The 116,769-nt window shown below is 32.8% G+C and overlaps 1 protein-coding gene across 4 annotated transcripts; it reads right to left on the reverse strand.

Moving 5' to 3' along the window:
- Positions 1 to 242: 242 nt before the first annotated feature.
- On the reverse strand, positions 243 to 74,364 carry LOC129810103 (uncharacterized). Of its 4 annotated transcripts, none has more exons than XM_055860376.1 (19): positions 73,944 to 74,330; positions 67,766 to 68,120; positions 55,135 to 55,257; positions 42,761 to 42,931; positions 35,735 to 35,879; positions 35,540 to 35,667; positions 28,632 to 29,093; positions 23,006 to 23,224; positions 17,377 to 17,438; positions 17,125 to 17,309; positions 16,630 to 16,803; positions 10,781 to 10,986; positions 10,475 to 10,632; positions 10,138 to 10,357; positions 9,763 to 9,827; positions 5,609 to 5,840; positions 5,418 to 5,545; positions 5,187 to 5,297; positions 243 to 892 (listed from the first exon to the last, which is right to left on the reverse strand). In XM_055860376.1, the coding sequence occupies exons 2-19, from the start codon at positions 68,013 to 68,015 to the stop codon at positions 653 to 655; spliced, it is 3,279 nt and encodes a 1,092-aa protein (XP_055716351.1). In that variant the 5' UTR covers positions 68,016 to 68,120; positions 73,944 to 74,330; the 3' UTR covers positions 243 to 652. The 4 variants fall into 4 exon arrangements, with proteins under 4 accessions (XP_055716351.1, XP_055716350.1, XP_055716353.1 ...); XM_055860375.1 differs by having other exon boundaries at positions 17,377 to 17,441; positions 73,944 to 74,320; XM_055860378.1 differs by lacking the exon at positions 28,632 to 29,093 and having other exon boundaries at positions 17,377 to 17,441; positions 73,944 to 74,364.
- Between the last annotated feature and the right edge of the window lie 42,405 nt (positions 74,365 to 116,769).

The following is a 116,769-nucleotide window of genomic DNA, read 5'->3' on the forward strand; positions in this document are numbered from 1 at the left end:
TTACTAATGTTTGCTGCCAAAGGAAGAAAATTTCTCATCTATAACGTCTAGCAATAAAATACTGTTGCAATTTTGAGAGGAAAATCAATCAAATTTAATACTTCGCAACTGAATCACAAATATAACAATGTTTCTATATAGTTTCCGCCATTCAGTACATTCGATATGCTGTTGTCAAGATGTTTCACTGTCTTTTTATCTAATGAAATTTTGAGCTTATCTTGTCATCCTCCTCTCTCGTGTTTTGTTTTTTTTTTTGTAGAATATATTGCATATTGAAGAATGTTATATACATTGCCATCAAGTATAATAATCTTGAAAGAATACCAACTAATTATTCACTATACCACCCAAGTTAACTTCAATTAGATCCCTTTTCAAGAGAATTTTATCGAATGTTTATTATTAAAAATATCTTCTTGTCTTTTTTTATGTTTTATTGCAAATCCCTTAGTTTATCTTCGATGAATCTGCAATATAGAATCTCTTGAGAGAGATACAGACAACAACAGATCATGTTAAAACATGTGTAATTGATTCTATACAGTATATAAATCAGGGTTCATTTGCAATGAAGAACACCGCCTTAATATTACATATAACTGATTATGCTTACAAATGGCTCTCAACATATTGTACAGTGGTTGCCATGTCATAAAATATGGTAAATGCTCGTGTACAATTTGAATATGGTGGGCAAAATAGTGAGAAATAGCAATAATAGTTGTAATCCCAAATGGAAATTTATAGTATTTGATGATCCAGACATGTCCGGGATTATTACTTGCATTTCAGCCATTTTAAATATACTCAGGAGTCGGTCAGACGATAATTCTGTATACTGTGTGTTTATATGTTGGCTAATTGCTTCTAGAATGGACTTACATTGGGCCTGAAAAATTCATATTACCATCAAATAAATGAATAAACTGTTAAAATTTTAAACACTTAAACTCATTAAGATCAAATTTGTTGCAATTGGTACTAAACTTATTAAATAGTCTTGAAAAATTAAACTACTTTCGCGATATAGAATTTTAAGGTATTAAAAGTTTAACAACTTCCGTCATAAGTTTACTTTTGATGAAGCAGCTTTAAAGTACATTATCCTTCTTCTTTTGACTCAAAAATGAATTAGACAGTATAAAATTTCCTTTAGTCAGTAAAAACCAAAAACTAGACCTTATCATGATATAATTTAACTACGATTTGCAACATGATAAGGCCAAGTTCCATTTAAAAATAGGAGGAAAAGCCCAATTTTTAAGATGCCATACATTCCCTAATTAGGGGAGGATTTTAGGCTTCGTACAAATGCGCTCTAGCTTAGAACATCTTATATTTTCCCCATATTACTTTAACCCTTTAAGAACAAATAGTACCCCGGTATTCCAAAAACAAACCCCCTTCTTTTTAACTATAAAAAGCTATTTTGAACTTTAAATAGTCAGAAAAATGGTTCTTGATTTTGGGACACCGGTGTCCCACTCGTCCTTAAAGGGTTACTGAATATGGTTTAATTTTTTTAGGAAATGATTGACTTAAGGCTAGCTATTAAAATATATTTACATAGATAGGTGTGTGAAGCCTGAAAGCCTTCCCATAATTAGGGGGAAGTGAGGCACCTTTCATATTGGACTTTTTAAAATCATCGATTAGATTTCCTTTACATAAATTTCCCCTACCTAATACTTACTGCCGAATTTTACTGGCTAAATATTCTTGAGGATCAGCCGGTGTTAATTTTGGCACTTACATTTAATATAGTTGCATTTCTTATTCAATTGATGTAATTACAGTGGGACCTCGATAGATTCAACCCCCGATAGAGTCAATCTCCAATAAAGTCAATAGATTTTTTTTTACTCTACGGACTCCGATAGAGTCAACCTGAACTCAAATTGACTCCGATAGAATCAACTTTTCCATTGTTATTGAACTAATAATATTGTATGACTTTTTCGAAATTAAAATAAGTCTTTTGGTGTATCAAATGTAATGTTTTTAACACAAGAAAAACAATATTATGATGAAATTCGTATATTAACCGTGTAATAAAATTGCGACAAAATAATTTTTTTTCATGATTTTAAGCGTTTTGACCGATTGAAAGTTCTCTTATCTTTTCTCACTTGTCTTAAGATTTTTTTAATTAAGCCCTATGATCCCATATGACGTGTTTTCCTGTAATTACAAAAAAAAAAACGATTTTGGTGGTGAAGGGAAGTGGTAGGGAGGAAATGAGGGTCATAATAATAACCCCCAGGTTGACTTATTAGCGGGTCATCAGAAGACTTCAAGTAGATATCACTAACCATTTAGCGCCCATTTTTCAGATCAAGAAGAAAATGAGAAAATTGGTTTTATTGCTCTTTTTGTGAAGTTTAGAGCCAAAGTTATGTCATAACAAAAAGAACAACTATCAATTTCTTCTTTCATACAGTAAAAATTTAAAACAAATTCTAATTAATAACGTTAATTGCATCAAAATTTTCAACAATTAAATATCTACCGGAGATCTTCTAAAAAAAAATGAAAAAAGAAATCTTTAAGACACCATTTCCTTATCTTAACATCGTGGATGGACTTCAATATTATCACATGGATAGTAATTTTCACTAAAGATACTTACTAATAATAAAAACATTCTGTAAAATCATTCCTTAATCTTCAGCTTTTGCCCAAAGATACGACTTTTTTGGACCAGAGAGTGTAGAAGTCATGGTTTTAGTAAATGAAATGTTCTACTATGGTGTTAAATTTATCAATTATCCAATACAAACATAAAATAATAACCCTTTATATCAGAATTTCACATTTTAATTGATTTTTTTCGGACTCCGATAGAGTCACCGAATCCAATAGAATTAACGGGCTTGGAAATAATTAGTTGATTTTGTCGAGGTCCCACTGTATTTATTTTGTGAACAGAAAATGAATTTATGAAATGTAAGAAGGTCCAGCAATTTTGACTCTTTTCAAGGGCAATTGAATCGCTGTTGATCCAAAGTATTTTTTTCCTAGGACTATCTAAAGAAATGCTTTGACCTTCTCGTGGTTAATGGGCTCTACACACTACAGGAATTTTATGTCCATGTTGAAGCAAATTCCCTACGCTAGTGTAGGAAAAACTCTTCAATATTAACATACATAATTTTATTTAGTGTGTAGACGCCATAAAGGATCAAACTCTAAGATATAATTTTGTTAGATATAGGGTAGCATGGGGTAATTTGGAACCATTTGGAATTTGGGACATTTGAGATTTTCTCACCGTTTTAGAAATTCAAAAGGAAAAAAAGCTGTTTCTGTTCTTCTTAATCGCCTTTTTCTTCTATTTCGCGGTTTTTGTTTTCTCTTTGCTCATCTGAAACAATGAGAAAGTTCCAAATGTCCCAAATTACAAACGGTTCCAAATTACCTCATTTTACCCTATTTCCTTCAAGTATTTCCTACAAGTGTACAAATCTGACTGTTTAAGGATAATAGTAAAGTGTAGTTGTGCTGGGCTGTTTGACGGCTAATTCGGTGAGAAAATTGGTACTCTTGGATGGGAAGGTCAATGCCGCACTGTATTTAAAACTCATGCGAGAGGTGATGATACCAGAAGGAAATCATCTGATTGGTACCGATTTTATCCTACAGCAAGACAACGCACCAATTTACAACATTTACAAGGCCAAAATCATTACAAAATAGCTCATTATTATAAGAATATTCTTGATTCATATCTCAATGTGCAATTGTGTTCCCAATATGTCTTTAGGAATCAAAGACTGATCAAAATCTTAGGGTTTTAGTTGCAGTACCGATTCGTCTTACAAAGATTTATTTTTTTCATAACCATTTTTTTTAAATAAAAAAAATTATTTTTCGTCTCAAAGCCTTAATCAAAATTGAAATTTAGTCGTTTAAATGTGCCGTCTTAAGTTTAATTACAACCACAGAGTCGTCTAGTCGCTATTAAAGTATCTTTAATTGTTTCCTTGTTTATACACCATATAATTTATTAATTAGAAAGATTATTTCTCTCGAAAAAGAAAAACCATAAAAATATATTAATTTTATGTTCCTCCATGTAGTAGGGGAAACCGGGGCAGAAGTAGCCACGGATAGAATTAGACAGTGGCATGTTATAGTTAGAAGGAATATTGAGGAAACCATTATTTATTCGAAGAAAATACCTTCCTTCCTATTTAATGAAATATTCATCAGCCTGATACAAATATTTTTTTTACGAATTATATGTAATGAAAAATTTCGTTTGCTGGCTAATCTACCTCGGTCTCCCCTATCTATATTCACAAAAATTGTCAGACTGAATTGAAAAGATACCAGTATAATGATGACTTATTTTTCAGAATCTACACAATATAAATCACTTAGGATTGACCGCTTTGTAGCGTCTACTCCAAGAGATTTTTATGGCTATAAACTTGACTTTAATTTAATAACTTGAAGTTCTTTTCTGCAATAAAATACCCAAAAAAGCACTTCAAGTTGAGTCTATTAAAGTGTCATACATGATGACTGAAGTGCAATATAATGCAAAACACAATTATGTTTTGATAGTAAAAATAAATCACTCGGTATAAAAGCGCAATCAAATAATATAAAATTTAATGATGACCAATATGTTGTACGTTTTGACTGCGAGAACTTTTATCTCGGTGTTCCGATATACAAATGTGATAATTTCAAATTGAAAAGTACAATTTATTGCTATACAATCGAAAATGAATAATTTAATTTTTCCAATCAAAACAGCGAACTAAATTTAGTAAAATGAATGAATGGTGAATAACAAAATGGATTATTTCTAGAATATATTATTTTTAATTTAATTCATTTGTCTTAAACCACATTGATCGATTTAGTGTATTGGTTCTCGAAATGAACACTCCGTTTCACAGTTCAACAGAATGCACTCTTATCTTTGCGGTTTTCGAATATAGAATAGACCGTAAAACCAAATTTAATTTAACTTAATTGGCCATCCATCAATCCTATCAATTTTGTGTTTTTACTGACTAAAATGGATAATTTTACTGATCACAAATGTTTTTTGCCATTTATAATCACCCTTTTAATTGTTGCACTTGCACTTCTTGTGCATTTTTAGAGATAATTGCAAAAGATTTTAAGAAAAAATGTTCAGTGAGTTACATTTTTAAACTACTACAAACCTTCTCTCGCCGAAGAAGTTCTAATGGATTCACTTTGGGGTCATGTGGAAGTCTTGCTGATATTATAACATTTTCATCAGTCATGTTGAACAATGTTAAAGTACACGATGTCTAAAATGGTAAATGATTAAAAGATTAGTGGAAATTACTATAATGTACAAAGATATGGGACTTTCCCTTTCTAATTTGGCGCCATGCTGCAATTAATTTTCCGCTAATAATGTCACTTACTTGATTATTTATGTGTTCTATCATATACTGCTGAAGTGCTCTCACGGCATCCTGTATCCCGAGATTTGTGTGCGGTCGCAAAAGTGCTTCGTCTGTTGAGCTATATCCCAGCAGCAAGAACACTCCACCTACGTTGAGAGGAAGGACTTTAGCTGTGGGTTCGTTGCTTCAATGAAAAGGAAATCATATACCTTGCAGGGAGTATTCTCCAGGCGGCGGACGCATACAGATGAAGCGTCCTGAGTAGCAAAGGCATCGGCCTCTGAATGCCTGGTAAGCTGGGGATGCGTGGCTGTAAAATGCAAGGGATGTTCGACAAGGTACCATGGGGACACAGAGTGCGTAGCAGGACAAGGTTGGGTTCTCTCCTCCATCTGAGCAGGTACAGAGTTCACTGCATTCAGGATCATCGAGCAGGTACAGCTGTGATGTATACAAGAACAGGGATATTCATTCAGTTAAAACGATTACACGCTATCCAAGATTTTTCGGGCTAGACCCTATATCCTATAACTTTATACTGGGACCTTGACTGACCCTTAAAATAGATTTCACATTATTCGAACATTAATTAAGTAAAGGACAGTGTCCGTCTATGCTTCGTACGATCCCAAGCTTCGTAATGACAATGGATAGATTTGTATGGTACCTAACGAGGTAATAGTTTCGACTATGTACGGTCTGGTGGAGTGCAATATCTGGTGAAAACGGAGTAAGACCTTTTTTCGCTTTTTTCAATTTTTATTCGCTACAACGTTTCGGGAATACGATGTCCCCTTCATCAGGTATAGAATAATTAAGGAAGAAACACGTAAGGTATATATCGTTACACTTGACTTGCACTGGGATTGGTGGACAAGATTGGATCGTGGAGCTCATCACCATGGCGAGGATAGACACAGAAGGTAATAGTTTGTTATACTTTGACTGAAAATACAACGTAACGGTTAGGGATCTCAGGGCTGTAATGTACAGATGACTAGAAGGGAAGAGTGTTATGGGCTTGGCTCTCTAGGCATCTCAGGCTGCTCAATCGACACTTCCCAAAAATCTCAGAATTTCAACAACCAGATAAGGGGCTTAAGATTTATCTATGGGTCGGCTTAAACCTTTATCTGTTCCGCTGGGGATCGGGAATCTTCGTTTTTCCATTTTGTTTTTTACACTTTTATTTTTCCCAGTTTGTCTTTGGAATCTATGTCTAATTTTGGTAATTTTTGTTTTTGGAAACTTTGTCTTTGGAAATCTTGTCTTTCATAGATTTTACACAAGTATATTTTAAAAATTTCCCTTTTCTCAGAAAATTTCCTTTTGTCTCAAAGGACAAAATTAAAAATTTCCCAAAACACGGAAAATTTCCATTTACCCTAAATACTCCACGCGTATTTAGGGCCCATATAGAAACTACATCGGTGCTCCTGGACAGTCCCCGGGGACTGACTGTTTCTTCAACCACGAGGCTAAAATTGAGTGTCGAAAAGAACACACAATTTTATCCATTTGAACCATTTAAATCAGTTTATGTAACTACATTCTATGCCGCATCCGACTCACAATCAAAATTGCTTGCATTCCGAGGTTTCCTGTGAATAATGTCAGCTTTAATAAGCTTATCAACGCTTTCAGTCAGACTTGGTTAAAAATTGTTTAGCACTATACTCTGCTTGGAGATTATCAGCCTGGTGTTAGTATTTGCGCTCCTTTCATGAATAATTGTTTGCAAGAGTTTCAGACTAAAAGTTTAACGTTTAACCTCATTATTAAAGGCCTCTGTTTAAATTAAGTAAGTTAAATCGTGCTGTGATTAAATACTAAATATAACGGGGATATAGGGGAAGCACGCTACTTTTGGACGACTCAAGCTAATGACAGCGTGGCATTGTCAACCTACAACTTATTCATCTTCAGTATTTTGGTTCTAAACGATTTTTAGTTGTAAACGATTTCCAAAACAATGCCATGCCTTCCAAGACATCTGCTTTCAAATAAGTAAAAAAAAAAACTAAATACTTCTATTAGAATTTCTTTAATTCCTTGAGCATTTCCTTTACGCAACAGTCTCCCAATCCTGAGAGCTTTTGGAAGTTAATAAAGATGTTGGTTAGGGAAACTTAAACGAAAAATAAATCGATCTCCAAGTGGATTAATTTTAACTTAGGGAAACTGTGATAAATTTCGGACAGTTTGCAATGTTGGACAATGGATTTCTTTCGTTTGGCTAAATTTAATAAACTCTTAGTGCTTTGATTTGTTATAAGTTGTACAATATGCGAAAGAAACAAAAGGGAGTTGCCCCTACAAGTGAAATGCGATAGAAAAATCCTTGAAAAAGTTACGGAAGGGCAAGGGACTTCGGCAAGCTTGATGTCCGATATAGGACAGAAAGCAATGGGTCCCGGTCAGAATCCCGAAAGTCGAAATCCCGAAAGGCCAAAATCCCGAAAAGCTAAATTCGCGAATAGGCCTCAATCCTGAGAAAAAAACCATCCGAAAATCTCGAAAAACCAAAACCCTGACTGGGGCAGAATCCCGAAAAGCCAAAATCCCGAAAAACCAAAATCCTGAAACGCTAAAACCCCAAAAGCGAAAATCCCGAATGGGCCAAAATCCCGAATGCAAAAATACCGAAAATCAAAAAAACCCGAAAGCCAAAATCCCGAAAAACCAAAATCCCGAAAAGCTAAATCCCCAAAAACCAAAATCCCGAATGCGAAAATCTCGAAAATCAAAAAACCTGAAAGCCAAACTCCCGAAAAACCAAAATCCCGAAAAGCTAAAACTCCAAAAACCAAAATCCCGAATGCGAGAATCCCGAAAATCCAAAATTCCGAAAAGCCGAAATCCCGAAAAGCCAAAATCCCGAAAAGTTAAAATTTTAAAAGACTAAATCCCAAAAGCCAAAATCCCGAATGGACTAAAATCACGATAAGCCAAAATCCTGAGTTGGACAAAGTTCCGAAAAACCAAAATACCTAAAAACTAATATCCCGAAAAGCCAAAATTCCGTAAACCAGAATCCCGAATGATTAAACGTATTGCAGCTACGCGTTCTATTGCATCCACGCTTGTTGAAGGCAATGGAAAATTTTCGGTTTGATATATAAAATTATTCTAAACATTATCCTCCGTATAATTTCTTCCGTTTCAATATTTTGATCATTCGGAATTTTGGTTTACGAGATTTTGATTTTCGGAATTTTGATTTACTGAATTTTGGCTATTCTGGATTTTGTGTCTTTGGGATTTTGGCGGGCACCGGAAGCATTATCTATATTTTTATCCATAGGACCTAGTTTTGAGAAGACAAATATTCTAAACTACTTTTTAAGTTGGATCAACATTCCTGACACAAAATAAGAAAATAATTCAATTTATATTTAATATATTTTATTTCAAACTTAAGATTTGGAGAATTTCTTTAGAAATTTTAAAAGCAGAGTTTTTTATTACAGAAAAATGCATTTAAAAATTCTATTTTATTTTTTTTATATTTTAAAATGGCAAATTCACGAACGTACCTAGAAAAGTTTTTGATTGGTTACTGATTATAAAGAAAATTTTGCCGCAACGAGCGTCTCAGATAAATACAAAACAGAGTGTTGTACGAGATAATTGGTTTTTTGTCTCGGCTTAGATTAACCCGGCAATCGACAAATGAAATAGACACTAACCAGTTGTGATTGGTTACTTTCGAAAATTTTACCTCAGGTTGTAACTAATATTTTTAATTATTAATTGTTATCAATTATTAATAATAATTATATAATTATATTAATAGTAATTATTATTAATTGATTGCGGTGGGCTTGTAATTCTTATTAAATGAGAAACTATGAAGGTCAAGATTAATCGATTCTTGCCAACATTGATGAATAATCGATGACTATGATGAAATTGTTGACAACGTGCTCCTAAGTGGTAATAGTTATAATCATAAACGGATAATGGTGTCCTTAAAGAGGACTTATCAGAAATAAATGAAACAGCTTGGATCTACAATTATTCCTAAACAATTATATGAATTAAACTAATAAGAAACAGAGAAGATTATAATAATTATTATCTTGAAATCACACAATTTCACAAAGCCTATAATTAAGATTAACCAACTGATCCACCGATTATACTTCATATCTTGGCAAGAAAATGTACTGAAAAAATTAGACTCCGTGAATTGCCCCATCCTTCCCTATTTTATCTACGAAAAATTAACCTCAATAATGAATGAATTTTTTGAATAAATAAAATTAAAGAAATATATAAACCTAGTTCTTTACTTTCCAGAGAAGACAGATATAATGTAATATTTGAAAATTTTATTTGATTTTCCAAAATTTGCACTTACCCTCTTGCTCTTTCCTTCAGCTATTTGCTGATCATTCTGATGTGCCCTCTGCACCAGGCAGTATCCTTGTGTTAGCACAGAAAAGAGGAATTGAAAAGTGAATCGTGGTGAGTCCAATTGCTCATGAAATTTAATAAAATGTGACACACATCGCGAAAATCGAAATGTTTACGAGACATCCTGTTGAATTTGCAGTGTCAAGGAGAAATCAACAGGCACTTTGGGATTGTCTTGAGTATAAAATGTGAATAAAATGATCAAGACTGGAAAGACACGTACCATCGCAAGTTCACAAGAAGTTTCTTTTTTGCCTTTCATTTAATTCCGTCACTTAATCTTATCATTCATGCACTAGTAGCATTAGGATATACTTACTTGTTGGTACGGGCTTTGGTGTTGTAGTTGTTGAAATCGTTGTATCATCTTCTGTCGTTTCACTTGTCAGAAAGACAAATAATTGCTCTTCAGACAAATTGCCATTCTTTACTTCAATGGAGGAATTTAATTCATTTGAATGTTGCTGGATTATTGAGTCTGAGTATGACTCAGATGCTTCAATGTAATTTGTATCAAATGGACCTTCGGTGGGTAGATACTGCAGATGGAAAATGTACACATAGCAAAAATATTATTATTATTATTCCTTAGCAAGATGAATATCGCATTATTGCATTTTAATATGAAAAGCTTAAGACAATTGTGAATATCTTACTGAATTGAATGGTGGAATGGGATGAAGTGGAATTTCAACTTCTGTTATCCCCGCAAAGGTAGCCACAGTTGTGGATGTTGTTATGCTGGGCATGGTTGGTATTGTCAACAACCCCAGCTCAGCTAGGCGCTTCAAGTGAAAGTCCTTCTGGGACTCAACTGCAAGTGACAATAATAAAAAGTCATATAAACATCATCCCCTATACCGCATTCGCGTTCATTCCTCTCCCATTTTCAAATCTTTCCATTGCAATTCAAGAAATATCGCCCATATATTAAACGACCCAAGAAGAATAATGCTTCATACCGACACAGGGATTTTGCCACAATAATTTGTGCCATCCAAGACATTCGTATATCTGCTGCAAATCTGCCCCTTGGCAACTACATGTTGTACGAAGAGATGTTCCAAGAATTCCAAGTAAGGCTGAACGACAAATGTTGGCCCTACCGGCACACTTTCGCGTCACACTATCTATAGCGCACGCCTGTTCAAACTGCTCCAATCGTATTCTGGGATGTTGATGAAAAAAAACACCACTAAATTAGTTTTATGCAAATTTCAATATATCTTTCATTGTTTTCATATCATTAAGCGAAATTGATTGGAGAAATACAACATAAAACGATGATTAATATTTTTTCAACATATCATATTTCAAAATATGAATACAAAAGAATATTTTAGCACATCAACAATTGGGTACAAAACGGTCAATGAGTAATTAAATTCGGTCAATAAAATACGAGATTTCTGGGGTACGAGATTGGTCCTGCTACCAGAAAATAGAATATGTTGGGAGAATACGATCTATGATAGTAAGCCTAGTAAGTTATCGCTGTAAGTAAAATTTTAAAGAAGAGTCATGGAACCACCAAAAGCAATCTGGTCATTAATGAATTCGAATATAAAAAACGAGCTTTTATTGAGTCCCCTATGCTTAAGACCTAAGGCTTAGCCATATGGTTTAACTGCTCCAAGTTCCTATCAATCACGATGTTTTGAGAAAATTTAGCTTAGGATTGTATTATTAAAGATAAACGACCTATTAGGCTCTCAAAGAGAAAAGAAATTGCTCGCTATTTAGGATTTTGAGATCTTCGGGAACTGGGCTAAACCTCTAGTCTGAAGACCGCTCTACGGACAGATAAATTAACTAACCCTATTAAGTAAAAGTTCTGATTTCCTATTCTGGCGCATGTCTTCTTCCGTCGCATCAGCTGAGTAAAGATTTGCTTTGAATAAAAATCTAACGATCACTGGAAGAGCTGAAGAAAATATAAATTTTAAATTTCTTAGACCTAGGTATAAGACCGAAAGATTAAGATCGCTTATTAAGATCGCCTCTTAAAAATGAAGAGAGATTGCTCAGAAAAGCTTTGCAAGCCATTATGAAGAGGCGTTAGGTTCGAGGCAAGTCTAGCCTAATTCAGGATCTTGTCTGAAAACGTTTCGAAAAGTACCCTGAATACCTTCTTAAAGCAATAAAGAATATACAGATTTAGACAGTTAACCTTATAATATAATAATAATGCTGGCACAACATTCCATGAAGGAACTAGGCCTTCCTGTAAGGGGATTTCTAGACATGCATAATTATTTTTTCTTGTACGGGATGAGGTTGTCAGTCCCATGCCCGTGGAATCAATTGCAGTGAAGCTCACTGGATGCAATCCGAACCCTTTTAACGCCAGAAAAATTCCTGGTGACCTAAAGGGGATTCAAACCCGGGACACTTGCATCATAGAGCGAGTGCTCTACCACTTGACCCATTGAGTTAACCTTGATGTCCTAAAATTATGGACCATGAGGCCCAAAGCAAAAAGCAGTGGAAAAATCAATTACTTCTAGGACTTGGCACATAAGGGAATGCCCTACACCACTTACGACTCAAGCTGAGAGATGACTTAACGCAAATAAAAATAATGATTAGATTACATTTCCATCAGTTTATGACTGATCTATCTCTTGGCTTAAATCAAGAAATAACTTAGTTAATGGGATACTAAGCTAAGTAAATCCGCTAAGTCCGAGGAGTGACCGTTACACGATATATGTCAAAATTGAGGTAAGCCTTGTGCACAAGACCCTGAGCCTTGTAAAGAGGGATAAATATACTACATTACTGTCTAAATGCGGTCTTGTTTTGAGTAGTGTAAGCTGAGTTTCTGATCAATTTATGAGTTGGCTTCAAACAGTACATATTAAAAAAACACTTCGCCGGGGGCTAGGTTTTATCACAGTGAAAATGTCTTTTCCTGACATTCGGTTGCTTGCACCGGGCGGGACGCGGACTCATAACTGTGAGAATCAAGTCAGAGATCTCGACCGCCCAAGACCCAACGGTCTTGCCCATTACGCCACTGAAATTCTCAAGTCTAATCATTATTTTGATATAATTATGTTAAGCCGTTTCGCGGCTTAAAGTGTGTCCAGGGCATATGGCTTTTACGCTTCGCTTTAAGGAATCTAACGTATTTTTTTTCAGGAAATGTGTGACTTAAAACTGTATATTAAAATATGTAGCTATTAGGTCAGATTCATAAATAGAATATTCGTTGAAAGCGTTCGAAGCCAAAGTATGTGCGAAGTCTGAAAGCCTTCTCCTACGTCACAGTTCCTGTGCCCTTAAGTTTCAATGATAAAATCAGCAATGGACTATATTCCTGAACAAACCAGAAGTATTTCGGACTTCCTAAGCTTCATTTCAATACTGAAAATTCAGACAGACTTTATATTGGAATACGGGTCCCGGTCAAAATCCCGAAAGCCAAAATCCCGAAAGCCAAAATCCCGAACGCCAAAATCCCGAAAGCCAAAATCTCGAATGGGTCAAAATCCCGAAAGCCAAAATCCCGAATTCTTAAAAATGTCATAGCTACTCCCACGATTTCACACGCGCTTGCTGGAGGCAAAGGGAAATCTTCTGTGTCTTGGAAAATTATTCTAAACATTTTCCTCCATATAATTTCATCTCTTTCAGGATTTTAAAAATTCGGGATTTTGGCTTTCGGGATTTTGGCTTTCGGGATTTTGGCCTTTTCGGGATTTTGGCGTTCGGGATTTTGGCTTTCGGGATTTTGGCTGCCACCGTGGAATACACCATCAGTCTCGCACCTCTTTAACTTTTAAACACAGTGATAGAGTCCCAAACGCACTGACACGCCACTGCTTAATTCGTTAAGGATGGTAGGGACACCGCTATCCAAAAAGAAATCCTACGGCTTTCTAAAGCTAAGTTTTGCTCTAAGGAGTCAGAAAAGTATTTTTTTGACACACAATTTTTGACCCTCGCGTCCTTAAAGAGTTAAAATCGATCTAGGAAAGGATTTAAATAGTAACATTTGTAATATCCAGGATTTACGCAAACTTATATGTACCATTCATTGGGATAAGGTTGAAAATACAAAAATAGGTTTGAAAATTGCTTAATTTATTTTTCCAAGCTGTAAAGGAGCTGTCTAAATTCCAAATTAGTTTTTCAGTTTGTCAAGAATTCCTCTTATCCATACAATTCCAAATTTTGTTTTATTTATATATATATATATATTTATTTTTTGAAATACTTTTTTCTATTTAAAAGGGAGGAGTCTATGTCAGAGTAACCCTTTAAGGACGAGTGGTACAATGCTGTCCCACAAACAAAAATAATTTTTTAATTATAGAAAATTATTTTGTCCTGTAAATAGTCAGAAATTTTTTTTGGGACATCACTGTCCCACTTATCCTTACCCCTTTAAGGACAATTAGGATACCGGTGTACCAATAACGAAAACTATATTCTGACTATCCTTAAATAGTTAAGAAAAATAGTTTTTGCTTTTGGGACACCGGTGTTAGGGGCCAGCATTTTTTCTAACGTATACCGTTTACTGAGAGAAATTTCGCCTTTTAAAACTACTTAATTTACTTTTACCAAGTTTTAAGGGGATCACGGTGGTGCAATAGGCAAGACCGTTGGGTCTTGGGCGGGTCAATCGTCGGCTTTACTCACAGTGTTGCGAGTTCGAGTCTCGCCCGATGCAAAGATCTGAATGTAGAAAATACATTTTACTGTGACATAACGTAATAAAAACGCACCACCTTTACTCAAACACTCCGGGAACATGGAAGAATCATCCACACTACGAGGAAGGCGTTCCTGGGCGATCTACGATCAGCAGATCCTTCCAACACGAGATATACGACAACATGATTAAATTGTAACAGATATATCGTAACAGACGTCCATTCTTGCGTGAAATTCTGACACAAAAGAAATGCAGATACGTCAGTAGCAGACGCAGCCGACGATATCCCGATACCATTAATAATAATACGAAGTTTTAAGAGAGCCGTGCAAATTACAAATTGGTTTTTCAAGAACTCCTTGTAATCAGAGCAATTCCAAGTTTTATTTTATTATTTTTGAATATTATTTTCTTCTTAAAAAGAGAAGTGTCTATGTAGAATTACTCTTTTAGGGACGACTGGGACAGCGTTGTCCCAAAAACAATTTCTTTGAGCATAGAAAGTTATTTCGTCCTCAGAAACAAAATTATCACTCATCCTTAACCTTTTAGGGACTTTGTTGGACACCAGTGTCCCAGTAACTAAAACATTTTTTTCTTATAGAAAATTGCTGTGCCCTCTACACAGTCAGGAAGCATGGTTTTCCTTTTTGGGTTGCAAGCATCCCATTTGTCCATAACCCTTTAAAGAGGAATGGGACACCGTGTCCCAAACACAAAAAAAACAATTTTTACGACTATAGAAAATTTTTTTGTCCTGTAAATAGTCCTGAAAAAATGTTTTTTTTTTTGTTACACTGCTGGTGTTCCACTCATTCTTGACCCTTTAAAGATGCTTGGGACTTGGGACACCGATGACCTAAGAAAAAGATTGACTCTATAATCCTTAAAGAAAGCGCCCGGCAAGTTGGTCTTTTTATATGGAGTTATTTGAAGCCAATTTATAAATTGATCTCGGACTCAGCTCACAGTGCTCCAAGGAAAAATTTATTTAAACAAAAATTTAGTATATTTATCCCTCGACGCGGTAAGGGATCTTATAATACGGAAAAACTTCTCACTTTTTAAATATTTAGCATAATGATCACGAGTTCAGAAAAATTCCCATACGCATTTGTATGTGAAAGTAAGAAATTGGCTTCAACTTTGAAGGCCACTCGCTGGGGACTAGCCTTAAAGGCCTCTTCACATTAGGAAAAATTTCTTTAAAAAATGCCTTTTTAAAGAAAATTATCTTTGGAGGCAGGAACGTCAGAATTTTTTAGAAAAGGCAATTTTTAACGAAGATTTCTTCTAGTGTGTAGACACCATAAAGAATTAAAGGGTTAAAAGGAATTAGTACATGGTATATTGTTCAAGAGAACTGTTATTTTCAATGGCAAAATTTCAAAAATTAGCCACAGAATCCTCGAAATGAATAGGTATAACCAGAAAACCAAATTTGATCGGCTCGATTTCGGATTAAATCTTAAATGAAATCCTCAACTTCACCCTAATCACTTAAATCAATTGTGAATCGAAAGGTTTGAATTCAGAGAAACCTCAACATCTGCGCCAAATGAAAGTGTGGTACAAGTGTGTGTTAACATCAAAGTGACTGTCCATGGGCAGTTGAAGACTATCAAGATTAGAGAGTTCTAAGCGCACATACATCAATATCCGGAAACTGTGCAATTTCCACGAGTTAATGCTTCACACCATCTCTAACGGCCATAAACCAACAAACTAGGTTAAGAATGAACTTAGCGGTCTATTGATTCCTCTCGAATATTTGGGGCGAAAACCGAACAGTTTGAACCTGTCTATATATAATTTATTTAACTTTAGTATCTCACGTTCTTTGACCATATTTGCGGGCACACTCAAATGCATGTCTGACTGCACATAAAAATATCAGCACTTATTTTTCTCAATAAAATCTTAAAAGAATCACAAGGGCTGTCTGGGTGGTGTGTGGTTCCTTTTGAGGTGGTAGAGGACCAGACTGTCTGTATGATAAGAAAATTTGTCGCTTGGGAATCATGAAGTGTGCTTTTTCATTGAAAGTCACTCATGTATATATAGGAGCTAAAGGGGACTTTTGTGTATTCTCAAAGGGCTACCACGCATACAATAGTGCACATTTTGATAAATCTCTATACTCACTTGCATTCATCATCTTCTTTGCATAAATCCACAACAGCATGGCATGTTGGTGGTAATTGATAAATCACACCATTTGTGGTTTGTGTATTTGTATTATCAGGAGGCTTTTGAGCGCAAATTGGATGCAATTTTTCTTGAGCTGATAGACATATATCCTGTCGACTGGATGGTTTCCTGCAAATCAAGGCAAAAATTACTCAAATAACAGTCATTTGACTCACCAAATTTTCAGATTATTTTGCAATTCTAGCTGTGAAATCAACAAGCATCATTCAACAAAAAAAAACAACTCAAAAGGAGTCATGAAAAGAGAATTGCAAAATTAAAAACTTGTCAACTACCCAACGTTCACAGACAACTTCTCATGGCGACAGAGAAAGAGGAGTTACAAGAGGGTGAATACAAAAAAAAAACTACATAGTGGAAAAAAAGGGATGAAGTTTTCTGAAATGTTACACCAAAGGGATAAGAAATCAATGGACTCTTTTATCTTACTTGCACAGACAAAATGCAATGTCGAGACTTAAATCTTCATGTTGAGCACGATAAAAAGTTTGAAGAGCTTCCATACAGGCATTCCTATTGCACCGATGGTTTTCACAGTGTAAAAGAACAGGTTGCAATGATGATGAACAAGACGGATCTTCTCTGCACGCTTCCAAAACTATATGACACGTACTCTATTGCAAGTAGATAATTTATATATTAAAACTTTTTGGTATTAACACCAACATGAACATATACAACCTGAAATGGTATTTTCAGTAGTTCTGGAACACTTGACTCGGGAATTTGGGTATCCAGATTGCCTGCTATGGCAAAATTTTCCATTAGTTTCTAATTAATTAATTCAACTTTAAATTAAGTAGTAAAAATTTAAAATTAACAATCAACACCTCAAATAGCAGTTCATTGTAAATTTTATTACACTGAGAAAAAAACAGGGGTGCTATTAACTTTTTTCTCATAACTTTAACACTTTTTATGTATAAAAATATTTCAACATTTTTTAATGTTAATTTTACACATTTTTAAAGAGTAAAATTAACATGGAAAAGGGTAACTTTAACCCCCAATACACCTAAAAAGGTAATATTTACACCGATTTTGGATTTCTCTCTCAGTGAATAAGCAAAGATTTCTGTTGTAAACACCATGACTTTTCTCTTACAAAAAGAGGTCTTGAACCTCAATCCTTTAATTCAACTATTCATTTTAAATTTTAAATAATATTTTTATCCTCACTAATACATTTTATGAGAATTGACAATTTACCCGGGGGAAATTTAGAGGGACCCGGGATTACGCATTTCGGAATTATGCACCTAACGAGATCAATTTGTGGAATCATTCAGTTTTTGGGAGTAATAAAACTAGACAAAAATTACTTATCGGTTCGAAATCGGTTCACCACCTATTTGAATCAATCACTTAAAATCAAGCACCTGGCAATTTGGCCTTTTTATATGGAGCTATTTGAAGCCAATTCCTAAATTGATCTCGAATTTAGCTCACAGTGCTCCAAGGAAAAAATTTATTTAAACAAAAATTTAGTATATTTATCCCTCGTTACGGAAAGGTTATAATACGGAAAAACTTCTCACTTTTTAAATATTTATCATAACGATCACGAGTGCAGAAAAATTCCCATACGCATTTGTATGTGAAAGTAAAAAATTGGCTTCAACTTTGAAGGCCACTCGCCGGGGACTAGCTTAAAATACTACCTAAACCTTAGGAGCAATGTAATTGAATTTGTAATAAAAATTAGTTATCGATTTTGAATCGATTCAGCCTTGTCAAGAATTCCAAGACGTTTCCAACCTTTCAAAAACAGAACAAAAATGCGCAATTTTAAAGGTTCTCGAATTCAAAGGTGCTCCACTTCCTCATATTATCTATTGCTTTTTTATTAAGACTGCTTTAAAAAAAAATAAACTCAATAATTGTTATTAAATTGCAGGTGCTCCTAAATCTCAAATATAGTTTTTTTTAGCTATCTTTTTCGTATCTGCATTTTTATTCTATTATCCGATATTTATTCCCTTTTTAACCCTTACTTAATTTTACTCCGGTTAGCTCTATTAGGTGAGATTCTTAACAATCTCACCTACTATAATCCTAACAAAATTTCATGTCGTCCGATCGACCTCAAATTTGGCCAAAATGTGTTTCGCCACTTCCTGATCACGAATATATATGTGGCTATTTTACGTTCCCGGCCGGCCGCTCTTTGGAGCTTAATAGCTCCTAAACTAAAAAAGATATCGACTTGCGGTTTTCGGCAAAGGTTATATATCGGGTGAAAATTGCAACTTGGTACATAGACCCCCCACCCCCCACCCCTCCTTCCGCCATTTTGAAGACCCCCCTTTTTTTGTTTTCTCAATAACTCCGCCCCTATGGCATTCAGCGGACTCAAATTTTAGTATGTTATAGCTGGGCCTTAGAGCTTTCCATCAATACCAAACTTAAGGTCCCCCGACCCCCCTGACCCGAGCTATAAGGGTCCAAAAAAAATTTCTTAAAATGGCCATAACTCCGGTTCTAATTGTCAGAATTTAAAAAGTGAGGGCTTTTTGGAAAGCTCTCGTGAAATGCCACTTCTCCTTCTAACATCGCAAGTTCATAAAACCACCGCTAGGGGCGCTTTTTTTAAAAAGAAAATTTTTAAATCTTAAAAGTTAAATAACTCAAAAATTCCATTGTGCATCGGGCTGAAAATTTAGTATGTTGTAGCCGTTGATTATACCTATCAAACAAAAAAAACCTTAAGTCGATCCATAACCCCTGACCCGAGCTATAAGGGGTCAAAGTTCGAACATTGACCGGCCTCTATCTCCGGTTCTAATTAACATAGCGACCTAAATTTTACCTTTTTGGTTTCGTCTCAATGAGCATTTTCAGATGGAAGTTCAAAGAGTCACCACAGGTGGCGCTGTGATAGCGTCAAAATTCATCGAAATTCAAAGTCACTTTTCTCAAAAACGGCATTGTGCAAGTTAATGAAATTTTAGTATGTTGTAGTCCAGTCTAGGTCGTTTCCAAAATGGTGCGTATGTGCGCTGTGGTTTCAATAGAACCGGAGATATGAGGGGTCAAAGTTCACGAAATTCAAAAAATCATATCTCCGGTTCTATGTGACCGATTTTGATGAATGAGGGCTTAAACGAAAGATCTCACCAAATGCTACAACTTTCTAGAATATTTGAACTTCGTGGGACCAACACCAGGGGCGCCACAGTCGAAAAACCAATTTCAATATCACATAACCTCAATTATCTCGACTGTCGCTAAACCGATTTTGATGATTACTTCAACATAATTGTAGAGCACATTTGTCTCTACATTTCGTCCATACATCATTTTCCGCTCAGACTACGCTATCACTCCGATTTTGCCGTTTAAGTGTGAAAAAATTGATTTTTCCAATAATAACGCTTTGAAATCACTCAGATGCCAATTTGACTGCCTCTACTCCACCAAGACACTTAAAATAGGGTTTTAAATGGAAAGTCCCGCAAAATACAACAATTCTTTGATATAGTTGAAGTTCAACAAATGAACACTTGGGGCACTCTGGATGAAAAAACGAGTTAAGAAACAAAAAACATCGCTTATCTTGGCTTCTGATTAATCGATGAGATCATGTTCTATGGGAAAATTATAGAGAACATTCTGGTCTACATTTCATCCATATATCACTTTTCTATCAGTTCATCCAAATCTTTGATATTTTGGTTTAAATACAAAATTTGTATAATTTCACGAATTTGATTCAAGATAACTGAATGGCGTCTCCCTACTTCAGCATCAAATCGAATTTGCATGCACTCCGAGTTAGCTCACGTTAAGAATCTCACCTACATAAGCCGGTTAGGATTATCTGTCCCTTTTAGAAAACAATATATATTTTTTATGATTCACACACATATTTTAAATCAGTGCCGGCCAAAATCCCGAATGCCAAAATCTCGAAGAGTCAAAATTCCGAATAAGGCTTAAATCCCAAAAAGTCTAAATTCCAAAAGTCAAAATTCCGAATACGCCGACACCTCGAATAAGTCAATATTCTGAAAAGCCAAAATGATCTCTCATAAGTCAAAATCCTGAATGGGTCGAAATACCAAAAACCCAAAATTCTGAAAAAAAACAAAATCCTGAAAAGTTAAAATTCCAAAATTCAAAATAAAAATGTCAAAATTCCAAAAGACAAAATCCCGATTGGATATTCCTGATTTAAGAAAAATAATGTGTTAAATTTATATGTTTTTAAACATTACGTTTAATACGAATTGCTTAAGATAATTATTAATCTATGAGAAGATTTATGAAATATGCTTTAAAATCTTAAAATCTTCAATAATAAAGAATTTTCCAGGATTTTCAAAATCTTAATCTTGTAATCCTAAGTCAAAATTTACCCTGAGGTTAAGCCATATGGCTAAACATTAGGTCTGTAGTTCGTATAATACGGGCTTCAGATCTACAGTTAAGCTATTTGCTTCTATATTTTTTTAATTTCAGGCAAGGGTTTTTTTCAAAATTTTGATTTAAGATTAGATATCAATGGGCCAGTAGTCCATTTAGATTTTGAAAGACTATTATATTGCTCATTTAGGATTGCGGGACATTTAGGAACTGAGCCGAACCTTCAGTATGAAATCTAAACGTACCAAGGTTAGATGTAGTTTCTCGGTTCGTTGGCTTGTATTTCAATTTAATGTCCCAAAATCAAATGAATTTTGAAAATTATTCTCTACTGAGTTCCGAGGACAGGTATCAAAGATTGTAATTGCAGTTTTTTAAACCTCAATCTTTTTTGAAAATATGAGAAAAGTTTAATATTAAAGGTAGCTTAATTCAAAAGTTCCCCAATTCCCTCTATAAATAACAAACCTTCAAAGATAAAGATATAGATAATTCAATTCAATTCAATTCAATTACTGGAAAACTAGTACACCAATTGGCATGTTCAAAAAGTATAAATAGTGTAGGACGTACGCGTACGGCCTATTAATTAACTGATCACTTTCCCTTAATTTCTAAAATATGGGTACAATAAGTCAAGTTTATTGAGAAACATAGGGAAAATTTAGTCATTACGAAGCTTGGGATCGAACGAAGCATGGGCACTTTCCTCTACAAAAATTCTAAATAGTCTCTTATCCCTTTAAGGACGATTGGAACACCGGTGTCCCATAAAGAAAATAGTTTTTCTTGACTACCCAAAGTTATTTTTTTTATGTCTGTATATAATTGTAAAGTAGAAAGTTGAAAGAATCTACAATAATTTTGCAAGTCTCTAGCTATTTGCTATGTAGCAAATATTTAAGCTCAAAAATGGCGAATTTTTAAATTCTCAAATTCATAATTGATTTTATTTATTTTTTATACTTCCAATTTTTTTTAAGCAAAACCCCTTTGGCAATAAAAACTACAATACTCATACGTCATATTTTTCATTAAAGCGAAAAATATTATTAATTCACTGAGAAAAAATGGAAGCTGCGATTAACTTTTGTCGTCATAACTTTAACACCTTTTGGGTGTAAAAATATATTAACATTTTTGAATGTTAATTTTACACCTCTTAAGGGTAAAATCAACATGAAAGAACGTAACTTTAACCCATAATACACCTAAAAAGGGTAATATTTACACCGATTTCGGATCAATACTGCAAGGTAAAATTAACATTTCCGGAATGTTATTTTAACTTTTTCGCATTTCTCTCAGTGTTGGTATTTTCAAAAAAAAATTACTTAAATTTTTGGGCTATTTTTGTCCCTATCGTCCATAGAAGCACAAAACACACCGAATCAGACTCTCTTGGACTTTCCAAGGTTAAGATCTAAGATTAATTTTTATTGTTGATTTTCAGTCCGTAAAAAGTGTATCGTCATTAAAGGGTTAAAGTTTAAATTTTAAACAAATTATTGTGCATCTTTGGCAATCCATGGATCGTGGTGCCCTTCGCTATTAACTCCATTAATCCGGTTCTCTTGAGATAAATTATTTTCCTCTAGAAAAATATAAAATGTGTTTAAAATAATTTCTCGATGTTTATACATTCTATTTTAAGCTTTAGAGCTTTCAAGTTATTCTGGTGAAAAAAGGGAAGTAAATCAGAAATATCAACCTTTTTATTCTTGTTCATTTTTAAATTCCTTTGGGAGATTAGAGGCAGCACTTTAATAGGAATTGTCAATCTTCATTAAATGAATTTGTTCTTATCAATTTGTTGATTGTTAATGTAAAGATAATTTAAGCTTTGTGGCCAAATAACCACACACCGGTAAAAGGATTATAGTGTAGCAATGGATAAATATATTAATAATTTATGTTGATGTTCTATATAATGTCGTTTACTCACTGTGTTTCTCTAAATTATCCATTGTATCAATCAACATATTTTCCATCGATGACATTGAAGAGCCGCTCTGAAATGCCGTCAAATTATATGGATATATCCCAGCTGTATATAGATTTGAATACTGTGAGCTTGGTGGTGCAATCAAAGGAGTATCGACTAACACCATATTTTCATCAAATAATCGGTTATGGAAATTGTCATCCATTCCCATTGATCTCACTGAAATATCGAAAATTAAACATATATTCATGTTAGTATTCTGAATATTGATGATAATGTTTATGGATGTGATTTCCGAACTTAACACACCCCAATAAATTTTATGAATTTTAATTCAATAATAATATTATTATATCTATACTAATTATCATTTTTTTTGTATATTAAACAATTTAAAAAAAATATGAAATTATGTATATAATACCCCGAATTTATTAATATTTTATTTTGTTTCTATATTTAAAACAATTAAATTTAAAAAATGTTATTTTTTCGAATAAAAATACGCATTGAGATTTTTATATGGATACGTCAATAAAGCCACTTCTATTGGGAGAACTCTTTTTCAAATATTTACAACAATATCCTTGTTGGTTTCCGATGAAAACCCCCTATTTTCACTAACCTCTGACTTTTAACGCTCCAAAAATACTTGATAGTTTTCTTTCTCCTCAGTAATTTAAAGCTAACATTTCAATCTTACTGCTCAATCTTTGTTCAATCTGACAGTTTGTAATATTGAAGTAATTTCAAATTGTCTCAATAATGGGCAAAGTGGATGATGGGTGGCAATTAGAATGGCGATTCAGTGCGGTATCATTACAAATTTATACGCATTTTATGTCAATGTGCTACGAAGCATTACCCCTGAATTTTATTTTCTTGAGCGAAGCCAAGACAGAAAAAAAAGCCAGAAAGAAACTCCTTCCGTATCTTCTTTTGATTGAACAAGAGAGATTCTCTATTATCACATTCTAATTGGCGTCCCGAATGTAAAATGCCAAGTTGGAAAAATTTATGGCTTTCTCCTTCGTATCTTGAGAAATTTCTGGCCGCGAGGGATATAGCTCCCCTGTTGAGGTGAAGCAAAATGCATTACATTTGCGTTAGAAGAGATACAGAAAAATCTTTTTCTTTTGCCACAAATTTGCTCACAGAAAAGTTCTTTGAGAAAAGTGTTCTTTTTTTTGTATTTTGAGAATATGTGAATATTGTTAGATTGCAAAATCTTAAAAGATAGAGTAACAGACGTATACAATTTTCTACATTTTATTCAATAAAATAAAATTTTTAATGCAACTTTTAAATTAAATTACCTTTAATTATGTATTTTTAATTATTTAAAAAAAATTAACAGGTTTTATGTTTCGTTTTTTTCTTTGTATTCTTTTGTCGACTTTTTATCTTGTTTTATCTTGCGAAACGGAGATGAAAAGATTACAAGGATTCTCTAAATGTATCACTGCAAGAAATAAATTCTTTTAAATCCTTACGGTAATTAATGTTTCATTTATTCTTATTTCGTTGTATTAACTCATTAAAACCGCATCATAGATCTGCTACAAATTTAATAATTCTTCTTTAAAATAGTTCCTGGAAATTTTCTTTAAAAAACAGAAATCTTTAAAGACTTAAAGATTGGGAAGTCATAAAAAAAAGTTATCGTTATACGATAATGTATTTTTTGACATACCTTGGAGTAAATCAAAGAAGGAAGGTAAAAGAGAAAGAAAAAACGTAATAAAACGGGCTTGAATAGAAAGCCCAAAGATAAGTGAGGATAACTTTAAGGGGTACATGTCGAATAAAAAAATTCCTGATTATCATTTAAAGATAAACGATAGTAATAATAAAAAATATTTATTATTTAGAACCAATCATATTATAAGTTCTTAGTTAAATAAATTTCAAATAGTTGTAATTCATTCCGAAATGGTAAATGCTTAACCTAGGGGCATCTGTTTGTTCGAAATCAATAATTTGTAAATGGATATTTAAGTTTTAAAATGGTTTGTAAGGCCTGAAAGCATTGTAAATGATCCCACGTAGTGGACGTCCTGAAAACGTATCAACTAATTACTGAAAATTCCCTTATTATTGTTTCTAAATTCACAGTTATATCTACGTACAAATTGAATAGTTTATACCCCTTATACCGTAGACATATTAAATTAACGGTTAGGGGGAAGTGGGGCACCTTTGAATTTGGGGAAGCTTTGAAATTGGGATTTTTCACCTATTTTAAAATAAAATGATCCTTATCGTAATATAATTTAGTAGATAGAGATACTCCATAAATAGATAGAGAAGCTAAATTGCATTATAATATTGCTCAATTCTATTTAAAAATAGGTAATTTAAAAATTAAAAATAAATGTTTAAAAATCCCAATTTCAAAGCTACCCTAAAATCAAAGGTGCCCTACTTCCCCCTACGTAATATTTGGCAGAAAGAATTAGATATGAAAAAGATAAAAAAGGGGATGTTAAAACTGGTAGAGCGCTACGTTAACAATTCAACAGGAACGTATTTGAACGTAAATACGAAAGTTCCCTAGGGTGGAATCACCACTTCTCGCCACTTATATTGAAATCGCTATTTTTCACGATTTGTGAAATGAATGAGCCGCAAAATTACTTGTATTTTTATTGCTGCTACGTATAGAGTCGAAAAACATTAATTTTTTGTTTTGAATTTAAATTTTTGAGCATTTTTTAGAGGAATTTTTAGAGGAGTGCATCGAATCCAATATTTCTTACCAAATATAGTAAGTGTCATGAAACTTTTATCGAACAAAATTTCCGATTTTGTATCAATAATTTGCCTATTGAACATTTAATTACATTCAACGAATACATAAAATTTATATTTAGTTAGTTAGTATTTCATTTTATATAATTTTTGTGTGAAAATGAGCCATGGCGGAAAGTGGTAATATTCTAAAATTGATTCACCACCTGTCGCCATAGCTTTTCAATAGGCGATGTTAAATTCACATCGTAGATTCTCAGTTGCCAAATCTGCATTGTTTACTTTCTGCAATAGGCCTATAATTTGATTTCTCAAATAAAAGTGAAGAAAAATCATTTAAAGTGAGTAATAATAGGGTGATCATGAGGAAAAAGAAATGCTGAATATATTCTTTTCATAACATTGCTTAAAATAATCGAATTTGGACTTTTTGAAGAGGGTGGCGAGAAGTGGTTATAGAACTGGCGAAAAGTGGTAAAAAGTGGCGACGAAGTGGTTATTTTTGCATTGTTAATAAAAATCAGTTCTTTATGCACTCTCGCGTTGAATTGTAGGACAATTGTTTTGAGGAATCTAGAGCCAATATATCTAAGTAGCTTTGTATCAAATTTGAGTTATCTGATAATAAAGGGTCAAAAGTTATAATACAATTAACTTCACTTTTTCTTAAAAGTGGCGATAAGTGGTTACTCCACCCTAGTTAGACTTTCAGAAACCTAAATCGGTTCCGAAATGTATAGGAATTTTTCCACGGAAAATATTTTTATCGAATGGAAAAGAACTAGCATATTTAGACGGGTTTCAGACTAAAGGTTCAGCCTAGTTCCCGACCGAATATCTTGATATCCTAAAGAAATTTTAATAGTAATTGTTTTTGAAATCTAATGGAGCATTTGCTCTTAATATCCAATTAGAAAACTTAACTAATAAGGTTAAACCGGTTAAAATTTAAGTCTGAAATAAAATTAAACAGTTTTCAGACATGCCAGAGGTTGATCTACGTTCACGACCGTCTCAAATTTCAATAATAAACTCCTGCAATGAATTAAATCCAATAGACCAATAATTACCCTAAATATCCTAAACACAGATTTTCTGAAAAACCGTGACTGCTAAGAAAATAGGGAACTTTATCCATATAATCAACCTTTTCGGTCTGAACACCGACTTATACGGTCTTCAGATCTGAGGCTTACCCATGGGGTTTAATTACTCTAATTCCTTATCCGGTAAGATATTTGAGGAAATTGTTGCTTAGGATTGAATATTAAGGACAAATAATCCATTAGCTTTTGAAAAATCAATAAAATTCTTTTTTTTTATTTAGATTTTGAGACCTTTTGGAACTGGGCTAAACCTACAGTCTTAAGCCGGTATTACGGTATTTAATTCAGAGTTTTAGTCATATGGCTTAACTTGTTCGTTTTTTTTCAGTCTAATGGCCTCTACACATTGGGAGCAATTTTTGTCAAAAATTGCTTTTTTGAAGGAAATTCGTTGCAGCGTTGTAGGGGAAACGTCAAATTTCTGTCAAAAACGCAATTTTTGACGAAAATTGCTCTCAATGTGTGGACACCTTAAACGTCTGAAACAAAATGGACTTTGTATTCGGTGTTCATCTTGAGACCTTCGGGAACTGACCAAAACCTTTAGTCTAAAACCCGTGTAACGAACTTCAGATTCAAGGGTTATTTGTCTAATTTCTTAACAATTCTCACTTAGAATAGTAAGGTCAATTGAACTATATTAGGTTTTCAAAAGTTCTCGAAACAGAATAAAGAAAAATACTAAATCGCTTTTTTATAGTTAAAAGACACATTTCAAGGATAAGTTAAGCGAATATTAAATTATTTTATGACCATTTTTTTTTAATTTTTGATGAATAGGTTAGAGCGTTTGATTAAAATTCACTCAATCCCTGTTTCATGTATCAATAAGTGTAAATTTTATCTACGTTCTAGTTCAAATCATTTCAAAAATATCTCATTTAAATTCAAGTAGGGGATAGCGGACTACCTTCGGACGACTTAAGCTTCGGACAACTGAATTTTTTCCATGTTCTTAATGTATTTGACTCATGACTCTTTTCAGGAAATTTGAAGCCTTGAAGCTTGAGTTGCCCGAAGGCAGCGCGCTTTCCCCTAATTGTACATCTTCCTGTTTTACTTTAATTTAAAAGATAAAATCGTAAGTTGCATTTCGAGCGGTATTTTATTTTTAAAATATAATTCTCAAAAGTTGTATACGTCTATTACTCATAAATCATTTGTTGAAATTTCTTTAGCATAAAACCTGTCTTAGTTTTAATTGGTTTTAAGTCATGAAGTATTAAAATATTTATGTCTCAAAGAAGTGTAGTATATTAAAACATGCAAATCCATACCTCAGCTAATTTAGAGAATTAAATTTTTACACACTGGATTTTACCTCAAAAAAGTACTCCCTATTAACAAGCCTAATTAAAATGTATCTTCAAGGGGAAAAAACTAATTTACAGTTTAAAGTTCTCAACAGATTGAATCTATATAAAGTTTTGATATTATTACTTTTGGCTTCGAAATGTGGAATATTTGTAAACAATTCCAAACATGTATCCTATCCAACGTATCGAGGATTTTCTTCGGGATTTTGCAGAGTCTATCGAAATGTTAATATGGAAGCCTGGGGCCGTAGGACCTTCCCAGTACTCAATGGATTTTAGGGACACTTTTTGTTGGTACTTTTACTATAAACATGCAGTGCACGGTGCAGTATAGTGTGTGAAGCCTTGAGTAACTACTGTTGAGAGGAGATAAGAGGGAAAATTTACATGAGCGCCGTAGACCCAGCCCTCCCCCAAATAGGATGATTTTTGTCTTTTTGAGTCAAATCTCACCAATTTCCATGATTTCCTCTTGCAGTAATGTAGTCGATTGCTTGTGGTCGTGAATCTGATGATGTTCCTCCTCATGCCGATTACTATGATGATGATGATGATGATGCCATTCGGTAACATCATTTTCATGTACCCCACTCCTTGGTGGTAGATGAGTGTGCTCAAGTTCATGATTAAGGTGCGAGTGCAATACAAAATTTTTCCTATTATTGTGCTCTACATTCATGTTGGTGCCGAATTCAGAGAATGTGGAATAATTGCTAAATTCATAGGAATGTGGACGCTGATCGATAGCAGGACGATGCGATGCTAGAGCAAGTGGGATACGTTTGGGATAGAGAAAGTAAGGGAAGGTATAGGGAAAAGTCGTGGCTGAGGGTTCGATATTGTCTTTAAAATTAGATATATTTATTGAATTGGTGGGTGTGCCGTAAGACAGATCATGTGCAGTGGTTAGAACATCTGAAAAAGAGGGTGTGGTAAAGTGCACAAATTTAGTAATTCTTTTTAATACTACAACTTTAGTATTTCTTTTTTTTTCTTTTTTTTTAGCGTGTCTATTAACCCATTACAAATTAGAGAATTCTTTGTGTTTCAAGAGTGCAACTAAGTGCTCTAAAAAAAGTGTGATTTAAATTGCTATACATGAAATATGGCTAAGTCATTGTCTAGTAAAAGGCAGTAGGGATGTTCACTGTTTCATAGTGTACTTGAGTACCTGAGTATTCTTTTACTTTATGATGGGAAAACATCTTCAAGAAAATTTAATCCAAAGTTCAGTAATATCAGGCCAATGATCTTCATGATAAGATTTCTTGTGCAAAAATCCTTCGTTTTAGAGTAAATTTTGGAATTCCGGACAACGCTGAATTCCAGACAAATCAATTTAAAATTTGAGACTACTGTCCTAAAACCGGATTTCAAAATCAATTAAGCGATATTTAAGGCAATAATTGTACAATTGCTATAAAATAAGTAATCAAAAAACAATCCAAATTTTCATATTGGTTATACCCGGAATTCCAAAACCAGATATAATTGTTTTCAAAAAATTTAAGGGTAAACGAGATAAGAAGGTTATGTTATGAATGCTGCTTCCTAGTAAAACACTCTCGAATGAGCTCGCTCGCATTTTTAAATCATGATTCCAACAATTATTATCCTCGAAAACCGTTTTTCTTCATTTTTCCCCCTCCCCTTCATGCGTTCCCTGTCCCCAAAATAGGTCAAAAATTTTTACTGATGGCTTTAACCCTTTAAGGACGATTGGAACATCGGTGTCCCATAAAGAAAATAATTTTGCATGTCTCTATCTATTTGATATGTAGTAAATATTTAAGCTCAAAAATGGCGAATTTTTAAATTCTCAAATTCATAATTGATTTTATTTATTTTTTATAAGGGAAAAGCACCCCGGATCGGAATGTGAAGAGACATGCCCGATATTTAGTTGAAAATATAGGCCTCAAAATACTATTTGGTATTTTTGTGTATGCTAATCGGTATATTAGTGATCCATTTAACTATATCTGTGCATTTGAATTTTACATTTTTATAATAACTTAATAAAAAATAGGTGTAATTATAACTATGTACCCTGCACCTCGGATCGTCACGAATTTAATCAGGTGCCTCACGGAAAATTGATTTTATAAATTAAATCTGAGCTAATGCATTGCATTCTTGTGAGACTTAAATGGTAAAAAGTAGCTAATAATTTTTAAAAATTCATTTGAATTGGTGCAACAATATGGTAATAACCTGACGATCCGAGGAACACTGCCGATCGCTGGTGCTCTTCCTTTACTTCCAATTTTTTAAGCAAAACCCTTTTGGCAATAAAAACTACAATACTCATACGTCATATTTTTCATTAAAGCGAAAAATATTATTCATTGGTATTGTCAGAAAAATTACTTAAAATTTTAGGCTTTTTTGTCGCTATCGTTCTTAGAAGCATAAAATACGCCGAATCAGACTCTCTTGGATTTTCCAAGGTTATATGTAAGACTTATCATTGATTATGTTTCCTAATTTAATTTTTATTGTTAATTTTCAGTCTGTAAAAAAGTGTCTCGTCGTTAAAGGGTTAACCAGAAGATATTCAATGTTTGGGAATGACAAAATAGTTTAAAGATTAAAGATATGCTAATTATTTTACAATTATTTAAAATTAATTAAATTAAACTTCTGAAAAATTGCATTTTAGACTTAGAATAGTCCTGTTTGGACCCAATGACTAGAAGTCCATAAAACTAGTTAGAAAAAATACCCTGACACACTGGTAATTTTTTCACTGATGGTCTTAATTTTTTTAATTAAAATAAGCTATTCTCTTTATTTTTTTTTCTTTTGTGAATTAGGTAAACCAAAATTATATTTTTTATTTCATTGCTTTAGAAAAATTATAAAAAATAGAATCGAACCAATTTTAAGATACACGATTTTTAATTTTATCTATTGTAATTTTTCAAAAACTTTAAACGGCTGAATATTTCGATAAGTATTGTCTAATTTAAAATAAATATTTATGAATTATTTTTCAAAACTGTTATTAACTTGCAATAAATATTTAACAAATATTTGCGAAAAAAGATTTTGGAAAAAAGGGGAAAAAATTGTCTTTTGAACTTTTTTTTTTTTAAATATTCTGCGTATTCTAAAACATTTTCGGCATTATTTAAATCATTTCAAAACTGTTCCATATGCTTGATAATTGAATCATATCATACAAAAAAATATGATATGATATGATTTTATAAATAGAATATTGTTAAATTCGTTTACTATTGTTATTTTTAAAAAGTGTCGATGGCTAAATAATGAGAAACTATACTTTTAGTGTTTTTAAATTACTCTACATTTTTTTTTTTAAATATGTTAATAACTGATCCTTATACAAGTATTCTCAAGAAACGATTCTATAAGATTAGATTAGATTTTATAAAACTCGATTACAATTTTTAATTACTCCCAATTGAACCTCTTTATATTGTAATGTCTTTTACCTATTATCAAGACCTTTTATAAATGATCTTACATTGAAAATCGATTAGAACGAACAATTTTCGATACTTATTTTAATTTTTAAAAGAGGATAAATGTTTTTTTCGGAATGAACTATATTTCCGATTTTGAAAAAACTATCTCGACAGTTTAAAAAGAATTTAGTAAATGGCTCTTATACAAATAAATTTATGATGATATGTAATTGATGACACTTTTAGAAAACGGTTTTACAGTGTTACTCCAAAAATGAAAAGGCGAAATCTTCCTCCTGATTTTCTTAGCACATGATTGTTCTGAAGTTCTTCTGCACTATCGACTTTTCTTTGTGTTGATTCCAGTCTCGACTGTTTTCCTCGTCGTATTCCAAATCTACTAGTCAGTATAGAACTATATTCTTTTTCTAAACAACTTCATAAACGTTCTTTATATATTGTCATATTTTTGAAATGTGACAATAAGCGGAATAAAACATTTGTTTTTGCACAAAATATCTTCAAAAGCATAGCCTAATGATTAACAAATTAATTTTTATAGACTGGCAAGAAAATCGAAAAAGCAAGAGATTAATTTTATAAATTTGATTGCAAACTGCAGTAAGAAGATCAAGCATAAAGTTGAGATTGATAAATTGTCAAATTTGAAGGCTCAGTTAACAAAAGGCTTAAAATATTTTCACAAATGGAAGGATGATAGTAATATTTTATTCATTGCAATGAAATATTAAAAGTGATCGATTTACTATCAGAAAAGACACTTTGTGAATGAAAATTCATCAGTTAAACCTGTCACTATAAAGAATTGTAAAGTAATTTTCTGAGAAAATATTATAAATAATTTATATGCGAAAAGCTGAAAAAACTAGACTGCTTAAAATGGTATGCTGAATTGGATATTAATACGAACATTTAAAATACACATTATCAGTTGGTCGGTATATAGAATCGCATATTGTGTTATAGTTGCATCTGGTAACACTAATTCTAGCAGTTTCAAATTAATGTTAAGATGTACCTTCTCGTAGTCAAATTGATTGAAAATTTTAGAAGAAAATTACCAGACTCTTGACGTTTTAACAGATTCCGCGGATTTTTTGGGAAGACTTTATAGGAAATTCTGGAATTAAGTACATTTTTGGGAGCGGAAAAAACTGCAAGAGACTTTATGCACACAAAACCCAAACATTTCTGGGAAATTTTTGGTGTTAAATGGTCATCAAAAATCCTTTCCCAATTTACCACATTCTCAGCTTCCAATGGTAGGCATTTATGCACAAGTATGTTTAAATAATCCCGAAGTGCATGCTGGAAATTTCTGTACATGGTTAAAGCATTGTATGTAAAAAAAAATTTTATCGGTGCTACCACAATAAAAAATGAAAAGGGATAGTCTTTCTCCTGAATATTTTTATAGCACATGACTGTTCTAAAGTGCTTTTGCATTATCGACCTTTCTTTGTGTTGATTCTTGTCACGAATGATCAGTGATTTTGAAACACGACAAGGACAAGATAAAAAAAAAACACAAAAGTCGATAATGCAGAAGCGCTTGAGAACAGTCATGTACTAAAAAGAAATGCTCATGAGAAAGATTTCCCCATTCATTTTTCATTGGAATAGCACCATGATTTTACGAAAATGAGTAAGCGAGACAAATATTCCAATGAAAAATGGAAAAAAAAATCTTCTCATAAGCTTGTCTTTAGTACATGACTGTTATTAACTACTTTTGCAATATTGACTTCTCTTTGTGTTGGCTCTACATAAAGACTGTTCCAGTCTTGACTGTTTTCCTCAGTCCTCATCGTGTTCCAAAACCACCAAACAGTCATGACAGGAACCATCACAAATGGAAGTCGACTGAAAACGGGAAACCGTTCTCCTGAATATTTTTTAGTACATAACTGTTCTCATGCGTTTTTGCATAGTCGACTTCTATTTGCGATCGTTCCTGTTACAAGTGTTTTCCCCGGTCTTCATCATTATCCAAAATCATCAAAGAGTCATGACAGAAACCATCAGAAATAAAAGTCGACTGAAAACGAGAAACCGTTCTCCTGAATATTTTTTAGTACATGACTGTTCTCATGTATCTTTGCATACTCGACTTCTATGTAATTCCTGTCACGATGGTTTTCTCCAGTCCACATTGTGATCCAAAACCACCAAACAGTCATGACAAGACCACCACAAATAGAAGCCGACTGAAAACGGGAAACCGTTCTCCTCAGCATTCTTTTAGTACATAACTGTTCTCATGTGTTTTTGTATAGTCGATTTCTATTTGCGATCGTTCCTGTTACAAGTGTTTTGCCCGGTCCTCATCATGTTCCAAAACCACCGAAGAATCTTGACAGAAACCATCACAAATAGAAGTCGACTAAAAACGGTACATCGTAAATCTGAACATTTTTTAGTACATGATTGTTTCTGTGTTTCTGCATAGTCGAGTTCTATTTGTAATTGTTCCTGTCACGAATATTTTCTCCAGCCCCTATCGTGTACCAAACCCACCAAACAGTAATTACAGAAACCACATCACAAATAAAAGTCGACTGAAAACGGTAAACCGTTCTCCTGAACATTTTTTGTAGTACATGACTGTTCTCATGTGTTTTTACATAATCGACGTCTATGTTGTTCCTGTTACGACTCATCGTGTTTTAAACCCACCAAACAGTCATGACAGAAACCATCGCAATTAGAAGTCAACTGAAAACGGAAAACCATTCTTCAGAATATTTTTGAGTACATGACTGTTCTCATGTGTTTCTGCATAGTCGACTTCTATATGGTTTCTGTTACGACTGTTTGGTGGTTTTGGAAAACGATAAGGGCTAGGAAAAATAGTCATGAGGAACTAATACAAAGAAAAGTCGATAATGCAGAAGCACATGGGAGTAGTCATGTACTAAAAAAAAATATTCAGAGAATGATCTCCCCTTTTCATTTTTCACAGGAATAGCACCATAAAATTCAAGTAATTGACAATATGGAATAATTGAAGGACAAATTGCTAGAATTGGGGTTACCCGATAAAACTCTACGCAGGAAGTAAATAAGTTTTATACCAATATGCGATGTTATATACGTGTTGTAATTTTAATCAGGTACTCAATATACTTTAAAAATAAATTATAGTAAAAATAAGATGTTTCTTTTTTATTTATTTATTTATTTTTTGTTTTGAAGTGAATTGCACAAAACCACAGTGAATACCCCTTTCCTTTCGACAAGCTTATTGAAAAAAATGTCACAATTTTCTTGTCTAGGAATCAACTTTTTCCTCATCATTCAGTCGTTTTTGTGGAATTTTCCCACAAATAAAATTGGTGTGTAACTCGCCCACAAGAGACTTCTTTAATTTCACTTAATACACCAAAGATCCTCATAAACCTCCATACTTAATTAAATTTCTTTCCAAACCATTAGTTTTCTCTTTGCGTATTTGGTATAAATTCCAAATTTTTCAGTATCTGGTATAAATTCACTCAAGCGAGTTTATTTTATTGTTTTGAAATGCAAAGTTGTATATTTATGAATACTAGGAGGAAAAAGCAAGCAATTCCCTGTGTCTCATGGTTCGTTTTTTTGGAGAGATGCTACAGAACAAAAATATTCCCAATGTTATGTATATATTAGAGTCAGTAGATGGGTATAGAGGATAGTAGCAAAAACAACAAAAAAAAATTACAATCATCATCATGGGAGTAAATTGCCATCTACCAAAATGTAAATGATGTATGAATTTAATTGCACACCGAAAATCCCTTGTTCTATCAACTGCCTAATTTTACTCGCAGACATTGTGCTCGTGGTTGTAATTATGATGGTGAAAATCTCAAATTTTCAGTAAGGGGAGACAATATGTTGAGCAATTACAGAGCTTTGTGATTTACTTACCCACGCACGGATTGTGATTAACCATACTGAAAATTCGATCGCACCTCCGTTTCATGTGATTGTTAGGACAGATGCATCCAAACATTGGAGATAAACGTAGATTTGTCCAGGCTTCGTGACACAGATCCCTGGGAGGGAGACACGTACTTTTAGCAAAGGTACAAAAACCAACTCATACCACCTAAAGCAATTCACCTGTCCTCCATACGACACTTGTTTTCACGGACTTTGCAATGTATCTTAAAGTCCTCAAACAATTTTATGCACTTTCTCTCCTGCTGACATACTGACAGAGCATGATTGCACGTTGGCAATGCATCAATGGGATATGGATCTTTTTCTGCAAGTACACAAAAGAAAGAAAAAAGAAAAATAGTGCAAAAGGCATTTGTCCTATATTTCACCACACCACCAAATATCATAAAATTCTCCAGCAAATTGCTCTCAAAACTTCCCAATATGCACAACACAGATGAGATCAGGATAAATACAATGTTTGCGGTTTATGCATTATATATCACCAAATGGGGATTTAAACTATTTCGTACGTGATAAAACAAATCTTCAAAAATATATTCAAAATCTTAGAATTGTGAAAGCTCAGCTGAATTTTACGATTCAATATAATGTGTTGTAAAGTGTTGTATTTATTGTACATATAGCACCAAGAAAAATATTGCAGGGTATTTTGAGTGTTGATTTTACGCGCGAATCTATTACTAAATTAAATTGAAAAAATAACGTCCAAGATTTACTTTTCAATTTTTTTTTGTATCGATAGAACCAGTAGGGAGAAGTGAGGCACCTTTGAATTGGGGCAGCTTTGAAATTGAGCTTTTTTCTCCTATTTTTAAATGAAACTGGACCTTATTATGATATAATTTAGTTATTTAATTGCGAAGCTAAATTGCGTCATAATAAGGCTCAATTCCATTTAAAAATAGGAGAAAAAAGTCCAATTTCAAAGATGCCCCAATACAAAGGTGCCCCACTTCCCCCTATAGAGAATTATCCATATGTTAATCAAATACTTAATCCCATTATAATATTATAGTCCTACCATATTCTCAGATTAATCAAAGCTTCGAAAGCTCTCATGCTTTCCAGCAGTGGCCAATTAAAGAATTCAATTTAGTAGGAATTAATATTTAATTTCACTTGAATAATGCTTAAAAATTATTGGATATAAAAAAATAATTGTATAGTCAGTGAATATGGAGTAAAGAGAGGGTATAACTACCGCCTTTTCGTCTTACACTTTTCAGCTGTTACCATATATCACTATTTCTTCATGTTGATTTTACAATCTTGCGGCTAACAATTAAGTACTCAATAAGTGCTTAGGGGAAAGTGGGGTACTTTTGAATTGGAACACCTTTGAAATTATGCTTTTGTCTTCTACTTTAAAAAGGAATTGGGACTTATCATAGTGTAACATATAGCATCACAATTGGTTTATCGATCTAAATTAAGGTAACTGTACCAAATTTCTGCATAGTTGCATGGAAGCGCCAAATTCTTAAGTTTGAAGTGTAAATATTTTTAATACCAATTGATTTTTTTTGTTACTTTTTTAAGAGTGCTGCTTGGAACCTTGTAGACAGCTTTTCGTCTTTGATTTCTCTAAAATCATTCTTAATACATTTTAAAATTAGGGGAGACTTGGGCAAAAAGTCACAAATCGAAAAATTCAAAACTCAGTATCTTCCCAGGTAAAAAAAGATATCAGCTCAATTTTTTTTTCTATAGATAGCCTCCATAGACCTTCTTCAATCTCGTAAGTTTCTTAAAATTCGGACAAGGAATTTAGAAAATAAAAAAACATCGAAATTTTTAGTCCTATTTTTGAAATATTTTCCTTGCAGAAGATAACAATTATTTACCTACTTATTTTCAAAAATTGATGCACTGGTGAATATTTTCTAAATAATTTGGATTCTTTGAATACGAATCCGCTATCTATTTTGGAATTTAACAAATGTTCTTTTCTCCAGAAATCCTTTTATTAAAAACGACCACTTGGAGTAAAAGGTAACAAAAGCTACGGAGCAAAAAGGAATAAAAAACGAAGCAATTTCTGATGTCTCACGGCATTTTTTCTTTTTTTTTTTTTTTTTGAAAAGAAACGTCATTATCGTGTCTCGCCGGTTGTTGTTTGTATTGGTCAAAAGATTTGCAGTAAAATAGCTTGAAAAGCGCTTTTCTCGTTTTCTCACTTTTCTCACAGAGAAAACGATGTTATACAATGGTGTAGATGAATAAATTATCTATGAAAATATGTCCTCTAGGTATTTTTTCAAATTTACGGAAGCCCGCAATGAAGCGAATCAAAATATGACAATACCCCATGTCTGGTACTATTTGCCCCAGCATTTTTGAGAATTTTCACAAAATTACCTTTTAGAAATCGGCTCAATAAACGTATTTTCCTACAAAATAGAGGAATATTACTTTCACAAAGTTGTAGAACTTTAAATTTCCTATAAAACTGAGCTAATTAGAAATTTTTGAAGCGCTCGAGCAGTTTGTAAAAAATAAAATATTCGTTTTGTGACTTTTTGCCCCAGTCTCCCCTAATAAAACTATAGACATAGCCTCAGTGGCTAATTTCAGCTACCTTCATTCTCATACTTCCTTGTCCTTCCGTAGTTCTTTCAAAGTCTTTAATATCATTTCGTTCGTCAAAGCAACATTTTTTTGTTATTTCTTTGCGTTATATGATCTCTAGGGTATGCAAAAACTAGAAATTCATGGAAATTTGAGAAATAAAAAATTGACCGAAATTGCAAGCTGTCCGAAATTTAGTACACTTACCCTATATCACAGTAAAGTCAAATTCCATTTAAAAATTAGAGAAGCAGGTTCTCTTACAAAGATTCCTCAAGTCAAAGGTGTCCTATTTCCCCCTAGTTTAACGCAATATCTCAATTTTAAATAGTTGTGGAACAACTAACTCCATACCAAACGTATAGAATTTAGGCAATCTGAGGACTTCTTCCTTGGGTTATGCGAGTTTTTGAGAATATTGTTTTCTTAAACGGAACACCCCTAATACAGATTAAAAAGTATAATATTTTCACAGATTGTGGATAATTACCGTACGGGTAAGGTATTAACCGAAATGTTATTTTACCATTTTCATATTTCTCTTACTCTCTCAGTGAAGAGATAACAAACCGTTCGAACTTTACCAAACCCCTCAACTTATGATTTTCTTGGTGTATCCTAAAAAATTGTTTGTGAAGTAATTTAATAAATAAAAGAAGTCAAAGAAGCCACCTGTTCTATACAGAGAAAAAAATCTAAAATATTTTATTAATGTTTGCCAATTCTTGTGGGAACTACTAACTAATCGCAAAACTCACAAAGAAGTTTGTAGAATTTTGATTATTTGCCGGACATTTTCGTTGTTTTAGAAACATATTGTTACAGGGCAATTATTGGTAGGGGGAAGTGGGACACCTTTGAACATGGGGTACCTTTGAAATTGAAATTATTCTCCTATGTTTAAGTGGGACTGAGCCATATCAAAATGTGATTTCACTTCTCAATAGGTTTGTGTAGCTAATTTATGTCACGATAAGGCTCAATTCTAATTAAATACAGGTGAAAAGTGCCAATTTCAAAGTTGCCCCACTTTCAAAGGTGCCCCACTTTTCCCTACGCGTACCCTGCTCACTTAATGTGTTGCTTCTGGCATATACAACCTGTGAAAAACCCGTTTTGCTCTGGAGGTTGGTCACCAATGCTAAGACGGCGGTGGACACTTGTTACTCCTCTTCTCTTTCCTGTGCTACCACACTATTCCTTCAAGAGATTTGTGTCTCTAAAGTCAAATGAATTAAATAAATAAAAAATTATGGGTAGTGGAGCTCCCACCGGTGTAAGTATTACACCCTGGCGGACTTACAGCCCTCTTTGCACAACAGAAGATAAGGAAATTAATGGAGCTTAGGATTAACCTTTTTGAATAGCGTTTTTATTCAACTATTATTATTATTAATGAGGCTATTTACACCGCCGCGTTAGATTGGGAATGGAACTGTTCCAAAGTCGGATTTCGGATAATTAAGTCTTAATCTAAGGCTGAAATCTAAACGATTTCATTGAGGTAATTTAGACTGTCGTATTAGATTCTGACTGAATTGTCCCAAAAATCGGTTTTGGGACAATTCAATCTCAATGCAATGCGGCGGTGTAAATGGCCTTAATGACACTGAGGGACTTAGGGAGTTCTCCCTGGTTTTATCCTTTTACCTATGGAGAGATAATTCCTTTCTGTAGCTCTCCAGATATTCTGGTAGTATCTTTCTGCCACTCGCTTTCAAGGAGATTTCACCGACTTTGCCTCAGAGGACAGGGTTCTCAAAGGAGAAGTAATCCGCTCAAATAGTTCTAGGTTCTGAGGTAGTTCTAGGGATTCCCTCAATCTCCTCAGGGACGGGAAAGCCACAGACAGGGCCAGGATCCAGGTATACCTGGAGCTTCGTATATCCTCGCTCGAATTATATGACTAAAGTGAACTCCATTTGGTTTACCATAAGTGTGTCACGAACATACTGCTGTATCTCTTCCTAACTCTGCAGCTTGGGTAGCACTTCGAATTTCTCTATTAATTAATCCCCAAGGAATAGCACTTTTAGCATCACCATGTTTTGTAAAAGAAACATTTGACAGTTTGACATTGTCCCCAATTGTTCCAGTAGTAATTAGTGATGTAATAAGTGATGTAAAACTTCTCCTTCGTCGTTACCAATGTTCATTCACAAAACGAATAATTTTCATATTGTTTTACCATTAGGGTAAAGGCTCATAATTTGGTCCAGTCTGCTTATTAAACATCGATGTTCCAAGTTTGAAGTGCGATATTTTTGATACAAATTGACTTTTTTTTGTTACATTCTTTTCAGAAGGATTGTTTAGGAACTTGGCAAGGGTTTATTGCCTTTGTTTTTACTAAAATTAGTTTTAATACGTTTAAAAATGAATTGATATGTAGAGGTGAATTCGACTGGAATTTTGGACAACTTCGTTATTAATTTGGACAACTTGGCTGTAAATTTGGACAGCTAATTCGCCTCGGCAGGATGCCCATTGTTCTTCATTTCATGAACCAATCTTACCAAGTCCTCTTCCTGTTCATGTAAGGGAAACGTAGAATGTCACAGAAGCCCGGAAACTTTCCATATCATTCATTAAAGTCAGTTGACCTCGGTACTCCAAGTACGTGCGGATTCGCTCATTCTTTGGCCTTTCCGGGAGCCTATCAAGGCTTTTTTCGCTACGTCTCTTTCGTGGAGATGATGCTTCTTTGTTTCCCCAGGCATTTGTCCAACCTAGTCATCACAAAAGCTAAAATTTCACGAAATTTCGTGAGAGAAACACCTGTCCAAAATAAGGAGTATCACCTCACTGGTGAATGTCTTAGAAAATTTCCCATTTTTCACACGAAAAATCTAATTCACAAGGCAAATTTCACTTCAGGTCAAATGTACAAATCTTCACTAAAGGGAATCAACACAATATTCAATAATATCATTTGAAATATTGTTAGTACTTCACCATAGCTAAATAAGACTGAAGTAAACACAAAATTCTGTCCTATTTCTCGTAAGCAATCACTCACATTGAATTTTTAACAAAGCAATTTCAATTCACATCATATTCAAAATTTAACGTATTTAGTGTTAAAATCTTCCAAGAGGAACAAATATTTAAATAGATATCATCATTCATCAAATATTAGAATAAAAATCTATAATTTTAATCAATTTATTTTTAGTGTCCAATTTTATCCTCAAAGTGTCCAAAATAAGAAACTGGACAAAATTATGAGCCTTTACCCTATTTGTTTGAAAAATCTTAAGAGACAAACAAAGATGTACGAACAAATTACGAGAAGTTTCCTGCTTGATACAATAATTTACCAAAAAATTATAAATAAGTGTCTATAAAAAAAAGAAAATGCTCGTCAAGTGATCATGCTATGAACAATGTTTGGGGAAAATTAAAAACCTTTACGAACTTGTTAATGTTCACAATTCACGACATTTTACAAGCCCCTAGCAGAAATTTATTAAAATTTACTTAATAAGGTAACATGCCCTCGAGTCGATCGGTTCCTCGACTCGACCGGTGTGGGTCAATATTTGAATGTTTGATGGTGAATTTTTATAAAATTGTCACTGATTCGTATTTATTTATGGAATAATTGATCTAATTATGTTAGATCATACGCCAAATATTAGTGAAAATATAAATAAATTGAATAAATAACTCTTCCGGTCGAATTAAGGAACCGGTCGACTTGAGGGCACTTTACCTTATTTGAAAAAATATTCCTCAGCACCTCCAGCCTTATGCTTAAAAGCTTGAATTTGTTTTTTTTATAAAATTGAAATAAAATTTAGATAAAAAGGTCTTTTTAGTTTTCGTGACCCACGTAATGAAGTTATTAGGAATTCAAGAATTCCAAATTATGGGGAAAAGAATCATGATCATGTTATAACCCTTTTAAGTTGTTTGAAACAGAAAAGTGTTTATGCATATTGCTCATAAATGTAAAGTGCACGTTTCTCCGAGTATAGAATTAATAACCAAGTAAAACTCTAAAAATGCTATATAATTTTCTTGTCTGAAAAATTATCATTTGCTCTAGAAAATTCTTCAGTTAATATTTTACATTGCCAATCTAACCGTCGCGCATGAGTATTACCACGTGAATTAAATAATATTTCAGGTTAAACAATATCGCAACAATGTCTTTCTCGCCAATTCTCGATAAATCATGGGGAGCGTCACAAGAACACACGTTGTAAAAGATACGAAGATTTATGAGGGATGATTAAAAATTGAAAAGGAATTCCCTTCACGTGAAACCACTCACGAAATTCAAAGTAAATAGTTGAAATTTATCCCAAGAGAAATTGAAGAAATATTTATACATGTTATATGTATCATGATATATGTGTTATTTGTGATGAGTTTGAGTAGAAAGGCTTGAAATTTTAAAGATTTATATAATGGCAAAAAAGTACATTGAAGAAGGCAAAAAAAATATGCTGCAGACGAGTGTATGTTGTTAATAAAGTTATAAACATATTTTCACACTTGTTTGTCAGAACTCTGAACACCTCCACTTTCTCTACACGCTCAATATATCCCAGTGGTGCTTATAAATTAAAATTTTGCATATGAAGGGATAAAACATGGCTGGATTACCTTTCTTCTGTACAAAGCCACATGGATGATCAAAAAGAAAGTCTCGAAAATAGTTGCATTCAGGATCAACTCCAGGCTCTTTGCACAAGCAAGTTGGTCGAAAGAAGGGAAACGCTTGTAGTGTTCTCAGGGCGGCTTGACATTTTGTAACAGTTACTGTACTGCAAGACACTGAAAAAAATCAAGAAAATTATATGTTTTTACATACTTCTTAATTAAATGCATTAAATGACTTTTCATAGTAGTGATCCAATTACCATAGTTGAATAATCAAAAGTGACATAATTTGACAGGAATAATTGGGTAATCTGGTAAATTATGAACATTATTGATTTCTTCGGACGTACTTGAAATCACTTAAATACCGAAGGTCATCGAAACCAGAATTATTTGAATAGATTTCAAGACAAGGGCGGGGATTGTATTCAAACTTCTCAATAAGCTCCGCCCATAAATTATTTGAGATCAACCCCCTTTCATGAATTCTTCACGAAGCAAATTAATTCTGGAATTTTTAATACAAAATTCAAAGAGAAAACCACGGCAATATATCAATCCGTGAATAGGATAAAACGGCTTCAACTGTGAAAAATAAGCCACGCCTTCTAATAACTAAAAATTAAAAATTCAATTTATCAAATTTTCATGCAGTATTATTCAAAATATTTTCATTCGGCTAGAGTTTTCAATGCATATTTTAAGGAAAAGTTAATTTATTTCAGGTTTAGTTAAGTAAGTAAGTATTTTTATGGATAAAACCTGAAATAAATTAACTTTTCCTTAAAATATGCATTGAAAACTCTAGCCGAATGAAAATATTTTGAATAATACTGCATGAAAATTTGATAAATTGAATTTTTAATTTTTACTTATTGGGAGGCGTGGCTTATTTTTCAGTTGAAGCCGTTTTATCCTATTCACGGATTGATATATTGCCGTGGTTCTCTCTTTGAATTTTGTATTAAAAATTTTCGAAATAAATTTCATAAAGCCATCTAAGTAAGTAAGTAGGGGAAACTTAGGCAATACTAAAGATAGGGTAATTGTAAACACTAGGGGAGACTGGGGTAAAAAGTCACAAAACGAATATTTTATTTTTTTATAAGCTACCCGAGCACCTCCAAAATTTCTAATTAGCACAGTTTTATAGGAAATTTACCGCTCTACAACTATGTAAAAGCCATTTTCTTCTACTTTGTAAGGAAATTTATATATCGAGACGTTTTCTAAAGGGTAATTTTGTGATCATTCTCAAAAATGCTGGGGCAAATAGTATCAGGCATAAGATACTATAACATTTTGATTTGTTTTATTACGAGATTCCGTAAATTTAAGTAAAATACCGAGAATACATATTTTCATAGGAAATTTATTCTTCTACACCTTTGTAAAACATCGTTTTCTCTATCTGAGTGAGAAAAGCGCATTTTAAGCTATTTTACAAAAAACACACAAAAGACTGCAAATCGTTTGACCAATGCAAACAACAAGCGGCGACACATAGCATTGACGTTTTTTTTTCACTCTGGAACATCAGAAATTGTTTCGGTTTTTGTTACTTTTTGCTCCATAGCTTTTGTTACTTTTTACCCCAAGTGGTCGTTTTTAATAAAAGGATTTCTTAGAGAAAAGAATCCTTGAAAAATCCTTAAATAGAAAGTGGTTTCGTATTCAAAGAATATCCAGATAATTTGGGAAATATTCACCAGTGCATCAAATTTAAAACAAGTAGCTAATAATTGATATTATCTGCACGGAAAATATTTCAAAAATAGGGTGGAATCACCACTTCTCGCCAGTGCCCCACTTTTCGCCACTTATATTGAAATCTCAATTTTTCCATTATTTGTGAAAAAACATTAGCCGTAAAATTATTTGTATCTACTGCTGTTATTTATAGAGTAGGAAAACGCTAATTTTTTGTTTTGAATTTAAATGTTTGAGCATTTTTTATAGGAATATTTTAAGCAAGTGCATCGAATCCAATAATTCTTACCAAATATAATAAGTGTCATGAAATTTTTATCGAACAAAATTTACGATTTTGAATAAATAATTTATCTATTGAACATTTAATTACATTCGGCGAATACATAAAATTTGTATTTAGTTAGTTAATGTTTTATTTTATATTATTTTTATGTAAAAATGAGCCATGGCGGAAAGTGGTAATGTTCTAAAATTGATTCACCACCTGTCGCCATAGCTTTTCAATAAGCGACGCTAACTTCACTTCATAGATTCTCAGTTGTCAAATATGCTTTGTTTACTACTGCAATAGTCTAATAATTTGGTTTCTCAAATAAAAGTGAAGAAAAATCATTTAATGTGAATAATATTAAGATGGACATGAGGAAAAAGAAATGCTGAATGTGTATTTTTCATAACATTGCCGAAAACAATCGAGTTTGAACCTTTCCAAGTTGGTGGCGAGAAGTGGGTACAGAACTGGCGAAAAGTGGTAAAAAGTGGCTACGAATTGGTTATTTTTGCATTGTTAATAAAAATCGGGTTTTTATGTACTCCCGCGTTGTATTGTAGGACTTTTGTTTTGACGAATGTAGAGCCAATATATCTAAGTAACTTTGTGTCAAATTTGAGTTATCTGATAATAAGGGGTCACAAGTTATAATATAGTTAATTTCACTTTTACCTAAAAGTGGCGATAAGTGGTTACTCCACCCTAGGGCTCAAAATTTCGATATTTCTTATTTTCTAAATTGCTTGTTCAAATTCTAACAAACTTACAACGAAAATATCCTGATACGATTAATAATAATAACTCTACCACTTGACCCATTAAGTTGCCTATAACCGGAAAATTTGCTATTTTGAATTTTTAAAGGTCACAGTTCAACCATTCAGCTCGAATTTGGGCGTTTTGTACAGGTCTTGAAATTTTCAACCCGGCAGAATTGGTTTCAAACGGTTATGCATCGGAAAATTACTCGCATGATTTATTGTTTTCTTATATTCTTATTTTATTAGATCTAGAAATTAAACGGTAACGAATATCGACTTTCGGTCTTCGATGAACTTTGCATAAGCCTGTATTATTTAGAGAAAAGTGTTCTTCTTTTGGCCAATTAGAATAGAAATTATTTATGGATCCAAATTGAGTTACATCTAGGTCCAGCTTCCAGGTGTAGTTTTAGGTCCAAGTATATAGTCCTAGCTAAAGGTGTTTCATCTCCCCCTATAGTGATTTATAATTCAAAAATTGTATATTTTAAAAATCATCCATGTGTTAAACTGCCTCACCTTCCCCTATTACCTATTTTTTACTAGCCAATGTGCCAATTTACTTTCTAAAAAATTTAAATCCTGTAAAAAGATCTCAAATTTTCTGACTGAGAGGCCCTGAAGAAGAAAACGTAATATAAAATATTTAAAACCTTACACAAGAGGTAAAATGAGAAAAATTATAAAAGTAATTTGAGTAGAAAATTTCTTGGAAAAAAGCTTTTAGGGCACAATTTAATACTTTATGATACAATTTATTTGAGAATAATTTGATTTTCATAAACTATAATTTTTCTTTTCTTTTTTCAATACAAAATATTTTCAAATAGGGTAAAGTGGTACAAGTTAGACAATGGTACAAGTTGGACAGGGCTTTTTTTCTTGATAAATTTAGTACTTCATTTTTATTTGTATATTTTTAATGCTTTAGTTTTATAATTTTGGTTTCTTCTGCTTAAAAACAAATTTTGTACTGTATTTATCAAGAAAAAAAGCCATGTCCAACTTGTACCACCGAATTGTCCAACTTGTAACACTATGTCCAACTTGTATCACTTTACCCTGTACACTATAAATAAATCCACAAAATGCAAAGTGCTAATTGGAAAATAAAATTTATGGTACTGACGAAATTGTATATAACTCAAAGTCTAATGAATATACAATACAATATTGTTGTCTTTATGACTGTACACTATAACTAAATATGAAGAACATTATATTTTCTACATAATAATACAGAAGATATGAAGCAAAGACTTTCAAAGTTTCTAATTAACTTCTAAATGACTGGTTTTCTAAGAGAATAAATTACTCTTTATATGTTCATTCTGAAATTATTTTTGAAAATTTCGTATTCTAGCACACAAGTAAAAGCTTTTAAAATATTGAAGAAAACTTTATGAGAAAAGGGATTTAGTCTGTTTTTGTGCACAATTTTTGAAACTTACTGTATGTATCTTATATATGATTTTATTTATTCACTCATTCAGGTTCGTGATATGGAATCAACATATGGGTCTTGTTCTTCGTATGATTTTATATTATTGTTTCAACGGCTTAAAATTCCGTACGTATCACAAGCAAGATTTCTTATCAATTTAACTCATGAATAAGTCAAACTTTCCAAAACACCCCAAGAGACATTACTTTTGATACGATTGTTTCACATAAAGGATTGTTATCTTGTAAGAAAGGAAACTTTCAAATTAAGGAGATATATCAGACTTATCCATATTCAGCAAGTATCGATGAGGCAATTTAAGGCAAATAGAATTGAGAAAATAAATTCCATGTCGTTGATGTTCTTCCCTCTACAATGTTGAACACTTTGCCAGGTATTAGTGCTTCAGCACTTTCTTTTCTGAATGAGAGTGGTTACATAACGTTTATCTGTACAATGTCTTTATGTTCTGAAGATGTTAAAATTCTTTTCACGAATCCTTCACCACAAATCCATATACATTCATTCTCGATTTTTCAAGAGTCAATATTATTTTAATCATAAATATCAGTCATAATATTGACCGAAATTGTGCTTTTATACCGATGCTCTCTTCATGGATGGCCCATGAGCTTTTTGTGCCATTTAAGAGTCAACATAAAATATCCTGCCTTTTCAATGTAAAATGCCATAACAGGAGCATTAATGAGAGATAATATTTGATGTGAATGAAAACACTTTGTGCACAGAGATTTTATCCAACGATGATAATAGCTTAATAGATGCTTAAGAGTTTTCCTGTTTATGTTTGCATAACATAAAGTACTTTGGGAAGATTCCTCAAGGAATCACATTTTCTGATAACACTATATCTCAATAATTTCTTATTTATCGACTTTATCTCTCAAGTACAAACTCGTGCTTGCCACAATGTTTTCACCCTCGTGCGATGAAACCCCATCCTATAAGTTGGGGGCTTTCCTATCGTAGCCCTGCTAAAAGCTGTTGGATCACTCATCGATATTTTGGATTGATTGAAAGGAAGATTTGTCCTTTGAAATGTGTTCAGACAAGATGGAATATTCCTTTTTTTAGGAGTATTTTTTCTTTCGTACAACAATATAGCTATTGGAATTGGTTGAGGATTGGTCAAATGTATCCCGACAAATGGATATGGTTCTCATAAAAAAGAATCTTCTGATAGTATTCATGAAGTGTTTTCCTCTTCACTTTTAATCTATTATTGCATAACATTATTTGCAAACAATCAAAGAATATAAAGATACATCAGTTTTACGAAATGGGTTGTTTTTTTTTTATTTTGACAAGCTTTATTTATATAAAGTAAATATTTTTTTCGTGTGGTCTTTTGGTGCTTAGTGGTCAAGTAGCGATTAAATTGGTTCATAAAATCATTCACACAGACAAACAGAAAATGTAAGTACGAGATACATAAGTCATTTAACCGATTCATTATTTTCAAGACCTTTCCAAAAAATCCAAATTTAACCAAATCGGTTGAAAAATAGGCCCTCCAATGCCCTTTAAAGTATTTAAAATTTGATGTTCAAAAATTCAAGATGGCGATTTTTTTAGGTCATAGGTATGTTTGGACGAAATATTCCCCAGGACCACATCTAAAACATATCCATGCAGTTTAGAAAGGGGTGGAGGGAGGTGAAAAATGATAAAAATCGTAGTAATAATAATCAATGGTTCGACTTATGAGGGGTCGTCGAAAACCGGAAGTTCGTATCGCTTACTGCTTGGGCTCTAGATGGGTAACAAATTTGCCTAGAGAAAAAGGAATATATCGCTCCTTGGAAATTACAATGAGACAACTAATTTTCGGCCATTTTTTCAGGATACAGCATGAAAGGTTCAACTTTGTGTAAATAAGTATCTCAATTTAATAACTGAACAAAAACAATTTATTTCTTTTCTATTTGTATGAGCACTAATATAAACATCGACACTTTTATGTTTTTACCATTCGAAATATGTTTTTTAATGAGTTAGCTCCTTGTCATTCTAAATGATGTGCAAATTTTGCTGAAATTAGAATGACAAGGGATCAACTTGCTTGAGTTAGTCCCCTGTTTCAAAAAAAAATTAAACGATGAATACATTTTGTGTCCCTTTACTTCAAACAAAATTATGCAAGTAATCAAAAAGATTAAAATTTTGAAAACTTTTCTAATAACTAATAAGGTAAAGTACCCTGTAGTCGGCCGGTTTCTCAACTCGGCCAGTGCGACTATTTATTCAATTTGCTTAGATTTGTTATAATATGGTCTTACCGATTTAACATTATAAGGTGTATTATATTATATATAACGTAAATCAGTGAAAATTTTATAGAAGTTAACTATAAAACGTTAAAAAATTGGTTAAATAATTCAACTGGCCGAGTTGAGAAACCGGCCGACTAGAGGGTACTTTACCTTATCATCTGAAAATTTATTAAATTGTCTTTCTAAGTGCATTAGAATCTCAAAATCGCAAAAAAGTGAGTTGACCCCTTGTAATTTCCAAGATATTAAAGATTAAGATCCTAATCTTTTTTTCACTGATTGCCACTGCAATCGCGGAAGTGCAGTATATATTTCTTGCCAAGCTATAACTAAATTGAGTCCGCCGCCGACTCACTAATTCAGGCCTCACGAGGTAAATGGCAAATGTCCTGGATTAATGTTCGTACCACTCATACAACCGAGTTTGTCCAATATAAAATTTCTAAAAAATATTTTACAAATAATAATAATAATTCATAATATTTGATTAATAAATTGATTAATTAATAATGTTTGATTTGATTTCTTCGTGACGATTTTGAAATGTTCCGCGTAATTAGCTTTTTGAATGTGATTCAAAAAGCAACAAAATGACGTGGTTGTAGAGCAGAGAAATTAAAAATTCTCAGATCTTATGGGAGTTTTTAAAAAATAAAATATAAATTTTGTCACATTTTGCCCCACAATGTCCTATAAAATAAAGTCAATACCTCCCTTAAGTTTTGACTATTTAAGTATAATTTACACTACCCTTTAATATAGGAAATTCAATAACTATTCAATTTCTGTACAATTACTTGTATAAAAAACATATTTAATTTAATTACAAACTGTTATGAAGTAGAAAGTAAGCACAAGATATTTCGGAATTTGCCAATAACCTTTCAACCCTTCCGGTCTTACCTTATGATTACTTCTTCAATTGTCTAATAATTTTAATCCGAGTGCTCAAATTAATATTAGTTTTAATTAAATAATTAAAAGTTACACGAAGTGAGTTAATAGAATTATATACAATGGCATTATAGTTACTGGGTATTCTAATACCATTTCCATATTCATCCTCAGGTGCAAACATCATTACAAACTATTTAATTCAGAAACTCTTCAAAAATATTGACTTGTGGTTGTGACTATTTGGACCTAACTAAGTCCAAATCGAATGTAAGCTCTTAACAAGTGTCAAATTACATTAGAACAAAATATAATGTTTCGACACCTTTCCCAAAAAATATTTCTGTCTTTCAGTACTGCGTAAAGTCTTCTTTAGTGGACTTCTGTTCCGTACATTAATTGTCGACTTTGTAAGACTTACCCTCTCCTATAAGATTCTTCTATCGCACAAAAATAAACACTCCTTTCCTGGAACGTACCTGAAAGGGATTCTCTACCAAGTGAAGTATTTGCTTAAACATGTGTGATTTCATACACTTGGGGTACCTCAAATATGTTTACCTAGGAGTACCACCTTTAATCTGTATGTTGTTAATAATACCTATGATCACTTGTGTAATCGTTTCAGTAAAGACCCATGTGAATAGTCTACAGTATTTTTCATCCTAAAATTCTATGGTAGAAATACATTAATAACATAATACCATGTAATACATTCTGCAATTTTCGGTTATTTATGAATAAACTACTCTCAATAGCATTCAGTTTTTCTTCGAAATTTAAATAGGATAATTTTAAATACTACAGCAAATATTTAGAGACTAAATTATGTATTTACAGAAACTTAGTAATAAGCTTTTTTAACTTGTGAGAGCTGTGATTTCGAAAATTTCCTAATGAATTTTAAAGTGTAATTATGTTTTTTAAAAGTTAGACTTGCAGCGTACTAGAAAGAAAATTAAATTAATAGGGTAGAAGCATGACTTATGGTTTTATTAAATAAACCAAAGGACGATCGTACAAATAATGTGGTCAAAAGGTAGTAGGGAAGTATCAATGGAAGTGGTAAATAGTACATATTGTCCTCTTAATATCTACAAGTAAATATTTATCTACAGCTTTAGTATATTTTGTTGAAATGAAATAGGTATTGACCGACAATCCTTCAAAATATTCCCTTTTTGTATTGAGGTTCAGTTTTGAAGATTTTCCTAAGCTCTCTAAAAAATTCACTGATTGTGACCATACCATAACAATTCACAATTCATGACTTGTGTTCACTTGGGCTTCACGTACCATTTGAAATCAATATTCAGGCATTTTTTTTATCTTCTTTGGTAGCATTATCCTTAAGCAAGGCTCTGAAATCGAAAGGAAAATTCCTTCCGGAGATATATGAAAATTCCGTGGCGAGTTTAGAGGAAATTCTAGGGGAAATTCTGTGACAGTTAAGCCTATACTTCGGGCGAGATGGTTTTCTGTTTGCAAGTTCATATAGAACATCGAATATTTTATAAATGAATAAGAGAATTGAAGCAGCTACATGAGTGTGCAGGTGTGCACCATACATACAAGTCATCAACTGAGTAACAAAAAGGAAAAGGTAAAAGGGAGAAAAAATTGAACAGACACAAAAGAAAAAAAGTACAAAGATTAAGAACACTAGGATAAATTGAGTTAATTTAAAACCTGCTCCAAATGGAAATTTTTCGCAACTCCAAATGGAAACGTCACTGTTTTCATAATAAATACACTACTAAATTATTATATTTATATATTTTCTATACCACAGTTTCATTATTTAACTTTTAATTCTGCTCCAAATAAAGCGAAAATCCATTCATATTCATAAATTTTAATTTGTTAATTTCTCAGAAAAATTAAAAGTGTACCTTTTCACCATCGATTTTTTTATCGATCGACCATGTTTTGACAAATTTAACAAATTTTAATAAATGTCATATTTCTGGCTAATTTTAGTTAAATTAAGTGCTATTCTTTATTGTTCACGGTACGTGAAGTTTTCAAATGAAATAATTACCTGTTTCGCGATCGAAAAGGGTTTTTCTGAAGTGTCTGCAAATACTTCAATAGGAAATCCCGGAAATATTATTTTTTGGAGAGATTTTCGTATTGTTTTAGATGGGAAAGGAGAAAAGACCAGGAATAAGAACAAATGCTGCACTCAGGAGCAACTTAACAAGGTTTTGGAAGCCTTTTGTCGCGGTTTCACTTACACTGTTTATCTCCAATTAGAAACTTTCCCTTGTCTCCATTTGGATTAATATGTTTCCAATAGAAGCATTTTACGCTCGCGTATTTTTCTTGTATTTAAGAAGTTTTCAAATTATATCTAAAGAATTTTCACTAAACAGTAACATTCTATAGAAGAGTCAAAGAGCAAATTTATGAAATTCTTTTCAGAAAAAAAATGAACTTAATGTGTTGAATCTTCTATCAAAGTTAAAGCGTCTGGAATGGTTTTGAATTAGAACATTTACCCTAAAAGAAAGAAATCAAAAGGAAAAAAATCCGGGGTTTTTTAATGGTTTTCCCTAGGATTTCCCTGAGAATTATTCTCAAGTTTTTTCGATCTTCCCGAAGAGCTTCCAGGATTTTTTTTGACAAAAGTCCCCTAGTTTTTCTGACCCCTGACTATTTCAGGGGAGTTTACGAGGGGAAATCTCTCAGTTTTCCTCACCATTCTCGGGAAGTTCCCTGGGATTTCAATCGGAAAAATCCCTGTTTTCCAGTGCCATGTTAACGGGGATTTCTCAAGGAGAGTCTAAGGGCACTTCTTCCTCAAAGATGGGAAGATTCCCTAGAAAGTTGCGTTACATGTCAATCCAGCTTTGTTATTTGGCCTCCCCTATCTTTCCCTGGGTACCCCTTGGGGAATTTTTCATGGGGAAGTGGTAGGGGAAAACGCGCTACTTTCGGACGATTTATGCTTCGCACAAATCATTTTTTTTAATGTGTTAGAGTAGGTGTGCCAAATTTCGGCCAGCTTGATATTTCGGCCACTTTGAGTGTAATTTCGACCATGCAATTAAATATTTGTTCATTTTCGGATGTATTAACACAAAAATCGTTAAATTTTAGGTATAATATGCATTAAAATTGTATTGTAGAAAGTCAGTGTGGAAAGAGTCTTACAAAAAATGTGACATATCGCTTGTGTTTCTAGCAGTCTTGTGATTTGTGGTGAAATGCAGAGGGTTTTCCTTTGATATTTTTTATGAAACTTGATTAGTTTTCATTAAAGATTCTTTCTGTTTAAGTTAATAGTGAATCATTCTTCCAATTTAGGGCAAAATTTTTCAGCTGGATCGTGTATTTCGCGTAAAAAAGTAGATACTTTGTGAGCGTCTCTCTGGTGAGGTGTTGTTGTCTACTCCGGCAACATATTTTGCTTTCTTAAATTTCTTATTAATTTTTTTCTTCAATTTCTGAATTCTACAATGCCCATAGAAAAAAAGCATCACCTCTATGGAAAAAATGATGTGGAAAAGGCCTTGGAAGAGTTCAGGAAGGGCAAATTGCTACGGGAATCTGCGCGTATATTTGAGATACCAAGGTCAACTCTTCAGGTCTTGAAGACAAATTGTACGGAAGATCTCAGTACTTGTGGATCATTATAAACGCATTGAAGTAAATATTTTTAAACTCGTACCGTGTGACGTTTTGAAATTTTCTATCCGTTGCTTCACAAATGGTGGTCACAAACAGGGTGGCCGGTATTACACTCAAAGTGGCCGGAATACTACCCAACACTGAGAAAAATTCGCAAGAGTTAAAATAACATTCCGGAAATGTTTATTTGACCCTGCAGTATTGATCCGAAATCGGTGTAAATATTATGCTTTTTAAGTGTATTATGGGTTAAAATTACCCTTTTTCATGTTAATTTCACCCTTAGAAAGGTGTAAAATTAACATTAATAAATGTTGATATATTTTTACACCTATAAAGTGTTAAAATTATGAGGAAAAAAAGTTAATCGCACCCCGATTTTTTTCTCAGTGAATACAATGTCTATTTTTTATTAATTTTTCAGTATTTTAGAAACTGATTTAAAGAAAACAAAGTTGATAAACTAGTTTTCAAGGTTCCATTCAACCCTCCCGAAAAGGAAGTATAGCAAGAAATTTCCAGATGTATTAAAAATATTGCATTTCAAACTTGGGGCTTCGGTGTTTATTTGCAACTATGCCGAAATTTGGCACACTTACCCTAAATGAATTTGGCCCATTATAATATTATATAAAAAGCTCTGCGTGAAATCCATAAGGAACATAGAGAAAAAATTGAATTGTGCGAAGCTTGAGTCGTCCGAAAGTAGCGCACTTTCCCCTAATAGTTCTTTTGTATTTTGCTGTGGAATCTCGCAGATTTTTTTTTTTTAGGGAACATCTTGTTTTCTGGCTCATCTTTCCCCATTTTTAGAATTCTGGGCACATTTATTAGAACAGAATTTCCAAAGGTAAAAGTCTTTGGAAAATCTTAAAACGGACAAATGAATTCATGTCAAGAAGTTGTTGGAAGTTACTGAAAGTTGCTTGCAAGGAAAATATCTTAAAAAGAACTCAAAATATTCTTGTTTTCTGTTTTATGTATTCTTTGCTCAAGTTTTTGTGGTACATTTAGAACTGTAAACGTGTACGGGTTTTTTGTGTTAAAGATTTAATGTCTTTCTTAAGGGCTTATCATTAAGGGTTTAACATTAAGGGCTACCTAAGTTAAACATTTTGAGCCTCCGTCTAATTTAAATATTTTTTAACTATCACATTTTGCCAGATGTTCCCCTAGAGTTTAATTTTCTCTAAATAAATCTTATGTAAAGGTCGTAGTATATCAAACATCCCCTCTTCCCACTTGCAAACTGTCACTTTTGAATATTCAATTGCATGAAATGAGAGAGTTGCATTTCCGTCTCATGATGATGAAGATTTTTGAATTAGTGTTAAATATGGAAATGATAGTTTGAGGGTGAATTTTACCTGGTACTGGACCGCATACTCTCGGAATAATCTCTAATATTGCTGAACATGATGGATCCTCGAAACATAACTGCCTCGCCAAAATACAGTTCAAAATAGCAATAGCTGTTTTGATGTTTGGTCCTGCAAGATATAAATTAAAATTTCTCTGTTTAGAATTTTGGGGAAAATCATATCATTTACTAAATAGTACAAGATGAGATATGGACTGAGTACCAGTGGTACACCAATTAGTTTCAAATGTAATAATTAACTCTGTCATAGGGTAGAACTTTTGTAGACTGCAACAAGATATTTCCGTCCAAATTATTCGCATAGAGTTAAATTTCATCTTTTCTCCTCGTAACATTTATTTCTGAAACAATTTCAGTCATCCGGAAAATGTATAACACAAGTTTACTCCGCTTAATTCTACACATTTCACAATTAGTGGTTGAGAATCATTTAAATGTGAATTAATCTCTAGCGAATTGTTTCTCTGTATATGCATAACTTTTAAACTTTTCGATAATTTAGTGTTGCTAAAACATTTCCACCTTTTATTACACATATACAATACCTAAACTATAATTATGCATGGAAAATAATTAAAGTGTTTCAAGGAAATACTAAAACTGTAATTCCTGTTGTTGTTCTTAGAAAAATATATACTTAAAAAAATAATAATAATATTGAGCATGGTTATTATTGCTTTTAGACCATCATAAAAGTATACAGCAATATTGGTGACTCATAATTATATTCTCATAATTTCTATTCTTTTTTTTTCATTAAACAAACTAAAGTCTGTAAACTATAACTTATGTTGTTTGCAAAATTAAGACAAACGACAGGAAACTGTAAATAAATTCTATTTTCTACGAAATTCTCTTTCTGATGGTTAAACTAAACTGTTTGTTTGAAAGACTTTTCGAGAGGGGAAAGTACTTCAATTTTCCTAAATGTTAAGAACGCTTTTGCAGATACGGATATCATAATTTTTTTCAATTCTACGACGCTATAGAAAACTGCAAGCTTAGGATAAGTTGTCGTACTTAATCCGGAATCATGTTTATTTTGGAATTAAAAATTTTCCTTCTGCTTCAGATAGTCAAAGAGAAAAAGAAAACCAGGAGGAAGTACAAGGTCTTACGTTCAAAGGTGCTTTATCGTTGCTTTTTCCTTTCGGCATCTAAAAGTGGTAGGAAATTTCAAAGTTTCAAATTAAACATGATTCCAAATTACCCCATCTTAGGGTCTAAATAGACTCAGACTGATCCTCTAGAGAATTTAGCCCATATAGCCTCTAAAATTTGACAATACAGAATTAGATAAAGAAAATTTATGCAAAAGACCCCTAATCGATCATCCTTAGACTGCCTTCAGACTAGAGGTTTAGCCTAGTTTCCGAAGGTCTTGAAATCCTAAATAGCAATCAATTTAATTTGTTCTTCTGATTCAAATAAATTAATTCCCCTTAATAGTCCGTTTCCAAGTCAAAATTTTATTTTTATTTAAGAGATTGGAGAAGTTAAGCCTTATGGCTAAGCCTTAGGTCTGAAGCCCATATTAGCATGAATTAAATAAATAAATAAATAAATAGCTCTCAGTGTATGACAGTTTATAATAAATCTCTACTGCCAAATTTTACAAGCTAAATATTCTTGAGGATCAGCTGGAGGCTATTGGGGCCTTTATACGTGCTTCAGATTCAGACCTGAAATTTAGCCATATGGTTTAACTGCTCTAACTTTTTAACAACCAAGATTTTTGGAAAAAAATGACTTAGAATTGGATTATTAATAACAAATAATGACATATTAAATTCTGAAATTAAATTTTGAGACCGTCGGGAACTGGGCTAAACCTCTATTCTGAAGACTGCTTTAGGGTCCAAATAGACTCAGGCTGATCCTTTTCAATATTTAGCCTATAAAACTTGGCAGTAAAGGATTAGATAAAGGAAATTCATGCAAATGACCTCAATTGATGATCCTAAGTCCTCGGTGTATAACAATTTGGGTAAATCTTTACTACTAAATTTTACAGGTTAAATATTCTCAAGGACCAGCCTGTGTCTATATGGGGCTTTACCCCAGGGGCTATTAAATCATTTATATGACACTTGAGACTAAATTAATGTTTTTATTATATTATATTCACGATTTTCACTGTTCAGTTCTCAATAACCAAATAATTGTCTTATGCAAAACGTATGGCATTGGATTTCCGTACCACATTGCAAAAGATAATTCGTAAAAATTGCTAAATAATTTGCAAAACATCATTTTATTTTGGAGTGACAATTCGACCTTCATTAAGGATCCCTCCAGCGTTGCCTTTAGTGGTAATTTTTGGCCATATAACAAAGAAATATTATGAAGTTGTGTGTTTTTACAAGGAGTAAAGCATTTAGAAATGGGTTTCTTAATTTCCACATAAGTTCCTTGAAAAATATTGATGAGTTCCCCGGGTTGCCTAAAAAAAAACACATGAGTTTCATAGGTTTCCTGAAAACTATATGGGTTCCATTGGTTCCCTGAAAAATTATATGGGTCCCTCGCGTTTCTGAAAAAATATTTGGGTTCGCTCCAGGTTCCCGTAAAAATATATGGATTCTCCGTCTTCCCTGAAAAAAACATATAGGTTCGCTGAATTCCTTGAAAAAAACATAGATTCCCTGTCTTCCTTGAAAAAATTAATAGGTTCTCAGAGTTCCCTAAAAAAATAAATGGGCTTCCCGGGATTCCTGAAATTGTATTGATTCCCCGGGTTCATTGAAAAAACTAATTAAAAAGTTCCCTGTGTTCCTTTAAGAAATTAATAGGTTCTCAGAGTTCCCTGAAAGAACACAGATTCCCTGTGTTCCTTGAAAAATTAATAGGTTCTCAGAGTTTCCTGAAAAATTAAATGGGTTTCCCGGGATTTTTGAAATAGGTCCAGTGGATAACTTGAAAAAATATATAGGTTCCCCGGGTTCTCAGAAAAAACACAGATTCCCTGTGTTCCTTGAAAAAATTCATAGGTAGTCAGAGTTTCCTGAAAAAATAAATGTGTTTCGCGGGTTCTCTAAAAGAAACATAGGTTCCCCGGGTTCTCTGAAAGCCATAGGTTCTCTGTGTGTCTTGAAAGTAGTAATAGGTTCCCCGTGTGCCCTGAAACAACATAGGTTCCCTGTGTTCCTTGAAAAATTAATAGGTTCTCAGAGTTTCCTGAAAACTAAATGGGTTTCTTGAAAAAGCATGGGTCTACTGGGTTCCTTGAAAAAATATATAGGTTCCCAGAGTTCCTTAAAAAAATGGTCTTCCCGGGTTTCCTGAAGAAACATAGATCCACAGGGTTCCTTGAAAAAATATATGGATTCCCCCAGGTTTTCTGGGTTGCCACTGTACTCCCTAGCCAGATTGGATCGAGTTTCCCTACATTATTCACCCTTTGTCTTTCCAACGATTTTAAATTACACGACTTTGTTGAAAATATTTATGATGGCAATACTGGGAAATTTTACACACATTGCAATTCAACAATTAAAATGTTCAATTTTCACACTATTATAATGTTAATAAAATTTTACACATTTGTTTACTGCGTACAGAAAGAAAGAACATAAAATTTCTCCCCATGTGAAAATTTGTGCAAATTTATTTACAACACTGCATGATTTAAGTTATGAAGTGTTAAATAATAGTTGAAAAAACACAAAAAAAGAGCAAAGTAAATAGTAATTAAATCCGTTTGTTGTTTTGTAATACACCATCAAGGACAAAATTACTCCTAAAGATTGTGATTTTCTAGTGATTAATAAATGATTAATTCACCCAACCATGTTTTAGGATTCAACATAGTGAAATTTACAATGCAAATTTTCTCTGTGTAGCAGCCCCGTATAACTCCTGAAAGCATAATTATGATATGATTGAAGGGTGTATTTTAAGTCAAAATGAAGGTAGAACGATATAAATTAACCCCAAAGATTTCTAGTACCTTTCGAGGTTCATTACGTGCGACAAGGAGCATGAAAATGCCCTTAAGATTGGTACGGTGATGTCACATTCTAAATCAATATTGAAATTATATCGTTTTTTGTGTCACATGAACATCCCTCATACCCCTCTTCTTTCCTATGCTATACTCGAGTACATCGGTACATGTGTTTTGTAATATATGTGAATTACACTATCGGAGTCTATTTCCAGGTACACAAAGCGGTGAAGCAAACAGCAATGAGTGAAATGACTAACAGAATACTGCCTACACGATATATAAATTATATAAAAGGCGAGTTTTATATAGTTTCTAACTCCACACTGACCAAGGGTTACGATATTGATCGACAATTCTCAGCGTTGCTAATTGAGAAACTGTATTAACCCATTATGGTTTTGGTACGCTTATGAATGTACACCATTCAACCCTCTATACAACAAATCAAATGTATACAAATTATTTTGAATTTTAGAGACATTAATTTCATTGAGGAAAAACATTTCAGTTGGTATACTCGAAACTGTAGTCAATTGTCATAAAAAGTCATCTAATTAATTTTCTGTCGTGCTGAGGTGCGATTTTATCTCTCAATGAATTAAAGCTTTATCTGCCTTAGTGGGGTGACGCTATCTACCTTATGTCCACACAAATGAATTTGATTTCCCTGTCAAGTAATCGTATTATCTTTATTTAAATCCATTTCTTGGCAAACAAAATATTGTCGTCTTTAAGCAAAATATTCACCGTGTGTACACATTCCTTCGAGCGTGTTAAATCATATTGTCACATATTTTCTCATCCTCCTCCCTATACTCATCATACAAAATTTATGTACAAAACCCCTTTTTGCATTTTCTACCTCTTTAAATACCATTACAAGTTATCTCTCTCCTAGAAACTCTCTCAACCATCTTCCTTACAATTCCATATTTTGGCTTATTTTGAATAAATCCAATTACTCAGCCGTTGCTCAACACCCCTTCAAAGAAAAGTCTGTCGTAGCAAATCGATACTCATGTCAAAATCTGTTACACTTGATTTCCAGCTTTAGCCTTCACAAGGAATTCATCCCCCAAAATGAACATTTCCATTACATCCATCTTCTTCGGAAAGCACTGAATTAATTTGTTCAGTACATATTGTTCTCAATTATGGGACTGTGATTAAAATCTTTGGTGGTAACTTAACCTCGTATTTGGAAAGTTTAAAGACTGATTTAAGGAATGTCTGTTGCAATAGATTTGGGAATTGCTATATTTTAAATAAATAAAAAAATCACAGTAAATTAAAGAGAAACGCAATAGGGGATAATGGGGCACCTTTGAAACAGGGCCTTGCTCTTGTTAGCCTTATCAGGAAGTAATTCAGCTTCACAATAGGTTCCTTGAGTTAAATTATATCTAGGAAAGGTCCAATTCCATTTAAAAATAGAAGAAAAAATCCTTATTTCAAAAGTGAACCAAATTCAAATATGCACCATATGCACCACTTCCTCTTACGTACTAATACTTTTGAAAACTCTTTATATAGGTTCGTTATTAGTGTTTTCAAGAACTCTTAGTTTTTTCACGATTCCGTGGAAATACACACAAAAAAATGGAAAATTCTTAAACAGAAACACCCACCCAAGAAGCAATTTTTTCTTAATATAGTCTTGTAGAATTCTCTAAGTAAGGCACTATAGAACCAAAAATCGTTTTATTTGCTTATAAAGCTCTTGGTTCCATCACAGAGATTACTATAAGTCAAGTGGCGCACTCTTAATGATCCTAAAAGCTTCTATAGGAATTTTAACAGAAAATTCTCACTTTAAGTCTTTTAAAAGTGCACTAAAAGACTTGTTTAATACTTGGTTCTATAAGGCAGCTATTTTGCTTCTTGGGCAGGAATTTAAATTCAAATCCCATTCAATGAATGACAATGCCCTAATTCTAAATCCTTGATTATTTAGTTCAATTGCAATTTGCAAATCTTTAGACATTTTTCATTTTCCAGCCAATGCAGAACTTAAGTTCCCGATCTCTTAACTTGAAAGAGCTAGGGATTCTAGCCCATTTCTTTCGCTCAGAGCTTCTAAATTTAAACGCCTCGGTGATTCACGTCCAATTTAAGTTCCCAGAATCTTGTATATTTTTAAATTTAGAGTCGAAATTTTTCTGTGAGTACAATTACATAGGGTAAGTGTACTAAATTTCGGCCAGCTTGCAATTCCGGCCACTTTTTTGTTCCTCGAATTTCCATAATTTTTATTTTTCGCATACACTAGAGATTACACAATGCAAAGAAATAAGAAAAAACGTCGCTTCGACAAACAAGATGATGTAAAAAAGACATTGTAAGAATTCCGCAAAGGTCAGTAACTATGAGAATGAAGGTGTCCGAAATAGGCCACCAAAGCTATGTCTAAATTTTTATTTATTTTAAAATGTATTAAGAATGATTTTAGAGAAAACAAAAACGAAAAAAGTCTACAAGTTTCCAAGCAACACTCCTTAAAAAAGAAGTAATAAAAAAATCAATATTTATTAAAAATATTACATTTCAAATTTGAGACCTTAACGCTTGCATGCAACTATGCCGAAATTTGGCACACTTGCCCTAGTACACTTTTATTGAGAATAATGGTGCTATTCTAATGAAAAATCTAATTTTTTTTTTAGCAAATGACTGTTCTCAAGTGCTTCTGCACAATCGACTTTTCTTTACGTTGGTTCCTGTCATGACTGTCTAGTGATTTAGAATACAGCAAATAATGAAAAAAAAATAGTTGAAACAAATAAAAATAACAAACAAAAAAACAAAAAAAAAATAGAAAGAAAAGTTGATAATGCAAAAGCTCTTGAGAACAGTAATATGAAAAAAGTGACTGTTCTCGAGTGCTTTTACATAACTTTTGTCTATGTTAGTTCCTGTCTTGATTGTTAAGTGGTTTTAGGAGACGACACAGACTGGGGAAACAAATCGAAATAGTTAGAACACTGAGAAACGTTGATAATACAAAAACACTTTAGAACAGTAATGCGCTAAAATATAACTGTTCTCAAGTGCTTCTACATAATCAATTTTTTTTTTTATATTGGTTCCTGTCACGACTGTATGGTGGGAGCGAGGACTGAGAAAACAGTGGAAACAGGTACCAACATAAAGAAAAGTTGATAATACATATAAACACATTCGATTAGTAATGTTCTAAAAATTAATGTTCTCAAGGGCTTCTACATAATCGACTTTCCTTTGTGTTGGTTCCTGTAATGACTGTGAACTGGTTTAGAGGACAGCGAGGACTGGAGAAAACAGTCGAAACAGGTGTCAACATAAAGAAAAGTCGATAATGTAGAAGCACTTGAGAACAGTCACGTGCCAAAAACGCGTTCATGAGATAGATTTCTACTTTTTATTTTCCATTGTAATAGCATCATAAAGGATCTTTAAAGATAAATATTTAATGTTCTGCAAATATGCATTGTGTATGAATATTTTTAAAATTTTTCCAATAGCAAATTAATTAATTAAAAACATTTCTTAATTCTTAAATTTTTCCCAAAAGTAGGGGGAGGTTTTTCGACACGATTTTTCGCATATTTCTAATGGAAACTTTTTGTACTACTATGTTTTAATAATGACGTAATTTGGATAAACAAAATAATTGTGGATCTAAATAAAATAATTATAACGACCAGCTTCATTTAGAAATAGGTAAAAATGTCGTATAACAATCCAGCTCCACAGCTCAAAGTAGACCTACCTCCCCCTATGCCCATTTTCGGGACAGAGAGAGTTTGGAATTATGATAACAAAAAAAATATTTATTTGAAAATTTATGCAAAAAGCGTAAGTTTAAAAAATTTGGTTGAATATTTCAACAAAAAATTGAGAAGTAAAAATTGAGAACAGTTAAACAGGGCTACTCGCGGAGAAAAAAAGTGCCCCCTTGTGTAGAAATGGATTACCAGAGTCAGTGACTTCTTCAAAAATAATTTACTGCTCGAACTCAAAGAGAGAGTAGTTTACAATCCGTTTTTTTTTCCAATTTGTCGCCGCTCTGGAGCTTAAACGGTAAGAGATATCAATTTGCGGTCTTTGGTGATCCCCAATAAAAAACATTATCTCCAGACGTTTTTTTTTCACTTTACCTTCATTTTATATTATTAAGGCAATAAATTCTCTCAAAGAAAACATCGAAAAATATATTGAAAATAATTTTAAAAAATATAGCAATATGATTAAAAATTTAAAAAGAAATGAAATAGCCTTATTTAAGATAGATGTTTTCATATAGCAGTATTCCAGTTTTCGTACTTTGTAGAGGTCAAAATAACTAATTCTTTTAGGCTGTTATTCTAAATTTTTTTAAATGAATCACTAAGGATATTTATTTTATCAATGTAATTTGAAAATGAATATAGTCTGGATTATCAGAGTTTCACAACCCATATAACAAGGTAAAGTATTACTGGATTTATCTCATTTTCATGCATTTGGTCAGTAGTTAGCTGTTTCAGAACAACTTATCAACTCAATAAGTGCTTAATAATATTCAGCCGAGAAATTGATGTATCATCGCTTCGATCAGCAATTGTCGTATCTTACTCGTCACCTGAATAATCAATTCTCATATAAAATTGAGTAGGGGAAAATGGTCTTACTTTGAATGCGGCAGCCTTTGAACATTTATTTTTTTTTTCTCTTATTTTCCAAAGCAAAAATTCTATTTTGTTAATCAAAGTTAATAGAAAATAGTTAGTTGTATTGACTATAGTTTAGCGAATAGGGTTCTTGCTTTGAAAAATAAGAGAAAAATTGAAATATTCAAAGGCTGCCGCATTCAAAGGCAGGTCACTTTCCCCTATGTTCCTATTAGTAACGAGAATACCTGGCTAAAGGCCCGAATAATTTACATCAATTGCTAATGATTGATATATTAATCATTTTTTTTAATGAAATGAGTGATTCCAAGAGAAAATAGATAGTTATATATTCCAGAAAATATCTTCAAAATCATTTTATTCTTCAAATTGAAAAACGTTAAGAAGAAGCCTTTAGTTGATCTTCAAAATTCCATTTTAAAATGTTTTAATTTGTTAAAGAATGTTCAATGGAAACGGCGCATTGGGAACAGTTTTCGTTAAAACTTGCATTTTTAACATAATTTTAATCAAATATGAATTAATTTTACAACTCCAATTGTTCCAAATTCACCTTGGAAGTTTCTTAAGTTCATTTGTATAACAAACTTTAAAAATAAAAAAAAATCTGTTAGGTATGGCTCTGGCACACCTTTTAGATTAGAAAAATTTCATATAATCGAAATTTACATCCTTTGCTTTCTCAAACGTTTTGCATAAGTCTGTCCCACTCTTTCTCACTCTTCTTCTTCTTTTGAACATCACCACAAATTCAATTTATTTCATTCGAATTTTAAGTGCGAAAATAAGACATATATGAAAAATCCTCGAGAAAGAAAGAGATGTGAATTTCGATTTCATGAAATTTTTCCTGATCCAAAAGTATATCGGAGCCATTAAAAACAAAATTTTTAATCGAAATCGATAATTTAGTTTATCTAGAAAATATGTTTAACAGTTATCTTCTGACTTAGGGTAAGTGTGCCAAATTTCGGCATAGTTGCATGCAAGCGTCACAGTCTCAAGTTTGAAATGTAATATTTTAAATACAAATTGATTTTTTTTATTCTTTTTTTTTTGTAAGAGTGTTGCATGGAACCTTGTATAGAGTTTACCGTCTTTATTTACTCTAAAATCATTCTTAATACATTTTAAAATGAATAAAAATGTAGACATAGCTTTAGTGCCCTATTTCGGCCACCTTCATTCTCATAGTTCCTTGCCCTTCGGGAATTCTTCCAATATCTTTTTCACGTCATCTCGTTTGTCGAAGCTACATTTTTTGTTATTCTTTTGCATTGTATAATCTATAGAGTACGTAAAATCTAAGAATTCATGGAAATTCGAGGAACAAAAAGGTGGCCGAAATTACAAGCTGGCCGGAATTAGGCACACTTACCCTATATTTTTGTATCATACAAAATTACGATCGATATCACCGGCAGAACGTTGTCGCTTGGATCAGCAATGAAAGTAACTTACCCGGTCCGTAAATCAGAAACTCTCGTAATTTAATAAGGAAATGTACAGTTTAAATGAGCCGCTGATTTATGTGATGAGTAGTTTACAGCAATTGCAGATCCAAGCAATGATAAGAAGGTACGGTAATTCTGTAGCAGTAGAAACATTTGCAATTCAAAATCTCGAAAATACTTTTACTATTTTTTTGAAATTAATTAAAATGCAGTAAAAGATTTATGAACAAATTTCACCTTTTTTTACACTAGGAAGTAGGAATCATTTAAGAAAACATGTTACTTGGCCATCGTAACCGGGCTACCCCCATTGATTTACTTCTTGACTCAGAACACTCAGAATTAGAATTTAACCCATTAGGAGAATGGACTAGAAATAGTGAAATTTGTTGTTTTCGTTGTTTTTATTTTGAAATTAGCTCCTTACAGTTTAATAGACAATTAGAAGAAATTTTTCAGGCTTCGTACATACTCCTCTCGTTCAGTAATAACCTTCCCGATTTGAGAGCTCTCTCCGGTAGAGGTTTTTCCTTTACCGATTCGAAGGTATATCAACTTACCTAAAAACCCGTTGGAAGTTCGAATGTTTAAATTTAAACAGACGAGTTGCACAAAAATTAGCAAGTTCCTAAAAAGGACATCTCTTTGAGTGAAAGTGCAATTAAGACGTTTTGCCATCCTGAATTTCCACAAAACTACACAAAAATTCACTTTTTGCAGCAAACTTTGCACACTGTTGTTGACATTGTTAACGATTGAAGTGTCAAAAATATCGAAATTCGAAATGGCAGAACAATCAGCGCTAAAGCGGCGAGTACGTGAACTTGCACTTTAGGCTTCCGGTAGATTTTCGAATGGGTTTGGCTTGGCTTTAGAGTGGCTTTGTCTCTTCGAAAGGTTATTACTGAACGGAGCCACTATGGATTCAATCACTTTATATTTTTCCTGTATTCCTTTAATGAATCTGACTTAATTCTTTTCAGGAAGTAGATAACGTAAGACTAACAAATTATCAAAAATATATTGCGAGTCTTACCGTCCACAAATATGGCCTTGAAAAGCCAAAAAAGAGACATTATTACTTCTTGATACTTGTGCAAGGTGGCTGAAGTATAACCTGGAGGGGAATTCTGTAACGCTCTGACAATGCCATATGACAAATTGGGTTCGAATCTTGGGAGAGCTTTTTCGAAAATGCGATTCAGTAGCCGTGAAATTGCCATTTCAGCTCACGTGGCATTGTCAGAAGTCACATATTTGAGATTTCTGGCAATTCAAATGACAATGAATTTTGTTAAACAAATCAACCAAGACGTACTGTATTTTCATAAAATCATCAAGAAAAGAGATTTCATTAAAAATTCAATGAATTGCATTTTCGAACTCATATGATATGACAAAAAAAAGCTCGAATGGCATTGACAGGTTTCGAACTCACACGTGACAGTGCCACGAAAATTACAGAATTCCCCTACTGTTCGAATTTCGAAGTGCTCAAGTGTCAAAATGTGGCGTTCTTCACATGTTGTGAGGAAAAAAATAGAACAACGACGCTTAATGTTCTTGTCCTATTATTTAATCACTTCATAATCACTAACTCTTGCGAGCTTTTTAGTGTGATATTTTATAAACTTTCCCCACTTTGTTCGAAAGTTTAGTATGAAAATTCGAATATCAACGACTTTTTGTGCATAAAAAAAGCAAAAAATCCCTGTCCAACTTGTACCGTTGTTCAACTTGTATCACTTTACCCTAAACCAGAGGCGTGCAAGAACCGTTAAAATCGAATAAACGTCAAATAAAATATGCATGTCAATGGTCAAAACGCTACCAGAACAAACTTATTTTGACGTTTATTCAGTTTCAACGGTTCTTCCACACCTCTGCCCTAAACGTTCGAAGGGAGAGTACTTTCCCCTATTTTAGGGTTCAAATCCGTTTTATTTTACCAGTAACTTTTTAGCATAAGGTGTTTGAATCGAATAATATGACTCATTATAACATAGCACGGGACTGACAAACCCCCTTTAAGAAAAAATAATATTGAATGGCTCGAAATCTCGCGTGCGAGAAAGCCTAAATTCTCTTTGGGTGTTGTGTCGCATTCTAATTATTATATAACTATAAAGTCAATGTCGATTCTCATTTAAAGAATACCTGTAAAATTTGATTTTCTATTCCAAAATTAAATGGGACATTGTCCGGAATGTAACAACTCTAATTATTAAATTAAGAATACATAGTTCAAAATTACAGATTATATTATTATATGACAGATAGTGACTAAATGGTCTGCCTGCTCATATTTGAGTGCACAGATAAAGTGATATTCCACCTAGTTCAACTTGCAGTTTCAAAACTTTGGCAAAACTTGGACAAGGTGTAGTGTTCTCAAAAGTTTTGAAATCGAGATGGATCAAAAAGGCTGATGTGAGAAATACTTCCGGAAACTAGGTACAGGGGAGTATATTTGACTACTTCAACTACATATCGTTTAGTTTTTGGCTTCTTGTATTTCAAATTAAAAAAAAATGAGGAGGAGAAAGTGTTGACCATGCTATATACCTGAACGTCCTGTTGGTGTAGGCGACGATGGTGAAATGGTTGTTGTTGGAAGTGCTGGAGGCACAGGTTCTGGATTTGGTATCGGTGGATATATTGGATCACAACATTCTCTTTCTGGAAATTCACTGCTTTCAGCATAATTCACCATACTAATTGCAACATATACAATATAGGCAAATAATATGGTCCCTTGCATCTTCACTGGATCCATTTCTATCTTAGTAGATAATTCGTTATTGCCCAAATTCATAACACTATAAAATACACTTTGACGTACATCATCTTCAAGAGTTCTTAGTAAGTATTATCAGTTATTTATTGTCATATTTATATAGTCGGTGTTTATGATGTTAAGCTGCGTAAAAGAGATTCGATTAATTTTTTTTCTTCCTGCGCTCCACCAGCGTAAAATAAATTGAGAAAAACAAATCCCCTATTCATAGCGACAGAATAAAGTTGCCATTTCCATTTTTTTCCCAACATAAATTTCCTATAAAATATTTTGAAAAATAAAATGCTCTCGAATTGTCAAAAGTATTCATTTGGTGGAAGTATCTAAATAGAAACTAATTTTCCACATAAACACACAATTTATGCATGGCCAAACTATTTTGACCAGATTATTTCAATTTTACTCTGTGACAAAATTCAACGTTAAATAAATATCCTCGATGGCGTACGCAATTTACACAGCTATCATAAATTTTGAAAGTTTTTTTTTTGTTTGGTATCCCTGAATTATAGAGGAAACTGGGGTAGCACAGCAGGACCGCAGGGTTTTTAAAGGTGAGAACTTGAGGTGATTTTTCACGAACTTGATTTTTGGGGAAATATTGTATAGATCTTATTTTATCCTTGAATATAGGCTATACATTGATATTACTCAAAATGAAGAAAAATAATTCAATTTTCCAAAAAATAAAAATAGTATCACTGTACATTTCTCACTTGTTACAAAATATCCGAAGTAGTTTAGCACACTCCGGGTAGGTCCGCACATCCCGTTTATATATTTGAATTTTTGAAAAAAACAAGAATACTCTAATTTTTTAATTAAAATTACGAAAAATAAAAAGTATAAAATAATGCAAGCATAATATATTTTTCACTTGATTTTTTTGACACTGAACCTAACTTTCATTTTTCAAATTTTTTACAATTTATCAATGAATTACTGAAAATTTTTTTTTACACTTTGTACACTTTTTTTAAATTTTTTTTTTGATTTTTGATAAATCTTTAAAGGATTACTACCAGAAAAATACTTCCAGAAAATTAATTAAAATATTGTTCTATTGTTCACATCCTTTTCCTTCTAAAACTATTTCAATAAGTCTATCCTACTCTTTCGCACTCTTCTTCTTCTTTTGGACAATACACAAAATTTAATTTAGTTCAGTCCAATTTCAGGCCGAAAGAGTGGGATAGGCTTACGCAAATATTTTGAGGAAGAAAGAGAAGTGAACATTGACTTAATGAAATCTCCCTGGTCTAAAAGATGTGCCGGAACCATAAAGCCTCCGGCACACCTTTTAGATCAAAAAAAATCATGAAATCAAAATTCACGCCTTTTTCTTTCTGTAACCAAGAAAAAAATTTATTTTTGGTAAAATACGATTTCAGTTATCAAGAGGATACCGAAAAAAATTCGATATACAGTTTTCAACAATTATATCCAATTTTTTTTTACATCGTTGAAAATGGAGTCTTTCGAAAATCGTCCAAAACAGTTTTTTTGATCAGGAAAATTTCATGAAATTAAAATTCGAATCCCTTTTTTTCTCACACGCTTTGCATATGTCTGACAACATTGGAATATGGCGGGCTGTCAAATGACATTTTCCGAAAATATAAACAAAGTGCGTTCTCAAACGTTTATGCATAAAATTATTTCTCTCTCGAGTATGATGGAGAAATTTCATTTTGTACTTTTTTGGTACAGTTTTTCGTTTCAAACACAAACATCATAATACACTACCTGAATACGCGTATAATTCTTTTTTTCATTTCTGTAATGACTGATTCTATGTTTCACTGAAAGAAATCCCTGAAAGAATTGAAAACCGCACAATGTACAAAATATCAATAAAAGCCCGGTATATCAAAATAAATAAATAATAATAAATTCTGATGTCTTCTGGACTGTTCACATAATTTAATCCCATTTTTGTTTGTGCTGCCACACCTAAAACTCGAAAACCACATTTATTTCATCATGGTGAAGAATCTTATTAATAATTATCCAGCTTCAATTTAGTTTGAGTTACCGTTTTCGTAGTTGCAATTTTTTTTTACTTTTCTATTTCGAAAAAGCACTTTAGGTTATGCCCTAGACACACTTACGACTCAAGCCGAGAGATGACTTAGTGGAAAATGATGGAAATGTAGTTTGACCATTATATCTAACATAATTACTCTAAGCTGCCTCTCGGCTAATCCTCAGGTCTGTCAAGGCCCTTACTTATAACAGTTATAACATAAGAGCCAATGGTCCAATTGCTGTCAAATTTTGACACATTGTTATTTGAGAGATGACTCATTCGAGATACATTCAAAATTTTTGACTTATTGAATGACCTGTTACAGGGAGTTACGCTTTCAAAAAAATTCTCGTGACTGAAAAAAACCCGCGAATTCACTCCCAGTGACATAGAAAAATTGCATACCCACAGGAGAAGTCTTTCGAATAAGTTACAAAAACGCCGCAATGTATGCAAAACATCTTCAGCGCCACTATTTCAGCCTATTTTCAGCATCAATGGTTCATAAGTATTTCACATTTACTTCGTGAAAAAATGCATACATTTAGGCGCATTTCAAAAAATATTTTATTCATGAGCTCCTGATTGTGGGCAATTAATATCAAATCGTTTCAATCCGTTTTCTCTAAAGCCGAAACTCCATATAGCTTAAAGTCGGACAGTGCTGAAAATCGGACACACCGAAAACCCGATTACAAGAGGCGACTTCAGCATACAAATACGAAGTTAGGCTGTTAAGTGTTCGCCTTTCTAAAGCTTACTCTATGAGTATTTATAATTCAAAACAGCTTGTAATCTATGACAATTTGAGGCTAAAATCGGACACTACACTGAGAAAAAAAGAGGCTGCGATTAACTCTTTTTCGTCATAACTTTAACACTTTTTGGGTGTAAAAATATATCAACATTTTTTAATGTTAATTTTACACCTTATGAGGGCAAAATCAACATGAAAGAAGGGTAAATTTAACCCATAATACACCTAAAAAGTGTAATATTTACACCGATTTTGGATCAATTCTGCAGGATAAAATTAACATTTCCGGAATGTTATTTTAACTTTTTCGGATTTCTCTCAGTGTACGAATAACTTGATTAAAATTGTGGATTTTTTCGAACAGTATATTCCTTCTAAATATTTTTTTCATTCCAGAAGATATTTTTTCTAAATTCTAAATACAGTAGACTCTCACTCAATCGGCTCTTTTTCAATCGGGCGAAAAATTTTGTTGACAATTTTCACGTTTAATTATGAAGCTAATTCGCTGTAGTTCATCCTATTTTATAGTGATTCTTTATAATTGAACGCTTTTTGTGGAATTTACAAAGGCTTTGACGCCCAAATACATCGATAAACCGGATGACATTTTGCTCCAAATGCCCAATTGAGAGAGAGTCTACTGTAAGAAATGTATTTCAAATTGAGGGGTATTTCAAAAATTATTTTTAAAATGAACTCCCAATTGTAGGCAAATTATATCAAATTTTTTGAATCCGTTTTCACTTAAGGCCTCTACATGTTGGGATCAATTTTCGTCAAAAATTGCATTTCTAACGGCGTTATCACACTTGCACATTAAAATTTTAATGTGATTCACATTAATTGTCGCTTGTGAGCGTCCAAATATGTTATTTGTGTCTTTGAGTCACTTAATATTTGGGGATTTTCTATTTATTGATAAAGAAGTAGACTTGGCCTGCAAAAATAAGTTTAAATTTACCTAAAGCATAAATATTTTTCACATTAAAAAATTAAAGAGAAGATCGCATTAATTTTTCCCATTAATGCTATAAATCAATTTATATCAAATTTTGCGGGCTAAGTCTACCTTTTTATCAACAAATAGATCAAATTTTGAATATAAAATGATTCAAACACACAAATTACACATTTGGACTCTCACCAGCGACAATTAATGTGAATCATATTAAAATTTTAATGTGCAAGTGTGATAACACAGTAACAGAGTTTTGACGTTCCTGAGCACTGCATACCATTTCCTTCAAAAAGGTAATCCTTGACAAAAATTGCTCCCAATGTGTAGAGGGCTTTAAGCCGGAACTCCCTATATCTAGGGTATTTTTATAATAAAAAATGTATTTTCAAAATTGCCCCCTAGGCTGTGCAAACCCAGTTTCCCCTACAGCACTCATTGGTCTATTGTGAGTGGAAATTTAATTAAGTTTCACTATGAAAATTTTCGTTTATTTTGTTTAAAATATTATTTTTTTCGCTGGAAAAAAAAATCTAAATTTATTGATGAAAAGTAAAGTTAAAATCAGCGCGGTAATGAAAAATGGACGGTCATTAATTTCTCTCTTTAGACTGTTTGATGCGAGGGGGTAGGGGGGGCGGGAGGTACTGTGAAAAAATCGATAACTATAACATTTTCAGTGCTTGAATACAAAATGCTCGGAGGAGGAAATTTCTAAGGTGACTTCTGGGAGATGAATCCCCTCTTTCGAAATATTAGGAACCATTATGCCACCCAAGCTCAAATCACAACTTAATGTGAAACATCGTTATCATCACTTTTCCCGAGTTGAGAGCATGGATTTTTTTTTCTTCCTTTTCGTCTTCCTCTTTTGAAGATGAAATACATTTCAACTACAATACCTAATCATTAATCAAATATGTGTTTAAAATATCCAACTCTGGTTCTCTATTCGTCTTATTTTTTTTTTATTCGGGGAACCTAAATGTAGAAAACGATATTTGAATTTTCTTTCTATTTTCTTTGAGATGTCGTAGGGCTGGATGGGAATTTAATACTGAATGAACATACCACAGATTTTTTCGCATAAAAATGTAAACCGTAAAAATTTTATACATTGAAATTGAATCTTGGGGAGTTTGATGAAGAAGAAAAAAACTAGACCCTTTCCTGGGTAATTCTAACACTACACAGTGCCTATGTAAGGGGAACACTACACGCCCAGATTTCTCTAACACGATATTGTTTCGTGTAATTTCAAAAATATAAAACATACCCCCATGTAGTAAATGGTGTAATGTGAATGTATGTGCGTTCGTGAATATAAATAATAGCAGAGAATTTATTATATTATATATCATAATCAGTCACATCTAATATGTATAATGCTTGACTTTATTTTCTATATATATTTAGTTTTTTAAAAAACATATTACAGAGATTTATGGGAATTTTTTTTATATACTCCTATTCGCTATTATTTCAGGCGACACTGCCGAAAAAAAAAGCTCTCTATCGAGCTTTTGCCTCTATACTTATTTTCGAAGTCACTATATATGTAAATTGTGAATGGTTTGAGTGTATTATAAAAAAAAAGAAGTGGAGTGCATTGATTTTTGTACCCATTTAATTATTTTCACAATATGGATTTTTCTGTACGCCCTCTCTCTCTAAAACCGTATTATGCTGTTTTTTTTTTCTTTCGTATATAAGTCTTGCAAGAAAACAAAAATAAACAAATATGAAGTGAATGACAGACTTTTATCCTTGTTGATAGGTTTTTTGCACAAAATAGACATAATCCATCGATTTGATATATCCCAAACCGGAGCTTTTTTTTCTCTTCTCTCCTCCTTTTTTTCCCTATGAAAATTATTACTCAACTTGGAGGTCTCCGAGATTGTGTCCCCATAAATATGTACAACACGATATGAAACAATCGAATATGAATGTTCTATTCCTTCCACCCACTTAAGCACACAACTTTTTTTTTTGGGAGAGAATAACACAATTTAACAAGAACCACACGAGTGATTGGTTGAGAGAAAATAGAGGAGAGCACTAAGAAAAAAAAAACTTCAATTTTAATTATTTATCGATTTGATGGTTAAAGTCGGTTGGGGGACGCAAAAAAGAAGAAAAAAAAGGCAACAAAATCCAAGAACTGTAACATGGTGGGATAAAAATCATATATAATGTTACATTTTTCTTTCCTTCACCAGATTCTCTGTGAAAACTACATTCTAATAGAAATTCATCAAGTTATTGCTTTTCCAATTTACATTTCACATCACGACATTTTGTATGAGACGCAAGTTTTGTGTGTTAAAAGTTTCTTTAAAAGCTACACAGTGTCACTAGTAAATCTTATTATTGTTCTCAGACACATTGAATGTATAAATATTTAGAATATCTTTTTTATTTATATTTTTAGTAAAAAGTGATTTAAAAGTATAGTTTAAAGGTAAAAGAAAATTATATTATTTCTTAATAGTTTTTCTTTTAAATATTCTTCTTAATATTAGAATATTTTTCTTCTATTTTATATATAGTTTCGTTTGATTATTCCCGTGCTACGTTCTTTTGATTACTGACGCTGACAAACACTCGCCACCGAAGGGTGACTCGCACACTCTCGTCAGGAGGGAAAATGATATGGAAAATCTCTTGTATGAGTGTATTTGTGGTGGAGCATTTATTTCCCCGCAAAAACACTATGCGTCTCATTTTGGCCTAACACCATTTGTCGCCATGTTTGAAAAGAACAGAATTACATTGGGGCTATACGGGTGCTTCCGATTCATGGGGAGCCATATCGAAAAAGAGGGGAATTGCCAAAGCTCCCAACACTTTTCAGCCTTAATCGAAAAAGGACAAATATACATCAACCTCATCCCCCCTACCTTTTTGGAAAATAGGATTTCTTTTTTATTTGCTTCCCTTTTGCTCCCCCAACAACTCATATCGCCCGAGAAAAGGGTCTAGCGATTGTAATTGCTGAACAAGTTAGAAAAACCCCTTCAGACGCAAGAGTTATACCGTTTTTTTTTTTTTGTACATTACCCCCCATTTCACACTCTTGTAAGTATGTGCGATTTTATAGTCCGCCGAATTGAATAGTTCCTCCACACACAAAGCGCATTTTGCCCAACAAAGTTTCCTTTTTCCACCGGGAAAATCGATTTTTTTTTCACTTCAACTTTTTTGGCGAAAATTATTTCACCAGAAAATTTTACCGCAACTCTGAAAGCTCCCATTTATCCCTTGAGGATGTTCGGGAATAATAAATTGAACGGGGGAACACGGGGGGAAGAGAGGACTTCTTCCCATGAAGAGTTATTTCCCCTGAAGGAAAATCCGAAAGTGATTCTAACCAAACTTTTGTGCAAGAAAGGTCAAATTGTTATTTGGAAGATTTTGCCGAAGATTGTCCTAAAGGGGTTAATCAACGACATTTTCTGAAGCCTAACCTAAAAAAATATATACTAAGTGTTATATGGCTTCAGATCTAAAAGCCTATATAGACTCAAGCCAATCCTCGAGAATACTTTGTCTGTCAAGTTTTACAGTAAAGATTTATTCCAAACTGTCATGCCCAAAGGGCCTACGCCTACACTGTGAGAAATCCGAAAAAAAAAATAACATTCCGGAAATGTTAATATTACCCTGCATTATTGATCCGAAATCGGTGTAAATATTATGCTTTTTAGGTGTATTAGGGGTTAAAGTTACCCTTTTTCATGTTAATTTCATCCTTAAAAAAGTCATCATAAATAAATCATCATTAAAAAATGTTGATATATTTTTACACCTAAAAAGTGATAAAGTTATGAGGAAAAAAAGTTAATCGCACACACTTTCTTTCTCAGTGTAACTATGTGATAAGGGTAAAGAATCTCGGATCGGAATGTTAAGAGACATGCTCGATACTTAATTGAAAATATAAGCCTCAAAATACTATATGGTATTTTTGTGTATGCTAATCGCTATATTAGTGAATCATTTAACTATATCTGTGCGTTTAAACATTAAAATTTTACAATAAATTAATAAAAAATAGATGTAATAGCTACTGTGTACTCTGTACCTTGGATCGTCACGAATTTAATCAGGTATTTCACGGAAAATTGGTTTTATAAATTAAATCTGCACTAATGCACTGTATTCTTGTGAGAATTAAATGATAAAAAAAGTAGCTAATAATTTTTAAAAGTTCATTTTAATTGGTGCAATAACATGACAATAACTTGACGATCCGAGGAACAGTGCCGATCGCTGGTGCTCTTCCCTTAGTTATGTATAATCCTCTTAGGAAAAATAAAATCAATTCACATTATTCGAAAGCATGAACGTTCGAAAGGAGAGTACTTTCCCCTAATATGATCATTATTTTGATTATAATTATGTTAAGCTGTCTCTAGGCTTAAGTCGTAGGTATGTCTAGGGCATTAAGGCACTTGGTAGCTATTTCCATAAAGCAACAAAAATGTTTTTTGAGTCAACAATTGCCTCAAACGTCAAAATTCAGTCAAAAAAGCAATTTCTGACAAGAATTTACGCCCAAGGTGTAGAGACCTTTAAGGTCTCTCCTCACTAGGAGCGACTTTTTAAAGAAATTCTCCTTATCATTGTTGGCAGAAACGTCTTTTTTTCAAGTCAATTTTTGGCGAAAATTGCTTCCCTGACGCCATTATGTAGGATTCAGTCATATGGCTTAAATATTTCTAAACAGCAATATTTAAGGAAAATTGAATTTAAATTTATTTTCATCTCATTTTTTTTATCTTTCCCACTCATCGTGCGCCTACCGCCGTCTTATCGTTGACTCCAACCTCCAGGATCAAATGGTAGAAATGTCCCTTTTCTGGTTATGTGTTATGAATTTACAATATGTATTACATTTCATTGAGATTAGGTCAGTTAAAAAAAAAAGAAAGAGAAATTACCAAGCTAATCTAATCAGCTGTTCAGCAATTTTATTATATCCTACATTTTTAACTTAAGCAACATCATGATAAAAAAGGAAAATCAAAATCCACAGTAGCAGTTATAAACAAATTGAATTTAAAATTCAAAAATTTGAAATTTTGAAAGAGAGTTTAACCCTTTTACGACAAGACACTTTTTACGGACTGAAAATCAACAATAAAAATTAAACTGGGAAACATAATCAATAATAAGTCTTACATCTAACCTTGGAAAGTTCAATAGAGTCTGATTCGGTGTATTGTGCGCCTCTATAAACGATAGGGACAAAAATAGCCCAAAAATTTAAGTAATTTTTCTGACAATACCAATGAATAATATTTTTCGCTTTAATGAAAAATATTACGTATGAGTATTGTAGCTTTTATTGCCAAAGGGGATTTGCTTAAAAAAATTGGAAGTATAAAAAATACATAAAATCATTTATAAATTTGAGAATTTAAAAATTCGCCATTTTTTATCCTAAATATTTATTAAATAGCAAATAGCTAGAGATTTGCAAGAAATATTCTAGATCCTTTCAACCTTCTACTTTACAATTATATGTACAGACATAAGAAAAAAAAAACTTTAGGTAGACAGGAAAAATTATTTTCTTTATGGGACACCGGTGTTCCAATCGTCCTTAAAGGGTTAAACATTTAAATTTCAGTTTCGAATATTGATTGCGTTGATATGTGAGAATTCGAGTTAAAATTCATATCAGATTTCTTAGAATTACTACTACAGGGGATCCAGAAACTATGCATATTTTCAGAACCGAAGAAAACCATGGGAAATGACTTTATGCATACCAAAAAATTGCATACTCATAGGAGATTTCTTTCGAATAAGTTATAGAAACTCCGAAATATATGCAAAATTTTTTTGACGTCAATTTCTTGGGAAATTAATAGATCATATTTTGAAAAATCACTGATAATTGCTTGTTGCTTAGAAATTTCAAACCTTTGAAAACGAGGCTAAACCTTTAGTCTGGAAATCATCTTAAACAGTTTTTGTAATGTATAATGTATATGATAAAGATAGTTAAGGTAGGGGAAAGTACTCTCCCTTGGAACGTGCATACCTTCGAATTCGAATATTGTGAATTTCTTTTATTTTTCCTAAGAGGAACGGACCTACGCGACAACTTGAGAATATACATAAACTCAGACTTGAATTTATTTAGGCATTTTTTAATTTAGCCATTTATTGAGACAAAATCAAATGCTCACAGATCAATCAGTCAATCACAATCAGTTTAATTACAACTTTACTTTTATTTATAAAGTTTTGAGGCAAATTGTAAACGCATCTCGATAACGTCCCAAATTCTCTCCTGCATAAAAATCTCTCTGTACCAACGAAATCAGAGAAAATCGCAAGAATTAGCAAAAACTACAGGGATAGACTTCTGTCACACCCAAAGTTGGCAGGACAGATCGCTATGGACATGGGTGATCCTATAAGGCACAAGAAATTGTGGCCCTCAGACTTCTTTGTATATTTTTTAAGTATTTCTATGCGGGACTGTCTCAAAATTGTAACCTCTCTGCCATTTCCACTCTTCACCAGAAAATCCTATTGTAATTAAATTACAGATTACTTAAATAAATTGTGACACACAAAAAAATTATGTTCAAAGTTTCTCTGGATACAATCAAAATTTATTTGTAATGCCCAACGCAAAATAACTTTTGTTTGTAAATATGTTTTCAAAATTGACTATGAGAGTAAGCAAGACGACTAGATTTAGGTTTCATTCATTCTCATTAGAATGTCAAAAACATGTTTAAAAAACAAAAGTTATTGTGCGCTGGGCATAATGCTCAACACACTTTTGTTTTGTAAACATGTTTTTGATATTGCAGTGTCAGTGAATAAAATCAAGATCCAATTGTCTCTCTCACTGTCATAGGAAAATTTGAAAACATGTTTACAAACAAAAGTTATTCTCTGCTGGGCATTATGACTAGCGCACAATAACTTTTGTTTGTAAACATGTTTTCAAAATTTCCCATGAGCATGAGCGAGATGACTAGATTTAAATCTCACTCACTCTCATTGAAATGTCAAAAACATGTTTACTAAACAAAAGTTATTGTGCGTTGGGCATTAGGCATTAAATATAAAGCATAATAAATTTTATTGTAAACATGTTTTCAAAATTTTCTATGATAGTAAGCAAGATGACTAGATCTAGATTTCATTCACTCTCACTGAAAAGTCAAAAAAATGTTTAGAAAGCAAAAGTTATTGTGCGCTAAGCATAATTACCCTACTTACAAATTTGTGTTATCGAATTATTTAATAGTAATAGTTATATTTATTTAATCAGAAAAATAAGGTTCATCTCTTTTCCAAATGTGATAAAGAGAAAAAGGAAAAGAAGAAAAGCAAAAAAAATAGTACGAAAAAAGATCAAATACGTGGTTCCTTAAGATTAAGCCCGAAAAATTTGTGGATTTTTACAAAACGAAAATAAATAGTGATTGCACTATAATGCCCAAAGCACAACAAATTTTGTTTTGTAAACGTATGTTCGAAATTATCTTTGGAATTGAACGAGTTGACTAGATGTGGATTTTATTCACTCTCACTGAAATATCAAAAACTTTTGTTTTGACATTTCAATTAGAATGAATAAAACCTATACTTAATCATACACCCTGCAATGATCAGATATGCTCACCAAACTGCACTTCTTATGAAGTGAGCATACCGAATTTTGCGAGGTGTAGACAGGTTCGATAATATGTTTACAAAACATAAGTTGTTGAACGATGGACTCGTAATGCATAATGACTTATGCTTTTTAAACATTTGATCGACAGTACAATAAGAGCGAGATAAATCTACCTATAGTCATCTAGCCCTAGGCAATTTCGAAATCAAATTTATAAAACAAAAAATATTGGGCGTTGGGCATAATACCCAACTCATAATAATTTTTCTTTTGTAAACACCAGTTCATAACCGAAACCGATAAAAAAATTTTATTTGGAATTCAATTATATTAGTCCTGAGGTGCATTTTGGGCAATGTTTTGAACCAAGCGCCTGGCCTTTTTATATGGAACTATTTGAAGCCAATTCCTAAATTGATCTCGGACTCAGCTCACAGTGCTCCAAGGAAAAAATTTATTTAAACAAAAATTTAGTAAATTTATCCATCCATACGGGAAGGTATCTTATAATACGGAAAAACTTCTCACTTTTTAAATATTTAGCATAACGATCACGAGTGCAGAAAAACTCCCATACGCATTTGTATGTGAAAGTAAAAAATTGGCTTCAACTTTGAAGGCCACTCGCCGTGGACTAGTTTTGAACATTTTATAAACCGGTTCAAATCAGTTGTGAATCGGGAATGAACCGGTTATGAACCGACAAGTAATTTTTTTCTGGACATCAATTTTATTACACTTAAAACTATTTTGCGGGATCTTTCGAGTAATCTATGAAACGGTTCAAATCGATTGAGAACCGCGCTAAACGATAAATGACGCGAAAGTACTTTCGAGGTATAGCATCTAAGTCACCATTCTCCTATGGCTGTTTGATACATAACAGCTTTTAAAAAAGCTCTTCGACCCAGTTTTCTCTTGAGGGTGGTAACCAAAAGTAAGACGGCAATGGACGTAGGAAATTTTTGCGATTTAAATAATGTATATACGACGTATTTTCCAATGAGTAATGATGACAATAAATCCAAACTAAGGTGGAAATAAATTAATTTCATGCTTGACATGACAATATAAAAAAAGACAAATAAAATTTACAGCGCTATTCCCATAACTTTTAATTTTTTGAAATTTATTTAAACCCTTTAAATGCCTGCAGCACTTAACACTTTAGCACAAGATAACTTCATATGCCTCGAGGAATGCTTCCAATGGATTATTTGGATTTAAGCTTAGTCATTGTTGAATCGCAAGCACCAACTTTCACACTCCTGGATGAACTTTAAATATTTTCCATTAGACAATATTCCAGTGTCTGTTGGATTTTTCGCGTGTTGAAATAATTAATTTCCATTTATTTTGACTTAATTGACTTGTCGAGCAAAAAGGTGAACGCCATAAACTTTATTCCGTTGACTTTCCCTTGTAATCGGGCATTTCGATATATACATTCGCCCAGTGTCACTTGCAATTGTTGAAAACGCTCCAAATATTGATTTATGCTAGTTCAAATCACGCAAAGCCTTAGCTTAGCACTGATATGTTGTATGCGTACAACATAGCCTGTATGCTATAGTTGTTGGTATATTTTGTTGAAAGTTTTCCCAGCAAAATGTATGCTCTTTTCTCTATTTTGTAATCATTTCAATTCAATTTTCATTATTGCAAGATTCAATTGAGTGATATTTTAATTTTGTCATGGATATAAATTTTCTGGGTATTTTGGGTGAAAAAAAATGATTTTTTTTTCAGAGAGGTTATTGGGGATGTATTAAAGAGTGAGAGAGAGGTATATGGGGGAGAGAAGAAAAAAACTTCATTGGGAAAGTGTTATATAAAATATAGGTATCCATAAAAGTTTGGTTGGATTACGTATTACATATATTAAGATAAACGATTTACTTGAGTTTATTGCCATGTAAATCCGATTCGCTTCTTTTTAATGGAAAAAGCGATCTGTATAGGACGAAGAAGAAAACTCTATGACTTTATCTGCACACATAATAGTACTACATAGAAACAAACTTGACTATATCGAAAGTCGAAAATGTCTTGGGGCTGTATATCCCTTCTCTCTGCCTCTGTCTCTCCACCAACCCCCCCAAAAATGTAATATAGGCGAAAGGCGTATAACAGAAAGAAAGTTTCAAATCTTTGAGATATTTCATACATGTATAGTCGAAAGCTTACATAACATTAGTGACATACCATTTATATATGTATAGGCAAAATGACCTGACTATTAATAATCCTAATTTCCTTCCTTTCAAAATTAAACGAATTGCGAGAGTTGTTTTGAGATAAAACTTTTTTATTTATTATCCACAATAATTTCCATATATGAATATCTATATATGGTTTATATTAAATGTACCATTACTTTAAAACACTAATTAATCTCGCAGCTCCCCTTCCTCCTACCATCAGTTTTTGGTATGTAAATTATTTTGGAATTATTACTAAATTATAGAGATACGCAAAGTGTAATATTTTATTTGGCAATATGCCTTGCCTGTTGTGTGGAAGAGTAATGAGAAAACTATCCTATAGTCCACAAATGTGGGAGTCATTTGCCGCATGCCATTTCACTTGCAAAATTGGCAAAAACATCATATTATGAGGGGTAATAACCCATGTTGACGGAGTTGGGGTATATTCTTATCTCCCGTAACTGAAGAATATCATAATAATGTATGTTCTTCTACATTTTGTGGTTGAGTGGGAAAAGGAGAATGGAAAATCTCAGCCAAAAGAAAAATACAGGAGGAGAGATTGTTTGGAATTTGTATTGGAAAAGAGATGGGAAAGCGTCACAGCTTTGCGAAATGCTCGAACTCACGAGGTAGAGCTGTCCGTGGATTAGTTTTCCTCGTGGTCCGTTGATGCTTACTGGTCTACTAGCGATTATATTGATTTTTAAATCACAAAAGAATTTCAAAATCGCAAATTTGTAAAGAAATGATCAGTCTAGTCTAGATCGATCTGGCACGAGTTAAAACCATACGGACAAACAAGTTATGTAAATGCGAGAAAGATAAGTCATTTACGGATTTATTACTGATTTGAAGACCTTTCCAAAAATACAAATTTAATGAAATCGGCTGAAAACAAGGGGTGAATAAATGGCTCTCAGGGTGAACCGTGAGCGGCAATCGGCAAAATTATACCGATCTGAAGGTAAGAATCGACAGATTGTAGTAGTACCGTTGAGTCTGGATGAGTTGAAGGGAGAAAGCCCGTTCTGACGAAGACTCTTCAAAGACAACGGTACCAATCACTGCTCAGCTGAGGTGGTAACTTTGAGGGGAGCTATAACGGCGGCTAACTTCAAGTTACGTTATCTTTATACACTTGTCGAGAAAATTTGCACCCCGCAGATGATTTCTTTTAAATGAACAAATGCCCGGTCTTCATCAGTGAAGCGAGGAGGACGCCAGATTCATGGCTGTCTTGGAGTGGACAATGGGGCTCAATTCCGGGAGGTTAGCGATTAAGGATGCTCTAGCATGTTCTAGTGTAAGACCTGTAGCAGCCTTGCTACAAGATTGGCACTATTTTGTTAAGAAATCGAAAAGTCTGTACAATTTGGCGAAAAATTGACAGATCGGCATGTTGTACTTGCCATGTTCTTTTACAAAAATCCGCAAATCGGCATGATTTTAACGATGAATCGGCAGATTTGAATGTCAGTTCGCCCTTATGAAGTAAAGCGTTCGTTCAAGTTCGTGCAACGTTATACATTTCCTACATAAAATTTCAGTAGTAAATTTTAATGTACTGTACTGGATCTGGAAACACTAATCTAGTAAACTTACTTGTGGCAAGTCGGCACTAGATCGACAGATCGACACAGTTATCTACCCCTCGGTTGAAAAATTGACCCTATAGAGTGATTAAACTTTGATCCTCAAAAATTCAAGATGGCGATTTTTTTTAGGTAATGGGGACGTTTGAACGAAATAACCACCTGAATAACCTACAAAAGTCCAAAAAGAGTGTTACCAGGGTATGAATTCTAAGAAGCGTGAGTTACATGAGAAAATCATAGCTTTTAGATCGTAAAGTGTCATGTAAAACGCTCACTCAGAGAACCTAAGAATTAACATGAAAGCTTTTGCGAAAATTTCACAAATTCCAAACTCCTTACAAAAGGAGATCTCAGAGCGGGGAAATTATCACATGAATAACTCTCCATCTCAGAATTCACTTCCAGTACACTAAATGAGTGTTGTCACAAATAAAATCCAACATTCGAATACATTCGAGTGTAAAACCAAACCTCAGGTGAGGCTTGATTTTACACTCGAGGTTTGTTCCAACACACCTGAGGTTAAATTGCAGCCTTATCGAGTGTGAAGATGACGAGGGCTTGGTTCAACTCTTATTTAGTTTATACTCTAAAAAAAAATAGTTTGCAAAGCAAAAGGATGACAAAAGTTGTACATCACTCCATGTATTAATAATAATAATAATGGTGGCACAACGTTCCATAGAAGGATTTAGACCTTCTCCTTTGGGGGAGTTCTTCACATCCATTCTTATTTTTTTCGTAAAAATTTTCAATTTGGTGCAAAAGTTGGTCAATTTTCTGGAAAAAATAGTTCTTTCCAGCAGCTTCCAGTGTGAGTGTCATTGTGTCACTCAAAATTGTCGAATAGCAGACAATTTAATTCACATTCCAATTATTTTGCAAAGAGTGGTGTTAGTTTTCGCGTGTTTTTCAATAATTATAATAGTGGAAATTGGAAGGAATTTATTGTAAAAAAAGCGTGTACGATGGTGGTGATATTAAAATTATTAAGTGCAATTTACTTTTTTATTGAGAGTTCGAGTACGTCGATTTTGTGTCAATACAGCAGACTAGTGTTCAACGCTTACAAGTGTTTATAGAACACTTAATGAACACTTATTTGTGCGTTGAAGTTAGTCTCATTATAGAAATATAAGGCTTGTACCAACACTCGTTTGCTCAAGCATGATGGGAGTTAGCTAAGCCTTAGTGCAACTTGTTACAGTAGAGTCTCGCTATAGGCCATCGCTCTATAGTCCACAATTTATCGACCGTTGATTTCAAAAAACTAATTTTAAGTTGGGTTATGTTTTTTAGTACGCGACATCCAATGTTGTCTTAATTATTTTAATATTTTTGACAAAGTTTATTGAGTAGTTGTGATAATTGTGATCCATAATGAAGAGAGCGAGGACAATGGCAAAGAAAGTGGAAGCCGTCGAGCAATGTCAATACTAAATGTCGTTGATAATTTAAAAAAATAATATGGATTATAGTGCGACCCAAGTGTCAAATCTGGAACCAAATATGGACTATAGCGAGACTCTACTGTACAACACTTATTTAAAAAAAAAATGACTTAATTCAACGCTCAATGTAGGGAATATGTATGTTATCGAACCTCAGTCCGGGCAGTTGTTTTTTACACTCATTTCCACTCTGATTTGTTTGAAGACCATCTCTCACTCAGTGCTTTTATTAAGGCTGTTTTCGAAATAAAATTTAAGAAAAAATATGGTTTTGGTGGCGTTGGAGGGGGTGAGGGGAAAAGAAAAAAATCTGAAGACATTCTTTTCCGTTTAAGCTCCAGGGTATGAATTCTGAGATGCGTGAGTTTTTCACGCGAGAAACTCACGACTTTTAACTTGTCTTTTGTAAGAGTTTCGTTAAGTTTTCATGTAAAGTGTCATGTAAAACTCTTACAACACTTAAGAAAGCACGGTATAGTTTTTACGAAAGTTTCACAAAACGCTTACTAAAGGTGATCTCAGAGCAATGAATTTCTGATATGAGTAATTCACTCATCTCAGAATTCGTACTCAGGATGGTGACAAGTTGAAAAAAGTCGATTATATAATAGCTCTCTCTTTGAATTCGAGCAATATAGGGGTACAAGATGAAGATATAGAGCTATGTGGGGGAACTTGGAAAAAACCACTTGATAGCCCAGGAAAAAAAGAGCATGTTAAGAGATTGAGATAACAATTAAAGATTCGTGCAAAAGCCCAGAGAGTGGTGGATAGTCCAACTGCGGTCATACAATTTGTGAGAACCCTTTCGGGACTCTATGTAGCACGAACCACAACATAATAGTCCCCGGTCAAAATAGTTCAGCCAGAAGTTCACTGAATACACAGCAGGGGCACATATATAAACAAATTTATTTTACCAGCAACCGAATCACATGTAATATCCTTATGAAATACTTTTAGAATTAACACAGAGATTTACACAATATAGCACAACAAAAGTTGTCTGGGAGAGTGTATAAGCAAATTGTTTTACCAGGTGCCAACAGTTTTGCAAACAGTTCGTTTTAGTTTTAAAATTTATAATCCATTTTATTATGACTTTTGCCTACCCCTAGCCCCACCAACCAAAAAAAAACTACAATAAAAATAAATCTGTTGCAAATTTACTCAACTTTTCGACTTTTCTACAACTCTGCGCCAGGATATACCATCAGAAAAAAAAACACCTCCATGTAGCTACATAGAGCTCACATGTCAAGATAAGAAGAGAGTGTTCTTAAATTCCCACAGGAAATAATCCCTTCTTTTCAGTAGTATGGGGAGATTCAGTAAATAACTGCCCACAACATTTTTTTTTCCTGGAGCCCACATTACACGAACTCCCTACAACATTTCACCTTCCCCAGCTTGAACTTTGCGGAAAATGATGAAAGGTCACTGTCGACTCACAGGCACATTCCGCCTATAACATGCTTCACTTATTGCTAACAAATTAATTAAATCTTCTGATAGCTAAACATGGCTAAACATATCCATGATAACAGTTTAAAGGAGTGATAAATACCATCACTTATTTATATAACAAAATTAAAATATCTCCTCAAATCTAATTCTGACAAATTCCTCCAAAGATCCATTCGTGATACCAACTAATCCCCAACATTTTATTTGCAAAGGAACAAATTTTATTGTTATATAGATGAGGTACTGGATAACGTAGTGGAACAACAGCAATTAACATACCATATTCATAAACTCGGTCACCTAACATAATTACACAATGTTGGCTAAAAGAACACTGCGATTCTTATTAGATGTTACCTTCTGTTTTGAAAATATATTCCTTATGTACTTCAAGATTTAGATCTGTTTTACTTTTTTTTAGAACGCTTACCGTATTTTGTTGAAATTAAAATAACATAAAATTTTATAGTTGATGGGCCAGGATTAGACAAATCCACCCACAATTACCATCACGTCTATCAGAGACTCATGATCTTTTGCCAGAGATTATACTTTACGACTACCATATTCCATGACTATCCTACTTCTGATTTTGTAGGTGAATTTCCAGGAGTGATCAATTCCTCCCCTTAAGGGAGTTACCCTAATTATGAGGCCAAAAACGAGCTATTTCACGCGATTTTTTTGGAAGAAAAAGAATCGACCAGGCTTCTTGAAATTTTTAGTTTACATACCCGCACGAGACCTCTTTCGAACAAGATCTAGAAACGCCGAAATATATTCAAATGTGTCGAGAGATCTAAGTCCGCGATCCTGGGCAATCTTGTAGATTAATTAATCCTTCCACAACTTACTTACTGTTCCTTCCTGAACTACGAGAATGACAAAAAAGATAGCAAGTGTTTTATCTTGCCTCTCTCTCTCCCATTCTCACAATTCGTAAAAAGTTGGTAGTCCTGGCAGCCATTAAATGGCTCGAAAACTGACATAACCACAGTTGGCACCCATGGAAAATTGCTCGAATTGCCTGTAATATAACTCAGAAAACAAATAATACGAACAGTAATATCTTACTCATTGTATTACTCTACTAGAGTGCACCCTTTCTAACATACGTATTTTTCCATTTGAAATTTTGTATACTATACACCTTGCTTTCCATCTTTACTTACTCTTAACGTGATGTTACATATAAGATTAATATTAAAAGTAGTAAATGACAGAGAGAGAGAGGTGTATGTATTTATGTAGTATGCAAATTTCAATTAGAAAAATACGTGTGATAGAAAGAGTACATTCTAGTGGAGTAATACGATGAGTAAAATATTACTGTTCATATTAATTGCTGTCTGAATCATAGTAAAAGCCATTCGAGCAATTTTCCATGCGTGCCAACTGTGATTCGGTCAGTTTTCGAGCGATTGTATTGCTGCCAACTTTGTACACAGTGGAAAATGCAAAAGAGAGAGGCAAGATAAAACAGTTGCTATCTTTTTTTGCCATTCTAGCAATTCAGAAAATATTAATCTTGATATTAATCTTATATGTGACATGGTCTTTATTACTACTCAAAAATGTGATAAGGGAAGAGCACCAGCGATCGGCAATGTTCCTCGGATCGTTAAGTTATTGTCATATTATTGAACCAATTAAAATGGACTTTAAAAAATTATTGGCTACTTTTTACCATTTAATTCTTGCAAGAATACAATGTATTAGTGTAGATTTAATTTATAAAACCAATTTTCCTTGAGACACCTGATTAAATTCGTGGCGATCCGAGGTACAGAGTACACAGTAGCAATTACATCTATTTTTTTATTAATTTATTGTAAAATTTTAACGTTTAAACGCACAGATATAGTTAAATGGATCACTAATATACCGATTAGCATACACAAAAATACCAAATAGTATTTTGAGGCTTATATTTTCAATTAAATATCGAGCATGTCTCTTAACATTCCGATCCGGGGTACTTTTCCCTTACCACTGTGAAAAAATCTTGTCTACTGAAAAGTATGTCGTTTTTTTTTTAAACCGGTTTCAAAAATAAGGACCGAATGGCTGTATTTTTAAAAATTTGAAATAAATATTTCAGCAAATATAGTTAAAATTTTGAAACGATTTACGTAGAAATCTGCAAACGATTTACTTCAAAATGCCCAGAAACGTTATAAGGGAAGAGTACCCCGGATCGGAATGTTAAAAGACATGCTCGATATTTAGTTGAAAATATAAGAATCAAAATTACTATTTGGTATTTTTGTGCATGCTAATTGGTATATTAGTGATCCATTTACCTATATCTGCGCATTTGAATTTTTAATTTTTACAATAAATTTATAAAAATTAGGTGTAATTGCAAACATGCAATCTGTACCTCGGATCGTCACGAATTCAATCAGGTGTCTCACGGAAATTTGATTTTATAAAATAAATCATAGCTAATGCACTGTATTCTTGTAAGAGTTAATTTGTAAAAAGTAGCTAATAATTTTTAAAAATCATTTGATTTTGAGCAACAATACGGTAATAACCTGACGATCCGAGGAACACTGCCGATCGCTGGTACTCTTCCCTTATATTTTTCGAAAATGTTGAAGTTTTCTTAAAAGCACCCAAGTGATATTAAATAATTAATTGTTTACTATCGGCGAGCTTTAAGTTAACAAATAAAATAGTCCAAATTGATTTATGTCGACAAAAATAGCAAAATAAGAAAAAAACTTTACCGAATCCTCGAACTCTTGAAAATTAATGCTTTTCTACAAAAGTGTTTGATCGTTAGGAAAGCAAATAAATTGAAAACCAAGTATTTAGTGTGTTACACAACCTAATTTCAAGCATTATGCAAAATGTGATTGTCCTCTGTCATCATGTTTTCCTAATAATTTTTCCGATATAGAAATTTTTGGTAGAAAGTCATTAGAATTTCGTTGTTTTTTTATTCTTTTATTTTTATCTTGATCATATAGAGAAAACAAGATAAAATATACTTTGGTCTCTTTCGACTTTCATTTAGATTAAACTAAATGCAACAGTTCCCTAATGCAATATAATGTATACATACAATCCATATAAATTTCATAATTTATTCAATAAATTTCTTATTTCTGTGATTGAAACTTACCTATGAAGACCCCAATGATGATTACTTTGAATACCATCAACATGCTGCTGGAAAGCCTGAAAACAATCAAGCAAATAACACAGCTTAATCCATTATAGCTTAAATTATTGCGTTTATTGAGCTTAATGACTACGAGCTTTGACTAATAGAGTGTTAACCATATACTCATAATTCGTTTAAAAGTCAAGTACATAACCCAGAAGTTGGTCTTGTGTATTAAGTATATACTCTGAAGACATTTCATGAAATTATCATATTTGATACAGGTATTAAATACGAGTATATAATACAATATAGATTGGTTTAGGATATCACAGTATTTGTATATAAATTTTCAATCCAACATAAAGAGATTTACATAAACTTTTTGCACACGGTTTAAGGATCAAATTGCGGAGAAATCCAATTCAATTGCATTTTACAATTCGATTTTTATTGTGATGGTAACTATAACCTGTTAAGGGAGCATAAGTTTTCACGGGTTAATAGCGGTGAACAATGGTGGTTTTATAATGAGCATATCAAATACATAGTCTTAATTGCGAATGAGGTAATACTAACCCACATTCTACTTTGGACTTGATACACATCGCAATGAAAGTCTAAGAAAATTGACGTTCACTTTCTTGGCAGTCCAATTCACTCTTGTTAAAGTGAAATTTAACTTTGCAAGAACTTTATGGGTATATTGCATTAAAGTATTTTGCATTGTTCATTGAGAAAGTTACACGGATAAATGGAGAGATTTGAATAATTCAACTAAAGAGCCCTTATCTAAACTCAAGGGCCCTTAAACAAAAAGAACGAATCCACAAAGAAGCACAGTAAATTATTCAAAATCTACTTCGCAGAGTGCTCGAAGTCAATAACTGCTAAAATCAATTATTGATATTTTACGATTTACTTGGTAATTTCAAGACCATTCGTATAAATTCAATCTTGCCCAAATCGATTAAGAAATAAATCTTCTAGAACTATTGGATTTCCAGTTTTCAAAAAATCAAGAGTAGGGCATATTTGCAAGAAATTTTACAGCCTTCCCGACAACTTAAGGGATTATATGGATGTTGCAATTAAATATTCTCTAAAAGTTTTAAGTTATTCAAAATAAAACTCTTGGAGCTGCCTATAAAAATTTCTCTCACTAAAGCGGTCGATACAAAGGTCGAAGCGTTAATTTTTTAATCGAATAATTATTTCTAATAAAGGTTTTTAAAGTAAAGGTATAAAGGCTCTAGAGAACGTATTTCTCAACTTAATGGTTTCATTTTCAATTGGTTATACGGGCTTCAGCTCTGAGGTTTAGCCGTATGGCTTAAATCCTCTAATAACTTGTCATGCGATAGTTTTGAAGAAATTGTTGCTTCCGATTGGATATTGAGGGCAAATTATCCATAAAATTTTGAAAAAATCAACAAAACTGTTTATTAATTTAGATTTTTGAGGCCTTCAAGAACTAGGCTAAACCTCCAGTCTGAAGCCGGTATTATAAACCAGTACTGAAACGATAAATAATGTTTGTCCGGAAATCAATTCTATTATTTTTAAAACTATTTTGGGAAATCTTCAGAGTGATTTATAAATCGGTTTGAATTGGTTGTGAACTGGTAAGCGGTATGTAATATGAAAATACTTTTGAGGTAAAGCATCTAAGTTACGATTTGGAGCATTTCGCAAAGCTTAGTTAACTTTGTCACCCTTTTTAAAATCCTACAAAAACTTTAGAATATATATTTTTATTCCTTATACTTTTATATCCTGAAGACTTTGAATTAAAGTTCTGCTGAAAAAAAATAGAGAATACACGATTTTAAATTCTTCGAGACCAATGTAACCCATGTAACCCCTTAAGGGGTTATATCTATCAGAATGTCTAAAATTAACGAGGTTTTTTTTGATAATTTTTTGTGACTTTGCTATTCATAATGAAATTTTCAGATGTTATTACATATTTCTTGAAGAATACAATTTTAATTTCAATTCTTTTATAAGCACTCCTAAGGCCAGCGGCGAGGCTCATTTTTATTTGCTGATTTAAAATTTTACTGGATTCTCAAGAGAAATACAAATTATTTTCAAGATTGATAAACAATTATATTTATAAACAAATAAAAGTAGATTTTTATTACCAAAAATTGATGTTTTTCCTTCAAGTTAATGCCAAAATCGATATTTCTTAATAATCATGTCTGGAAAATCGCCAAATCCAAAACTTTGATGCGCGTTTTCTCCACTTCTCATTTCACAATTCATTCGAATAGGCTCATTTGTTCGTAAATTTTTGTTTACCTGACGAACATTTTACGAACGTTTACAAACAAATGACAAAATTTTGCGAACATTTTTCCGTGTTTACGAACATTCACGAACAAATGTTTGTAAAAGTACAAAAGAATACTCGTCAAGTGATCATGTTACGAACAATGTTTGGGAAAAAGGTACAAATTTTTACGAACTTGTTTGTGCGTTATACGATATAGGAGCATTTCGTAAGTTTCCCATAGGAATTCACAAACATTTACGAACATTTTTACAAAATATTTTTTTCCGTGTATGTTCTTACCTAAAACCTATTTCGAAAAAATCAAAATTGTTTAATTTAAAGTTGTTGAATTTCAAGATGTTGAATTTGAAATTGTTGAATTTAAAAATTGTTGAATTTTTATGTGTAAACTCAAAAATTGTTGAATTCTGTTTATTGTTGAATTTTCTTTTCATTTCCAAGATTTTGATTTTTTGCCTTTTTAGACATTTTTATTGTTTTTTTCTGTACTCGGGATCCCCCCTAATGCGAAATGATTACATCTGATGCTCGGATCTTCACGATATACTTATTATGCATATAAATATTTGATGTTCTATATGACTTTTGCCCAATGGAAAGCATCTCGACTGAAGTATAAGTCTTAATTGGAAATTCAACAATTTTTACACAACTTTTGTTTAAAAATTCAACAACTTTAGTTGAAATATACAAGGCTTCAAACTATAATAGTGTTAAAAATTATGATCAAACTATAATAGTGTTAATTTTTGATCATATGACAAAAAGTACCATAAAGTTGTGTATTTTTTCACACTATAATGATGTGAAAAACTGTAATCATACTATAATAGTGGGAATTTTTAGAACTTGTCAAACAGTTTTAAATCACGAAACATTGCTGAAAAATGTTTATGATTATAAAAGTGAGAAATTTTACACAGATCGCAATTAAATAATTAATTTATCCGATTTCACACTAATATAGTGTTAAAATTTCACACATTTTCAAATTAAATAGCATTGTTGAAAATTTCTCAACTATAATAGTGGTAATTTTCAATCACGTGACAATAAATTACCAAAATGTTATGCTTTTTTTTTAAACATTTTTAAATTAAACAACTAAAATGGTCGATTTTGCACTATTATAGTAGTAAAATTTTACACATTTTTTTACTGTGTAGTTGTTATACGTAGATTCTGCAGTCTACGTTTTACTGGCCGTCAAAAGATTCTTTTTGGAACCAGAGAACAGGCATTAGATGATGGTCTTCCGCTGAAATGTTCCTTGTTTATTTAATTTATTGATAAATATGACTTTATCGTAATTTCCGATATTACTTATTATCTTTATTATACTCAATTTTTTATTAGTCCACCTTAAATTCGACCAAATCCACTCTATATTCCAAATAATTAGGTTTTATTGCAAGAATTGCATTTCTTTAAGAATTTTACTAAATTCTTCTAACAAAGCTTATGATTGATATGAACTGTTTTCGTTTTAATTCAAACAATAAAGAATAGAGCAAGCACAAGAAGATTTAAAGTTGCAAATTTACGAATAAGTATTTATTATTTGCAATGTACTCAAATTCACCTCATTAAAAGCCATTGGACATAGAATTAAAGACTACATTTTTGTTGCTTTACTTTTTTTTGCCTGGACAAATAGAATAAACGCTTGTTTTTAATTTAAACTTTTTAATTACATTAATTTGCAAAAAAAATGTTCACTTATGTGGGTGCATAAATATACACCGCAACAACCTGTAAAAGAGCTTTCAGTGTAACGTAAAGTCTCAACTGAGCACGGGTTCAAGCACAGGATGTTGCTCTATCTCGCGCAAGAAGCATATGCGTGCTGCTTATCCAGTATCTGTTGCGAAAGCTCGTTTCGCACGAGCTTTTCAAGTTGCGTTTGCTCTTCCCCAATCCTATTTTATGGTTCCGTGACACAAGAGTAACAAATTATTTTTTACACACGAATTGTTGAAATGTATTTAGAAAGGGTTTTTTTTTCAATAAAACATGCTACACTGTAGAATCAGGCCATACTGAATCTTTGGACAAGTTGTTTTTTAAGAACCGAATAATAAATTTATCTCATTACTAATTCAAATACTTAACGGTTTCTTTCCACTCTTTGGCAGAAATGTAATTTAATGATGGGAGTGTAAAGAAAATTGATTTGGTAAACTTTAGCAAGGAAACTCCATCAAGAAGACTTGCTGTGAGGGGAAAACCACCAAGATGTATTTATCGGTTTTGGATTAGTAGGAGGTGCACAGAGTTTTGGGGGTGTAAACTGTAAGTAAGTTTTTTATAAATTGAGAATCTTAAATGACCGAGACGAAGGAGAAAGTATTATCTTTCAATCTATACGAGGGATACACAAAGGGTTGCAGGCACGTACGAAAAGTTAGTATGGAGAGAGCTGTCGACCTCAATTGCTCTGCTTTCCAGCACAACAGCACCCTGGTTGAGGTCAATCCGCCTTCAATTTATTTCCATATTGATGATTAACTTTTCATCACATTTTACCATGTACCCGAAAATCCGTCAAAAATCCCAACAAATAAATAAACCACTAAAAAGCGACCCTTTTGTTGTGTGTATTAACGCAACGTTGTATGATTTGTTGCATTTATTAGTTCAATAGTCGTAATTCTCCTAAAAAGTGTGGGAAAGTCACAGTGGCAAATAGGTCATCACAGAAAAAACAAGCTCATGAAATAGCTGCAAAGCTTGGTGCACTGAAAATCCAGATTGTTGAACTATGGGGGAGGCTTTTTTGCCATTCAACCCGCGGTGAAATTGCTGGGTTGAAGGGCTTTCAAGGTGGAGGAGTTTGGGTGGACTTTAATTTGGAATTTTGGTGCGGTATTACCCAAAATACACCACACTTTCTGCAGATATAAGTTTTGGGGGTAAGTGGTAAGTTTGATAAGCACAATACCGGAGATTCTTTAAATATTCCATATGCATATTCACTACAAATTAATCTGAAATTCCAATTCAAACATTTTAGCAATGCAAATTTACGACAAATTTATTAGACAGTGATTTGAGTTTAGAAACTGTTTCAGGTTTCAGAACTACAGTATAAATTAATTATATGGTAAACAAAGGAAAAACAAATTATACATTCTACAAATGCTCGTAGAATGACATAGAGGTAGGGTAAAGGTGCTATTCCAGAAAGAAGTGAACATGCAATAGCACATGAACTAGCACTTTACTGTTCTCAAATGCCTAGGCATAGTCGACTTTTCCTCGTAATAGTTCCTGTTACAACAGTTTGATGTTTTTGGAACACGACGTGAACTGGAGGAACAGTCGAGACAGGAACCTACAAAAAAGTCGATAATGCAGGAGAAATTGAGAACAGTAAAGCGCAAAAAACATGTATATTTTTCATTGGAGTAGGACTATTGTCGAATTTTCCTTGTGTTAGTTCCTGTCTCGACTGTTTTCCCCAGTCCTCAGCTTGTTCTAAAACCACCGAACAGTCATTACAGAAACTATCATAAAGAAAAATCAATTATGTAGAAGCACTTGAGAACAGTAAAGTGCAAAAAAAACATGTTCCTTTTTTTGTATAGCACTGTAATTTGCTAAAGGTCGGACAGTGCTGAAAATCGGACGCACCGAAAGCCCGATTATAAAACGCGACTTCAGCACACTGTCGTGTATTGAAATTAGCCAATGACGGTAACTGCTATTGTACTAAAATATGTACTAAGTTTAAGAATATTGTTCATAGAGGAAGTTAGTGTTTAGTGAAAGAGTGAGAAGGTCACTTGTTGCTGAACCCTCGGAGAGACAACATCTCAAGAAAGTAAGTCTGTAAATAAAGTATAATTTCCTTTCCCAAAAAGTGCGTGTTTGTTACTATCGGCTGAGAAATCCACCCCAATGGGCAAACAATTACTCCGACTCAAAAATGACTGGGTTTTGTTCTAGAAGAAATGGTCAAAAAATGACTCCTAATTGGAATCTTAAAAATTAGTCGTATTCGCGTCGAATTTTAGTCAGAGCATTACTCAAAATTGAGTTATTAATACATTAGTTATTTTACAGACTTAAAATTTACTCTAACATGAAGTAATAAAAGCGATTCCAAGGGACGGTCCTTTTCCGTACGAAAAAATGACGCGCCAAAAACAATGCACTTGCCATCCTTTTCTACCGCATATGTACGAAATCAACGTACGCACTCTCAATGAAAAAGTAAAATGCACTCCACAATTTTGTACTAAACTACAGTAGAGTCTCGCTATAAGCCATCGCTCTATAGTCCACAATTTATCGACCGTTGACTTGAAATCACTGAGGTTATGTTTTTTAGTACGCGACATGCAATGTTATCATAATTATTTTAATATTTTTGGCAAACTTAATTAAGTAGTTGTGATAATTGCGATCCTTAATGATGAGAGCGAGCACAAGTACCACAATCGCAAAGAAAGTGGAAGCCGTCGAACAATTTCAATGCTAAAAGTCGTTGATAATTTTAAAAAATGATATGGACTATAGTACGACCCAAGTGTCAAATTTTGAACCAAATATGGACTATAGCGAGACTCTACTGTATCACATTAGACACTGTTTTCACATTAATTCTTCACATCCTTTGCTACTTTTTATGGAATTTTGGTCAATTTTTTCCAATTTCACTACTCACATTTGCGAATATTTTTCTCATTCGACTATTCCTGAATGAGCCATCCGACATGTCGAAAATGTTCCAGCTGGATGACAACACACAAAAATCTTTTAAACAAACACCTGAATAACGAAATTTAATTTTCCATAAAAATTGTCCGGGTATTTATCAAGCAAAACACTACTGCCTAATTTTTGCCTTATTTTTGTCGGAACTGTCTTTTTCTAAATCACAACACATTTCTCTACTGGAGGAGCTTTTCCTCCTAATGTTACACTATAATATTATTGAGAAAACACGCGAAATTGCCAAATATTTTGCGAATTCACAGCACTGAGTAATTCTATTTGCCATTTGACAAGTGAAATTTCCCCTCAGACATACCCAGCGAGGGGAAGATTATTTATAGGGACACTGGAAGTCACTGGAAGAGCCCATTTTGGCCCGTCATATTTTAGTCGTGGGCGAGTAATCTCAGAGTTATTACGACACCAAGTGACTTTCGTAATAACCGTTATATTATTCCCCACTTTCCATCATTCGACGCTCTGACGACCGTCACAGGACCCATTTTTGGATCTAGAATACATACATCCAACAGTAATCTTTCTCAAAATTGCCGTTTGGGACCCGACCACCACGGATTTATCACACACAAAAACGAAGTTAGACTGTTAAGTGTTCGCCTTTCTAAGTCTTACTCTATGAGTGCTCATAATTTGGAAAAGCATGTAATTTAGGACACTTTGAGGCCAATATCGGACACTAGGAATAAATTGTTTAAAATTGTGGATTTTTTCGTATATTTAATAAATAGTGTATTCCTCTTCAAATGTTTCTTCATTTTAGAAGATATTTACTCTAAATTCCTTCAGTTTACGATATAATTTAATTTAAATTTAAATTTAAATTGCTTTGTTGAACAACGCTCCAATAATCTTTCTTTGATATTTTTTGGGGAATAATATTAAATTCATTGAATAAAGTGTTGACGTTGACAGTGTTATTTATGTTAACAGTATTTGTTTATTAGACTTGAAGTGAAATATGCTTTGCGAATCACGTTTTTCACATGAAAAATGAACAATTTTGTCAGAAGTTAACTAATTAAGTTATGTCTCTTATTTTGGACAGTTTTATTCCTTAAAATACTAGAATGTTTTTTTTTCATTTTACTGGTCAAACTCAAAGAGAGAGTGGTTATAATAATCTGATTGTTTTCCAACTTGTCACCGTTCTGGAGTGCAAAAGGTAAGAGATATCAATTTCCGGTCTTCGGCGACCCGCAATAAAAACATTAACTAAAGACGTTTTTTCCTTTCCCCTCCCGCTCACCTCCATCCCCACCAAAACAATGTTTTGTTTCTTTCCCAAAAAAAAGCTCATGTGTTTTCACTCACTTTCAGATATGTTTTAGAGACCCCAAAGGTGAACACTTTGGCCAAACATACCTATGACTGGAAAATTCACCATTTTGAATTATAGAAGGTTAAAGTTTAATCACCATGGAGGGCCCACTTTTCAATTTCTTTGGTTAAATTTGGATTTTTCGGAAAGGTATTGAAATTTCCGATGTGTCGGTCTTGATCGGTAATGAATCGGTTAAGTATTTATAACTAAATAATTTTTTCCGAAAAATTTTGAAACATATGAATTTCAAAAAAAAAATGAATTTCGATTGTTTTTCGTAAGAGATTTAGGGGAAACTGGGGCACCACCAAACACGGGGTACCACCAAACACTGCGATTTTTTAATCGGATATTGGAGAGGATAAGACCGATAGGAATTTATAGGCACTATAGGGATGCTTGGTCGAGATAGTCCAAGTAGTTTAGAAATAAAAATTACTGTTTGGTGGTACCCCGTGTTTGGTGGTGCCCCAGTTTCCCCTACACTAAATTATCACGGAATTATCAACACATGATGATAAGCCAACTAATATTTAATGGAATCGTGTAAGTCTCGTAGGAAAACTAAAAGAAAATTCACATTATTCGAAGGCATGAACGTTTGAAGGGAACGTACTTTCCCCTACATCTATGACCGGAAAATTTGCCATTTTGAACTATACTGAAAGTCAGAGTTCAACCGCTTTTAGGGCACATTTTCAATTTCGATTTGATTCGAATTGGATTTTTTGATAGGTCTTGCAATTTTTATCCGGCTGTATCAGTACCAACCCTAGTTCAGAATTGTTTTCCGAAACAGAGAAGAATCATCTCTACGAACGCTATGCATTTGAAAAAAAAACCTTAGTAAAGTTACGAAAAAGTAAGGGAATACCGGAATCTCAAGGGGTAACTAATTCCCATCGTATCTGACAAGGGTTTCTCAAAATGAGTTACCCCTTGGGGAATCCGCACGTATTTGAAATTTTGAAGTCAACTCTATTCTATTAACCCTATTAACCATATGGAAAGTTTCCAAGCTTATTGAGACATCCTACGGTTCCTTCCGAGTTTCCTTCTCATACACATAAAGATTGAATCATCAATTTTTCTTATTGATTGAAGCAAAATAAACAGAAGTGAATAAATTAAATTTCATTTCTCTTTATATACTTTTACATCAATATATATATATAATCTACTTTCGATCTTCAATCTTTTATTCTGTAATTTTACAAATTTTACGTTTAGACTTATACCCAACGCACAATAACTTTTGTTTAGTAAACATGTTTTTGACATTTCAATGAGAGTGAGTGAGATCTAGATCTAGTCATCTCGCTCATTCTCATGGAAAATTTTGAAAACATGTTTACAAACAAAAGTCATTGTGCGCTGGTCATTAAACGATTTATGTGTCCGCCAGTGTGAAGATACCCTTGAATCAGTCTTAATAATAGTTTTTCAAGGTCAAGACTGAAGAAAATCACTCAAGAAAACATTTTTCAACTGATTGAGATGTAGGTATTTGAATTTAAAAAGTCTTTTTGTGTAATGGCCTCTACAGACCAGAATAATTTATGTCCATGTTGAAGCAAATTGTTTACGCTTGGGTACAAAAAGCGGTCAAATATGTATATAAATTTCTCTAGTGTACAAAGGCCATAAAACAAGTTATGAAACAATAATTAATTAATCTCAAATAAACCTGTACAATATTTCTTATTCTGAATTTCAATTTATTGCTTCTGAGTATTCTATTTCAACTATGTTTTGAGATGAATAATGAATCAGTCGGAATTGTAATTGAATTGGTAAAACAGAAAAAATAACGGACTAAATGAATAAATTTCTAGAAATTCCCAAATTTGTAAATATGACATTTTGCCTCATGCATTATGAACCATATTAAAACGCTAAGAAATTTTATATATTCCCACCAAAAATGTTTAAATGAATTTTCTGAAGATAGAACCGTAAATCGTATAATCAAGTACAAGCATCCTACGAAGTATTTTTACTCAATATGTCCTTATGAATATGTATGTAAATTCGTATAAGATAATACTTAAAATAATTAAATACCACAAATATTTATTTAAAACTTTCATCAATCAAAAAATTTTATTTATCTCAATCTCAAAATTATCCATAATAATATCAACAATTTATGAATTTCTTGAATTTTAACATGCTTCTTTTTCATCTGACTGATAAGGGGTTGTATTTAAATAATATTGGTGTGTGCCATGTACGGGCTTCAGACCAAAGGCTTAGCAATATGGTTTAACCTTTTAAGGACGATTGGAACAGTGTCCCATAAGGAAAATAATTTTTCCTGACTACCTAAAGTTATTTTTTTTTCTTATATTTTTACGTAATTGCAAAGTAGAAGGTTAAAGGAATCTAGGATATTTTGTGCAAGTCCACAGCTATCTGCTATATGGTAAATTTTTAAGAACTCAAAAATAACGAATTTTTAAATTCTCGTATTGAAAATTTATTTTAATTATTTTTATACTTTCAATTTTTTTAAGCAAACCCGTTTTGGAAGAAGAAACTATAATACTCAAACATAATATTTTTCATTAGAGTGAAAATTATCTGTCATTGGTATCGTCAGAAAAATTACTTAAATTTTTGGGCTATTTTTGTCCCTATCGTTTATAGAAGCAAAAAAACACCGAATCACACTCTGTTGGCTTTTTGAAGGTTAGATGTAAGACGTTTCACAAGTTTTGTTCATCGGTTTCATTTTTACTGCTGATTTTCGGTCAGCGAAAACTGTCTCGTTGTCAAAGGGTTAACTTATCTAGATACTTATCAGTCGAAAATTTTTGGAAAATTTTGATTTAGAAATGGACTATTAAGGATAAATAATCTATTTGAATCAAAAGAACAAATTAAATTGTTTGCTATTTAGGATTTTGAGACCTTCCGAAACTAGGCTAAACCTTTAGTCTTAGTCTGAAGATGGTCTTAGGGATGTAGGAAAAAGCTTTCAGGCTTCGCACTCACTGCGATTTCGAACACTTCATTTCTATAATAAATCTGGCTTATCTATGGATTTATTTTTTAATAGTTAGTCTTTAAGTCATACATTTAAAAAAAACAAATCAGATTTATTAGAAGAATATGGAAAAGAATTAAGTATTCTAAACCTGCGAGGCCTCAAAGCCTTCCTCTACATCTTTGAAATGATACTATTGATACATTTTTTTCTTATCGATTATTAATTTCTCTACTGCCTTTTTTTCAACGCTTTTTTTATGGTATCTACGAGTACCCTCAGAGTAATAGAACGGAGAGGAAGTTCGAATAAAAAATCTGTAGTTTTCATATAAAATAATTTTTCACAAGTTGAATGAGTGTACCGCCACTAGTTTCTCGGTCAACGTAGGCACTTTTATAACAAATTGAATCACTTCACTTTTTTTTAATTGATAGCTCGTTTCAAATAAATCATCAAAAAATCGGGAAAGATATTCTCTTCTCTCCCTTTTGTGGAAGAACATTCTCTTATAGCAGCCCTCGGTGGTTGGACGTATAAAAAGTAAGTTCAAAATGTACTCACTAAAAGAAACCCTCTCAGATTCAAGCTCTTCACTGATCATGGAAATTTATTTTTTCACTTCCTAGCACTCTACTTCACACTTAACACCTTTCACTCCAGTTCTTGCCCAAAAAGGTCATCCTGGCCTTAAGAACTCTTCACAAAATTTTAATTACAGTCTGAAGAACAAATAAAAAACACATGCATTGAGGAAACTCGATTACATTTAAATTTTTGAGGTCGCTTCATTTATTCTTTAAAAATGTTCTAGCGCGGCCTCTCCGTAAGTTTAGTTCTATATGATCTATGTATCTATCAGTAAATATACTCAGATTAAGATAACAAAAACTAAATACAAATTATATAAAATTTCCCATTTCTTATACTTGCAAGCCATGTTTTTCGTAACTATTCGAAATCTATTAAAAGGAATTATTATTAGGGGAAAGTGGCCTGCCTTTAAATGCGGCAGCCTTTGAATATTTCAATTTTTCTCTTATTTTCCAAAACAAAAACCCTATGCTTTAAACTAGGGTAAAGTGATATAAGTTGGACATAGTGTTACAAGTTGGACAATTCGCCGGTACAAGTTGGACATGATTTTTTTCTTGATAAATAAAGTACAAAATTTCTTTTTAAGCACAAGAAACCAAATTATAAAACTAAAGCATTAAAAATACACAAATAAAAATGAAATACTAAATTTATCAAGAAAAAAGCCCTGTCCAACTTGTACCACTTTACCCTATAGTCAATACAACTAACTATTGTCTATTCACTTTGATTAACAAAATAGAAATTTTTCGTTGGGAAATAAGAGAAAAAAAAATAAATGTTCAAAGGCTGCCGCATTCAAAGGCAGACCACCTTCCCCTATTAGAGCACCTTGAATTATTTCGAAAGTTTTTCAGCTAAATCTGGACCCCTCTCTCCCTTTATAGATATTTTTTCTTCTTTCCATTGTAATCGTTTATTAATCTATAAAAAAAAAATATATTCAAAAATATGAACATTCTATCTCTAGGATTTCTGGTGCATTGTTTTAATTGACTAAATCAGAATATATATCGTTTCGAAATTCAAAAATTATTATATCTGTGAAATAAATGTCATCATAATCCCGGAAATGATATCTTTAGCCATTTTTAATTCATGATACAATTTGCTAATGTACGTGGGGTACGTGGGTATTGCAATATCTCTTAATTTAATTATCATGCTTTTTTTAACTTCAAGCAATTAAATCAACCTTTTATCCGTCCGCGCTGTTGTCATCAAATGATTGAGAGAGTAATTTGGAGTTTTGAAGGATTCTCTATCATAAGCCAATCTTTAAAACTGACGTTTAATTTTTCTTCAACACCTTCCTTTCTCTTCAAAAATCGACTTTTTAAGATATTTTGAAAATGTATCTTTGAGTCATACTTTGAACAGTTTTTTGATAGGTCAGAGAATATATACTTTTATCGAATATATTTTTCAGTCTATTGATTAAAATCTAAACAATTTATGAACCGGAGATGTACAAATTACAAACCGATAATTTGCATTTATCCGAAATTTAATTGTATTTATTCTACGAAGCATAAAGCAAATTTTCAGGATATTATTATTTATAAATCAACTTAAATCGACTGTGTCTGCAAACTTAAAAAGTCTTCTTCGTCGTATATAGTTATCTCGCTAAACAATTTTTATTATTGAAATACTTAATTCAAATCTAGCTTTAAACAAGAAATTATCCTTGATATATTCCAGTCAATATTCAACAACGGTTTTCCAAGTTCAAAATTTAATAATGTTGTGAACGTATTTCTTAACCAATTGGGAAAAGTTTGTATTTCTCACATGTATAAACCGATTATAAATCAATTATGAGCTAATTTATTAGGGCCTATTTGAAATATTTATTACAAATGATGCGGAAGAAATTTTGATATAATCATCTAAATCACAAGTTCAAGCATTAGGAAAATCTGGAATACTTTCTCACCACTTCAACTTCCACTAAATTTTTATCAATGAATATTTAATAAATTGAATTTTAATTGAGTTCGATATAAGAAATTAAGTTTAAAAGTTTTCTAATATTCATAATTTTTTTTTTCTTTTTGGAGCTTTCAAGATAATCAATAAAGGGAACCAGTGCGTAAAATTAGTCGAGATTGAGTATATTTTAAATCTAGACAAATTTAAATTTTTTCGACAGTTATTTTAAGTAAAAAATTTCTACTTTAACATTTTAACGATGAGACACTTTTTACGGACTGAAAATCAACAATAAAAATTAAACTGGGAAACATAGTCAATGTTAAGTCTTACATATAATTTTGGAAAGTCCAACAGAGTCTGATTCGGTATATTTTGTGCTTCTATGGACGTTAGGGACAACAATAGCCCAAAAATTTAAGTAATTTTTCTGACAATATCAATGAATAATATTTTTCGCTTTAATGAAAAATATTACGTAGGAGTATTGTAGTTTATATTGCCAAAAGGGTTTTGCTTAAAAAAATTGGAAGTATAAAAATAAATAAAATCAATTATGAATTTGAGAATTTAAAAATTCGCCATTTTTAAACTTAAATATTTACTACATAGTAAATAGCTAGAGACTTGCAAAAAATATTCTAGATTCCTTCAACCTTCTACTTTACAAATATGTACAGACATAAGAAAAAAATAACTTTAGGTAGTCAGGAAAAATTATTTTCTTTATGGGACACCGGTGTTCCAATCGTCCTTATAGGGTTAATAAATACATTAAGGCAGGGGAGGGAAGGATAGTTTCACGTATGCGTTACATTTAACTTTGAAAGAATAAATATAATTATTGACAATATACTGTATTGACAATACCGGTATTTACAATACTGGTATTGACAATACCGAAGACAAACTTAATCTTAAACATAAGTTCAGCTACGTAAACTCCACCACACCCTTCCCTATTAAATTCTTATTTTCTATGCTACTTAATATTTGGCGGAAACAAAAATCCTTTCATATTGATAAATTTAGAAATATAAATTTCTCATCGCGTCATCCCAATTGACCTGACTTTTCACTGTCAAACAATTTCATAAAATTATCACTTTTTTGAGTGGAAAGCACGATTAAGTTAATTTTTGTCTATGTGGTTTTGCTGACATTCTTTTCGTTTATCTTAAAAAATTTGAAAGAAAAATTTATGATGTTTGTGGATAATGAGACGAATAAAAAATAATCTGTATTGTATAAATTTATAAGCTGTGTGTGTACACGCTGTACAGATTTAATAAGCTTTATACAAAATTACAAAAATTTAATACACATTGGGAACAATGTGTATCTTGTACATATCATATATCCAATTATCACATTCATTATCACATATCACATATCCTTCACATACAATTTCATTTTTGGATATATTTTAGAGATTCCCCATGCGGAAATTTAATCCTTGTACTAAAATATGATTAAATCATGCCTAATAACGGTTTTTCAAGGTTCAAGATCGAAATGGCCCTCTTAGAGAGCATATTTCTCAACCGAAGGAGGTTTTGTTTCGGCTGGTTGAAAATGTCTTGGAATTTCTAACAAATCGAAACAGGTTCTAATCTATGTCGAAACAGGGATACTTTCAAAGGATCCCTGATGATCCCTTCAGTGTAGGCATAAGCGGTTGAAAATGATGACGATGATATTTTGTAAAGTTTAATGTCACATAAATTCCGTAAAGACCAATTACCTCAGAAATTCAAAAGTAATTCATAATTCAGAAGTAGCATCGAAAAAATTGCATTATTATTCTAATAATAAAGATTTTATTCATTTTGTACATGTACATAAATATGGTAAATGTTATTTCAAACGCTGAAAATATGTTAATTTTGATGACTACATTAATTGACACGTGGTGGTTTTTAGAGGGTTAATTTGACATTTAAAATAATTTTCTACAGATCATTGTAGAAGTCTTAGATTGGAGAAAATTTTTGTACGAAATAAATCATATGTAAATTTTAACAACAAAAAAAATTCTGAAATTTATCATACCTTATAATAACTCCTTCCCTGAACTTACTGAGTATTTAAACTTCTATAAAATTTTAAAATCCACTAATTTCTTTATAATTTCTATGCCTGGAAACCTTTATTTAAATAAAATAATGCAAATAAATATTTTTTTCATAAGATTTTGGTAAAAAAAATCGTACCCTTCGGTCTCGAGCTGGAGGGTAAAATTGTCTGGATACATTCCGAAATTCCAGCAGGTACAAGACCCGAAACCGTGTACACCCTTCATTTTTAGTAAGAAGACGCATATTTTAACGGGATGGCGAAATTCGCTTCACAGAAAACAGGCATTAGGGGAGACTGGGGCAAAAAGTCACAAATCGAAAATTTTAAAATTCAATATCTTCCAAGATAAATAAGATTAAGATAGCGGCTTAAAATTTTTTCCATAGATAGCCTCCATAGGTCTTCTTCGATATCGTAAATTTGTTAGAATGTGAACAAGGAATTTAGGAAATAAAAAATATCGAAATTTTTAGCCCTATTTTTGAAATATTTTTCGTGCAGAAGATATCAGTTATTAGCTACTTATATTAAATTTTATGCACTGGTGAATATTTCTGAAATTATCTGGATATTCTTTGAATACGAATCCGCTGTCTATTTTAGAATTTTACAAAGATTCTATTCTTCAGAAATCCTTTTATTAAAAACGACCACTTGGGGTAAAAAGTAACAAAAGCTATGGAGCAAAAAGTAACAAAAACCGAAACAATTTCTTATGTCCCACGGTGAAAAGAAACGTCAATGCTATGTGTCGCCGCTTGTTGTTTGCATTAGTCAAACGATTTGCAGTCTTTGTGTGTGTTTTTTTGTAAAATAGCTTAAAATGTTTCTGGGACCACCTCAACATAACACTGAGAAAAAAACGGGGTGCGATTAACTTTTTTTCCTCATAACTTTAACACTTTTTAGGTGTAAAAATATATCAACATTTTTCATGTTCATTTTACACCTTTTCAAGAGTAAAACTAACATGAAAAAGGGTAATATTAACCCCTAATACACCTAAAAAGCATAATATTTACACCATTTTCAGATCAATACCGTAGGGTAAAATAAATATTTCCGGAATGTTATTTTAACTTTTTCGGATTTCTCTCAGTGAAGTAATAATAATAAAAATAGTTTCAAGTATTTCATTTTATTCTTTGCACACTGAACTAGCTCTCGGTCCTCTAGGCTAATCCTCCGGTTTGTACAACAGATGATAGTGCAAATATTGCTTATCAAATTTTAAGCAAAGAAATTATTTCCTACACTCAGAAAAATAATCGAGCAAAACTTACTCGAATCGATTATATTTACTATATTTTAGAGTTTATTTTACTTCTATTTAGGTGTAATATTCGGAAGAGTTGTTTTAACTCTTTTTCCTAAAATTTACATGACAAAAGAGTGTAAATAATTCTTTTTAAGACTGAAAATAACTCGTTTTAAGAGTTAAAATAACTCATTTCAAGAGTTAAAAAAGTATCTTTTAGAGTTAAAATAACTCTTTCAAATTCCAAAATAAATATGTTTTGCAATTTTATTTTTTTTTATTTTACCATTTTCTTTATTAATATTTTCTTAACCTCAAGATTCTTATGTTCCGAGCGAAATATCACGTAATGATGCATGCACATATCTTCATGAAACACTGTTAGGCATATTTCTATTTGATGTTCCATATGAACTTTGTCACTCGCAAATCTTCTTGACTGAAGTATATTCTTAAAACGAAAAAACTTAAGCATATACTTCAGTCGAGCATATACATCGAAAAAGAGTAATAATTACATAGATATCCGACGAATTAATTCAACTCGCACGAAGAGTTGTTTCAACTCTATTTACTAAAATTTACAACGAAAAAGAATAACAATTACATCGATATTCGTAGAGTTAATTCAACTCTGCCATAGAGTTGTTTTGACTTTTTAGTTTTTTTCTTAGTGTAACTAATCTACCCTGTATGAGAATTTTGTAACAGTATGACAATGTTACATGGCAAATTTTAAACTTTTCAAGTAGTAAAATCGGAAGAAGTAATCGAATATTCAGTCACAAGTGAGAAAAAAAAGAGGGTGCGATTAACATTTTTTCCACAGAAATTTAACACTTTTTAGGTGTAAAAATATATCAACATTTTTTAATGTTAATTTTACACTTTGGTTGGGGTAAAATTAACATGAAAAGGGTAATTTTAACCCCTAATACACCTGAAAAGGGTAATATTTACACCGATTTTGGATCAATACTGTAGGGTAAAATTAACATTTTGCGAATGTTACTATAACTTTTTCGGATTTCTCTCAGTGTAAGAGCGTTATGGAGCCGTTTCTAATGATTAATTGATGAACATTGGGCTTTAATGTTATTCCACGCCTGTATTTACCAGGAAACTTTGTCAAATGGCATTGTCATATTGTTACAGAATTCCGCTAAAGTATCACAGTTTTTCCATATGCTTAGGGGAGAGTGGGGCACCTTTGAATGTGAAGCAGCTCTGAAATTGGGATTTTTCTCATATTTATGAAAAAAATTTACTCTTATTATAATACGTATCTTATGATATGGCTCAGTTCCATTTAAAAATAGTAGAAAAATCCCAATTTCAAAGCTGCCCTACTTCCCCCTATGTTTAGAAATATGAGTAGGAGAATAGTGAGCATAAAAAGAATTTCTTTATGTATTGTCAATGACCCAGTCGTACTTAGGAAGCTCAAAAATATCAATAGCTTTTGACTTCTCAATGCGGTACAATCGTTTTATAGGTATAAGCTCCAGGATTTAAAGCATGATACATAGAGTTTTGTTACTTAAGATTCTAGGGAGCACAGAGAAAGTAGAGAGAGTCAAAAGTGCAAGGTGATGGGAAAATGTTGGGTATGATTGTTATGGGAAAAAGCATGAGAAGAGATATTTTCTGGGAGTGAAGGTATGCTCTTTCCAGGACAGTGGCCTCTCTCGCATTCCAGCAGCATGAATAAGCACTAGGGGCGGATTTAGAGCAGTTCGGATGTGTCTTGAATACGATAAAAAGGGAAAAACTTCCCCTTATTTAGCTTTTATATCCGCAGTCGATGGAGTGTACATCAAATGAGTGTTTTTGGAGGGGCTGAAATTATATCTGATGCGACCATCAAACTTAAAGGTGAAGTAATATTCAATTGGGGTTAACCTTAGTTTGTGTTAATGTGCCTTTGTACCAATAACATTTCCTGCCATTCACTGAGATAACAATTATCTGGCGTTCAATATAATACCTCATTTTTTTTTTTAGTGAGAAAATTTTCCCAAAGCATTGGGCACAGATGATAGTAAATTAAAATAACGGTACACTTTTATGTTTCACTCGCATGAAATTTTAATACGGTTTCGTTAGGGGGGCTTGAGAAAATTTTTTTCAGCGTGGTAAGGAGTCTGGGCTTTTTTTTTTGCTTTGCCTGAACTGCTTGAGGTTCACCCTAGGAGGGATATTTTCCCATGCACACTTATTATCAATTATCACCCAAGGGGATATATTATCACTTTCGGCAATTTATTAATCACGTTCTTAATTGATAGAATATATATTTTTGGAACAACTTACGTTGGCGGTAGCAGCAAAATTATTTTTCACGTCCCTTCTTTGGAGAAACTTTTTATGTCATGGGTAATCCAAATTCACTTTATAACACCAAATCAATCAATCACTTTAAGTGAAACACTGTACAACATATGTATAATTGTATGGCTGGATAATTTTCGCATGAACACCTTTAAACCTTTGCTCAATTCTCTGTGATATATTATCCTATGCTATGTACGTTGGGGATTTATTTATAGAGAAAGGGAATAGAGAGAGGGATTCACCGTGTTGAGGGAAAAAAATGATATGTTTGGTAATTGACTTTGGTATTTTTTTTATATCCGCAATAGAACTGTGCATCGAATTAATTCTACGTCGTAATTCAATATTCAGCACAAATGTTATTATTAAATACTGATATGTATGAGTGTCAGTTACTTTGGTATAATTTTAATTTTATTTTGGATCACATTAGAGAAATTTCATTTTCCGATCTGTACATTAGATGTGTACATCACGGCCTTTACCGACAAACTAACAGCACTTCAAGGTTTCCCGTGCAGCACTCATAAACCATATCATGCTGCCGCAGAGAGCTTTTGCGTCAACCATAAGCTCTCTCGATAGCTTTCTCCCCTGAGATTTTTAGGAAAATGTAGGTGAACGTGGAAATTTCGTGTATATAATTTTTACCCAGAGAGCCAGAGAATGCTTTTACCAAAGCGAGAGGCCAAAATTCAAGAGAGCACCACCACCAGGAACCTAAAGAAGGGTGATAAAGAGAGAGATTAAGAGGGGAATGTTTGTGGATGGTACGTATAAATTCAACAACCGAACTTTCTCTTGTTTCACTCCTTCTATCAATAAGCTCCAAGAAAAATGATTATGCTGTAGCCATAAATATTCCGATACTCATTCAAATTGAAATATTTAAGAGTACAATAGCGCGTGTGATATAAAAGGAAAGCCTTTTCCTATGTACATAAGGACATACCATGTACAGAGAGCACACTCAAATTATATCTCAACATTTGGTATCCAATAGAAATTTATTGCCATTAATGGAAAATTGAAATTCTGATGGATGGACCTGAAATTAACTTTCAAATATAATTACACCATCCTGTTCATCACCATGGCTAACGTTATTATCAGTTTAGATAAATTTAAATAAATTTTGTAGTAATTTAAATCTATTTAATTATATTTCACAACACTCACTTTAATTATGAAAATTATAAATATACACATACATGGTGCATCACATCGGATGTTTCAATAATTTATGCGAAACGAGTGATAACTATATTAACACCTATTATTAAAATAAATAAAGGCAAATAAGTACTTAATATAACTGTCAAGTGAATTTTTTTCTCGTTAAGCAAATGCAGTGAATTTTCTTCATTAAATTAAGATAATTATGTACACAGAAAAAAACTGTTAAAAGTTTGTGAATTCCTCCTGGGGACTTACGAAATGTGTGTAAATCATCTTCTTATTATATATAGACACAGTATTCGTAGATGTTTGTAAATCGTGTAACCCAAAGTTCGTAAAAGTTTGTACTCTCTTCACTAATATTGTTTGTAACATGGTCACTTGACGAACATTTTTTGTCCTTATGCAAACATTTGTTCGTATATTTTTGTATTTCTGGCAAGACTTTACAAACAAATGACAAAAATGTACGAAAATCTGCAAACAAATATTTGTAGAAGAACAAAAAGTGCTATTTAAGTTGTAGCAAGATTGCTACAGGTCTCACATCAGAACATGCTGGAGTACCCTTCATTGCTTGTCTCTGGGAGTGAGCCCCCATTGCCCATTCAAAGACAGCCACAAATCTAGCGTCCTCCTCGCTTCACTGATTATTCAATAATCTGATAATCTGCTAAGTCCATTGTAAACCGCATAGGAGCACCTTCCCGTAGTGTGGATGCTTCTTCCATGTTCCCGAAGTTGTTGGGCGTAGGCAGTGAAGTATATTACGTTATTAACATATGAAAATTGTCTAAATTAGACATTCAGATCTTTGCTCCGGGCGGGACTCGGACTCACAACAGTAAGTCGAGCCGGGGAATCGATCCGCGCAAGAACCAACGGTCATGCCTCTTGCGCCACTGATTCCCCAACTGCTTCACTGATAAAGACCGACTAAGGAACCGATTCGATTGTGCCCTTCGGAATAACTCGTCGAGCACTAACAACCCCATCCAGCGGAACCATAACGATATCGTAACTTGATGTTAGCCGCCGTTGTAGCACCCCTCAGAGTTACCACCCCAGCCGAACAGTCATTGGTACCGTTGGCTTGGAAGAGTGTTCGTTAGGACGGACTTTCTAGGCTCAACAGTCCTATTTACAATAGTTACAAGTAGGGGAAGGCTTTCTGGCTTGGGACAAGCCACTTCATATTTTTCCCATCTTCCAATCTGACCTATTTGATGAAGTGCTAGAGAAATATTGGGAACACAGAAGCACTGTGCAACAGTTATTGTTGACTTCAAACAGGCTTGCGATATAGTAAACAGACACGCGCTGTAGATAGCTTTAACAGAGCTCGAAATTGCAATACTTACCAGATTGACGGGAGTGATGATCTCCTAGTCGCAGTGGGGCACCTTTAAAATTGGGATTTTTCTCCTATTTTTAAATAAAATTGGGCCTTTTCGTGATATAATTTAGATGCACAAACAGATTGAGAAGCTCAATTACATTATGATATGGTTCAGTTCCACTTAAACATAGGTGAAAACTACCAATTTTAAAGGTGCCCCACTTCCTGCTAATGTTCCGCGTACTCTCCGGGCTAAGACAAGATGATACGCTGTTGCCGGTTTTTTTTAATATCGCCCTATAGGACGCCATTAGGATATCTAGATACAATTAACGATAATGCATTTTATTTAAGTCGTCGCGGTTGTTTGCATATGCGGATGATATCAATGTCATGGATCGTATTGCAATAGCGATGAAGGACACAATTATTGTCAACTCAACCAGTACCGCGGAAATGATGGGACTCTCAGTGTCAACAAGGGAAGACGAAGTACTTGGTAACCGATCCCGCAGCGTCAAGATACCATCAAAACCTTACGTGGTCGATTCGTGGAACTTTGAATTTGTCAAAGCTTCAAATACCTCAGATTCACGGTAAGCTCTAACACCAGTGTGAAGATGGAGAGCAATGAGCGAATTGCAACAGGGAATAGATGCTCCCCTGCTCTATCATCAATATTTCGTTCTCAAAATGTCTGTCGGCCATCGACTATCATAATATAAGAGACCATAATGAGGTCCATTGTCACTTATAGTTTAGAGGTAGTACCACCCAAGCTGAGAAGGAATCGCAATTCATCTTCGAGAGGCGAATTCTTAGACGGATCTTTAGCCCAGTGAAGAAAGCAGTTAGTGGAAAGTACCGTATCTGGACGAACCACAAGCAGGAACTCCTTTATGAGGAGCCAAACATTAAGGCCACCAACAGAACATGTCAAATCAGCTGGGGGGTGGGGCACATTCAACAAATGCCAGCTGAAAGAATGCCTTATAAACTACTAAACAGTGAGCCTGAAGAAAGAAGTAGTGGACAAAGTCCTTAAACAGTTGGAGGCGTTGGAGGTGCTGAGGTCCGGGATGGAGATAGCGTAGAGTCGCCAAGACTGGTAGAGATTATAACGAGAAGCCCGGTCTCTTAAAAGTACGTTGCAGCCACCTAGTAGTAAAACAGTAAGGAAAATTTCACTTACTAATCGATCTGCCCCGGTCTCCCCTATCACAATATTTGCCTAGCTAAATACATAAATCTGTAAACGAAACATTACCAAAAAAGTCTTTCTTGTCAGGGATTCAAAGACCTTTTAAAAGATCCCGAAGTAGCTCTAATCGGTTGAAAAATACGTTCTCTTGAAGCTTTTTAAGCTCTGACCTTGAAAAATTATTAATAGAAATATTTAAAGAGATATTAGAAAATTTAAAAAATCGCATGATGTATTTGTGGAGGACAAATTAATGGGAAAAACCTCTATCCTTAACCGTTTGGCCCTAGTTCGGGATGACATCTGGACGGACGTACAGTGTCACTTAATTTTTTATAAATAACCTGATCCCTGAGTAATAATAATCAAAATTCTAGGTCTGTGGGGTTGGCTGTGGAAATTTTCGAGTGGTAGCAACACAGAGGGATTATATTCATTACTCTCTCCATGGAGTTCGAGCAATAATATTTAATTTCATGTGGATAATGTTTCATCCTGTGAAAATTACAATTATGAATGTGATTTTCGATCATACGTTATTTACTTTTTAGTCTTCATGCATTGAATCACGTTTTCATCTACGAATTGAGATATTTTTATAAAGAAATGTTGTAAGTCAAATTACAAAAAAAAACTTTTTTATTAAAAAAACACTTTGTTGTACATGATACAACATTAATTTTCATGACCTTTCTAACAATTTAAATTCAAATTCCAATTTATAGATACTTATTTAATATATTTTTTCATTTGCAAAGTTATACTGGTGCAAGATATACAACATGTCATGTCACCCAATATTCACAAAAACGTTTTTCATGTTGTCGTTAAATTGATTCAAAATTAGTCACAAATTGAAAATAATTCTCCGTATCCGAAAGTTTTTCTATAGAGTCATATGACTTTTTTTTTTTGTATAATCGTCTCTCACTTGAAGCATCTAGATTCATTCACAGCTTAATGTTGCTTTCAGCAAGGAACTGTGTTAAATTATATAGAAAATTCAATTAAAATCTTTTTAAAGAGACACATTCACAGAGAGTAACACCATCAAGCAAATTATCCCGATAATTATACACCTCATAATTATATTAAGCTCCTCCCCATACAACCTACGGGTGAATCATTTCCTTTTACATCCCTCATAAGATTACATGGTAATTTACATGAGCTTTTAATTTCTCCATTATAACACATTTAAGTGCAATCTGATTTACTACAACAAAACGCCCTTTTGTTTATGGGATTTATTTCAGTATTAACTTTTTTTTGTCAGCTTAATAAAACAATTGAGAGCAATTTTGGTTACGAGCACGCTACTGAAGAAGTCGAATACGTTATTGGAATATGGCATGTGAAGGGTAGCATCGTAGTAAAATCCCCCTATTCATCGGTACTGATCAAATATTAGGAAACAATACTAATTAGGCGTAGAAAGTGATTTAACGGCATTAGCTCCTAAATAAATATCCCCTCCAGATGGATGCCATATAGTCAAGTATTGCAGCATCCAAAAACCAGGGCGTACAAAATCCCAGAGAAATTGCTTGGATGGTTAATAAATAAAGAAAAGGTCAGGAGATTAAATATGTACTATAGTGTAGTTAAATATGGTCTTGATTCTGGAGCTTTAAGTTCCTTCCGGTTTTGTTCAAAAAATGGTACGATTCCACATATTGAGAATACTTAATGCCAAAATCGATAATTTTTCAAATATTGCAATTATTAAAAATTAATTTGAAGGAAGCACTTATATAAAGAATCTAAATATTTACTATTTGCTACTCACTAAAATATAGTTCAGTGGTATGAGGACAATTTCAGACTCAGAATGGTTTTAGATATTATGCCATAGAGAAAGTTGGTGCCAAAGAAACTTCCTTCCTGTTGAGACTATATACATACAATTTTTGTACTACCTAAAGGCATTCTGTTTCTGTTGCACTTCTGAATGCAAAACTTTCAAAGTGAATACAAGTTTTATGATATTGCTATTTATTAATCAGATAATAAATTGTACAATTTGATATTATGAGCAATAAATTAAAAATTCTATTTGCAAAATCAGTTTTATTTCCACAAAATCATTAACTATTTATCTCAACCATTCATTAAATTTTCAATTAAAGTTCAAATAGCCTTGAAATAGGGAAAGTTGGGGTAGTTTCAAGACATTCAAAATTTTTTGCCGATAGCTTTTAAAGTATATTTAATCTACGTCTAGATAGTTTCTGTGGGATACTGGTTTTTTTTCCAATATGACTGCTCAAACTTCACAGAGAGTAGTATAGGGGAAAGTGGCTTACCTTTGAATGCGGAAGCCTCAGAATACTTCATTTTTTCTCTTATTTCCAAAAGCCAAAATTCCATTTTGTTAATCGAAATTAAAAGAAAATAGTTAATAATATTAACTAGGTATAGTTCAAAAAATGTAATTTTGGCTTTTGGAAATAAGAGAAAAATTGAAACATTCAAAGGCAGACCACTTTCCCCTACATAACCTTCGGATTTTGATGTATGTTACCACGCCTTGAGGCCAAGCGGTTGGGAATAGAGACTTAAGTCATTCGGGGGACCCTCTATAAGTCGACTTTTGAACTATTGATAAGCCCTCATTTTTCCCGTTTTAGCTTTAATAATATTGATAATGATGCGAAAATATGGGGAAGTAGGGCACCTTCGAAATTGAGGTACCTTTGAAATTGGTATTGTCCTCCAATTTTTAAATATCATTGACCCACCCAATTTCACAGCAATCTTACATTCAAATGTGCCCCACTTCCCCCTAGCATCTAAGTCATGAGTTCAAGCCGTTCGAGCACTTCGCAATTGTTATGGCAACGTACATTATTTTTTTCCTCTCAAAATGCGTCAGGATACTCATCCATCATCGACTAAAATTTATGTTCATAAAATTTTGTCATTTGTTCGTAAATGTTCATAAAATGTTCAACAGGGAAACAAACATTTACGAATATATGACAAAATTTTACGAACTTTTTTTGTGTGTTTACGAACATTTACGAACAAATGTTTGTAAAAGTACAAAAAATGCTCGTCAAGTGATCATGTTACGAACAATGTTTGTGAAAAATTACAAACTTTTACGAACATGTTTATGGGTTATACGATTCACAAGCATTTCGTAATTCCCCCATAGGATTTCACAAAGATTTGCGAACATTTTTACAAAATATTTTTTTCTGTGTAGTCAAAATTCACATCCTATTCTTTCTCAAAAGTTTTGCATACGTCTATCCTGCTCTTTCTCACTCTTCTTCTTGTTTCGAACATCACATCAAATTAAATTTAGTTCAGCACAATTTTGGGCGCAAAAGTTGAATATATTTATCCAGTTGACGCGAATTTTGATTTTATGAAATCTGACCTGAATGCCGCACGCATTACTTAACAAATAAGTTTTATTTAATACTTACCAGGTTTGCTAATTTATTTACTAAAAACGTTTTTCACATAAAAAATGAGCACTAAAAATTAAATTTACTAATAGTTTTAGTGAAAAACTGATTGTTTCAGTGGTTTTAGTGTTACAATTGCATAAGAAATGTAAAAAGAACCGCAATTAAAGACGGGCACGATCGGAAATGGCAAGTGATTATCTCAGAATTGGCTACAGCAAGTGAGTCAAACAACACACTTTTTAGTTTTGAGAGCCACAAAGGAGTTTAATGAATTTATTAAAGCAATTTTTTAATTTCAGAAGAATTAAAGCCACGAAAATTTGGACTTTTTTGAAAGATTCATTAACATCAGTAGGGGAATGTAGGTATGGTTCGCACAGAATGAACCTTCAAACGATGCGAATTTTCTCTTTGTTTGCAAAGAGCTGACCTACCATTTCTCATCTCGTTTCATGAGCTTAATAAAGATCTATGTTATGACTAAGAAATGACGAACTAGCTCTTTGCAAACAAAGAGAAAATTTGCGATGTTTGAAGGTTCACTCTGTGCGAACCATGCCAACATTCCCCTACAGTAGCCAGGAGCATACCTTTCTCAACGCTTCCGCCCAGCTGGAAAGCTCACAAATGATGGACAATGGAAGGATTGGAGGGATTCCCAAGGAAGAAGTGATTGACAATCAGTATATTAAAATCGTCGATTCTCTGTGCCCTCTACCTCCCTCAACAGGTTCACTTAAACATTTTTTGGAATCGCTCTCTGTTGACAAAACGGAACTTTAGAGATTTTTCGTGGACTCTTTCGTACATATTATTGTAGTTATTGACCTTCGCGACTTC

This window comes from Phlebotomus papatasi, chromosome 1 (genome assembly GCF_024763615.1).
Source record: "Phlebotomus papatasi isolate M1 chromosome 1, Ppap_2.1, whole genome shotgun sequence".
NCBI lineage: Eukaryota > Metazoa > Arthropoda > Insecta > Diptera > Psychodidae > Phlebotomus > Phlebotomus papatasi.

Coding starts and splice junctions, on each gene's coding strand:
- LOC129810103 (XM_055860375.1), bottom strand. CDS start 68,015: ATGAATTTGGGCAATAACGAATTATCTACTAAGATAGAAATGGATCCA. Junction 16,804..17,124: donor ATTGCATTTTGTCTGTGCAA/GTAAGATAAAAG, acceptor CTTGATTTGCAG/GAAACCATCCAGTCGACAGG. Junction 10,358..10,474: donor CCATTCCACCATTCAATTCA/GTAAGATATTCA, acceptor TTCCATCTGCAG/TATCTACCCACCGAAGGTCC.